Genomic DNA, 144,179 nt, shown 5'->3' on the forward strand with positions numbered 1-144,179 from the left:
GATATGCGTGCTTCCTCATGTCATCTTGATCAAAATATCTTGTTTCTCCCTAGTTGCTCTATGACTAATCATTTAGGGGAAATCAAGAAATATGAAGTACTTTTGACTAATGAAGAATCTGATTCACCAAAAGAATCATCATCAACTCCTCCAGTTCACATGTGCCTCATGGCAAGAGGTAATAATGAGGTAACATCTTCCCTGTGCAATAACGATGATATTTGCGATGAGGATGATGATGATGACTTGACTGAAAATATCTATGTGATCAGTAAAATTCTTCATAAATCTAGAAATAACGCTCTTCAAAGGTTCCAAGATGTTCTTGCTTACTTTGAAAATTGTAATGATTCACTTAATCATGAACAAGCTAAAAGTGAACAGCTTGAACATGAACTTGAGAAGAGTCATCAAGCATGTAGAGACTTAAGATCTTCAAAAGGAGAGATTGAAGTTGCTCATGATAAACTTAAAAGGTATTTTGAGGTCCTTCTCCTTTAATGCAAGAATGTCAAGGGAGAGCTCGTCAAAACCTCTAAGATATTTGAGGAGCTTCAATCTACTCATGATAAGTCTCTAATCGCTACTTACTCCTCTCATCTTGTTGATGATACTTGTACATCTAACCCTATCTCTTTTGAGGCATCAACATTGAAGGAGAATGTTGAGCTACGTGCTGAACTTGATTTACTAACTAGCAGTTATGGGAAGTTGGAAGAAAACCATGTAATGCTCACAAGCTCTCATGTCAATCTTCTAACATCCCATAATGTGCAAAAGTTAGCTCATGAGGCTATCATCACCAAGGTAACATCAAGTGAGCCTCATGTGGACAATGGCACTACTTCTAGTCAAAGTACTATATTTCCATGTGCTAGTCCTCGTAATTCGTCTACTCATAATATTGCTACCTCGTGTGATGAATTACTTTCCTTGCCTTGTTGCTCTAAAGTTGAAGCTTACACTTCCTCTAGTACTTGCATTGATACTAACCGTGCAGAGGAAATCAAAGAGCTCAAGGCCCAAGTCACTTCTTTGAAGAAATACTTGGAACAGTGTCATGAAGGGATGCCCACACTCAACAACGTCCTCTGTGAGCAAACATCTCCGAATGACAAAAATGATGTTGGAGTAAACTCAAACAAGAACAAGAGGGGCCTAGAACAAGTCAAGAATTCGGCCAAAATCATTTGCTTCAAGTGCAAAGTTAAAGGGCACCATGTTAGATCTTGCCCTCTGAAGACGAAGTCTCAAAGTCACAAGCAACAAGGGAAGCGGCCACAAACTCAATCACATATTCAACTACAAGTTGAAGGAAGGCCTCTTCCCAATAAGACCAAGCCAACACTCCCCGAGGCGAGAAATCAACTAGGAAGAAAGCAAAGGGTAGATGTTGCTACTTATGTCGTGAGAAGGGTCACGTCGCTTCGTCTTGCATAAGAGGTAACTTATCCAACCCAATCACTATTGATGATATCTATTCCCTTAGGAAGGATAAGGTTGGCAATGTGTTTGCCAAGTTTGTTGGTACTCAAAATGGTGTCAAGAAAAGAACCATTTGGGTTGCCAAGCCTATTGTGATTAACCTCTTAAGACCCAACGTAGTTGGGGACCAACAAGCTCAAACTTGATCAATAGGTGACTATGGAGGACATTAGAGACTTGGATACATAATGAAGAATTAAGGGGTCTTCATCATTCATATTATCTCAAGCCAAGTCATTTGGATTATCGAGTTTCTATCTTATATCCAATGTGCCTCCTTACGGTAACTTATACTTAAACTGTTTACATTGTTAGGTGCTTGCCCCTTTGCATGTTGTGGTTTTGTACCTTGCATGCGTTTGTATATGTTGTGCTTCCAACTTGCTTATCTTGAGTAATCGAGTATGTGTATGTTGGTTTGCACATCATGTACATGTGAGTCTTGTATTGAGCCTATTTGCATCTTGTCTGTATTTTTGTTGGCTCTTATGAGAGATTAATGGATTATCCCATTGTGGGGGAGTGATGTGCTTTGCACACCTCACAATCCTATAAATGTGTATACATGTGGAATACCACTTAGTTTTGATGCTTCAAGATTATCTAGTGTCTATGTGGTATGTCTTACTCCCGAGAAAATCAAATTCTATATGGTCCATTAAGTATCTCTTGTTGGTTCTAATTTGCCACTTGTTAATGTTATTGGTTTATCACATTATGGGGGAGTAATATGCTATGTGCATATTACGAACCTAGAAAATGTGTACATTTGACGTATTGCCACTTAGTGTTGATATTGTAAATTATCTTGTCCCTAGGTGGCATGTTAGCTCTACAAGTGTCATTTGCTTGCGTTTTATGGGTAAAGATGATCTTGGATATATTTGTGATCTACCAATGAGTATCATTTCAAAAATACTTCTTGTCCTTGACAATTGGTATTCCCATCATGTGATTGGAATTGATAATCATCTTTACATTGGATTTTGTGTTTCGTTTGTCTTTCTTGCCTCTTATGAATCTATTTTTAACATGTCTAGTGTGGTTATAGATATAGATAAAGTGATGATCCCATCGCGTGCGTTGTGTATTCAAATGCAAATTCTATATAATGCACGTCCCTTGGGGGAGCTATCCTATTCTCTTTAAAACACTCTCTTTATTCACCCATCATAAAATCATTTGATCCCCATCAAGTGTGTGTTGATGGGAGGCAAGTCTTGCTCTTTATGATGCTTTGTGCCATCATGAAAATTTGTAGAGGGCTTTGTTTGTTGGAACCTAGCTCTCTCTTGGAAACTAGATACCTCGTGTTTGTTTTCCTTCAATTGGTTTCTTGTTGCCTTCTATTTGGCATGTGTCAATGGATATCTCATTCCTTGATGTATCTTTTAATTGATATCCTTCAAGTGATAGTTCTTTTGTTTTAGGATCTTATTATCACTTGATACCTTGTCTTTTGATGACTTATCAACTTTGTGTTGAGTTGATTCTTGAGAGTCTTGAGCATGCGTATCTAGCTACTATATACAACTTCTTTTGCTTGCTTTCCTCCTTTGACCCAATATATAAGGGAAACTCCACCCTGTCATAAATTGGCTAAGGTGTGCATGAAATTCAAATTCATATCTATATGCACATATGTGTGTGGAGTTTGTCCTATGTATTGCTGGTTTTCTAACTCTTTGGTCCCAATGAGTTTGGGCACCATTTTGTTTGTTTTTTGTTGTTCCAGGAACAACTGGAGATGCATTGGATGCTCGGCTCACCTATAAGGAAGATGTTGAGACCATGTGATTATTGGAGCCAAGTTAGGATGATCAAAGAACAACTATCTACTACATCAATCCAATGTTGTCTCGGTAACAAGTATCCACTTCATGCATTCTTTTCTTGCAAAGGACCCAACCTGTCTTTTCTTTTCCAGGTTGCATCATGGCATGAATCTCTTGATTCGTTCTTGTAGTACTTGTTTGCCTTCTCAAAGCATCCGAACGATGATGTCTTACTACTAGTTGGGATGTCTTTGATGTTCGTATGTTGTAAGTTCATATTATACAATAAGAAAATATTAGGCCATGTGCTATGCTTCCAAGCAAAAGATCTCATTGATATATTTATGACTTCCTTTTGGATATCTAGTTTGTTCCTTCTTGTAATCATTTTGTGTGTATATCCTTCTTTGTGGATAAATATCATCATGATTGTCTTCTACTTAGAATCTTTTACACATGAGAGAAGTTACATCTCTAATTGATATCCTCTTTTCTTTCACGTCCATCGTTACATTTCCTTTTTCAATTTTTGGTGGCTTCGTGAAAGGATTTGTTTTGAGTGTGTATCTTATTTTCCTACATCTTGATGCACTCTTTGGCCATGAAGATTATTTTTCCTCATACTGGTCTTGATGAGGGTTTTGCCATTTTCAATTAGTATCCCTCCTCTTGACAAGGTCCTTACTTCCTATCTTCACAATGGGTTGTCACAAGCGTTGGTTCTTATTTTGTTTATTAGTAAGATTGTGAACCCATTTTCTAGTATGTGTGTGTGGGAATGATATGTCTTGCACTTTGTATCTCATTTCATCAAGACTATGTTGATGAGTAATGCTCATCCTTATCTTAGTCTTCTCAAGTGCTTTGCCATGACTCATACACATTACTTTGTTTGAGCCTATCCTTAAGTTGCTTCTATTACATGTTGCTCAATCATTTGTTTTTGTGCAATTGATATGCTTATTGTCTCATCTATCCTCTTGCACTCATTGTGTGTTTTATAAATTCTGGGGGAGCAACGATCCTATTTTGTGCACCTCTGTCAAATACAAAAATCTCATATTAGTGCACAAATCATGGGGATCTTCTCTAGTTTTTGATAAAGCACTATGTTGCCTTTATCATAATATCTTTTATTCATGTGGTTCGAAGGACCATATGATTGTTTGTTCCATCTGGAATCTTTTGATTGCTTGCCTCTATCTTTGTATGTCTTCATGGCATACGATTCTTTTTGCAATTTTTGGGTCCTTAATATAGTTTGTTTTCCTCCAACTACTTATCATTGTATTTGTGTATTTTTCTGCACTCATTTGCTAAGAAGTACACACTTTTTGGAGGACCACCTACTATATTTGCTTTCTAAACTTTTCGTCCATTTTGGCAATCGATGCCAATGGGGGAGAAGTTTAGAGAGTTTACTTTGGATATGTTTAGAGGGTTTTGCTTTTATTGCGTAAGCATTTACATCTTGCTCACATGCATTATTACCTTGTATGTGTGCGCATGGTTATGCTTATTTCCTTATATAAACTCTCTTGAAGTGGTTGTCTTCAATTACCAAAATGGGGGAGATTATTAGAGCACATATCTCCATATGTGGTTTTGGTAATTGATGACAATTCCTATGGACTAATGGTTGCCTTAAGTTATATTTATAGGATTTGTCCATAGGCACTTCTTGAAGTCCATCTGTTGGGTTCAAGGAGTTTATATGATGACCAAGATGTTATTCAAGGTATTATCCAAAGAATGGTCATAGAAACACTAGGTTGATCAAGATCTCAGACAAAGAGTAAATCAAGATGATCAACACACAAAGCGTATAAGATGTACCGAGAGGGATCAAGTGATCCCATGGTATGGTGTGCTTCCATTGGGCTTGCGTCAAAAGGAAGATCTCATACAACCCATGAAGGATGACGTCAAGTGGTGATCGTCATAAAGATTGTGGTGTGCAAGTTCAAGTGGATGGGCACGAAGATATCATTGAAACTATTGTCAATGATCATGTGTTGATAAGGACAACCTCATGTGCTAACAAGGACAAAATCAAGATAAGCATTCCTGAGCACTACATGCTTGATTCTTGTGGATGTTCACATGGTGGGCAAATGAAGATGAATACATAAGCTAGGCTTTCCGCATTGTGTATGGGAAAGCTACTTGAAGACTTCATCATGTCTTGCTTTCAACTTGAGCCAAGAAGGAACAACAACATCAAGCTCAGGTGAAAGGGCTAACTCAAAGGTATCAGTTCCTTTGACGTTAGTGGTGCAGAGTGATGATCAGTGAATAAAAGTATACACTCAAGTATGGATCATCGGTACTCTTTTATGATTCTTGAGTCCTTAGGGATCCCGCACTATTAAGAGGGGATCACAGGTTTTGCGATGAACTTGCTCAAACTACATCTTCACTTTCTGCTCAGACCACATCTCCACTGCTTTGCTGTTATCTGAAAACAGAACCACTGCCTCGGACATCCGGCTTCGTCCGGACGTCCGAGGGCCGGTCGACCGACTACCTCGGAAATCCGGAATCCTATACCAGAGAAATTAGAGCCATATAACTCGGACTTCCGGCTCCCTCCGGACGTCAGAGGCCCGGATATCCGACCAGCTTCGGAATTCTGGAACTATGCACCAGAGAAACTTGAGCCATATAACTCGGACTTCCGGCTCTCTTCGGACGTCCGAGGGCCGGTCAAGGGTCGGACGACCGACCAGCTTCGGAAATCCGGAGCCCTGCATTAGAAGAACATGAGCTCTATAACTCGGATTTTCGGCTCCCTCCGGACGTCCGAGGACCGGACGTTCGACCCCCGTCGAAAATCCGGAACCTACCACCAGTAGAAGTTGAGTTGCATAACTCGGATTTCCGGTCCTCTCCGGACGTCCGGTGGCTATTTAATTCAAAATAGTTTTAGTTGTATCTACAGGCCTTGGACGACCGACCCTTGTCGGACGTCCGACCCCTCGCGGACGCCCGGACTTCCGGCGACTGTCGGACGTCCGGACCCTGTGTGACTTAAAGTGTCCCCAACGGCTGTATTTCACTCCCCACTATAAATACCCCCTCCCACTTCGCGAGAGGGTTGCCCAACACAACCTTATCCTCATAAGAACACACTTCTACCTCACACACATTTGCTCGCACCAAATCTTAGATCCCAAGAGCATTTGTGAGCCCCTTTGAGAGTTGTTCCAATCAAAAGATAGATCCTCTCCCTCTCCTCCTCTCAACCCAAGCTATTTGAGATTTGAGAAAGTTTTGAGCATTCCCCGTGATCTTGTTACTCTTGGAGGTTGGAGACTCCTAGGCGGTAGGAGTCCTTCGGAGAGGAATCAATCCGTGTGATTACCCCCCGGAAAAGTTTGTGAGGGTTTGGAAGCCACCTCAAAGGCTTACCACTAGTGGTTGAGAAACGCCTTCGTGGTGTTATCTCAAAGTGAGAATAGGGTGAGCCTTCGTGGCGTTGATGTGCCTTCGTGGTAACATCCACCTCTCTAACGGTGACTAGCTTCCCTCCAAGGAAGTGAACATCGGGATACATCTTCGTCTCAGTGACCTTGGTTATCCTTAACCCTAACTCCTTACTTGTGGTTTACTTGTGTTATTTGAGCATACATGCATTGCATATTGGTTGTGCTCATTATATTGTGTTGGCTATTTCTTGTAGAAGATTAATCATTCAAACATACCCTCTATATCCACACGTTCATACTTGCAGCCCTTGATATATTGTGTTGATATAGGGTGATCTAGTATCTTGTGTTGTTCACCTACTTGTCGTGTGATATAGCTCAAGTAAGTTTGTGTAACTTACTTGTGCTTGTTAGTAACTGTATTGTGTCCATCTTGGTAGATTGTGTTGTTGATACACGTTGCAGTGCCTAGTGCATTTAGGATTTGTGCTTGACAAGTAACCTCTTAGTTTATTTCCGCATTAGGTTCAAGCCAAATCCGAAGAAGGTTTTAAATAGCCTATTCACCCCCCCTCTAGGCGTCATCGAGGTATTTTCATTTACGACGAGCTCTTTGTCACCTCCATAAACGAGAAACATTTCCTTAGTCCTTTTGAGGTACTTCAGAATATTCTTGACCGCCGCCCAGTGTTCCACTCCTCGATCACTTTGAAACCTGCCTGCCATACTTATGGCCAGGATGACGTCCGGTCTTGTGCACAACATTGCATACATGATAGATCCTATGGTTGAAGCATAAGGGAAGATACTAATCTTTTCTCTATCTTCTGCAGTCACTGGACATTGAGTCTTACTCAATTTTATACCTTGTAACACTCGCAAGAACCCCTTCTTGGATTGCTCCATTTTGAACTTCTTCAAAACTTTATCAAAGTATGTGCTTTGTGACAGTCCTATTAGGCGCCTCGATCTATCTCTATAGATCTTAATACCTAATATGTAAGCAGCTTCTCCTAGGTCTTTCATTGAAAAACATTTGTTCAAGTAATCCTTTACGCTCTCTAAAAACTCCACATTGTTTCCAATCAGCAATATGTCATCCACATATAATATTAGAAACGCTACAGAGCTCCTACTCACTTTTTTGTAAATACAAGATTCTCCAAGAATTTGTATAAACCCAAATGCCTTGATCACCTCATCAAAGCGCTTATTCCAACTCCAAGATGCTTGCACCAGTCCATAAATGGATCGCTGGAGCTTGCATACTTTGTTAGCATTCTTTGGATCTACAAGACCTTCGGATTGCATCATATACAACTCTTCCTTAAGAAAACCGTTAAGGAACGCCGTTTTGACATCCATCTGCCAGATTTCATAATCGAAAAATGCAGCTATTGTTAACATGATTCGGACGGACTTAAGCATCGCTACCGGTGAGAATGTATCATCATAGTCAACTCCTTGAACTTTTGAAAAACCCTTTGCCACAAGTCAAGCTTTATATACGGTCACATTACTGTTCGCGTCTGTCTTCTTCTTAAAGATCCATTTGTTCTGAATAGCCTTGCGACCTTCAGGTAATACTTCCAAAGTCCACACTTTGTTTTCATACATAGATCCTATCTCGGACTTCATGGCTTCTAACCATCTGTTGGAATCCGGGCCCACCATTGCTTCTTCATAATTCGCAGGCTCATTGTTGTCTAATAACATGGTAGATAAGACAAGATTCCCGTACCACTCACGAGCAGTACGTGATCTTGTCGACCTGCGAGGTCCGATAGTAACTTGATCTGAAGCTTCATGATCATCATCATTGGCTTCCTCCTCAACCGGTGTTGCCTCGATAGAGATTTCCCTCTGCCCTGCGCCACCATCTAGAGGGAGCAGAGGTTCCACAACCTCATCAAGTTCTATCTTCCTCCCACTCAATTCTTTCGAGAGAAACTCCTTCTCAAGAAAAGCTCCGTTCTTCGCAACAAACACGTTGCCCTCGGATCTGAGATAGAAGGTGTACCCAACTGTCTCTTTTGGGTAACTTATGAAGACGCACTTTTCTGCTTTGGGTTCCAGCTTTTCAGGCTGAAGCTTTTTGACATAAGCATTGCATCCCCAAACTTTAAGAAATGACAACTTCGGCCTCTTGCCATGCCATAGCTCATATGGTGTCGCCTCAACGGATTTTGATGGTGCCCTATTTAAAGTGAATGCAACTGTCTCTAATGGATAACCCCAAAACGATAATGGCAAATCGGTAAGAGACATCATAGATCGCACCATATTTAACAAAGTACGATTACGATGTTCGGACACACCATTACACTTTGGTGTTGCAGGCGGTGTCAACTGTGAAACGATTCCACATTGTCTTAAGTGAGCACCAAACTCGAAACTCAGTTATTCGCCCCCTCAATGAGATCGTAGGAACTTGATCTTCTTGTTACGCTGATTTTCAGCTTCACTCTGAAATTGCTTGAACTTTTCAAACGTTTCAGACTTGTGCTTCGTCAACTAGATATATCCATACCTACTCAAATCATCAATGAAGGTGAGAAAATAACGATATCCGTCGTGCGCCTCCACACTCATTGGACCGCACACATCAGTATGTATGATCTCCAACAAGTCACTTGCACGCTCCATTGTTCCGGAGAACGGAGTCTTAGTCATCTTGCCCATGAGGCATGGTTCGCACGTGTCAAGTGATTCAAAATCAAGTGACTCCAAAAGCCCATCAGCATGGAGTTTCTTCATGCGCTTTACACCAATATGACATAAGCGGCAGTGCCACAAAAAAGTGGCGCTATCATTGTTAACTCTACATCTTTTGGTCTCAATGTTATGTATGTGTGTGTCATCACAATCAAGATTCAATATGAACAAACCCCTCACATTGGGTGCATGACCATAAAAGATATTACAAATAAAAATAGAACAACCATTATTCTCTGACTTAAATGAGTAACCGTCTCGCAATAAACAAGATCCAAATATAATGTTCATGCTTAACGCATGCACTAAATAACAATTATTTAAGTTCATAACTAATCCTGATGGTAACTGAAGTGAGACTTTGCCGACGGCAATTGCATCAACCTTGGAACCATTTCCCACGCGCATCGTCACTTCATCCTTCGCCAGCCTTCCTTTATTCCCCAGTTCCTGCTTCAAGTTACAAATATGAGCAACAGAACCGGTATCAAATACCCAAACACTATTACGAGAGTTGGTTAGCTACACATCAATAACATGTATATCACATATACCTAGTTTGGCGTTGGCCGACTTCTTATCAGCCAAATACTTGGGGCAGTTGCTCTTCGAGTGACCCATCCCCTTGCAATAATAGCACTCTGTTTTCGTCTTAGGTCCAGCCTTGGGTTTCTTCGTTGGAGTGGCAACAGTTTTGCCGCTCTTCTTGGAGTTACCCTTCTTGCCTTTGCCGTTTATTTTGAAACTAGTGGTCTTATTGACCATCAACACTTGATGTTCTTTACGGAGTTCTGACTCTGCGACTTTCAGCATCGCGAATAACTCGCCGGGTGACTTATTCATCCCTTGCGTGTTATAGTTCAACACAAAGCTCTTGTAGCTAGGTGGCAGTGATTGAAGAATTATGTCAGTGATAGCCTCTTGCGGGAGTTCAATCCCCAACTCAACAAGACGGTTTGAGTACCCAGACATTTTGGGCACATGTTCACCGACAGATGAATTCTCCTCCATTTTGCAAACATAGAATTTATCGGAGGTCTCATACCTCTCGATCCGGGCGTTCTTCTGAAAGATAAACTTCAACTCCTATAACATCTCATATGCTCCATGACGTTCAAAGCGTCATTGAAGTCCCGGTTCTAAGCCATACAAGACTGCACATTGAACTACTTAGTAGTCCTCCTTACGTGCTTGCCAAGCGTTCAAAACATCTTGATCAGACGTAGCGGGTGGTTTATCTCCTAGCGCTGCATCAAGGACATAATTCTTTTTCCCAGCTTGTAGGATGAGCCTAAGATTACGAGCCGAGTCTACAAAGTTTCTACCATCATCTTTCAGCTTAGCTTTCTCTAGGAACGTATTGAAATTCAGGGTTGATACTGTGTGAGCCATTGATCTACAACATAAAATATTACAAAGTGGACTTAGACTATGTTCAAGACAATTAGAGTTTAGCTAATCAAATTACTAATAAACTCCCACTCAAATAGACATCCCTCTAGTTACTTGAGTGTGTCATGATCCAAATTCACTAACTCAAGTCCGATCATCACGTGAGTTGAGTGTAGTTTCAGTGGTAAACATTTCTTTGTTAATCATATCAACTATACGATTCATGCTCGACCTTTCGGTCTCTTGTGTTCCGAGGCCATGTGTGCACATGCTAGGCTCGTCAAGTTTAACCCGAGTGTTCCGCGTGTGCAACTGTTTTGCACCCGTTGTATGTCAACGTTGAGTCTATCACACCCGATCATCACGTGGTGTCTCGAAACGACGAACTGTCACAACGGTGCACAGTCGGGGAGAACACAATTTTATCTTGAAATTTAGTGAGGGATCACCTTATAATGCTACCGCCGTTCTAAGCAAGATAAGGTGCATAAAAGGATTAACATCACATGCAATTCATAAGTGACATGATATGGCCATGATCTTGTGCTTCATGATCTCCATCACCAAAGCACCGACATGATCTTCACAGTCGCCGGCGCCACACCATGATCTCCATCATCGTGCCGCCATCAAGGTTGTCGTCCTATCTATGCTATTACTACTAAAGCTACAACCTAGCAATATAGTAAATGCATCTGCAAACACAGACGTTAGTTTAAAGACAACCCTATGGCTCCTGTCGGTTGACGTAGCATCGACGTGCAAGTTGACATTAACTATTACAACATGATCATCTCATACATCCAATATATCACATCATGTCTTTGTCTATATCACATCACATGAATGCCCTGCAAAAACAAGTTAGACGTCCTCTAATTTGTTGTTGCATGTTTTACGTGGCTGCTATGGGTATCTAGTATGATCGCATCTTACTTACGCAAAACCACAAGGAGATGTGCAAATTACTATTTAACCTCTCTCCAAGGACCGCCTCGGTCAAATCCAATTCAACTAAAGTTGAAGAAACTAACACCCGTCAGCCATCTTTATGCAACGAGTTGCATGTTAGTCGATGAAACCGGTCTCTCGTAAGCGTACAAGTAAGGTTGGTCCGGACCGCTTCAATCCAACAATACCGCCGAATCGAGAAAAGACCAAGGAGGGCAGCAAATCGAACATCAACGCTCACAAAAACTTTTGTGTTCTACTTGAGATTACATCTACGCATGAACCAGCTCATGATGCCACTGTTGGGGACCGTTGCATGGGAAACAAAAAATTTCCTACGCACACGAAGACCTATCATGGTGATGTTCATCTACGAGAGGGAGATCGGATCTACATACCCTTGTAGATCGCTAAGCGGGAAGCGTTAAGAAACATGGTTGATGTAGTGGAACAACTTCGTGATTCAAGTCACCGTCGTCCCACGATCCGCTTCGATCTAGTGCCGAATCGACGGCACCTTCGCGTTCAGCACACGTACAGCTCGTTGACGATCTCCGCCTTCTTCATCCAGCAAGAGATACGGGGAAGTAGATGAGCTCTCCGGCAGCATGACGGCGCGCCGGTGATGGTGATGATCTATTACTGCAGGGCTCCGCCCGAGCTCCGCAGAAAACAGATCTAGAGGAAGAACTACGAAGTAGAGGTTTAGGGTTGCACGTGACAAAGTTGTGTCTCAAAAACCGTAAACCCTCTAGTATATATAGGAGGAGGAGAGGGGCTAGCCTTGGGGCTCAAGAGAGCCCCTAGGGCGTCGGCAGAGTGGAGGAGGAGGGGACTCCAACTCCAATTCGGTTTGGGGAAGGAGGAGTCCCCTCCTTCCTTCCCACCTCCCTCTTTTATTTTCTCCCTTGATTTTTCTTCTAGCCGACATAGCCCCATTGGGCTGGTCTCACCAGCCAACCAAGGGCTGGTGCGCCACCCATGGGCTATTGGGTTCTCTCTCGGGTGGGTGGCCCCCTCCCGGTAAAAACCTGGAACCCATTCGTCACTCCCGGTACACTGCTGGTAATGCCCGAAATCTTTCCAGAGGCCAAATGAAACAATCCTATATATCAATCTTCGTTTCCGGACCATTCCGGAAACTCTCATGACGTCTGTGATCTCATCCGGAACTCCGAACAACCTTTGGTCACCAACACCTATAACTCAACTATACCGAAACGTCACCGAACCTTAAGTGTGCAGACCCTGCGGGTTTGAGAACTATGTAGACATGACCTGAGACACTCCCCGGTCAATATCCAATAGCGGGACCTGGATGTTCATATTGGATCCTACATATTCTAGAAGATCTTATTGGTTGAACCTCTGTGCCAAGGATTCATATAATCCCGTATACCATTCCCTTTGTCCTTCGGTATGTTACTTGACCGAGATTTGCTCGTCGGTATCCCTATACCTATTTCAATCTCGTTACCGGCAAGTCTCTTTACTCGTTCCGTAATACTAGATCCCGTGACTAACACATTAGCCACATTGCTTGCAAGGCTTATATGAGATGTTGTATTACCGAGTTGGCTCCGAGATACATCTCCGTCACACGGAGTGACAAATCCCAGTCTTGATCCATGCTAACTCAACGGACACCTTCGGAGATACCTGTAGAGCACATTTATAATCACCCAGTAACGTTGCGACGTTTGATCCTCCAGTGTCAGTGAGTTACATGATCTCATGGTCATAGGAATGAATACTTGACGCGAAGAAAACAATAGCAAAAAAATGACACGATCACATGCTACGTTTATAATTTGGGTCTTGTCCATCACATCATTCTCCCAATGATGTGATCCAGTCATCAAGTGACAACACGTGCATATAGTCAGAAAAACTTAAACATCTTTGATCAACTGGCTAGTCAGCTAGAGGCTTACTAGGAACATCGTTTTGTCTATATATTCACACATGCATTTATGTTTTCATTCAATACAATTATAACATGGATAATAAACGATTATCTTGAAACAAGAAATATAATAATAAATATTTTATCATTGCCTCTAGGGCATATTTCCAACATTAAAAATATGAGAATAGTTTATCAGTTAGCACAGAAAACTAACCATGAGAAGATTTGACATCGCCTCCAATGGGAACATGATCGAACTTGACGGCTTGGATGTCGTACAAACCTTATGAATCACATTGTTCGCTTCTCTTCAGACTAGACCAATATGTGAGTAATCAGATCCATACCCACCCATGAAGGCTACGTAGAGTCCAAGTACTCTTCCTCCAATGTACACAGCAGCACATGCCTGTTGTCGCCGCGCCTTCTCCATGGCAGCACCGTCTCCCTTGACGACCTCAAATCTAAGTACCTGTCAGTGGAGTAGTAGTTCTGCTCTCCGGGCAGGTTGCCATACCGGCACACGGGCACAGCCGTGCGGCGGCCGAGCGAGGCCTACGACGGAGTGCCTATCGCAGCTGCACGCCTCGACCTCCTTGGCATTTCAGCACTTGTCCACGCAGGAGGCCGTGGAGGCGCTCCCGTCTACGACATACAGCGGCATCTACGTGCGCGGCATGTGTCCGCTCCTGAACTTCTTCGGCGGTGTCATGAGGCCACTGCTGCCTGCTTACCTCCTGCACCAACTTGAGCACGTCCGGATCTAGGGTCCAGGCCCTTCATGAACAACATCGCCGGCATCCAAATGACCAGCCGCCCTACAACACCACCAACAAATCCACACACCAAATCAGCAAGGCACTCAAATGCTGCGTCTATAAATCACACCGACCGAAAAAAAGCTCCCCAAAATGCCGGTGGACGAGACTCGCTCATACGGAGAGTTGTATGTGGAGATTTTTGATTAGAAGGAAAGCTCCATAAATCGCGGCTGATTGTGTTCGCAGATGAAAACGTAGTAGAAAGAGGATTTGTTTGTCATGATTTATATATTAATATCCATAGAAATCCATTATTTGTTTCCTAGGGCCGGTGAACTGCGTGGTGGGGCGGGGCAGGTGGTCGCGTTGACGACAACCCAAGCTACAGGTGGGGGCGTGCACGATGGTTAAGGGGTGATGCGGCCATGACCTGAGACGCACGGCGAAGGGGTGCTGCGCCATGGCCTTTCCCTTTTTTTCTTCTAGCATGGAATGTGCGCCTGAGGAGGAAGGAAAGAGCTAAATCTGTACGAAGGGATAAGGCAAATCTGACGAGTACTAGTGCTTATATCTAACAATTCGGATGCGACCGGCCGAACCCCTAACCGATCCGCCGGCGCGTAGTACTTCCGCCGCACGCGGGCCGTCCGATCCGCCAGCTGCACACGGGCTGCACCGTTAGATCTTCATGTAGTAAAAATTCCCGACGCAACAAATTTGGTCCATGATGCATGAATTTTTATCCACGATTGCAATAAAAATATAGTTATAGCAAAAAAAATATCTACTTGGTCGTAACAAAAAAAAAAAAGCCGATGATGCGTGATATCAAAACAAAATAAGGGTTGTAGCAAAACAATCCGGTGAACTCAGGTTGCAACTCTGACGAACGTGTATGCACCTTTTTTAATGAACGGTTGCAGCAAAAAATGATACCGGTTATAGCAAAAATTAACACGGTTGTAGCAAAAAAAACTGGTTGTAGCGAAAAATCCGACAAACTAGGTTGCAACCAAACGTATATGCAGCTTTTTTAATGAACAAATATAGCAAATTTGAGTACCGGTTGTAGCAAATTTAAACGATCACCACAGGGAAAAATGTTACATGGTCATACGCACGCGTGGGCAACAAGCGACCAGCGCGTTGCTTCCGTCGGTGTGCCGAAGGGAAACGTTTGCTTTTAATTAAACCTTGTGACATAATGTCTTTTCCATCTAATATGGCTCTCTTGTCTCAAAATAATAATCTAAGATGGCTCTCCAGATTTGGGAAGGTAAGATCCCCTGCTCACCCAGCGAGCACCCTTAATTCCACAAGCACGTGCATTTGGCCTAGCCCATATGAATGGTAGTGCGCCACATTCTCTTTTGTTTCTTTCTTCAATAAAATTGTTCAGAGTTTAAAAACAGTTTATATTTCAAATAATGGTCGGGACTTCAAAACAGAAATGTCTTTCAAAGAAATGTTCACAAGCTTGAAAAATTGTTCTTGAAATTGAAAAATCTTCGCAAGTTCAAGAAATGTTCTTGAATTCAAAAATTGGTCAGAATTGAATTTTTTTTGGTGATTTTCAAAAATGCTCACGAACTCAAACCTATTTTATGATTTTGGGAAAATATTCCAAAATTAAAAAATATTCATGATTATTAAAAAAACAATGTTTAAAAAAGTTTAAAAATGTTCATCAATTCAAAAAAATGTTGCATATTCAAGATATCTTCATGAAGATAAAACATGTTCCAGCATTACGAAAAATTGCTCCTTAGACAAAAAATGTTCATGAATTTAAAAAATTGTGACCGCAAAAAATATTTTTGATCCAAAAAATGTATACTTATTCAAAAAAATGTTCGCTGGTTTACTAAAAATATTCATAAATTAAAAACTGTAAGTGAATTCGGAAAATGCTGACAACTATAAAAATATGTCCACGAAATAGTACAAAATGTTCATAATTACATAAAAGTGTTCACAATTTAAAAGAAATATTATTGCAAGACAATAGACATAAAATTTGGCAATGATGTTAAAAAATATTCACGAGTTTCGAAGTAATGTTCATGACTGAAAAAAAGTTTGTGAACCAAAAAGAAACTAACAATTTTACAAAATTGATGAGTTTGTACAAAATGAAAAAATCTTCATGATTACACATTAAATGTTCATGAGTTTTAAAAAAATATTGATGATTTCAAATAGAAATCACAAGTTTTTATGAAATTTTCAAAAATTTATAAGTGTTTGCGAATTTAAGAAAATACATTCATGAATTCCAAAAACGTTAACAATTCAAAAAAACATTCACGAATTTTTACCAAATGTTCACAAATATATATTCACAAATGTTCACAAAAACGTTAACAACTTCTTGTTCCACATGGTGGTAAATTGTTGTTGTGAACATCCACCTTGATTACTGGTGTACTCACTACAATAATACAAAGCTTAATTAATAAGATCATGCAAAAAAATTAGTTGCCTATGTAGAAGATAAGTTAACCGACCAATCAACACAGTGCATGAAGGCCCCACAACAAAAAATAAAATAGAGGAAGGAGGAATACCAACAAACCTGCAACGGAATCGCCTTGGCGAATGGCGGATGTGCAGGCGACAGCACGGGTGCACCGGGGTCATGGCTACTGGCGACGTACAGACGGCAGCGCTCACGCGCCCGGGCTAAGGTTGAGGCGACCAGCGAGATGCAAGCTGCAGCGTAGGCACATTGGGTCGAGGCTACAGGTGACGTGCAAATGGCAGTGCGGACGCGCCTGGGGCACGGACAATGCAACCGGCAAGATGGATAGGCTGCAGCGCAAGCACATTGGGGTCGAGGCCACCGATGATGTGCAGACCGTAGCATGGACGCGGCCGACGGTCAATGGTCGAGGCGACCGAGGAGGTGTAGGCTGCAGCGTGTATATGCATAGAAAATTAGGGAGATGCGATCCATGAACAATGGAGGTGTGGCAGATTGAACATGGTAGGGGAGGCAATGAGAAAGAGGCGTAGGGAGATAGGATCTAAGAGAACAAATATTTGTTGGTTGTTACAGAGGGTTATCTAATTGAAATTGCCAACACTTGCGCTAAAAATATTCAGCTGTCCCGCTCTCTTTTAGTCTGGAGGAGAGATAAAGGAGAGGTGAGTTATCTTTTACACAAGGAGAGACGAGTTTGTTAGAGCGTTGTACGTACAAACCCATATCACCATAACAACGACCGTGTCTACTTAGCGACGGGCAATCTGGTGGTTGTTGAAGGTACTACATAGGCTGATTCGATGGTGCGGAAACTCGAATGAGTTTACAACGACCAACATTTTATTAGGCCCCGTCGTTCATGTCAATTTTTTTAATAGTGCGAGTGGGTCTCAAGATACCTCGCCGTCACACAAAGTGATAAATCCCAATCTTGATTCATGTCAACTAAACATACACTCTTGGAGATACCTTTAGAGCACCTTTATAATCACCCAGTTATGTTGTGATGTTTGATACACATAAGACATTCCTCTGATTTCAGTGAGTTGCATGATCTCATGGTCATAGGAACAGATTTATTGACATGCAGAAAGCAATAACAGTAAACTCGATACGATCAAACGTTGTGTTTAAGGGTTGGGTCTTGTCCATCACATCATTCTCCTAATGATGTGATCCCATTATCAAATGACAACTCATGTCTATGGCTAGAAAACCTTAGCCATCTTTGATCAACGAGCTAGTCTAGTAGAGACATACTAGGGGCACTTTGTTATCTATGTACCCACACATGTAATTTAGTTTCCAATCAATACAATTATAGCATGGATAATAAACGATTATCTTGAACAAGGAAATGTAATAATAACCACTTTATTATTGCCTCTAGAGCATATTTCCAGCACTATGATGGTGATGGCGGCTATGGAGATGGAAATGGTGGCGGCTAGGGTTGATGGAGATGGATGATAATGACATTGTTGTGGTTCTTCTCGTGGATGTTCTGTTGACATTTCGGCCTCGACCCATTTATAAAAGGTGTTCAGGTGGACGAGAGGCCTCGGTTTCCATGCATACGACCGCTCATGCGAGAGGTCGAGGCCGCGTGAAACATCGTCTTCTGTTCTGGACTTGATGACAAGGATCCGGTGAGCGAGACATCGTATGTCGGTAGTGTGGTTGTTGCAATGATGATTTTGATGACAAGTTTGCATATACTTTTAGTGAAAATCCATGTTCTTCTGCTAGATGACGCAATGTCGATGTGTGAGCGTTATGCCCTTGTTGAAGGTGTTGACTCAAGTCTCGGCTTCGGGGATGAAAATCCCATGTCAGATCTTCGGTTGGACTCATGAACATCGGCGTTCGTATGACGATCTCTTCTTGAAGGCTTCGTCTAGGAGTAGCTTATTTGTCATTTAATTCGGTCATATGTCATAGAATTGTGATCGGGGTGCGGAGATCATGTCACAAGGCAAATCCATGTTGGACAGCCTCAAGATTCTATTTTCATTTTCTTGAAGCCGTTTATTCAATATTGATGCAAGCTTTTACTATTTAATAATATACGACTGTGTGCATCACTCGATGCAAAAAACCGAGGGTCATCCCTTCTTTTTGAAAGAAAAGAAAAAAACATGAGGTTATGTCTTGCACGATATGCATACACATGTAGGATTGAGACCGTGTGTGGCCGGTGTGTGAAATGTAGAAGATGATTCAAACCCACAGAAAGGGTAAAAGGAGTGCAACAATGGCAATGGGAGCGTGCAGCGTGGCAGGGCAACTCATGTCCAGCAGCCCAACTTGTGGGTTCGGTACCAAAACTGAATGGCGCAGTGCTCACCCACTCCTCTCCTCTGAATGTCTGTTCCTTAATTCCGCCATAGCTCCAAGGGTACCCAGCAGAAAGGAAGGCTCCTCCTTTCCTTTCCATATGAGCCTGACGTGACACTTCAATGCCATGCTAACATCAGGTCCACACACTAGCTGCTCGCAGACGCCCATCAGATTTTGTTTTCCCGTTGTTGCTCCATGATTGAAGAATATTCAGGACCATGGCATGGCATCGTATTGCTTGCATTGATGCACTGCCTTGGCCCCCACTCAATCACCATTGTCTTTTTTTTATCCCAGTAAATCCCAATCAAACATTATTCGAAACGCGCGATCCATCTTGCACCGCACCACCATCAAAGTTGAGTCGAAGATGTCACCACCGTCAGTGACACTTTGCTCAATTGATAATCAAGCAGCACTTACATGAGCTTCGTTGTTGCATTGCATTTCCTGCAATGGCAATGGATTTAAGCACGTTCAACAACCACGCCTGCCTGACTGCCATCATCACTCCCTCAAACGCTTCAGCCTTAACTTTCTGCAAACCCAGCAATGGCTAAAGCGATCAGTGTCTTTCCAATCTGACCTCCTTGCCAGTAGCCAGTAGGACCTCAACCACACAAGAGAACAAGAAGCTGCAGCAGCAGCAGGACTGCAGGGTGGGGCTGGCCGGCTGGATGGATGGCTTTCTGTTCTGTTGTGTGAAAAAAGGACCACTCATGGGGACAAGAAAAGAAAAAAGATAGGGAGGTGGAGAAGATTAGTAGTAGGAGGAGAGACCCATCAACTGTCATTCATAGCAATCGGCAGAGGCAACAGATCACTCTACTCTCTCTACTGATCTGACCTCGAGCCCTCTCCATAAAGAGCAGTGACCATTTTTTATCATGACATATTGAAGGTGATGTTTCCTTTAAGGCTTGGCAGCTAACCCCACAGTGGAAATGTGACCAGGAAGAAGCATTTAAGATAGATGGTACTCCTACTGGACTGTGCAGTAATATAGCAATGCAGCGGAACCTGTGGAAGAAATTGTTGCTCCATGCCCAGTTGACAACTGTTGTCACTTCTTCCATGCTCAGACCTTCAGACAACCCTTCTTTTTCAAAATAATACTATTTTTTAGGGTACGCAAATTGCTTATTATATTTTTACAGACAGAGATTTTTTTTGCAAGAAGTGATGTAAGGGCATCTACAATGCCGGACTCTTAAATGTGCGCTTAAAAAGAATATTAATAATAAAAATAAAGAGCAAAAATTTAGAAAATGAGCTAAGCACCCTCGTGTTCAATGGAAGATGATTGATGAAGGCGCTAATCACGTACGCTCAAACCCTTATGCTTTTCCCGCCACCAGCCGAAAAGGTGAGAAGCGCCTGCCTCTACTTGTTGCGTCGACGCCAGCCGAAAAGGTGAGAAGCGACTGGGGTTTAACATGATAACAGCCCATCGATTAGGACTAAAATCTTAGCGCCCCTGTTTAAGCACCACAGTGTAGGTGCCCCAAGCCCAACAAGTAATGCTACCAGCTAGCATCCACATACCCACCCATAAATACTACTCCCTCTGATCATAATAATTATAATTGACGAAAACTAAACTAGTTTTTCTCAAGTACAATTATTATGATGCAGAGAAAATAATAAAGATTTGAAAACACCTAGTTCCAGCCGATGTTCAAGTTTGTACCTCATCGAGAATGAGGTTAACAAATTGGTGGATAGTGCAATAGCCGCGTCACATTCCTGAACATCAGTGCATTAATTTGCTTTCACAAGCTCCAAGTAATGAGAATAATGAGAATGATTAGTGAATCAAAGCTCTTTCTACTTGTCTTCGACACCTCCTTGCGCCATCTTAGCCACCACTCCACCAAATTGTCCTCTATGGAAGGGATGGTGATATGTTTCCAGAGTATTGATAATTTATGTATTATTCATGTCATGTTTACTTGTATGATTTTGGTGCATTTTTATATGATTATTAGAAACTATCTTATTAACCTAGTGTCCAGTGCAAGTTTCTACTTTTTGCTATTTCTTGTTTCGTAGAAAATTCATACCAAAAAAGGTCCAAGTGCCACCAAAAGTTACGACAATTTTTTTAGAACATAAGAGACCCCCGAAGCTTCGAGGAAGGACTAGAAGACCCACGTGGAGGCCAAGGGGGTAGGGAGTACCATTTGAGCTTGTGGGGTCCCTCGTAACTACTATTCCAAAAGTAAAAAATCCTATAAATCTAATAACCCCTGAAAGAAACCTAGAACTCTTACTCCGCCGCCGCAAGCCTATGTTCCGAAGCAATCTCACCGAGAGCATTTTTTCGGCGCCGTGTCGGAGGGGGAAATCATCAGCGGAGGCCATCTTCATCATTCCGACCGTCTCCATGATGAGTAGGGAGTATTCACCCGTGAGGCTTAGGGTATGTACCCCCCCCTCTCTCTCTCTCTCTCTCCCCCTCCCTCCCTCCCTCCCCCTCCCTCTCTCTCTCTCTCTTTTGATAGGGCACGATCTTGAGGTATCATGAACTTTGTTAATGTATTGGAATCATATGGTGATCTTTCCTTTGTTGTGATGAATTGAGTCTCGACCTTTGAAGTTTTATTATTGTCGGATTGAATATTATGAACATGAAATTGTTTGATACACATCAAAATATTAAATCACGGATACTTGTGGTTACCTTGGAGTATGTAGGTGAATTTAGAGTTGATTTATGTGTGTCATATGGTGTTATTGTACTATGATTTCTAGGGTTATTTGTGACACTTATAGGAATGACTCAATAGATTGGCCGGAAAGATAACTTTGAGGCGGTTTGCTACCTATAACAATTTCATCTTATTCTATCCTATTGATAAGAACTTTGGAGTGACTCTTTGTCAGACACCAAGGTATTGATATATGATTCAATTATGCTGGCGTAGTTGAGAGATTGCACTAGTGAAAGTATGAACCGTAGAGCTTGTTTCTAAGCGTTGATATATCATTTCGCTCATTGTTTTCTACTCGCTACCTTACTGTTTTTATTTATTCATATTATAAAAATATATTTATGCTATCCATACTGCACCTGTATTACAATCTCTTCGTCGAACTAGTGCACCTATACAATTTTCTATTGTATCAGGTGTGTTGGGGACATGAGATATATGTTGTATTTGATTGCATGGTTGTTTGCGAGATACCACCTTCATCCTACACCTCTCGCGGGTTGATAAACCGTAGGTCATCCACTTGAGGAAAGTTTGCTACTATCATACAAAACTTTGCGCTTGGAGGAACAATAAAGTCTACAAGAATAAAGTTGTGTAAGACATCAAGCTATTTTGTGGTGCCGTTGCCGGAGAGATGAGTTTTTGAAGGTATATCTTTAGATCTTGTGATTGAATCTTTTTTGTTTTTTTGTTTTTCACTAGTTTTGATTTATAAAAGAAACTACAAAAAAACGGACGTGCAACTGTGCCAAATTTCTTATCTTTATAAAGTATTTCTTGAAAATGATGGATTGGAAAGTTGTGCCAAAGTGTTAGAAGATGAATTCAATAAAATGTATGGCATAAAATCATTGAATGATGAGCATGATTGCAATTTTATTAGTATGTCTTATTTTAATATCCATGATGCTAATGATATGTAAAATTATCAATTTTGGGATGCTATGTTTGATGAAGATGATCTTTTTGTCCCCCTACTTTTTATGAGAAAATTTATTATGATGATAGCATGCCTTCTATTTATGACAATTACAATGAGGAAAGTGAGTTTGTAAGAGTGTCAACTCTAGGAAGTAATGATCCCACTATTTTGGAGAGTGTTAAATCTTATTATAATTATTATGAAAGTGGAGCGAAGAGGTCATGAGTTTGTTTAATGATGATTCCAATAATTCGGAAGAGGTTTCAATTGATTATTACAACAAAATTGTTATGCGTGATGATTATGCAGATGGCATGTATGCTATAAATACTAATGATAACCATAAAAATTGTCATCATGATTCTAATTTTCAATTTGGTTATGTCAATCAAGTATCTCATGATACTTATTTTGTTGAGTTTTCTCCCATTACTATGAATGAGAAGAAATTAGCTTATGTGGGGAGTAATAGATTTTGTATGCTTGTGGCTCATGAAAAGAATGCTTTATGTGGTTGCTATATTGTTGAATTTATTCACGATACTACTGAATTATTTTGAGAGGGGGATATTTGCTTATATATATTTCAACAATATCAATTTTCCTCTCTTCATGTTGAAAGTTTTGAAGTTTTATTTATTCTGCCTTCGTATGCTACTTGATTATTGCTACAATAAATTGGTTGATTATTACAAAATTCCTATGCATAGAAAGTGGGTTAAGACTAAATGTTTTTTCTATATGATTCATGACGCCCTCTTTATGTTTCAATTCTTCACTTCTATCTGAGCATCATTCAAATTATCAATGCCTAGCTAAAAGTCTTTAAAGAAAAGCGCTTGTTTGGAGACAACCCAATAATCATCCTTTCTGGTTTTGGTTGTTTACATGATTAAGCTATTGTAATAATCATGTTTTGTATCTTTTACTTCAATAAAGTGCCAAGTAAAGCCTTTGGGATAGTGTTGATACTTGTTGAGTTGATTCTATGCGAAAACAAACACTTTTGCGTATTCTCAGATTTTATTGGAGTGTGAAAATATTCTGAAATGTTTACACATTATTGCTTTCCAAATTTTCTATGTTGTACTAAGTTTTCAGATTTTCAGAGATAGGGAAGTATAGTTTAAGTTTAGATCTTTAAAAATTGTTATGTTTTTGACACATTCTATTTTGCATGCATAGTTTGCTTGTTTTAGTGTTTCCATAGCTTATATTCAGTAATATAAATTATGGGAATGACATAATACAATAGTCATTATGTGAGAATAATTATGAATCTTGGATTGGCAGTGCCTAAGTGAATGATCTATTTTATTATACTAACCCACCTCATGAATTTCGTTGAGTTTGTGTGATTGAAGTTTTCATGTTTTGGGTGATATGACGATAGGAGGAGAATAAGGAGCGGGAAGACCCTAATCTTGCTGATGCCCAAGGCACCCGAAGGTAATATTCAAGGAAGACCCATGGATAGTTCTTTTGAGCTATGGCTTGTGCATAAGTAGAAGTGAAATTAATCCCATGAGAAGTTGTAGTGAAAATAAGCCATATATCAGTGAAAATTCTGTGATACCTGTGGACTATAATTTCATTCTCATTAAATAATATTAAGTTATTTCGTAGTTGTTATGTCGCACATACGAACATAATATCAATCTTTCGAATATCATAAAATGTTTAAAGTCGAACAAAGGAAGATTATTTTAACACATACAAACACCATTCAAATATTATTTTCTGACATACGAGTAACACAAAGTGCTATCAAGGCGAACAAAATAAATATGTTGAAGCTATTACAAGGTTATCCCAAGAAAAACATACACCACAAAGCTATTCCTCAAGGGAAGACACTCGCAACAATAGCATCATGTATGGTACCCATATTACCCTCATCATAGGGTGCAAAGTGATGAGAAATGCTCTCCTCGTGAACATAGGATCCCTTCTCAACCTTGTCGAAATGCTCATCACGCAGTTTGCTATGACGGATGTAGTTATGAAGACATGTGCATGACATAGTTATCATTGTTTGCGTACCAACTTTGTAATGTCTGATGCCAAGAAGGAACACCATTTCATCCTCAGAACACCAAATGATCTTTCAGTGACGTTTTGTAGTGAGGAATGTCGATGATTAAAGGTGTCATTTCTCCCTCGTGGAGGTACTTGCTCGAAATTAGGAACATGGTATTGTTGTCCTTTGTATGGTGCCAGATACCCATCTCGGTTAGGATACTCAGAGTCAACAAGATAGTATTTTCCTGTAGTGAGAAAAAAATACAATGAAGAAGAGTACATTAAATAATAAGGGAAATTGTACTGTAACAAAATGCATGCACTAGTCATTACCATTCGGAGGGTGTGGGAAACTGGAATATTCAACTCGTGCATCAGCCCATACACGCGTGTCATGAACAGATCCCGACCATCCAGCAAAAACCCAAAATGAATCTCATGTCAAAATCACAAATGACCATGACATTCTGACACGTGAAACCTTTTTTATTGCGGTATTTAGGTTGCTCTGCTTCCAACACAACACAAGGAATGTGTGTTTCATCTATGGCCCTAATAGCATTCTGGAAGTGAGGCCAAAATCTTGGTTTTTTGAGCTATTCATGAACTTGGTTGAAAGTTTCATCTTTGGGTCAAAGGTAATCACCAACCATACAATCTACACACTTTATAACCTATTTAAACTTTTTGTCAATGGTAGATTGACTTTGTTCAAATCAATATGCAACATTGTCGATGATCTCACTTGTCCTTAGAGTCCATAAAAACAGTGCTAATGCTTCTTCACTTGACATGTTGCAATTTGACCTCAAACCATATTTCTCAACTAGCAACTCATGTATTGGGTAAAACACTGACCTCTCCACCGTGAAAATGGAGTAGAATGATTTTAGATTCATATCTTTCTCTTGCACCCACTGCAATCCTGTCATCGTCGGTGCTCATTTAGGTGCATACGAGACCCTCTCTTTATTTTGAAGATAATATACCATTGCAAGAATACAAAAATCAAGTTCTTCATCTTCCTCTTCAACATAGATATTCATCTGTCACATAAACAACACAAGATACATGGCTTTAGAATTTTATAACTTTGACCACGGGAAAACAAAACAAAAAATGGTGCACACCACACCATACATGACATTACATATTAGTAGAAAATAGATCCACGACCACACAAATTGACAACAAATAATCTGGATCCACACCATTACAATCTGAGTGTAAATAGTCTGTACAAAGAATAAAAAAACATAGGTTCATGAAATTATAAGTTGATAGAAAATAATTTTGTTCAATGGAAATAACATACATAGGTTCCAATCTTTCTCCATAAAAAGATTCCATGTCCTCATGATCCATTCAAGCCTCACACTAGCCTCCTCCTCCTTGAGGGCACCAAAAACATCACAATACTCCTTCGTAAACAATTGTAGAGCATAAAATTATACATCACTTCCACGCTTACCACCATCGTTCACCACCATAGCCTTCATTTTTGTAATCTCCTGTCTCACAGTATCCTCATTCATTTGTGATGTCACTGAATTGTGGCTAAGATACATTCTTTCCCAAAGGTCAATCAGACGATTAAATACCATTTTATCATCGGTATCTTTGGCCACCTTTTTAACCATCACGATACTAGGTGAGTAAGGACATGCTCTCTCTTTCGATCTTTATTTGAAACTTGGGTGGGTGTATCTTGGGCAATATCTATTTCACATCTTGAGTCATCATCATCATCACCCATTAATGTTAATTTTAGAGGTAGAAAATTGAGATGACGGAGGTGGAACCCTCGCACATGCATTCGTTACACTATGTTGATCAAATACAATACCCATTCTTTCCCCATCAACTAACGGAGCATATCGAAACTTGCCGCCAATTTATTTCTTCAAAAAATATATCACAAAAATACATTAATAAAATAACTTGCTTATGAAAGTAATATGAATGCATGAATACATGTATCTCATTTGTCCACAATTCATTGCTAACGACAATTCTCTTACTAACATGATCAATTCCAATGCGAGATGCCTTTTGGTTCAACGTCTTCCGACAAATGTACTATTTTTAGTAGATCCCACCTATTCTTGAATTGCGTGGGAATGTAATTTATCTTTTTTTGATCATTGAACTTTCTTGTCATATTTTCATAGCTAATTGCGGTCAAATTTCCATCGGAACGGTTATTTGCATTCACTTCAACAATACAAATATCAAGAAAATTTTTATGGGCCATAGGATCCCAAGTTGCTTTCCTAGGTTCCCGTTTATCCATCTATAAAAAATGGATGTTTCAATTAATTAAATACCCCATATTCCATAGCATATAGCCCATAGTAAATCAAGCAACAATCTGAATATTTTTGTTCGTGCACACACATGTACATACATGGCAACCAATGTGCAATCTGAAGTGCTTGTGCTCATTCTCCGGCATTGATCTCATACATGAAAAGCCTCAAAGCATAGATCACATGGTAGAACAAGATAGAAATAATGTTGAAGCAATAAAATCTTTGTGTGGTTACCTACAAAAGGGCTTGGACAAAAACCTTTATCTTTTGTAAGAAGGTGGAGGAGAGGGACAAACTGGGGCGTCGGATGGGAGGAGAGTTGGAGTGAAGCATCCCTCGAGTACAGGAACAACAACTGACTTCCAAGAGTGGGGCAGCCGAGCACATTTGTAGCAGCACCGGCTACCTAGGAGAGTCGATGTGATGGCTTGTTCCGTAGGCTTAGCGATGGCGGTTGATACTTATGATCTGCGTTGGCTGTTTACCCAAAGAGGACGGGTTGATGCAACACAATATAGATAAGTATTTCCCTCAGTGAGAACCAAGGTTATCGAACCAAGAGGAGGACCAGACAATTTCCCGTCTTTAGCACCTACACACAGAAGAGCACACACTTGCACCCAACACGGGAAAGAGGATTGTCAATCCCCTTGAACTCGTTGCAAGCGATAAGTAGTGATAGATAGATAACTGAAATATATTAAATATAAAAATTAAATACAAATAATAAAAGACAATGTGATATTTGTGAGTAGACTCGGGGGCCATAGTTTTCGCTTGAGGGTTCTCTCTCGTAGAAAGCATACGGTGGGTAAACAAGTTGCTGTTTGGAAATTGATAGAAAAGCACGTAGTTATGCAATATTTTTTCATATCATTACATATAGGCATCACGACCTTGAACAAGTAGACCGGCTCCTACCGCATCTGCTACTATTACTCCACCCATCGACCGCTATCCAGCATTCATCTAGAGTATTAAGTGAAAACATAGTAATGCTTGGAGGAGGATGACATGATGTAGACAAAGAAAATCCAACTAATATGAATGAACCCCATTGTTTTACCCTTAGTGGCAGCAATACAATACGTGTTATGTCCCTTTGTGTCACTGTTATTGCGCACTGCAAGATTGAACCCACTACAACGCGCCTCTCCCATTGAAGATAGATAAATCTAGTTGGCCAAACCAAATCAATAGATTAGACAGAATTACAAAGCTATCACAATCATGCATATAAGAATTCAGAGAAGACTCAAATATTATTCATGAATAATTTAAACATAAACCCACAATTCATGAGATCCAAACAAACGCACCGCAAAAAAGTGATTACATAAGATAGATCACCGTTTGAATCGTGATGATCATGACAATGAAGAACATAGAGAGATAACCATCTAGGTACTAACTAAAGACCCGTAGGTGTGTGGTGAACTACTTACACATCACCATGGGAGCAACAAGGTTGATGTAGAGGCCCTCTATATTTGATCCCCTCTTCGACACGACACTGGAACAGGGCTCTAGATGGGCACACGATGGAACAAAGACTCGCGGTGACGGAAAAAGTGTTTCAGGAGGCTCTATAGGGTTTTCGGGATAATAGAGAATTTATAGGATAGAGAGGAGGGCCAGAGGCCATGGGAGGTGGCCCCAAGCCATCAGGACGCGGTCACCCCCCTTGCCACGCCCTATTGGCTTGGTGCCACTGATACGTCCATTTTGCATCATGTTTTCATGTTGATATTTGTCGCTTCTTGGGCTGTTATTTCACTTCACGGTACAATACTTATGCCTTTTCTCTCTTATTTTGCAAGGTTTACATGAAGAGGGAGAATGCCGGCAGCTGGAATTCTGGCTTGAAAGTGGAGCAAAGTTGAGATACCTATTCTGCGCAACTCCAAACGCCGTAAAAATCAACGAGGATTTTTTTCCGGATTTATAAAAAATACTGGGCCGAAGAAGCACGAGAGGGGCGCTAGCAGGTGCCCACAAGCCGGCACGGCGCCGTGCGGCCACCCCCCCAGGCCGCGGCAAGGGGGCTTGTGGGCAGCCGGCTGGCACTGGCCCCCTCTTCTGCTATATGAAGGGTTTCGTCTGGAAAAAAAATCAGGGAGGAGCTTTTTCGTGGATTCGCCGCTGCCACGAGGCGGAACTTGAGCAGAACCAATCTAGAGCTCCGTCAGGACGATCCTGCCGGGGAAACTTCCCTCCCGGAGGGGGAAATCTTCGCCATCGTCATCACCAACACTCCTCTCATCGGAGGGGACTCGTCACCATCAACATCTCCATCAGCACCATCTCATCTCCAAACCCCAGTTCATCACTTGTAACCAATCTCCGTCTCGCGACTCCGATTGGTACTTGTAAGGTTGCTAGTAGTGTTAATTACTCTTTGTAGTTGATGCTAGTTGGATTACTTGGTGGAAGAGTTTATATTCAGATCCTTGATGCTACTCATTACCTCTCTGGTCATGAATATGATTATGCTTTGTGAGTAGTTACTTTTGTTCCTGAGGACATGAGATAAGTCATGCTAATAGTAGTCATGTGAATTTGGTATTCGTTCGATATTTTGATGTGTTGTATGTTGTTTTTCCTCTAGTGGTGTTATGTGAACGTAGACTACATAAAACTTCACCATTATTTGGGCCTAGAGGAAGGCATTGGGAAGTAGTAAGTAGATGATGGGTTGCTAGAGTCACATAAGCTTAAACCCTAGTTTATGCGTTGCTTCGTAAGGGACTGATTTGGATCCACTAGTTTAATGCTATGGTTAGAATTTGTCTTAATTCTTCTTTCGTAGTTGCGGATGCTTGTGAGAGGGTTTAATCATAAGTGGGATGCTTTTCCAAGTAAGAGCAGTATCCAAGCGCCGGTCCACCCACATATCAAACTATCAAAGTAACGAACGCGAATCATATGAACATGATGAAAACTAGCATGAGAGAAATTCCCGTGTGTCCTCGGGAGCGTTTTTCCTCCTATAAGACTTTGTCCAGGCTTGTCCCTTGCTACAAAAGGGATTGGGCCACTTTGCTGCACCATTGCTACTTTTGTTACTTGTTGCTTGCTACGAATCATCTCACCACACAATCACTTGTTACCGACAATTTCAGTGCCTGCAGATTTTACCTTGCTGAAAACCACATGTCAGATCCTTCTGCTCCTCGTTGGGTTCGACACTCTTACTTATCGAAAGGACTACGATTGATCCCGTATACTTGTGGGTCATCAAGACTCTTTTCTGGCGCCGTTGCCGGGGAGTGAAGCGCCATTGGTAAGTGGAACTTGGTAAGGAAACATTCATATAGTGTGCTGAAATTTATTGTCACTTGTCACTATGGATACTAATCCTTTGAGGGGCTTGTTCGGGGTATCTTCACCTCAAACGGAAGCACAAATAGTTGCTCCTCAACCTGCTGCACCTACTGAAAATATTTGCTTTGAGTTTCCTTCGGATATGCTTGAGAAACTGCCGGCTAATCCTTTTACAGGAGATGGAACATCACATCTAGACTTGCATCTAATCTATGTAGATGAAGTTTGTGGTTTATTTAAGTGTGCAGGTTTGCCCGAGGATGAGGTCAAGAAGAAGGTCTTTCCTTTATCTTCGAAGGATATGGCGTTGACATGGTATAGGCTATGTGATGATATTGGATCATGGGACTACAATCGGTTGAAATTGGAATTTCATCCAAAGTTTTATCCTATGCATTTAGTACATCGTGATCGGAATTATATTTATAATTTTTGGCCTTGTGACAGAGGAAGCATCGCTCAAGCTTGGGGGAGGCTTAAATTAATGTTATATTCATGCCGCAATCATGATTTCTTGAGATAAATTATCATTCAGAACTTCTCTGCTCAGCTTTCTCATGATGATCGCACCATGCTCGACACTTCTTGTACCGGTTCTTTTATGAAGAGAGATATTGACTTCAAATGGAATTTATTGGAGAGAATTAAACGCAACTCTGAAGATTGGGAGCTTGAAGAAGGTAAGGAGTCAGGCATGAATTTCACGTTTGATTGTGTTAAATCCTTTATTAAGACAAATACTTTTTGTGACTTTAGCGCTAAGTATGGACTTGACTCTGAGATAGTAGCTTCATTGTGTGAATCCTTTGCTGCCCATATTGATCTCCCCAAAGAGAAGTGGTTTAAATATCATCCTCCTTTAGAAGTCAATGTAGTTAAACCCACTCCAGTTGAAGAGAAAGTCATTGCCTATAATGGTCCCGTGGTTCCCAGTGCTTACATTGAGAAACCACCTTTCCCTGTTAGGATAAAGGATCATTCTAAAGCTTCTATGATACGTAGAGGCTATATTAGAACACCTACACCCCCTAAGCAAATTAGAGTGAACCTAGCATTGCTATTATCAAAGATCTTTTGTACGACGGTGTTGAGGGACATAATATTCACTTATGTGAAGATGCTGCTAGAATTGCTAAACCTCACGTTAGAGACAACATAGGCCTGTTGTTGGCATGCCTGTGGTTTCTGTTAAGATAAGAGATCATTGCTATCATGGTTTATGTGACGTGGGTGCTAGTGTTAGTGCAATACCTCAATTCTTATATGATGAAATTAAAGACGAGATTGCACCTCTTGAGATAGAGCCTATTGATGTCACTATTCAGCTTGCCAATAGAGATACTATCTGCCCTGTGGGAATTGTTAGGGATCTTGAAGTCTTGTGTGGTAAAACAAAGTATCGTGCTGATTTCCTCGTTCTTGCTACCGCACAAGATAGCTTTTGTCCCATCATATTTGGCAGACCCTTCCTCAATACCGTCAATGATCATATTGACTGTGAGAAGCAAACTATCACTATTGGCTTTAAAGGTGTGTCACATGAGTTCAATTTCTCCAAGTTTGGTAGATAACCTCATGAAAAAGAGTTTCCTAGTAGGGTTGAAACTATTGCCTTAGCATCTATTGCCGTGCCTCCTACTGATCCCTTAGAGAAATACTTGCTTAAGCATGAAAATGATATGCATATGGATGAAAGGGATGAAATAGATAGAGTTGTCTTAGAACAATATCCTATCCTTAAGAATAACTTGCGTGTTGAACTGCTTGGGGATCCAACCCCACCAAAGGGTGATCCTGTGTTCGAGATTAAACAGTTGCCAGATACTCTTAAGTATGCTTATCTTGATGAAAAAGAGATATATCCTATTATAATTAGTGCTAGCCTCTCAGAGCATGAAGAAAAGAAGTTACTAAAAATACTGAGGAGGCATCGTGCTGCTATTGGATATACTCTTGATGATCTTAAGGGTATTAGTCCCACTCTATGCCAGCACAAGATTAAAACTGATCCTGACTTCAAACCAGTTGCTGATCATCAAAGGAGATTGAATCCTAAGATGAAAGAAGTAGTAAGAAAAGAAATACTAAAGCTCCTGGAAGCGGGTATTATCTATCCTGTTGCTCATAGCGATTGCGTGAGTCTGGTGCATTGTGTCCCTAAGAAGGGAGGCATTACCGTTGTCCCTAATGATAAGGATGAGTTGATCCCACACAGGATTATTACTGGCTATAGGATGGTGATTGATTTTAGGAAATTGAATAAAGCCACTTGGAAAGATCATTACCCTCTGCCTTTTATCGACCAAATGCTAGAAGGCTGTCTAAACACACACACTTCTGCTTTCTAGACGGTTATTCTAGTTTCTCCCAAATACCAGTTGCACAATCTGATCAGGAGAAAACCACCTTCACCTGCCCTTTCGGTACCTTTGCTTATAGACGTATGCCTTTTGGCTTGTGTAATGCACCTGCCACCTTTCAAAGATGTATGATGGCTATATTCTCTGACTTTTGTGAAAATATTGTTGAGGCTTTCATGGATGACTTCTCCGTTTATGGGTCTTCCATTGATGATTGCCTTAGCAACCTTGATCGAGTCTTACAGATATGTAAAGACACCAATCTTGTCTTGAATTGGGAGAAGTGCCACTTTATGGTTAATGAAGGCATCGTCTTAGGACATAAAATTTTTGAAAGAGGTATTGAAGTCGATAAGGCTAAGGTTGATGCAATCGAGAAAATGCCATACCCCACAGATATCAAAGGTATAAGAAGTTTCCTTGGTCATGTTGGTTTCTATAGAAGGTTCATTAAAGACTTCTCTTTGATTTCTAGTCCTCTTACCAATCTCTTGCAAAAGGATATTCCTTTTGTTTTTAACGATGATTGTGAGGAAGCCTTCGAAATACTTAAGAGGGCTTTGATAATTGCATCTATTGTTCAACCACCTGACTGGGACTTACCTTTTGAAATCATGTGTGATGCTAGCGATTATGCTGTTGGTGCTGTTCTAGGGCAAAGAGTCGATAAGAAGTTGAATGTTATTCACTACGCTAGTAAAACTCTAGACAGTGCCCAGAGAAACTATGCTACTACGAAGAAGGAATTTTTTGTAGTCGTGTTTGCATGTGAAAAGTTCAGGCCTTACATAGTTGATTCCAAAGTCACTATTCACACTGATCATGCTGCTATTAAGTACCTCATGGAGAAGAAGGACGCTAAACCTAGACTTATCAGATGGGTTCTCTTGCTACAAGAATTTGATTTGCACGTTGTCGACAGGAAGGGTGCTGATAACCCAGTAGCAGATAACTTGTCTAGGTTGGAGAATGTTCTTGATGAACCACAACCTATTGATGATAGCTTTCCCGATGAGCAACTGAATGTCATCAATGCTTCACGTAGTGCACCGTGGTATGCTGATTATGCAAATTATATCGTTACCAAATATATACCACCTAGTTTCACGTACCAGCAAAAGAAGAAATTCTTCTTTGACTTGAGACATTACTTTTGGGATGATCCTCACCTTTATAAGGAAGGAGTAGATGGTGTTATTAGACGTTGTGTACCTGAACATGAACAGGGACAGATCCTACAGAAGTGTCACTCCGAGGCCTACGGAGGACCCATGCGGGAGATAGAACTGCACACAAGGTATTGCAATCAGGTTTGTATTGGCCCACTCTCTTCAAGGATGCCCGTAAGTTTGTCTTGTCTTGTGACAAATGTCAAAGAATAGCTAATATTAGCAAACGTCAGGAAATGCCTATGAACTATTCACTTGTCATTGAACCATTTGATGTCTGGGGCTTTGATTATATGGGACCTTTTCCAAAATCCAACGGGTATACTCATGTCCTAGTTGCTGTTGATTACGTCACTAAGTGGGTAGAAGCTATCCCCACTAGTAGTGCTGATCACAACACTTCTATCAGGATGCTTAAAGAAGTTATTTTTCCTAGATTTGGAGTCCCTCGATATATAATGACCGACGGTGGTTCACATTTCATTCATGGTGCTTTCCGTAAAACTCTTGCTAAGTACGATGTCAACCATAGAATTGCGTCTCCCTACCATCCTCAGTCCATTGGTCAAGTAGAGCTAAGCAACATAGATATTAAACTAATTCTGCGAAAGACTGTCAACAGGTCTAGAAAGAATTGGTCTAAGAAGCTCGATGATGCACTGTGGGCATATAGAACTGCCTATAAGAATCCTATGGGGATGTCTCCCTACAAAATGGTGTACGGTAAAGCATGTCATTTACCTCTTGAGCTAGAGCATAAAGCTTATTGGGCAATCAAAGAGCTCAACTTTGATTTCAAACTTGCTGGTGAGAAGAGGTTATTTGATATTAGCTCGCTTGATGAATGGAGAACTCAGGCATATGAGAATGCCAAGTTGTTCAAAGAGAAGGTTAAGAGGTGGCATGATAAGAGGATACAAAAGCGTGAGTTCAATGCAGGTGATTATGTCTTGCTATATAACTCTCGTTTAAGATTCTTTGCAGGCAAGCTTCTCTCTAAATGGGAAGGTTCCTATGTTGTTGAGGAAGTATATCGTTTCGGTGCTATCAATATCAACAACACGGAAGGTAATTGTTCGAGAGTTGTAAATGGGCAGAGAATCAAGCATTATATCTCAGGTACTCCCATAAATGTTGAAAGCAATATTATCAATACCATAACTCTAGAAGAATACCTAAGGGATATTTATCAGCCTGTTTCGGACTCCGAAAACGAAGAGGTATGTGATTCGATAAGAAAACAGAGTCCAAAACTTTTCCAGTAGGTATTTTTCTCCGTTTTGGAATATTTGAAAAAAATACACAAATTGGAAGTAGTCCGGAAAGTGCGCGAGGAGGCGACAAGCCTGCCCGGCGCGGGCCACCCCCTGGCCATGCCGGGAGGGCTTGTGGCCACCTCGTGCACCTCCTGGACTCCGTTTTCGTGCAGGGTACTCCTTCTGGTCTCGAAAAACTCATTATATATTCTCCCGTTTGGTCTGACCCCTGCATTACGCAGATTTCTTCTGTTTTTCGTTTCGAGCCTGTTTTCTGCCGCAGATTTAGAGCAAGATGTCATCTCAGGAATCTGTGGGGGAGAACAATCTCCCTCAAGTCTATGGAGAAGTAAGTGCTGATCTAAAAAGGATGGAGGTCATGGAGGCTAAGGAAAGGTTACCTAAAGAAACCAAGGGCAAAACCAAGGAGAATAATCAAGCGTGGGACGAAGTGCAATCTGTGCTCAATAAGGAAGAAGTTGAAGAACTGGATTTCCTCCAACCCTACCTCCATATAGTGTCTCCATCCTTGATTGAACTCTTGAGGTTTTGTGAAACAACTCGTTCATGCAATACTTGTCTCACTCGTGAAGTTGTTTTGCTGGAAAAACATATCGAAGATCTCCAAGGTATAAATCAAAGATTAATGGCCCTCTTGGAGTCAAAGATTGCAACAACTCCACCACCATCACCACTAAAGGAAGACAACTGAGCATGGGTATGGGCAATCCCCTTGGCTTGTGCCAAGCTTGGGGGAGTTGCCCCGGTATCGTATCACCATCACATCTTTTGCCTTTACCTTTGTTTTAGTTTTCCTTTTCAGTTTTCTCTTTTCTCTAGTAGAATAAAAGTCTTAGTGTTTTAGTCTTGAGTTTTTCTTTGTGTCACCCCCGATGTATTCGAGCTCGTGAGCCATATAATAAAGAGTGTCTTAGTTGAAGGGCTTTGCCTCTTGCCATGATCAAAAGAGTGAGAATAGAACAAAAGCATGAAAGATCATGTAATGCTCTTATGGGAAGTGATGGCTTCACATATAAAAAGAATGAGGATTGAAACTTGTTGAGGGTAGGCAAACGTAGACCTTGGTCATGGTTGCAATTAATAGGAAGTGATAAAGAAGGAGAGGTTCACATATAAATATATCATGTGTGACATCATCTATGATTGTGAACACTCACTAAACTATTGCATGCCTAGAAGTAGATGTTGGACAAGGAAGACAACATAATGAATTATGTTTGCTTGGCTCCGAACAATGTTATATGATTAGAGATCCCTTAGCATGTGACGATTGCTTCCACCTCATATTAGCCAAACCTCCAGCACTAAGTAGAGATACTACTTGTGCATCCATAAACCTTCAACCCAGTTTTGCCATCAGAGTCCACCATACCTACCTATGGATTGAATAAGATCCCTCAAGTAAGTTGTCATCGGTGGAAGCAATAAAAAATTCTCTCTAATATGTATGATCTATTAGTGTGTGGAAAATAAGCTTTGTACGAACCTGTGACGAGGAAGACATAAAAGCGACAGACTGCATAATAAAGTTCTTTATCACAGGAGGCAATATAAAGTGACGTTCCTCCGCACTAAGAGGACACACATCCAAACCTCAAAAGTGCATGAAAACCTCTGCTTCCCTCTGCTTGAAAGAGTCATGGTGATCTTCACCAATTCCTTATCTCGCCTTTATCTTAGCTAACGTCATATGCTTGGGAAAGATCTATATTCATATGTCAGCTTGGAGATAAGTATTCATGAATTATTATTGTTGACATTAGCCTTGAGGTAAGCAGTTGGGAGGAAAAACTCGATAAGCCCCTATCTTTCTCTGTGTCCAGCTGAAACTTTGATCTCATGAGTACCACGTGAGTTGTAGCAATTGTAGAGAACGAAAAAATGATTGAGTATGTGAATTTGCTTTAAAAGCTCTTATTTGACTCTTTCTGATGTTGTGATAAATTGCAATTTCTTCAGTGACTAAAGGCTATCGGTTGTTACTTCTCGGTAAGGTTCTTGATCCGTGCTTTACTTTGTGAAGGAATTATCACTTTAGCATGAGAGATTATATGTTGGTATTGCTGTTCTGATCATGATCATGATGCATGCATGTTCGTATCTTGTTTTGTCGACACCTCTCTCCCTAAACATGTGGACATATTTATTGAGCTAGGCTTTCGCTTGAGGACAAGCGAGGTCTAAGCTTGGGGGAGTTGATACGTCCATTTTGCATCATGTTTTCATGTTGATATTTATCGCTTCTTGGGCTATTATTTCACTTCACGGTACAATACTTATGCCTTTTCTCTCTTATTTTGCAAGGTTTACATGAAGAGGGAGAATGCCGGCAACTGGAATTCTGGCCTGAAAGTGGAGCAAAGTTGAGATACCTATTCCGCGCAACTCCAAACGCCGTAAAAATCAATGAGGATTTTTTTTCCGGATTTATAAAAAATACTGGGACGAAGAAGCGCTAGAGGGGCGCTAGCACGTGGCCACAAGCCTGTACGGCGCGGCCACCCCCAGGCCGCGGCAAGGGGGCTTGTGGTCAGCCTGCTGGCTCACTGGCCCCCTCTTCTGCTATATTAAGGGTTTTGTCTGGAAAAAAAATCAGGATGGAGGTTTTTCGTGGATTCGCCGCCGCCACGAGGCGGAACTTGAGCAGAACCAATCTAGAGCTCCGGCAGGACGATCCTGCCGGGGAAACTTCCCTCCCGGAGGGGGAAATCGCCGCCATCGTCATCACCAACACTCCTCTCATCGGAGGGGACTCGTTGTTGGAGAACGTCGCATGGGAAACAAAAATTTCCTACGCGCACGAAGACCTATCATGGTGATGTCCATCTACGAGAGGGGATGAGTGATCTACGTACCCTTGTAGATCGTACAGCAGAAGCGTTAGAGAACGCGGTTGATGTAGTGGAACGTCCTCACGTCCCTCGATCCGCCCCGCGAACAATCCCGCGATCAGTCCCACGATCTAGTACCGAACGGACGGCACCTCCGCGTTCAGCACACGTACAACTCGACGATGATCTCGGCCTTCTTGATCCAGCAAGAGAGACGGAGAGGTAGAAGAGTTCTCCGGCAGCGTGACGGCGCTCCGGAGGTTGGTGATGATCTTGTCTCAGCAGGGCTCCGCCCGAGCTCCGCGGAAACACGATCTAGAGGAAAAACTATGGAGGTATGTGGTCGGGCAGCCATGAGAAAGTCGTTTCAAATCTGCCCTAAAAGCCCCATATATATAGGAGGAGGGAGGGGGACCTTGCCTTGGGGTCCAAGGGAACCCCAAGGGGTCGGCCGAGCCAGGGGGGAGGACTCTCCCCCCCCCCAAACCGACTCCTACTTGGTTTGGTGGGAGGGAGTCCTTCCCCCTTCCCACTTCTCCCTCTTTTTTTTCCTTCCTTTGATTTTTTCTTCCTTGGCGCATAGGATTTGGTGGGCTGTCCCACCAGCCCACTAAGGGCTGGTGTGACCCCCACAAATACCTATGGGCTTCCCCGGAGTGGGTTGCCCCCCTCCGGTGAACTCCCGGAACCCATTCGTCATTCCCGGTACATTCCCGGCAACTCCGAAAATCTTCCGGTAATCAAATGAGGTCATCCTATATATCAATCTTCGTTTCCGGACCATTCCGGAAACCCTCGTGACGTCCGTGATCTCATCCGGGACTCCGAACAACATTCGGTAACCAACCATATAACTCAAATACGCATAAAACAACGTCGAACCTTAAGTGTGCAGACCCTGCGGGTTCGAGAACTATGTAGACATGACCTGAGAGACTCCTCGGTCAATATCCAATAGCGGGACCTGGATGCCCATATTGGATCCTACATATTCTACGAAGATCTTATCGTTTGAACCTCAGTGCCAAGGATTCGTATAATCCCGTATGTCATTCCCTTTGTCCTTCGGTATGTTACTTGCCCGAGATTCGATCGTCAGTATCCGCATACCTATTTCAATCTCGTTTACCGGCAAGTCTCTTTACTCGTCCCGTAATACAAGATCCCGCAACTTACACTAAGTTACATTGCTTGCAAGGCTTATGTGTGATGTTGTATTACCGAGTGGGCCCCGAGATACCTCTCCGTCACACGGAGTGACAAATCCCAGTCTTGATCCATACTAACTCAACTAACACCTTCGGAGATACCTGTAGAGCATCTTTATAGTCACCCAGTTACGTTGCGACGTTTGATACACACAAAGCATTCCTCCGGTGTCAGTGAGTTATATGATCTCATGGTCATAGGAATAAATACTTGACACGCAGAAAACAGTAGCAACAAAATGACACGATCAACATGCTACGTCTATTAGTTTGGGTCTTAGTCCATCACGTGATTCTCCTAATGACGTGATCCAGTTAGCAAGAAACAACACCTTGTTCATAATCAGAAGACACTGATTATCATCGATCAACTGGCTAGCCAACTAGAGGCATGCTAGGGACGGTGTTTTGTCTATGTATCCACACATGTAAATGAGTCTTCATTCAATACAATTATAGCATGGATAATAAACTATTATCTTGATACAGGAATTATAATAATAACTATACATTTATTATTGCCTCTAGGGCATAATTCCAACAGTCTCCCACTTGCACTAGAGTCAATAATCTAGCCCTCACATCACCATGTGAATTACATTGTAATAAATCTAACACCCATACAGTTCTGGTGTCGATCATGTTTTGGCCGTGGAAGAGGTTTAGTCAGCGGGTCTGCTACATTCAGATCCGTGTGCACTTTGCATATATTTACGTCCTCCTCCTCGACGTAGTCGCGGATGAGGTTGAAGCGTCGTTTGATGTGTCTGGTCTTCTTGTGAAACCTTGGTTCCTTTGCTAAGGCAATAGCACCAGTGTTGTCACAGAACAAGGTTATTGGATCCAGTGCACTTGGCACCACTCCAAGATCCGTCATGAACTGCTTCATCCAGACACCCTCCTTAGCCGCCTCCGAGGCAGCCATGTACTCCGCTTCACATGTAGAATCTGCTACGACGCTTTGCTTGGAACTGCACCAGCTTACTGCACCCCCATTAAGAATAAATAGGTATCCGGTTTGCGACTTAGAGTCGTCCGGATCTGTGTCAAAGCTTGCGTCGACGTAACCTTTTACGGCGAGCTCTTCGTCACCTCTATACACGAGAAACATCTCCTTAGTCCTTTTCAGGTACTTTAGGATATTCTTGACCGCTGTCCAGTGATCCACTCCTGGATTACTCTGAAACCTGCCTGCCATACTTATGGCCAGGCTAACATCCGGTCTAGTGCACAACATCGCATACATGATAGAGCCTATGGCTGAAGCATAGGGTACATAGCGCATATGCTCTCTATCTTCATCAGTTGCTGGGCACTGAGTCTTACTCAATCTCGTACCTTGTAACACTGGCAAGAACCCTTTCTTGGACTGTTCCATTTTGAACCTCTTCAAAACTTTATCAAGGTATGTGCTTTGTGAAAGTCCTATCAGGCGTTTTGATCTATCCCTATAGATCTTAATGCCTAGAATGTAAGCAGCTTCTCCTAGGTCCTTCATAGAGAAACTTTTATTCAAGTAACCTTTTATGCTCTCCAAAAGCTCTACGTTGTTTCCAATCAGTAATATGTCATCCACATATAATATTAGAAACGCCACAGAGCTCCCACTCACTTTCTTGTAAATACAAGATTCTCCAACCACTTGTATAAACCCAAATGCTTTGATCACCTCATCAAAGCGTTTGTTCCAACTCCGAGATGCTTGCACCAGTCCATAAATGGATCGCTGGAGCTTGCACACCTTGTCAGCATTTTTAGGATCGACAAAACCTTCGGGTTGCATCATATACAACTCTTCCTTAAGGAAACCGTTAAGGAACGCCGTTTTGACATCCATCTGCCAAATTTCATAATCGAAAAATGCAGCTATTGCTAACATGATTCTGACGGACTTAAGCATCGCTACGGGAGAGAAAGTCTCATCGTAGTCAATTCCTGGAACTTGTGAAAAACCCTTTGCCACAAGTCGAGCTTTATAAACGGTCACATTACCGTCAGCGTCCGTCTTCTTCTTAAAGATCCATTTGTTCTGAATAGCCTTGCGGCCCTCAGGCAGCATCTCCAAAGTCCACACTTTGTTCTCATACATGGATCCTATCTCGGATTTCATGGCTTCTAGCCATTTGTTGGAATCTGGGCCCACCATTGCTTCTTCATATTTTGCAGGTTCATTGTTGTCTAACAACATGATTGATAAGACGGGATTACCGTACCACTCTAGAGCAGCGCGTGATCTCGTCGACCTGCGTGGTTCAACAGAAACTTGAACTGGAGTTTCATGATCATCATCATTAACTTCCTCCTCAACCGGCGTCGCAATCACAGAGGTTTCCCCTTGCCCTGCGCCACCATCCAGAGGGATGAGAGGTTCGACAACCTCGTCAAGTTCTATCTTCCTCCCACTCAATTCCCTCGAGAGAAACTCCTTCTCGAGAAAAGTTCCGTTTTTAGCAACAAACACTTTGCCCTCGGATTTGAGATAGAAGGTGTACCCAACTGTCTCTTTTGGGTAACCTATGAAGACGCACTTTTCCGCTTTGGGTTCCAGCTTTTCAGGCTGAAGCTTTTTGACATAAGCATCACATCCCCAAACTTTAAGAAACGACAACTTTGGCCTTTTGCCATACCACAGTTCGTATGGTGTCATCTCAACGGATTTCGATGGTGCCCTATTTAAAGTGAATGCAGCTGTTTCTAATGCATAACCCCAAAACGATAACGGCAAATCAGTAAGAGACATCATAGATCGCACCATTTCTAATAAAGTACGATTACGACGTTCGGACACACCATTACGCTGTGGTGTTCCAGGCGGTGTTAACTGCGAAACAATTCCACATTGTCTTAAGTGAGCACCAAACTCGAAACTCAGATATTCACCCCCACGATCAGACCGCAGGAACTTGATCTTCTTGTTACGATGATTTTCTACTTCACTCTGAAATTGCTTGAACTTTTCAAATGTTTCAGACTTGTGCTTCATTAAGTAGACATAACCATATCTACTCAAATCGTCAGTGAAGGTGAGAAAATAACGATATCCGCCGCGTGCCTCCACGCTCATCGGACCACACACATCGGTATGTATGATTTCCAATAAGTCACTTGCACGCTCCATTGTTCCGGAGAACGGAGTTTTAGTCATCTTGCCCATGAGGCATGGTTCGCAAGTGTCAAGTGAATCAAAGTCAAGTGTCTCCAAAAGTCCATCAGCATGGAGTTTCTTCATGCGCTTTACACCAATATGACCCAAGCGGCAGTGCCACAAAAATATGGCGCTATCATTGTTTACTCTAACTCTTTTGGTCTCAATGTTATGTATATGCGTATCGCTATCGAGATTCAATATGAACAATCCTCTCACATTCGGTGCATGACCATAAAAGATGTTACTCATAGAAATAGAACAACCATTATTCTCAGACTTAAAAGAGTAACCGTCTCGCAATAAACAAGATCCAGATATAATGTTCATGCTCAACGCAGGAACTAAATAACAATGATTTAAGTTCATCACTAATCCCGATGGTAGTTGAAGTGACACGGTGCCGACGGCGATTGCATCAACCTTGGAACCGTTTCCTACGCGCATCGTCACTTCGTCTTTCGCCAGCCTCCGTCTATTCCGCAGTTCCTGCTTCGAGTTGCAAATGTGAGCAACAGAACCGGTATCGAATACCCAGGCACTACTACGAGAGTTGGTTAAGTACACATCAATAATATGTATATCAAATATACCTGATTTTTCTTTGCCCGCCTTCTTATCTGCCAGATACTTGGGGCAATTGCGCTTCCAGTGACCCATACCCTTGCAATAGAAGCACTCTCTTTCAGGCTTAGGTCCAGCCTTGGGTTTCTTCGGCGGATTGGCAACAGGCTTGCCGCTCTTCTTCGAATTGCCCTTCTTGCCTTTGCCGTTTCTCTTGAAACTAGTGGTCTTGCTCACCATCAACACTTGATGTTCTTTACGGAGTTCAGACTCTGCGACTTTCAGCATCGCAAACAACTCGCCGGGAGACTTGTTCATCCCTTGCATGTTGTAGTTCAACACAAAGCCTTTATAGCTTGGCGGCAGTGATTGAAGGATTCTGTCAGTGATAGCTTCTTGCAGGAGTTCAATCCCCAGTTCAGCTAGACGGTTTGAGTACCCACACATTTTGAGCACATGTTCACTGACAGACGAGTTTTCCTCCATCTTGCAAGCATAGAATTTATCGGAGGTCTCATACCTCTCGATCCGGGCGTTCTTCTGAAAGATGAACTTCAACTCCTGGAACATATCAAATGCTCCATGACGCTCAAAGCGACGTTGAAGTCCCGGTTCTAAGCCATACAAGACTGCACATTGAACTATTGAGTAGTCCTCCTTACGCGCTAACCAAGCGTTCTTAACATCCTGATCAGCCGTAGCGGGTGGTTCATCTCCTAGCGCAGCATTAAGGACATAATCCTTCTTTCCAGCTTGTAAGATTAGCATAAGATTACGAGCCGAGTCTACAAAGTTGCTTCCATCATCTTTCAACTTAGCTTTCTCTAGGAACGTATTAAAATTGAGGATGACACTTGCGTGAGCCATGATCTACAACACAAATATATTCAAAGTGGACTTAGACTATGTTCAAGATAATTAGAGTTCAACTTAATCAAATTACATGCTAAACTCCCACTCAAAAATACATCTCTCTAGTCATTTGAGTGGTTCATGATCCACCTACACTATCCCAAGTCCGATCATCACGTGAGTCGGGAGTAGTTTCAGTGGTAAGCATTCCTATGCTAATCACATCATCTATATGATTCATGATCGACCTTTCGGTCTCATGTGTTCCGAGGCCATGTCTGCACATGCTAGGCTCGTCAAGCTTAACCCGAGTGTTCCGCGTGCGCAACTGTTTTGCACCCGTTGTATGTGAACGTTGAGTCTATCACACCCGATCATCACGTGGTGTCTCGAAACGACGAACTGTAGCAACGGTGCACAGTCGGGGAGAACACAATTTCGTCTTGAAATTTTAGTGAGAGATCACCTCATAATGCTACCGTCGTTCTAAGCAAAATAAGGTGCATAAAAGGATTAACATCACATGCAATTCATAAGTGACATGATATGGCCATCATCACGTGCTTCTTGATCTCCATCACCAAAGCACCGGCACGATCTTCTTGTCACCGGCGCCACAGCATGATCTCCATCATCATGATCTCCATCAACGTGTCGCCATCGGGGTTGTCGTGCTACTTATGCTATCACTACTAAAGCTACATCCTAGCAAAATAGTAAACGCATCTGCAAGCACATATGTTAGTATAAAGACAACCCTATGGCTCCTGCCGGTTGCCGTACCATCGACGTGCAAGTCGATATTTCTATTACAACATGATCATCTCATACATCCAATATATCACATCACATCATTGGCCATATCACATCACAATCATACCCTGCAAAAACAAGTTAGACGTCCTCTAATTTTGTTGTTGCATGTTTTACGTGGTGACCAAGGGTATCTAGTAGGATCGCATCTTACTTACGCAAACACCACAACGGAGATATATGAGTTGATATTTAACCTCATCCAAGGACCTCCTCGGTCAAATCCGATTCAACTAAAGTTGGAGAAACCGTCACTTGCCAGTCATCTTTGAGCAAAGGGGGTTACTCGTAACGATGAAACCAGTCTCTCGTAAGCGTACGAGTAATGTCGGTCCAAGCCGCTTCAATCCAACAATACCGCGGAATCAAGAAAAGACTAAGGAGGGCAGCAAAACGCACATCACCGCCCACAAAACCTTTTGTGTTCTACTCGAGAAGACATCTACGCATGAACCTAGCTCATGATGCCACTGTTGGAGAACGTCGCATGGGAAACAAAAATTTCCTACGCGCACGAAGACCTATCATGGTGATGTCCATCTACGAGAGGGGATGAGTGATCTACGTACCCTTGTAGATCGTACAGCAGAAGCGTTAGAGAACGCGGTTGATGTAGTGGAACGTCCTCACGTCCCTCGATCCGCCCCGTGAACAATCCCGCGATCAGTCCCACGATCTAGTACCGAACGGACGGCACCTCCGCGTTCAGCACACGTACAGCTCGACGATGATCTCGGCCTTCTTGATCCAGCAAGAGAGACGGAGAGGTAGAAGAGTTCTCCGGCAGCGTGACGGCGCTCCGGAGGTTGGTGATGATCTTGTCTCAGCAGGGCTCCGCCCGAGCTCCGCGGAAACACGATCTAGAGGAAAAACTATGGAGGTATGTGGTCGGGCAGCCGTGAGAAAGTCGTCTCAAATCTGCCCTAAAAGCCCCATATATATAGGAGGAGGGAGGGGGACCTTGCCTTGGGGTCCAAGGGAACCCCAAGGGGTCGGCCGAGCCAGGGGGGAGGACTCTCCCCCCCCAAACCGAGTCCTACTTGGTTTGGTGGGAGGGAGTCCTTCCCCCTTCCCACTTCTCCCTCTTTTTTTCTTTCTTTCCTTTGATTTTTTCTTCCTTGGCGCATAGGATTTGGTGGGCTGTCCCACCAGCCCACTAAGGGCTGGTGTGACCCCCACAAATACCTATGGGCTTCCCCGGAGTGGGTTGCCCCCCTCCGGTGAACTCCCGGAACCCATTCGTCATTCCCGGTACATTCCCGGCAACTCCGAAAATCTTCCGGTAATCAAATGAGGTCATCCTATATATCAATCTTCGTTTCCGGACCATTCCGGAAACCCTCGTGACGTCCGTGATCTCATCCGGGACTCCGAACAACATTCGGTAACCAACCATATAACTCAAATACGCATAAAACAACGTCGAACCTTAAGTGTGCAGACCCTGCGGGTTCGAGAACTATGTAGACATGACCTGAGAGACTCCTCGGTCAATATCCAATAGCGGGACCTGGATGCCCATATTGGATCCTACATATTCTACGAAGATCTTATCATTTGAACCTCAGTGCCAAGGATTCGTATAATCCCGTATGTCATTCCCTTTGTCCTTCGGTATGTTACTTGCCCGAGATTCGATCGTCAGTATCCGCATACCTATTTCAATCTCGTTTACCGGCAAGTCTCTTTACTCGTTCCGTAATACAAGATCCCGCAACTTACACTAAGTTACATTGCTTGCAAGGCTTATGTGTGATGTTGTATTACCGAGTGGGCCCCGAGATACCTCTCCGTCACACGGAGTGACAAATCCCAGTCTTGATCCATACTAACTCAACTAACACCTTCGGAGATACCTGTAGAGCATCTTTATAGTCACCCAGTTACGTTGCGACGTTTGATACACACAAAGCATTCCTCCGGTGTCAGTGAGTTATATGATCTCATGGTCATAGGAATAAATACTTGACACGCAGAAAACAGTAGCAACAAAATGACACGATCAACATGCTACGTCTATTAGTTTGGGTCTTAGTCCATCACGTGATTCTCCTAATGACGTGATCCAGTTATCAAGCAACAACACCTTGTTCATAATCAGAAGACACTGATTATCATCGATCAACCGGCTAGCCAACTAGAGGCATGCTAGGGACGGTGTTTTGTCTATGTATCCACACATGTAAATGAGTCTTCATTCAATACAATTATAGCATGGATAATAAACTATTATCTTGATACAGGAATTATAATAATAACTATACATTTATTATTGCCTCTAGGGCATAATTCCAACACTCGTCACCATCAACATCTTCATCAGCACCATCTCATCTCCAAACCCCAGTTCATCACTTGTAACCAATCTCCATCTCGCGACTCGATTGGTACTTGTAAGGTTGCTAGTAGTGTTAATTACTCTTTATAGTTGATGCTAGTTGGATTACTTGGTGGAAGAGTTTATGTTCAGATCCTTGATGCTACTCATTTCCTCTCTGGTCATGAATATGATTATTCTTTGTGAGTAGTTACTTTTGTTCCTGAGGACATGGGATAAGTCATGCTAATAGTAGTCATGTGAATTTGGTATTCGTTCGATATTTTGATGTGTTGTATGTTGTTTTTCCTCTAGTGGTGTTATGTGAACGTCGACTACATAACACTTCACCATTATTTGGGCCTAGAGGAAGGCATTGGGAAGTAGTAAGTGGATGATGGGTTGCTAGAGTGATAGAAGCTTAAACCCTAGTTTATGCGTTGCTTCGTAAGGGGCTGATTTGGATCCACTAGTTTAATGCTATGGTTAGACTTTGTCTTAATTCTTCTTTCGTAGTTGCAGATGCTTGCGAGAGGGGTTAATCATAAGTGGGATGCTTGTCCAAGTAAGGGCAGTACCCAAGCGCCGGCCCACCCACATATCAAACTATCAAAGTAACGAACGCGAATCATATGAACATCATGAAAACTAGCATGACAGTAATTCCCGTGTGTCCTCGGGAGCATTTTTTCCTCCTATAAGACTTTGTCCAGGCTTGTCCCTTGCTACAAAAGGGATTGGGCCACTTTGCTGCACCGTTGCTACTTTTGTTACTTGTTGCTTGCTACGAATCATCTCACCACACAATCACTTGTTACCGACAATTTCAGTGCATGCATATTTTACCTTGGTGAAAACCACTTGTGAGATCCTTCTGCTCCTCGTTGGGTTCGACACTCTTACTTATCGAAAGGACTACGATTGATCCCCTATACTTGTGGGTCATCAGCCACCACCTGTAGCCTCCGATCTCCTTCCAAAGTTTTGATATCGTTATTTTGTTCAGAAAAATCATCAAAAAGTTTGGGGTATTTGAACTTCGTTTGGTATAGTATTCCTGAAAAGCCAAAAACAATCAGAAAACATCAGCTGGCACTTGGCACTTGGTTAATAGGTTAGTGCTCAAAAATAATATAAATCAACAAGTAAATGCCTAAAAATCATCCTAGAATGATAATATAATGGCATGGAATAATGAAAAATTACAGATATGTCGGAGACGTATCAACATCCCAAACTTAATTCCTGCTCATCATTGAGTAGGTAAATGATAAAAACAGTTTTTTCTTGATGTGACATGCGACCCACCATGTAATATTTTTTAGGTATGATCATTGAGAAATGATGAATAAACAAACATCAACATAGTAATATCCATGAAGAGAAGTAACATAATCATCAATTTTCAAAATATACGATCCTTAAAGAATGTTTACCCCCATTCATTTTATCATATTAGCATGGCATGTCTCCGTCTTCATGACATAAATACAAATGTCAAGCACCACGGTATTAAGCCACGCTATTGGATCGTACTTTTTAATGTGCTTCAGTTTTTATTCCTCACTCAATACATGAGCATGAACCATGGATATAACATATAGGTGGAATAGAATATGGTGGTAGGTTTCAAAGGGATAAAAGTGGAGAAGAAAGTCTCGCATCAACTAGGCGTATCAACGGGCTATGGAGATGCCCATCAGTCGATATCAATGCGAGAGTAGGGATTGTCATGCAACGGATGCACTAGAACTATAAGTGTATGAAAGCTCAACGGAAGCTAAGTGGGTGTACATCAAACTTGCTTGCTCATGAAGACCTCGAGCATTTGACGAAGCCCATCATCGAAATATAGAATCCAAGTTCTATTATAAAAAATTCTCACTAGCATATGAAAGTGACAAATCATGAGACTCTCTACATGAAAAACATGGTGCTACTTTGGAGCACAAGTGTGGGAAAAGAGGTAGTAGCATTATCCCTTCTCTATTTTCTCCCATTTATTTTTTATTTTATTTTGCTTTTCTTTTTTTATTTCCCTCTTTTTATTTTTTAATTTCTTTACTTTTCTTTTTCTTTTCTTTTCTATTTCGTCCAAAGTCTCATCCCGACTTGTGGGGGAATCACTGTCTCCATCATCCATTCCTTACTAAGACAATGCCCTAATAATGAAAAGGACCACCCTTCTATTTACATATAACTCAATATGAAAAACTACTAAACAACATGACTCTATATTATTGCCTTTGGCAATGTACCAGGATGTGTAATGATCTAGCATAACATGTATAACAATGATGAACGGTGTCTTTGCCACAAATACCATGTTAGCTAAATGATCATGCAAAGCAATATGACAATGAGTGTACTAGTCAAATGATGTAACGGTGGAAGTTGCATGGTAATATATCTCGGAATGGCTATGGAAATGCCATGATAGGTAGGTATGGTGGTCATTTTGAGGAAGATATAGGGTGTCTTATGTGCAGCAGAGTGTATCATGTCGTGGGGTTTGGATGCACCAGCTTTGCACCAATACTCTAGGTGAGAACGTGCAATGCACGACACCGAAGAGGCTAGAAAATATGAGAAGGTGAGAGTGAGTACATCCATGGGTTCACATTACGCATAAAGAACTCACATACTTATTGCAAGGTTTTATCAGTTCTCTCGAAGAAAAGTACTAATCGCATGCCCCTAGGGAGGAGGTTGGTAGAAGTTAACCATTGCGCACCCATGACCTAAACATCACTAGGATTTCAACGAGAAATAACAATGCTCACACATCATCACCATGCCATACCAAATATTTAGGTGAACAAAAAATGAACACCCTTTCACTATAGATATCTTTACTAACCAACAACCATGCACTTGATGAGGGAGTCCAGGACTAAGGGGTCCTCGGGCCGCCGACCTATCTCTATGGGCCGGACTCACGGGCTGCTCTATGAATATCTTTAGAGGGCCGAACTACAAGATGATGCCGTGTTAAGGATGGAAATTTCTGAAGCCTTGGTGTGTGCTGCAAGTCAATGTGGTAATATCGGCATGTTTGTGCCCGGAAGTAACCGACCATATGTAACCCTAGGTACCCCTGGTGTCTATATAAAGTAGATGGTTTTAGTTCATAGAGATCATTGACAACATCATTACACTTAGGGTTTAGACCACAACATATGATCTCGAGGTAGATCAACTCTATACTCTATACTCCATCATCAATATAAATAAGAGCAAGACGCAGGGTTTTACCTCCATCTAGAGGATCCGAACCTGGGTAAACATCATCTCCCCTATTCCTGTTGCCATTGGTCAAAGATCCACAGCTCGGGACCCCCTACCCGATATTTGTTGGTTTTGAAACCGACATTGGTGCTTTCATTGAGAGTTTCGCTGTGCGATCACCAAATGATGGATGGCTCGTTTGATTACCAGTGATAACATCAACACAAGGGATGCTTTCATCCCCGGCTAACAGATCAAGTTCGATGACTTAGAGTATGTTGCCAACGCAGACAAAGATCTGGTCCTTACCGGGCTCTCTGCCTTGATCGATGAGCCTAGGAAGCCCAATGCATTGACTTTGGGCCTCCTGCTCAGCCTCGTCATCATCTCAAGCCTTACCGTTGATCCTGCTTTGAGCTCGAATCGGACCAAAGCATTCAAAGACAAAGGGTCAACTTTGGCCAAGCACGATCCCCATGCTGACACACCGAAGATCAACTTTGCAGGAATTCAAGAAAACAATCCGACCAACTTCTCGTTGTTGAACGGTACACTGGCTCAGATATAGACTATGGATATTACGGTGACTCATCCTCGACCTATGCTCGGATCAGTCTTGAGGCAGGATACACAAAATTTTACATCCCACCCTACACCCACTTGGTAGACACTATCAAAGATTTAACCGATATGCTGGACTTATCCTTGGAAGAGGCCGAAGACATGGATGAGTATGTTGACACAAGTGCTCCTCCCACCACTATACGATGGACAACCACCTCTAGCTACGATGTCTACACGTTGGACACCCCTGGTGACAAGGGTGATGACGCCATAGGGAAGAGTGGCGATGACACCCCAACACACAACGGTGGCGATGAGCCACCCAAGTGGCGTTAGTGAAAATAATCCAAGGGACGCAAGGGCAGAGGAATCAACACGGGCACCCGAGAAAACAATACCCCGGACAACTTAGATAACCACGTTGAACCCGTTTCCCCCGAACAATAGCTCGATGATTTGGAGGGGGTCCGGGATAAGGATAATCTCGAGGACTCAAATGATTCCAAAGACATAAACTACCTCACTCTCTCCGAAGAGGAGAATAGTCTCGAAGATGAGGATTTCATTGTCCCTGAAGACCCACTAGATCAAGAGCGGTTTAAGCGGCAGCTCATAGCCACAACCCAAAGCCTGAAGATGAAACAAAGGTAGATCAAAGCTGAACAAGACACCCTTAACGACAGATGGATGAAAGTCATAGCAGCCAAAGAAGGGTATGGCAATGACTGTCGGGGTCAAGAGAAAAGTTACATGTGCTTGCTGCCAAAATTTGACGACAGAGCATTTGAGCCCGCACCCCCAGACGTACTCAGGGCGACTAGCGTGATCGCCCCTTTCAAGATGGGATAGGATGGCTGGAGAAGCCAGAGATAGACCCGAACACCCCCGCGGGAGAAGGAGCCAACACAGAGTGAGGACCCGCACAATTTGCGACACAATTTGAACGCCAGAGCAGGTAAGACAAGGTCCATCTATGCATACAAAGGGTACACTCCTACTAGATGGGACGAGTACCAAGCTTGGCTCGACCGAAGCGATAGAGCTCGGGAACAACACCGGGATCAGATGACAACGGACCTCCAACATGACATAGCTCGAGTTTGGGATGCCGCTCACCCAATGTGCTTTATAGACGATGTGATGCAACATCGATTCCCCGACGGGTTCAAACCAGTAAACATCAAACTGTATGACGGGACAACGGACCCGACCGTGTGGATTTAAGACTTCCTTCTCCACATCCATATGGCTCATGAAGTTGACCTCCACGCCATAAAATACTTACCTTTAAAGCTGAAATTGCCAGCACGACATTTGTTGAACGGCCTCCTCGTAAACTCCATTGGGAGTTGGGAAGTACTCGAGGATTCCTTCCGAGCTAACTTTCAAGGTACTTATGACCGACCTCCGGATGCCGATGACTTGAGGCACATCTTTCAATGGTCCAACGAGTCAGCTCTATAGGTTTGGAATCGATTCTTGACCAAGAGGAACCAAATCATTAACTGTACGTACGCCAAGGCAATAGCCTCTTTCCAAAACAATATCTGAGACAAATGGCTAGCTGGACAACTCAACTAAGACAAGCCGAGGACAATGTCGGCCCTGACCTCACTTATGACCCGCTTTTTCGCGTGCGAGGATAGTTAGTTAGCTCGTCACAACTACACTCTCGGAGACCCTGACACTTCCGAAGTATGGGATGGCAATGGGAAACCACGACGTAACAAGAACAAGCATTGGCACAATGGTGGAGATGCTGAGGACACAACAGTAAATGCTGGATTCAGTAATTCAAAATCAGGACCTTGGAAGAAACCCTCTAAAGGAAATCAGGATGGACCTACCGCGCTGGACAAATCATGGATAGACATTGCCAAATCCATGGCACCCAAGACAAGCCCGCCACCCACACCAACCATAATGTTTGGGTGAGCAAATAGACCGGAAAACTCGTAGCCATGGAACACGGCAAGAGCCACCGTAGCAAGGACGATGACGAGCCCCGCAGGCTAAACAATGGAGGCTAAAAGAAATTCCTTCCCGATGTTAAAAATGTGAACACGATCTACATCACACGCATACCAAAGAGGGAGAGGAAGAGTCCACTTTGGGATGTTTATGCCATAGAGCGTGTAGCCCTGAAGTTTAACCTGTGGTCGGCATGCCCGATTACCTTTGACCATCGATACTTGTGATCTGCATTGGGTTTTCCATGAAGAGGAATGGGTTATCGCAACACAATGCGGGTAAGTATTTCTCTCGATTAATAAACCAAGGTTTATTGAACCAATAGGAATATCGGTCCTCAACCGTCTTGAGCGGATGCACCCAAAAGATCAAACAACTTGCACCCGATGAGGGCAAGAGGGTTGTCAATCGCCTTGATCTCGTTATTTGCAAGCGAATGAGGTGTGTAGATAATTGTAGATAGTTATGACTTGCAAAATAAAATAAAAGAAAAAAAAACATAACAGCGAGGAAATGATATATTTTCTGAATATATAAGTGAATAGACCCGACGACCATAGTGTTCTCGAGTGGCATCTCTCATGAAAGCAATATATGGTGGGTAAACAAATTACTGTTGGGCAACTGGTAGAACAACAGATAGTTATGCGATTTTCATGGCAATGATGATGTATATATAGGCATCAGGTCCATAAGCAAATAGGCCGAGTCCTACCTACAGTTACTACTATTGCTCGAACCATCGACCGCTATCCACCATGCATCTAGAGTATTAAGTAAAATAGAGTAATGCTTGGAGAACAATGACATGATGTAGACAAAGTAAACTCAACAAATATGAATAAATCCCATCATTTTATCCTTAGTGGCAGAAACAAAAAGACACAACTTGTCCCCTTCTGTCACTAGGATATACAAACTCGCCAGGTTAAACCCACTACAACACACACCTCTCACTGAAGAAATACCAAACTACTTGGTCAAACCAATTCAATAGATCAGAGGGAATTACTGTCATGCCCCCAAATTAATCGTACGCTGAAGAAGCCGTGGTGGTGTCAATGGTAATGAGGACCGTTGATGCCGTGTCTGCTATGAGAAACACGGACAGCGCGGTGCTACTTCTCAAACAACAGCGCCAGAAATTGACACGTTGACGGAGACTTGGCTTGCGTTGGTTTTTCCCTTGAAGAGGAAAGGGTGATGCAGCACACGAGCAGTAAGTATTTCCCTCAGTTTGAGAACCAAGGTATCAATCCAGTAGGAGAATCTCGTCAAGTCCAGAGTACCTGTGCAAACACAAAAGAGCTTGCACCCAACACTATAAAGGGGTTGTCAATCCCTTCAAGATTGATTGCAAAGTGAGATCTGAAGGCGGAAAGTGCAACGAAGTAAAAGAGTAAGGCTGCAAATATGGTGTGAAGTAGACCCGGGGGCCATAGTGTTCACTAGAGGCTTCTCTCAGAATAGAAAATATTACAGTGGGTGAACAAATTACTGTCGAGCAATTGATAGAACCGCGCAAAGTCATGACGATATCTAAGGCAATGATCATACATATAGGCATCACGTCCGAGACAAGTAGACCGATACTTTCTGCATCTACTACTATTACTCGACACATCGACCGCTATCCAGCATGCATCTAGACATCTAGTGTATTGAGTTCGTGACGAACAGAGTAACGCCTTAAGCAAGATGACATGATGTAGAGGGATAAACTCAAACCAATGATGAAAACCCCATCTTTTTACCCTTGATGGCAACAACACGATGCGTGCCTTGCTACCCCTTCTGTCACTGCGTGAGGTCACCGCACGGTATGAACCCAAAACCAAGCACTTCTCCCATTGCAAGAATCATAGATCTAGTTGGCCAAACAAAACCCACAACTCGAAGAGAATTACAAGGATATGAAATCATGAATAAGAGAGATCAGAAGAAACTCAAATAAGATTCATAGATAATCTGATCATAAATCCACAATTCATCGGATCTCGACAAACACACCGCAAAAGAAGATTACATCGGATAGATCTCCATGAAGATCATGGAGAACTTTGTATTGAAGATCCAAGAGAGAGAAGAAGACATCTAGCTACTAGCTATGGACCCGTAGGTATATGGTGAACTACTCACGCATCATCGGAGAGGTCATGGTGTTGATGTAGAAGCCCTCCATATCCGAATCCCCCCTCCGGCAGGGCACCAGAACGTGCCCCAGATGGGATCTTGCGGAGACAGAAGCTTGCGGCGGCGGAAAAGTATTTTCGTTGATCTCTTGATTTTTTTGGGATTTTAGGGAATATATAGGCGAAAGACCTATGGCTGAGGAGGCCCAGGGGGGCCACAAGCCTGGGAGGCTCGACCCCCCTGGCCGCGGCTAGGGGGCTTGTGGGGTCCCTGGTGACCCTCTACCTTGGTTCTCAAGTCTCCCGATCGTCTTCTGTTTCGGAAAAAATCTTTTCGGAAGTTTTATTCCGTTTGGACTCCGTTTAAAATCCTCCTCTGAAAAGGGTAAAAACATGGAAAAAACAGGAACTGGCACTTGGCAGTGAGTTAATAAGTTAGTCCCAAAAAAAGATATAAAAGGCATACAAAACATCCAAAGTTTGACAAGATAATAGCATGAAACCATAAAAAATTATAGATACGTTGGTGATGTATCAAACATGCCCAAGCTTAACTCGTGCTCGTCCTCGAGTAGGGAAGTGATAAAGACTGAATTTTTGATGTGGAATGCTACCTAGCATAGTTGTCCTTTGTAACTTCTTTCATGTGACATGAATGTTCAGATCCGTAAGATTCAAAACAATAGTTTGCTATTGACATGAAAACAATAATACTTCAAGCAAACTAGCAAGGTAATCATGAACTTTCGAAATAACAAGGCCAAAGAAAGTTATCCCTACAAAATCATATAGTCTAGCTATGCTCCATCATCCCACACAACTAATTTAAATCATGCACCACCCTGGTATTGGCCAAGTAATTGTTTTCGCACTCTTACTTTCTCAAACCTTTTTCAACTATCACGCAATACATGAGCGTGAGCCATGGATATAGCACTATAAGTGGAATAGAGTGTGGTGGTGGTTGTGAGACAAAAAAGGAGGAGATGGTCACATTGACTCGACGTATCAAAGGGTTATGGAGATGCCCATTAATAGATATCAATGTGAATGAGTAGGGATTGCCATACAAAGGATGCACGAGAGCTATAAGTATGTGAAAGCTCAAAAGGAGAACTAGTGGGTGTGCATCCAACTTGCTTGCTCACGAAGACTTAGGGTAATTTTGAGGAAGCCCATCATTGTAATATACAAGCCAAGTTATAAAATAGAGATTCCCACTAGTATATGGTGGTGAAAAAAAGACTCTCAATCATGAAGAACATGGTGCTATTATGAAGCACAAGTGTGGAAAAAAGATAGTAGCATTGTCCCTTCTCTCTTTTTCTCTTTTTTTGGGCTCTTTGGCCTCTTTTTTTATGTGGGCAACTTTGGCCTCTTTTTTTTATTTCCTCGCATGGAACAATGCTCTAATAATGATGATCATCACACTTATATTTACTCACAACTCAAAGCTCAGAACGATGATCACTCTATAGGAAATGCCTCCGACAGTGTACCGGGATGTGCAACGATCTAGCTTGGCGTATGACGTTGAAATATCTCGCTAGCTATCTTACGATCATGCAATGGCAATATGAGAGTGACGGCACAAGTCATGAGACGGAACGGTGGGAGTTGCATGGCAATATATCTCGGAATGGCTATGAAAATGCCATAGTAGGTAGGTATGGTGGCTGTTTTGAGGAAGGCATATGGTGGGTTTGTGTACTGGCGAAAGTTGCGCGGTGATGACCCATAAGTATAGGGGATCAATCGTAGTCCTTTCGATAAGTAAGAGTGTCGAACCCAACGAGGAGCAGAAGGCTCTGATAAACGAATTTCAGCAAGGTACTAACTGCAAGCACTGAAAGTAGCGGTAACAAGTGATTGTGTAGCGAGGTGAAACGTAGCGAGCAAAAAGTAACAAGTAACAAGTAATAGAAATGGTGCAGCAAGTGGACCAATCTCTTTTGTAGCAAGGGACAAGCCTGGACAAAGTCTTATAGGAGGAAAAACGCTCCCGAGGACACACGGGAATTTCTGTCATGCTAGTTTCATCATGTTCATATGATTCGCGTTTGTTACTTTGATAGTTTGATATGTGCGTGGACTGGCGCTTGGGTACTGCCCTTACTTGGACAAGCATCCCACTTATGATTAACCTCTCTCACAAGCATCTGCAACTACAAAAGAAGAATTAAGACAAAGTCTAACCATAGCATTAAACTAGTGGATCCAAATCAGCCCCTCACGAAGCAATGCATAGACTGCGGTTTAAGCTTCTATCACTCCAGCAACCCATCATCTACTTACTACTTCCCAATGCCTTCGTCTAGGCCCAAATATGGTGAAGTGTTATGTAGTCGACGTTCACATAACACCACTAGAGGAAAAACAACATACAACATATCAAAATACCGAACGAATATCAAATTCACATGACTATTATCAGCATGACTTATCCCATGTCCTCAGGAACAAAAGTAACTACTCACAAGACATAATCATAATCATGACTAGAGGTGTAATGAATAGCATCAAGGATCTGAACATAAACTCTTCCACCAAGTAATCCAACTAGCATCAACTACAAAGAGTAATCAACACTACTAGCAACCTTACAAGTACCAATCGGAGTTGCGAGAGGAAGATTGGTTACGAGAGATGAACTAGGGATTGGAGAGGAGATGGTGCTGATGAAGATGTTGATGTAGATGCCTCCCCTCCGACGAGAGGAGTGTTGGTGATGACGATGGCGACGATTTCCCCCTCCGGGAGGGAAGTTTCCCCGGCAGGATCGTCCTGCCGGAGCTCTAGATTTGATCTGCTCAAGTTCCGCCTCGTGGCGACGGAGAAACCACGAAAAAGCTCCCGTATGATTTTTTCCAGACCAGGACGCTTCATATAGAAAAAGAGGGGGGCTAGTGGGCCTTCAGGCAGCCCACAAGCTTGCCCACCGCCACTCGGGGGGTGGTGGCGGAGTGGGGTCTTGTTGGGCCCTGGTGGTCCCCCTCCGGTAGTTCTTTCGCCCAGTATTTTTTTAATATATTCCAGAAAAAATGCACGTAAATTTTCAGGGCATTTGGAGATGTGCAGAATAGTGGACTAGGATTTTCTCCTTTTCAAGTCCAGAATTCCAGCTGCCTGAACTCTCCCTCTTCAAATAATCCTTGCAAAATAAGAGAGAAAAGACATAAATATGGTACCATAAGTAATATAGCAGCCCAAAAAGCAATAAATATCAACATGAAAGCATGATGCAAAATGGACGTATCAACTCCCCCAAGCTTAGACCTCGCTTGTCCTCAAGCAAAAACCAAGTTCCATAAACATGTCCACATGTTTGGGGACGAAGGTGTCGATAAAACATAATACGGACATGAGGGCATCATGATCACACATAGAACAACAATATATCATAAAGATTCTTATGGGAAAGTAACAATTCCTTCACAAAGCAAAGCATGAAGCGAAAACCTTACCGAGAAGTAACCAACAATAGTCCATAGTCATTGAAGCAATTGCAATTTATCACAACATCAGAAAGAGTCAAATAAGAGCTTGTAAGGCAAACCCACATACTCAATCATCTCTTTTGTTTTCCACAAATGTTACAACTCACGTGGTACTCATGGTGTCAAAGTTTCAGCTGGACACAGAGGAAGATAGGGGCTTATAGTTTTGCCTCCCAACGGTTTACCTCAAGGGTAAAGTCAACAACAATAAAGCATAAGTACTCAACTCAAAGTTGATATGTGAATATAGATCTTTCCCCAGAATGTGACGGTAGCCAAGACAAAGGCAAAAAGGGAATTGGTGATGATGACCATGACTCTTTCAAGGGTATAAAGTAAAGGTACAAGATAGGCCCTTTGCAGAGGGAAGCAGAGGTTGTCATGCGCTTTTGAGGTTTGGATGCGTGTCCTCTTAGTGCGGAGGAACGTCACTTTATATTGCCTCCTGTGATAAAGAACTTTATTATGCAGTCTGTCGCTTTTATGTCTTCCTCATCACAGGTTCGTAAAAAGCTTATTTTCCACACACTAATAGATCATACATATTAGAGAGCAATTTTTATTGCTTGCACCGATGACAACTTACTTGAAGGATCTTATTCAATCCATAGGTAGGTATGGTGGACTCTCATGGCAAAACTGGTTGGAAGTTTATGGATGCACAAGTAGTATCTCTACTTGGTGCGGGAGTTTTGGCTAATATGAGGTAGAAGCAATCGTCACATACTACGGGATCTCTAATCATATAACATTGTTTGGAATCAAGCAAACACAATTCATTATGTTGTCTTCCTTGTCCAACATCTACTCCTAGGCATGTAATAGTTTGGTGAGTGCTCACAATTGTAAAAAGTGTCTAAGATGATATATTTATATGTGAACCTCTCTTTCCTTATTACTTCTTATTAATTGCAACAATGACTGAGGTCTATGTTGATTTATTCTCAACAAGTTTCAATCATCATACGTGTCATAAGTGAAGTTATCACTTTCCATAAGACCGTCTCATGATCTTTCATGCTATCGTTCTTTTCATACTTTTTGATCATCGCACAAAGCAAAGCCCTTGACTAAGACACTCTTTATTATATAGCTTGTAAGCTCGAATACATCGGGGGAGAGACAAAAGCAAAAGACTCAAACTAAAAACTAAAAACTTATTCCTCTAAAAGAAGAAATAAAAACTGAAAAGGAAAGAACTAAAACAAAGGTAAAAGCAAAAGATATAAAGGTGATACGATACCAGGGCAACTCCCCCAAGCTTGGCAGAAGCCAAGGGGATTGCCCATACCAATGTTTAGTTGTCTTCCTTTGGTGGTGATGGTGGTGTTGTTGTCGCCTTTGATTCCAAGAGAGCTATCAACCTTTGATTTATACCTTTGAGATCTGTGACATGGTTTTCCAGCAAAACAACTTCACGAGAAAGAGAAATATTGTGAGCACGAGTTGTTTCGCAAAACCTCAAGACTTCAATCAAGGATGGAGACAACATGTGGAGGAAGGTTGGAGAAAGTCTACTCCTTCAACGTCTTCAATGTTGAACATAGGTTGAACTTCCTCCCTAGCTTGGGTTTTCTCCTTAGCTTGGTCCCTGGCTTTCGTAACTTCTACTCTTTTCAGATCAACATCTAATTCCTCATGAACTTGGTGAACATCATTCTCCCCAACAGATTCCTGAGACATCTTTACTCTAAATCTGCGGCAGACAACAAGCTCAAAACGAAAACAGAGGAAAACTACACGATACGGAGATCAAAACCTTCGGGCGACTATATATTGATTTTTTCTGGGCCAGAAGGAGTCCTCCGGAAGAAAACAGAGTCCGGGAGGCACACGAGGTGCCCACAAGCTTGCCAACCGCCACTAGGGGGTTGGTGGCGGAGTGGGCCTTTGTGGCTTCCTCGTTTGCTCTCCGGACTGCTTCTTATTTTTCTAATTTTCCTAAAATTCCAAAACCGAGGAAAATTCCTATTGGAAAAGTATCGGAGTCCAATTTCTTGCCGAAACAGATACATCTTCGTTTTCAAGGTCTGAAACAGGCTGATAAACATCCCTTATGTACTCCTCTGGAGTTATGACATTGATGATGTTGGTCTCAACATTTATGGGAGTACCAGAGACTTAATGCTTGATTCTTTGCCCATTTACCACTCTAGGAAAATTTCCTTCCGTGTTATTGATTTTGATGGCACCGGAACGATATACTTCCTCGACAACATAGGGACCTTCCCATTTAGAGAGAAGCTTGCCTGCAAAGAATCTCAAATGAGAATTGTATAGCAAGACATAGTCACCTACATTGAAGTCTCGTTTCTGTATTCGTTTGTCGTGCCATCTCTTAACCTTTTCCTTGAACAACCTGGCATTCTCATATGCCTGGGCACTCCATTCATCTAACAAGCTGATATCAAACAACCGCTTCTCACCGGCAAGTTTGAAATCAAAGTTGAGGTCTTTGATTGCCCAATAAGCTTTGTGTTCCAGCTCAAGAGGTAAATGACAGACCTTACCGTAAGCCATTTTATACGGTGACATGCCCATGGGATTCTTATAAGCAGTCCTATAAGCCCATAGTGCATCGTCAAGTTTGCTAGACCAGTTCTTTCGAGATCTATTGACGGTCTTTTGTAGGATCAACTTGATCTCCCTACTACCCAACTCCATCTGACCACTAGACTGAGGATGATAAGGAGATGCAACTCTATGGTTGACATCATACTTAGATAGCATCTTGCGGAAAACACCATGAATGAAGTGTGAACCGCCATCAGTCATCAAGTATCTAGGGACTCCAAATCTTGGGAATATGACTTCTTTAAGCATCTTAATAGAGGTGTGGTGATCAGCATTTTTAGTGGGGATAGCTTCTACCCACTTAGTAACATAATCCACAACAACTAAGATGTGAGTGTACCCATTGGAACTCGGGAAGGGTCCCATATAATCAAAGCCCCAGACATCAAATGGTTCAATGACAAGTGAATAGTTCATAGGCATATCTTGACGCTTACTGATGTTCCCTATCCTTTGGCATTCGTCACAAGACAAGACAAACTTACGAGCATCCTTGAAGAGAGTGGGCCAATAGAAACCTAATTGCAATACCTTATGGGCAGTTCTATCTCCTGCATGGTGTCCTCTGTAGGCTTCAGAATGACACTTCTGCAGGATCTGTCCTTGTTCATGTTCAGGCACACAACGTCTAATAACACCATCTACTCCTTCCTTATAAAGGTGAGGATCATCCCAAAAGTAGTGTCTCAAATCAAAGAAGAATTTCTTCTTTTGTTGATAGGTGAAACTGGGTGGTATGTATTTGTCTACGATATAGTTTGCATAATAGGCATACCACGGTGCACTAAGTGAAGTGCGGATGTCATTTAATTGCTCATCAGGAAAGCTGTCATCAATAGGTAGTGGGTCATCAAGGACATTCTCTAGCCTAGACAAGTTATCTGCTACAGGGTTATCAGCACCCTTTCGGTCAACGACGTGCAAATCAAATTCCTGTAGCAGGAGAACCCATTTGACCGGCCTAGGCTTAGCGTCCTTCTTCTGCATGAGGTACTTAATAGCAGCATGATCAGAGGGAATAGTGACTTTGGAGTCAACTATGTAAGATCTGAACTTTTCACATGCAAACACGACTGCTCAAAATTCCTTCTCCGTAGTGGCATAGTTTCATTGGGCACTGTCTAGAGTTTTACTAGCGTAGTGAATGACATTCAACTTCTTGTCAACTCTTTGTCCTAGAACAACACCAACAACATAATCACTAGCGCCACACATGATTTCAAAGGGCAAGTTCCAGTCAGGTGGTTGAACAATAGGTGCGGTTATCAAAGCCTTCTTAAGTATTTCAAAGGCTTCCTCACAATCCTCATCAAAAACAAAAGGAACATCCTTCTGCAAGAGGTTGGCAAGAGGCCTAGAAATCTTAGAGAAGTCTTTAATGAACCTTATAGAAACCAGCATGACCTAGGAAACTTCGTATACCTCTGATATCTGTAGGGCAAGGCATTTTCTCAATTGCATCAACCTTAGCCTTATCAACCTCAATGCTTCTTTCAGAGATTTTGTGTCCTAAGACGATACCTTCATTAACCATAAAGTGGCACTTCTCCCAATTCAAGACGAGGTTGGTTTCTTCGCATCTCTATAAGACTCGATGAAGGTTGCTGAGGCAATCATCAAAGGAAGACCCGTAAACGGAGAAGTCATCCATGAAAACCTCGACAATATTTTCACAAAAGTTAGAGAATATAGCCATCATACATCTTTGGAAGGTGGCACGTGCATTACATAAGCCAAAAGGCATACGTCTATAGGCAAAGGTACCGAAAGGGCAGGTGAAAGTGGTTTTCTCTTGATCAGATTGTGCAACAGGTATTTGCGAGAAACCTGAATAACCGTCTAGAAAGCAGAAGTGTGTGTGTTTTGATAGCCTTTCTAGCATTTGGTCGATGAACGACAAAGGATAATGATGTTTCCTGGTTGCCTTGTTCAGTTTCCGGAAGTCTATCACCATTCTATAGCCGGTAATAATCCTTTGTGGGATTAGTTCATCCTTATCATTAGGAACGACGGTGATACCTCCCTTCTTAGGTACGCAATGTACTGGTCTTACCCAATCACTATGATCAATAGGATAAATGATTCCTGCTTCCAGAAGCTTTAATATTTTTTTTCTAACGACCTCTTTCATCTTAGGATTTAATCTCCTTTGATGATCAGCAACTGGTTTAAAGCCATGATCGGTTTTAATCTTGTGCTGACATAGAGTAGGACTAATACCCTTAAGATCATCAAGAGTATATCTAATAGCAGCGCGGTGCTTCCTCAGAATTTTTAGTAACTTGTTCTCTTCGCGCTCTGAGAGGAGAACACTAATAATGATAGGATATATCTCCTTCTCATCAAGATAGGCATACTTAAGAGTATCAGGCAACTGTTTAAGCTCAAACACAGGATCACCCTTTGGTGGGGGAGGATCCCTACGCAATTCAACATGCAGATTATTCTTGAGAATAGGATGTTGTTCTAAGACAATTCTATCTATCTCATCTCTCTCCTCCATATGCATATCATTTTCATGCTCAAGTAGATATTTCTCTAAAGGATCTGTAGCAGGTACGACAATAGAGTCAAGAGCAATGATTTCATCCCTACCAGACGACTCTCTTTCATGGGGTTGTCTTCCAAACTTGGAGAAGTTAAATTCATGAGACACACCCTCGAAACTTACTGTGACAGTCTGCTTAATGCAATCAATGTGAGCATTGACAGTGTTGAGAAAGGGTCTACCAAATATGATGGGACAAAAGCTATCTTGTGCAGTACCAAGGACGAGGAAATCAGTAAGATACTTCGTCTTACCACACAGGACTTCTACGTCTCTCACAATTCCCAGAGGACAGATAGTGTCTCTATTAGCTAGTGTAATAGTGACATCAATGGGTTCTAACTCAGCAGGTGCAATCTCATCTTTGATTTCATCATAGAGAGAACGGGGTATCGCACTAACACTAGCTCCCATATCACATAAACCATGGTAACAGTGATCTCCTATCTTAACAGAAACAGCGGGCAGGCCAACTACATGTCCGTGCTTGTCTTTCGCGTGAGGTTTAGCAATTCTAGCAGAGTCCTCATAGAATTTGATAACATGCCCATCTATGTTTTTGGCTAAGAGATCTTTGATAATAGCAACATTAGGTTCAACTCTAATCTCCTCAGGGGGTGCAAGTGGTCTAATGTAACCCCTACGTATCACAGTTGGAGCTTTAGAATAATCCTTTATCCTAGCAGGGTATGGTGGTTTCTCAGTGTAAGCACAAGGGACAACAGGATCACTAAAAGCTATGATTTTCTCCTCAACTAGATTGGTTTTGGCTATGTTTCTTTCTACAGGAGGATGATATTTAAACCACTTCTCTTTGGGAAGATCAACATGAGCAGCAACAGATTCACATAGAGAAGCTACTACCTCACAGTCAAGTCCATACTTAGCGCTAAAATCTCTAGAAGTGTTTGTCTCAACAAAAGATTTAACGCAATCAAACTGGAAATTCATACCTGAGTCCTTACCTTCCTCCAGCTCCCAATCTTCAGAGTTGCGCTTAATTCTCTCCAATAAATTCCATTTGTGATCAATATCCTTCTTCATAAAAGAACCGGCACAAGAAGTGTCAAGCATGGTACGATCTTGATGAGAAAGCCGAGCATAAAAGTTTTGAGTGATGATTTCTCTCAAGAGCTCATGATTGGGGCATGAATATAGCATTGATTTAAGCCTCCCCCAAGCTTGAGCTATGCTTTCCCTGTCACGAGGCCAAAAGTTATAAATAAAGTTCCGATCACGATGTACTAAATGCATATGATAGAACTTTTGATGAAATTCCAATTTCAACCGATTGTAGCCCCATGATCCAGCAACATCACATAGCCTATACCATGTCAACACCTTATCCTTCAAAGATAAAGGAAAGACTTTCTTCTTTACCTCATCCTCGGGCAAACCTGCAAGCTTAAATAAACCACAAACTTCATCTACATAGATTAGATGAAAGTCTGGATGTGAAGATCCATCTCCTGTAAAAGGATTAGCCAGCAGTTTCTCAAGCATACCCAAAGGAATTTCATAAAAGATATTTTCAGTAGGTGCCTCAGGTTGAGGAGAAACTCCTCGTGCTTCCGTTCGTGGTGAAGATACCCCGAACAAACTCCTCAAAGGAAGAGTTTCCATAGTGACAAGTGACAATAAATTTCAGCACAGTATATAAATGTTTCCTTACCAATTTCCACTTACCAAAGGCGCTTCACTCCCCGGCAACGGCGCCAGAAAAGAGTCTTGATGACCCACAAGTATAGGGGATCAATCGTAGTCCTTTTGATAAGTAAGAGTGTCGAACCCAACGAGGAGCAGAAGGCTATGATAAACGGATTTCAGCAAGGTAATAACTACAAGCATTGAAAGTAGCGGTAACAAGTGATTGTGTAGCGAGGTGAAACGTAGCGAGCAAAAAGTAACAGGTAACAAGTAATAGAAATGGTGCAGCAAGTGGCCCAATCCCTTTTGTAGCAAGGGACAAGCCTGAGAAAAGTCTTATAGGAGGAAAAACGCTCCCGAGGACACATGGGAATTTCTGTCTTGCTAGTTTCATCATGTTCATATGATTCACGTTCGTTACTTTGATAGTTTGATATGTGGGTGGACCGACGCTTGGGTACTGCCCTTACTTGGACAAGCATCCCACTTATGATTAACCTCTCTCGGAAGCATCCGCAACTACAAAAGAAGAATTAAGACAAAGTCTAACCATAGCATTAAACTAGTGGATCCAAATCAGCCCCTCACGAAGCAACACATAGACTGGGGTTTAAGCTTCTGTCACTCCAGCAACCCATCATCTACTTACTACTTCCCAATGGCTTCCTCTAGGCCCAAATATGGTGAAGTGTTATGTAGTCGACGTTCACATAACACCACTAGAGGAAAAACAACATACAACATATCAAAATACCGAACGAATATCAAATTCACATGACTATTATCAGCATGACTTATCCCACGTCCTCAGGAACAAAGTAACTACTCACAAGACATAATCATAATCATGACCAGAGGTGTAATGAATAGCATCAAGGATCTGAACATAAAATCTTCCACCAAGTAATCCAACTAGCATCAACTACAAAGAGTGGTCAAACTACTAGCAACCTTACAAGTGTTGGAATTATGCCCTAGAGGCAATAATAAATACAGTTATTATTATAATTCCTGTATCAAGATAATCGTTTATTATCCATGCTATAATTGTATTGAATGAAGACTCATTTACATGTGTGGATACATAGACAAAACACTGTCCCTAGCAAGCCTCTAGTTGGCTAGCCAGTTGATCAAAGATAGTCAGTGTCTTCTGATTATGAACAAGGTGTTGTTGCTTGATAACTGGATCACTTCATTAGGAGAATCACGTGATGGACTAGACCCAAACTAATAGACGTAGCATGTTGATCGTGTCATTTTGTTGCTACTGTTTTCTGTGTGTCAAGTATTTGTTCCTATGACCATGAGTTCATATAACTCACTAACACCGGAGGAATACTTTGTGTGTATCAAACGTCGCAACATAACTGGGTGACTATAAAGATGCTCTACAGGTATCTCCGAAGGTGTTCGTTGAGTTAGTATGGATCAAGACTGGGATTTGTCACTCCGTGTGACGGAGAGGTATCTCAGGGCCCACTATGTAATACAACATCACACACAAGCCTTGCAAGCAATGTGACTTAGTGTAAGTTGCGAGATCTTGTATTACGGAACGAGTAAAGAGACTTGCCGGTAAACGAGATTGAAATAGGTATGCGGATACTGACGATCGAATCTCGGGCAAGTAACATATCGAAGGACAAAGGGAATGACATACGGGATTATATGAATCCTTGGCACTGAGGTTCAAACGATAAGATCTTCGTAGAATATGTAGGATCCAATATGGGCATCCAGGTCCCGCTATTGGATATTGACCCAGGAGTCTCTTGGGTCATGTCTACATAGTTCTCGAACCCGCAGGGTCTGCACACTTAAGGTTCGACGTTGTTTTATGCGTATTTGAGTTATATGGTTGGTTACCGAATGTTGTTCGGAGTCCCGGATGAGATCACAGACGTCACGAGGGTTTCCGGAATTGTCTAGAAACGAAGATTGATATATAGGATGACCTCATTTGACTACCGGAAGGTTTTCAGAGTTACCGGGAATGACGAATGGGTTCCGGGAGTTCACCGGGGGGGGGGGGGGGGGGCAACCCACCCCGGGGAAGCCCATAGGCCTTGAGGGTGGCGCACCAGTCCTTAGTGGGCTGGTGGGACAGCCCAAAAGGGCCCTATGCGCATTGTAAGAAAAATCAAAGAGAAAAGAAGAAAAAAAGGAGGAGGTGGGAAAGGAAAGAAGGACTCCACCCACCAAACCAAGTAGGACTTGGTTTGGGGGGCAGTCCTTCCCCCCTTTGGCTCGGCCGACCCCCTTGGGGCTCCTTGAGCCCCAAGGCAAGGCTCCCCCTCTCCCACCTATATATACGGAGGTTTTAGGGCTGATTTGAGACGACTTTTCCACGGCAGCCCGACCACATACCTCCACGATTTTTCCTCTAGATCGCGTTTCTGCGGAGCTCGGGCGGAGCCCTGCTGAGACAAGGTCATCACCAACCTCCGGAGCGCCGTCACGCTGCCGGAGAACTCTTCTACCTCTCCGTCTCTCTTGCTGGATCAAGAAGGCCGAGATCATCGTCGAGCTGTACGTGTGCTGAACGCGGAGGTGTCGTCCGTTCGGTACTAGATCGTGGGACTGATCGCGGGATTGTTCGCGGGGCGGATCGAGGGACGTGAGGACGTTCCACTACATCAACCGCGTTCACTAATGCTTCTGCTGTACGGTTTACAAGGGTACGTAGATCTCACATCCCCTCTCGTAGATGGACATCACCATGATAGGTCTTCGTGCGCGTAGGAAATTTTTTGTTTCCCATGCGACGTTCCCCAATAGTGGCATCATGAGCTAGGTTCATGCGTAGATGTCTTCTCGAGTAGAACACAATTTTTTTTGTGGGCGGTGATGTGTGTTTTGCTGCCCTCCTTAGTCTTTTCTTGATTCTGCGGTATTGTTGGATTGAAGCGGCTTGGACCGACATTACTCGTACGCTTACGAGAGACTGGTTTCATCGCTACGAGTAACGCCGTTGCTCAAAGATGACTGGCAAGTGTCGGTTTCTCCAACTTTAGTTGAATCGGATTTGACCGAGGAGGTCCTTGGATGAGGTTAAATAGCAACTCATATATCTCCGTTGTGGTGTTTGCGTAAGTAAGATGCGATCGTACTAAATACCCATGGTCACCACGTAAAACATGCAACAACAAAATTAGAGGATGTCTAACTTGTTTTTGCAGGGTATGCTTGTGATGTGATATGGCCAACGATGTGATGTGATATATTGGATGTATGAGATGATCATGTTGTAATAGATAATATCGACTTGCACGTCGATGGTATGGCAACCGACAGGAGCCATAGGGTTGTCTTTATACTAATGTTTGTGCTTGGAGATGCGTTTACTATTTTGCTAGGATGTAGCTTTAGTAGTAATAGCATGAGTAGCACGACAACCCCGATGGCGACACGTTGATGGAGATCACGGTGTGGCGCAGGTGACAAGAAGATCGTGCCGGTGCTTTGGTGATGGAGATCAAGGAGCACGTGATGATGGCCATATCATGTCACTTATGAATTGCATGTGATGTTAATCCTTTTATGCACCTTATTGTGCTTATAACAACGGTAGCATTATGAGGTGATCTCTCACTAAAATTTCAAGATGAAATTGTGTTCTCCCCGACTGTGCACCGTTGCTACAGTTCGTTGTTTCGAGACACCACGTGATGATCGGGTGTGATAGACTCAACGTTCACATACAACGGGTGCAAAACAGTTGCGCACGCGGAACACTCGGGTTAAGCTTGACGAGCCTAGCATGTGCAGACATGGCCTCGGAACACATGAGACCAAAAGGTCGATCATGAATCATATAGATGATATGATTAGCATAGGGATGCTTACCACTGAAACTATACTCAACTCACGTGATGATCGGACTTGAGCTAGTGTAAGTGGATCATGAACCACTCAAATGACTAGAGAGATGTACTTTTTGAGTGGGAGTTTAGAGAATAATTTGATTAAGTTAAACTCTAATTATCTTGAACATAGTCTAAGTCCACTTTGAATATATTTGTGTTGTAGATCATGGCTCACGCGACAGTCACCCTGAATTTAATACGTTCCTAGAGAAAGCTAAGTTGAAAGATGATGGAAGCAACTTTGTAGACTGGGCTCGTAATCTTAAGCTAATCTTACAAGCTGGGAAGAAGGATTATGTCCTTAATGCTGCGCTAGGAGATGAACCACCCGCTACGGTTGATCAGGATGTTAAGAACGCTTGGTTAGCACGTAAGGAGGACTACTCAGTAGTTCAATGTGCAGTCTTGTATGGCTTAGAACCGGGACTTCAACGTCGCTTTGAGCGTCATGGAGCATTTGAGATGTTCCAGGAGTTGAAGTTTATCTTTCAGAAGAACGCCCGAATCGAGAGGTATGAGACCTCCGATAAATTCTATGCTTGCAAGATGGAGGAGAACTCGTCTGTCAGTGAATATGTGCTCAAAATGTCTGGGTACTCAAACCGTCTAGCTGAGCTGGGGATTGAACTCCCGCAAGAGGCTATCACTGATAGAATCCTTCAATCACTGCCGCCAAGCTATAAAGGCTTTGTGTTGAACTACAACATGCAAGGGATGAACAAGTCTCCCGACGAGTTGTTTGCGATGCTGAAAGTCGCAGAGTCTGAACTCCGTAAAGAGCATCAAGTGTTGATGGTGAATAAGACCACTAGTTTCAAGAGAAACGGCAAAGGCAAGAAGGGTAATTCAAGGAAGAGCGGCAATCCTGTTGCCAATCCGACGAAGAAACCCAAAGCTGGACCTAAGCCTGAAACAGAGTGTTACTATTGCAAGGGTATGGGTCACTGGAAGCACAATTGCCCCAAGTATCTGGCAGATAAGAAGGCGGCCAAAGAAAAATCAGGTATATTTGATATACATGTTATTGATGTGTACTTAACCGGCTCTCGTAGTAGTGCCTGGGTATTCGATACCGGTTCTGTTGCTCATATTTGGAACTCGAAACACGAACTGCAGAATAGACGAAGGCTGGCGAAAGATGAAGTGACGATGCGCGTAGGAAATGGTTCCAAGGTTGATGCAATCGCCGTCGGCACAGTTGCACTTCAGTTACCATCAGGATTAGTTATGAACTTGAATCATTGTTATATAGTGCCTGCGTTGAGCATGAACATTACATCTGGATCTTGTTTATTGCGAGACGGTTACTCTTTTAAGTCAGAGAATAATGGTTGTTCTATTTCTATGAGTAACATCTTTTATGGTCATGCACCCAATGTGAGAGGATTGTTCATATTCAATCTTGATAGCGATACACACATACATAACATTGAGACCAAAAGAGTTAGAGTTAACAATGATAGCGCCATATTTTTGTGGCACTGCCGCTTAGGTCATATTGGTGTAAAGCGCATGAAGAAACTCCATGCCGATGGACTTTTGGAGTCACTTGACTTTGATTCACTTGACACGTGCGAACCATGCCTCATGGGCAAGATGACTAAAACTCCGTTCTCCGGAACAATGGAGCGTGCAACTGACTTGTTGGAAATCATACATACCGATGTGTGTGGTCCGATGAGCGTAGAGGCACGCGACGGATATCGTTATTTTCTCACCTTCACTGACGATTTGAGTAGATATGGTTATGTCTACTTAATGAAGCACAAGTCTGAAACATTTGAAAAGTTCAAGCAATTCCAGAGTGAAGTTGAAAATCATCGCAACAAGAAGATCAAGTTCCTACGGTCTGATCGTGGGGGTGAATATCTGAGTTTCGAGTTTGGTGCTCACTTAAGACAATGTGGAATTGTTTCACAGTTGACACCGCCGGGAACACCACATCGTAATGGTGTGTCCGAACGTCGTAATCGTACTTTATTAGAGATGGTGCGATCTATGATGTCTCTTACCGATTTGCCGTTATCGTTTTGGGGTTATGCATTAGAAACAGCTGCATTCACTTTAAATAGGGCACCATCAAAATCCGTTGAGATGACACCATACGAGCTGTGGTATGGCAAAAGGCCAAAGTTGTCGTTTCTTAAAGTTTGGGGATGTGATGCTTATGTCAACAAGCTTCAGCCTGAAAAGCTGGAACCCAAAGCGGAAAAGTGCGTCTTCATAGGTTACCCAAAAGAGACAGTTGGGTATACCTTCTATCTCAAATCTGAGGGCAAAGTGTTTGTTGCTAAAAACGGAGCTTTTCTCGAGAAGGAGTTTCTCTCGAGAGAATTGAGTGGGAGGAAGATTGAACTTGACGAGGTTATCGAACCTCTCATCCCTCTGGATGGTGGCGCAGGGCAAGGGGAAACCTCTGTTGTTGCGACGCCGGTTGAGGAGGAAGTTAATGATGATGATCATGAAACTCCGGTTCAAGTTTCTGTCAAACCACACAGGTCGACGAGACCACGTGCTACTCCAGAGTGGTACGGTAATCCCGTCTTGTCAATCATGTTGTTAGACAACAATGAATCTGCAAATTATGAAGAAGCAATGGTGGGCCCAGATTCCAACAAATGGCTAGAGGCCATGAAGTCCGAGATAGGATCCATGTATGAGAACAAAGTGTGGACTTTGGAGGTACTGCCTGAGGGCCGCAAGGCTATTCAGAACAAATGGATCTTTAAGAGGAAGACGGACGCTAACGGCAATGTGACCGTTTATAAAGCTCGACTTGTGGCAAAGGGTTTTTCACTAGTTCAAGGAGTTGAGTACGATGAGACATTCTCACCCGTAGCGATTTTTCGATTATGAAATCTGGCAGATGGATGTCAAAACGGCATTCCTTAACGGTTTCCTTAAGGAAGAATTGTATATGATGCAACCCGAAGGTTTTGTCGATCCTAAGAATGCTAACAAGGTGTGCAAGCTCCAGCGATCCATTTGTGGACTGGTGCAAGCATCTCGGAGTTGGAACAAACGCTTTGATGAGGTGATCAAAGCATTTGGGTTTATACAAGTGGTTGGAGAATCTTGTATTTACAAGAAAGTGAGTGGGAGCTCTGTGGCGTTTCTAATATTATATGTGGATGAACTATTGCTGATTGGAAACAACGTAGAGTTTTTGGAGAGCATAAAGGATTACTTGAATAAAAGTTTCTCTATGAAGGACCTAGGAGAAGCTGCTTACATTCTAGGCATTAAGATCTATAGGGATAGATCAAAACGCCTGATAGGACTTTCACAAAGCACATACCTTGATAAAGTTTTGAAGAGGTTCAAAATGGAACAGTCCAAGAAGGGGTTCTTGCTAGTTTTACAAGGTACGAGATTGAGTAAGACTCAGTGCCCAGCAACTGATGAGGATAGAGAGCATATGCGCTCCGTCCCCTATGCTTCAGCCATAGGTTCTATCATGTATGCAATGCTGTGCACTAGACCGGACGTTAGCCTGGCCATAAGTATGGCAGGTAGGTTCCAGAGTAATCCAGGAGTGGATCACTGGACGGCGGTCAAGAATATCCTGAAGTACCTGAAAAGGACTAAGGAGATGTTTCTCATGTATGGAGGTGACGAAGAGCTCGCCGTAAAAGGTTACATCGATGCAAGCTTTGACACAGATCCGGACGACTCTAAGTCGCAAACCGGATACATATTTATTCTTAATGGGGGTGCGGTAAGCTGGTGCAGTTCCAAGGAAAGCGTCATAGCAGATTCTACATGTGAAGCGGAGTACATGGCTGCCTCGGAGGCGGCTAAGGAGGGTGTCTGGATGAAGCAATTCATGACGGATCTTGGAGTGGTGACAAGCGCACTGAATCCAATAACCTTGTTCTGTGACAACACGGGTGCCATTGCCTTAGCAAAGGAACCACGGTTTCACAAGAAGTCCAGACACATCAAACGACGCTTCAACCTCATCCGCGACTACGTCGAAGGGGAGGACGTAAATATATGCAAAGTGCACACGGATCTGAATGTAGCAGACCCGCTGACTAAACCTCTTCCACGGCCAACGCATGATCAACACCAGAACTGTATGGGTGTTAGATTTATTACAATGTAATTCGCATGATGATGCGAGGGCTAGATTATTGACTCTAGTGCAAGTGGGAGACTGTTGGAATTATGCCCTAGAGGCAATCATAAATATAGTTATTATTATAATTCCTGTATCAAGATAATCGTTTATTATCCATGCTATAATTTTATTGAATGAAGACTCATTTATATGTGTGGATACATAGACAAAACACTGTCCCTAGCAAGCCTCTAGTTGGCTAGCCAGTTGATCAAAGATAGTCCGTGTCTTCTGATTATGAACAAGGTGTTGTTGCTTGATAACTGGATCACGTCATTAGGAGAATCACGTGATGGACTAGACCCAAACTAATAGACGTAGCATGTTGATCGTGTCATTTTGTTGCTACTGTTTTCTGTGTGTCAAGTATTTGTTCGTATGACCATGAGATCATATAACTCACTAACACCGGAGGAATACTTTGTGTGTATCAAACGTGGCAACGTAACTGGGTGACTATAAAGATGCTCTACAGGTATCTCCGAAGGTGTTCGTTGAGTTAGTATGGATCAAGACTGGGATTTGTCACTCCGTGTGACGGAGAGGTATCTCGGGGCCCACTCGGTAATACAACATCACACACAAGCCTTGCAAGCAATGTGACTTAGTGTAAGTTGCGGGATCTTGTATTACGGAACGAGTAAAGAGACTTGCCGGTAAACGAGATTGAAATAGGTATGCGGATACTGACGATCGAATCTCGGGCAAGTAACATACCGAAGGACAAAGGGAATGACATACGGGATTATATGAATCCTTGGCACTGAGGTTCAAACGATAAGATCTTCGTAGAATATGTAGGATCCAATATGGGCATCCAGGTCCCGCTATTGGATATTGACCGAGGAGTCTCTCGGGTCATGTCTACATAGTTCTCGAACCCGCAGGGTCTGCACACTTAAGGTTCGACGTTGTTTTATGCGTATTTGAGTTATATGGTTGGTTACCGAATGTTGTTCGGAGTCCAGGATGAGATCACGGAAGTCACGAGGGTTTCCGGAATGGTCCTAAAACGAAGATTGATATATAGGATGACCTCATTTGACTACCGGAAGGTTTTCGGAGTTACCGGGAATGTACCGGGAATGACGAATGGGTTCCGAGAGTTCACCGGGGGGGCAACCTACCCCGGGGAAGCCCATAGGCCTTGAGGGTGGCGCACCAGCCCTTAGTGGGCTGGTGGGACAGCCCAAAAGGGCCCTATGTGCATTGGAAGAAAAATCAAAGAGAAAAGAAGAAAAAAAGGAGGAGGTGGGAAAGGAAAGAAGGACTCCACCCACCAAACCAAGTAGGACTCGGTTTGGGGGGCAGTCCTTCCCCCCTTTGGCTCGGCCGACCCCCTTGGGGCTCCTTGAGCCCCAAGGCAAGGCTCCCCCTCTCCCACCTATATATACGGAGGTTTTAGGGCTGATTTGAGACGACTTTCCACGGCAGCCCGACCACATACCTCCACGGTTTTTCCTCTAGATCGCGTTTCTGCGGAGCTCGGGCGGAGCCCTGCTGAGACAAGGTCATCACCAACCTCCGGAGCGCCGTCACGCTGCCGGAGAACTCTTCTACCTCTCCGTCTCTCTTGCTGGATCAAGAAGGCCGAGATCATCGTCGAGCTGTACGAGTGCTGAACGCGGAGGTGCCGTCCGTTCAGTACTAGATCGTGGGACTGATCGTGGGATTGTTCGCGGGGCGGATCGAGGGACGTGAGGACGTTCCACTACATGAACCGCGTTCACTAACGCTTCTGCTGTACGGTCTACAAGGGTACGTAGATCTCACATCCCCTCTCGTAGATGGACATCACCATGATAGGTCTTCGTGCGCGTAGGAAAATTTTTGTTTCCCATGCGACGTTCCCCAACAACAAGTACCAATCAGAGTTGCGAGACGAAGATTGGTTACGAGAGATGAACTAGGGATTGGAGAGGAGATGGTGTTGATGAAGATGTTGATGTAGATGCCTCCCCTCCGACGAGAGGGGTGTTGGTGATGACGATGGCGACGATTTCCCCCTCCGGGAGGGAAGTTTCCCCGGCAGGATTGTCGTGCTGGAGCTCTAGATTGGATCTGCTCAAGTTCCGCCTCGTGGCGGCGGCGAAACCACGAAAAAGCTCATGTATGATTTTTTCCAGACCAGGACACTTCATATAGCAAAAGAGGGGGGCTAGTGGGCCTTCAGGCAGCCCACAAGCTTGCCCACCACCGCCAGGGGGTGGTGGCGGAGTGGGGGCTTGTGGGGCCCTGGTGGCCCCCCTCTGGTAGTTCTTTCGCCCAGTATTTTTAAAATATTCCAGAAAAAATCCACGTAAATTTTCAGGGCATTTGGAGATGTGCAGAATAGTGGACTAGGATTTGCTCCTTTTCCAGTCCAGAATTCCAGCTGCCTGAATTCTGCCTCTTCAAATAATCCTTGCAAAATAAGAGAGAAAAGGCATAAATATGGTACCACAAGTAATGTAACAGCCCAAAAAGCAATAAATATCAACATGAAAGGATGATGCAAAATGGACGTATCACGCGGCACTAGAGAGGCTAGCAATGGTGCAAGGTGGAAGTGCATCTATACCATGGACTCACATTAGTCATGAAGAACTCAGATAGTTATTGCGAACGTTTTTATTAGTAATCGAAACAAAGTGCTAAACGCATACTCCTAGGGGAAGGGTTGGTAGGTGTTAACCATCGCGCGATCCCGACCACAACACAAAGGATGACAATCAATAGATCAATTATGCTCCGACTTTCTAACATAGCGGTTCACCATACGTGCATGTTACGGGAATCACTAACTTCAACACAAGTATTTCTAGATTCACAACACCCTACTAACATAACTCTTAATATTACCAAATCCACGTCTCAAAACTAATTGAGAGGAATCAAACTTCTCTTTCTACTCAATGCACATGAAGATGGAAGTTTTTGTATCCACTTTGGGTACTTATCACCTTCGGGACTACTTTCATAGCACAAACCAACTACCAAGTCACGCACCGCCGTGCTCTAAAAGATCTAAGTGAAGCACATAGAGCAAAATTATATAGCTCAAAAGATATAAGTGAAGCACAATGAGCATTCTAGCAAATTCACGATGAGTGCATGTCTCTCTCAAAAGGTGTGCAGCAAGGATGATTGTGACAAAAAAAGAAAAGACTCCTACAATACAAGACGCTCCAAGCAAAACACATATTATGTGGTGAATAAAAATATAGCTCCAAGTAATGTTACCGATGGATTGAAGACGAAAGAGGGGATACCTTCCCGGGGCATCCCCAAGCTTAGGCTTTTTGGTGTCCTTCAACTTGTGTTGGGATGCCTTGGGCACCCCCAAGCTTGAGATCTTTCCACTCTTTATCCCTTTGTCCATGAGAACATCACCGAAAACATGAAAACTTCACAACACAAAACTTAAACAGAAACTCGTGATATCATTAGCACAAGAAAGCAAACTACCACCTCTTTAGGTACTGTAGCAATCTTGATTTCTATTTATGTTGGTGTTAGGTTACTGTATTCACACTTTTCCATGGCTAGTACCCCCAATACTATCCATAGTTTCATCAAAACAAGCAACCAACTCAACAAAAATAGAATCTGTCAAAAACAGACCAGTTTGTAGCAATCTGTATACTTCGTATACTTCTGGTACCTCAAAAATTCTGAAAACTTACGACTTCCTGGGGAAAAGACATATCAACCAAGAGAAAAAGAATCAACTCAAAAGCTCTTTCTGAATAAAAATGAAAAAAAATTTCGTGAGTGAAAAGTTTCTGTCTTTTTCCAGTAGGATCAAACAACCATTACCAAGACTAGTCATAAAGGTTTTGCTTGGCTCAAACACAAAAAGAAACACAAAAGGCACTATCATAACAGAATTATGATGGTGTGGACGCAACAAAACAGAAATAAAAAGATAAATTTATTGGGTTGCCTCCCAACAAGCGCTATTGTTTAACGCCCTTAGCTAGGCATTGATAATTCAATGATGCTGACACAAAAGACAAGAATGGAAGCACAACGAGAGCATCATAAAGCATGTCAAAATCACATCTAATTCTAACATAATTCCTATGCATGGGCATTTTATAGGAGAACAAATTGGCAAGACAACCAATAGTTACCAAATGCAAGGAAGAAAAAAGAGACAATAGCAATCTCAACATAACGAGAGGTAATTTGGTAACATGAAAGTTTCTACCACAATAACTTCCTCTCTCATAGCAATTACATGTGGGATCATATTCAAATTCAACAATATAGCTATCACATAGGATATTCTTTTCATGATCCACATGCATGCAAAGTTGACGCTCTTCAAAAATAGTGGGATTATCATCAACTAAAGTTATGACTTCTCCAAACCCACTTTCAATATTATTGCAAATACCATATTCATCATGAGGCTTAAACAAATTTTCAAGATCATAAGAAAAATCATTACCCCAATCATGATCATTGCAACAAGTAGTGGACATAGCAAAACTAGCATCCCCAAGCTTAGGGTTTTGCATATTTTTAGCATGACTGACACTAATAGGATTTATAGTGAAACCATTGCAATCATGCTTTTCATTCAAGGAGCCCCCGTGAATCACTTCATAAATTTCTTCATCACGATTTTCAGATTCTCGCATCTCAAGCAAAACTCCATAGAGAAAGTCAAGTGCACTCAACTCACTAGCAAATGGTTCAACATAATTGGATCTCTTAAAGAGATTAGCAAGTGGGTGAGGATCCATATCACTAGATTTTCAGCAATCGAAGATGCAAGCATATTGAAGGCACATAGCACACAAGCAAAGGAAAGGCAAATGAAAAAGGCAAATATTTTTGTAAATTTTTGTTTTTCAGAAGTGGGGGAGAGGAAAACGAGAGGCAAAAAAAAGTAAATGCAAGAGATGAGTTTGCGACACTTACTTGGATGAGTTCTTGACTTAATCCTCCCCGGCAACGGCGCTAGAAATCCTTCTGCTACTTCTCAAACAACAGCGCCAGAAATTGACACGTTGACGGAGACTTGGCTTGCGTAGGAGCAGTAAGTATTTCACTCAGTCTGAGAACCAAAGTATCAATCCAGTAGGAGAATCTCGTCAAGTCCAGAATACCTGCGCAAACACAAAAGAGCTTGCACCCAACGCTATAAAGGGGTTGTCAATCCCTTCAAGATTGATTGCAAAGTGAGATCTGAAGGCGGAAAGTGCAACGAAGTAAAAGAGTAAGGCTGCAAATATGGTGTGAAGTAGACCCGGGGGCCATAGTGTTCACTAGAGCTTCTCTCAAAATAGCAAATATTACGGTGGGTGAACAAATTACTGTCGAGCAATTGATAGAACCGCGCAAAGTCATGACGATATCTAAGGCAATGATCATACATAGAGGCATCACGTCCGAGACAAGTAGACCGATACTTTCTGCATCTACTACTATTACTCCACACATCGACTGCTATCCAGCATGCATCTAGTGTATTGAGTTCATGACGAACAGAGTAACACCTTAAGCAAGATGACATGATGTAGAGGGATAAACTCAAACCAATGATGAAAACCCCATCTTTTTACCCTTGATGGCAACAACATGATGCGTGCCTTGCTACCCCTTCTGTCACTGGGTGAGGTCACCGCACGGCATGAACCCAAAACCAAGCACTTCTCCCATTGCAAGAATCATAGATCTAGTTGGCCAAACAAAACCCACAACTCGAAGAGAATTACAAGGATATGAAATCATGCATAAGAGAGACCAGAAGAAACTCAAATAAGATTCATAGATAATCTGATCATAAATCCACAATTCATCGGATCTTGACAAACACACCGCAAAGGAAGATTACATCGGATAGATCTCCATGAAGATCATGGAGAACTTTGTATTGAAGATACAAGAGAGAGAAGAAGCCATCTAGCTACTAGCTATGGACCCGTAGGTCTATGGTGAACTGCTCATGCATCGTCGGAGAGGTCATGGTGTTGATGAAGAAGCCCTCCATATCCGAATCCCCCCTTCGACAGGGCACCAGAACGTGCCTCAGATGGGATCTTGCGGAGACAGAAGTTTACTGCGGCAGAAAAGTATTTTCGTTGATCTCTTGATTTTTTCTGGGATTTTAGGGAGTATATAGGCGAAAGACATAGGGCGGAGGAGGCCCAGGGGGCCCACAAGCCTCGGAGGCGCGGCTCCCCCTAGCCGTGGCTAGGGGGCTTGTGGGGTCCCTGGTGACCCTCTGCCTTGGTTCTCAAGTCTCCCGATCGTCTTCTGTTTCGGAAAAAATATTTTCAGAAGTTTTATTCCATTTGGACTCCGTTTAAAATCCTCCTCTGAAAAGGGTCAAAGACACGGAAAAAACTGGAACTAGCACTTGGCACTGAGTTAATAAGTTAGTCCCAAAAAAGATAGAAAAGGCATACAAAACATCCAAAGTTTGACAAGATAATAGCATGAAACCATAAAAAATTATAGATACGTTGGAGACGTATCACGCGGCCACGGTGACGACCTTGGTAGGGGAAGAGGCAGACTAGGCGACAACGCCATCCCTATCACAATCATCGATCTCGCCCATCTAACCTCTGGGGAGATGCTGCTATGATTGAATGGGCAAGGAAAATGGAAAGGTACATGGCGATACCCTTCCTCTCTTCTACTTCCCAACCCATAGTCAGTTCTTCATTACGGCGGAGCCGCCAATGTCGGTGAGCTCGCGTGCGACCTGGTCCGACATTTGCAAAGTGTTGGTAAATCCCGGGCCAGACGCTAGAGCGAATCCATTGGTCGGCAACCCTGGTGAATGAGCCACATCATGGCCCCGTTCCCCGACGTTTCCAATGTCCTGGTCGTTAGTGGACCGTTGGGCAAGAAGGAGGAGAAGGAAGGTTCGACCGATCATATTTACCATTCCTTCCCTTTCGGCTATGTTATGAACATCTACATTGGCCCGACAAGCTCTTGCCGCGGAACACGCTCATGACTAACATTTCCGCAAGTACCTCCATTTCCTCTCTATTCGTTTTTTCTTCGTCCAAGAACGGCGATGGTTTACGACATGCACAGTATGGGGAACGGAAGGGAAGAAAAAACCAACGGAGTAAGGAGGGAACAACGAATGTGGGTGGACACACACCAAGATAGAGAAGAAGCATGAATGAAAGATAAGTTGACATGACCGCCAATTTTCGTTAAAGCTTGAATTTTGCATATTCCCCTTAGCGACCAAGGTTTTGTATGGTGAATCTGGTACGTCATGGAACCTTGTTGTCTTCCTGATCGCGCCCCTATTTTTTTGGGCCTGCTCACAAAACAAACGACTGCATCAAAGACCAATGAGGAAAAACTCGCTGGCAGCATGTCCTTGCGAGTAGAATGCTAAGGACCTATTCCTCAAAGCAATCGCAACAACACATTGTTGGCGAGCAACCAGAATGCACAAAGAAAGTAGCCATATGTATATCGAGAGGAAAGCAAAGGGGGATGGCATACGATTACATAAAGACACCAGTTTAGCAAAAGGCAAGGATAGTGCATGGTCTGATACGAGATCTAGAATGTGTCTTAAGTATAGGAAAACACGATGACAGGAGTGGGTCAAACCTAACTCCGGTGGCTTCCCTGGACCCTTGGGATTGCAAGGACCCTGTAGGGAAGAGGGCACGCTTTCTCCGTGGCATCAAAGACATCAGCACTCGGCGACAGCTTCTTGAAACCGGCGGAGAGGTCGAGTTCCAGGTGGAAGAAGGCGAGGTTGCTCAGGACCATGAAGAGGGCATTGCAAGCCAGCTTCCGAGATTCATCGGCGAACCAGGCAGCCATGTCATCCTCGTACATCTTCAACCCCTCAATCAAGCCCTCGAACAAGAGTGTCAGCTTGACGCTTGGGACTTCATACTGGACGACGAAGAAGGCCCGACTCTTCATGTTCATGCTTGCAATCTGTGTGGTGAGGCGCTCAATGATGACAACCATGCTCTTGATCCAGAGGTCGCGCTGCTTAACCTGGTTCTTCAGCTTGTCCTATGCATTGTTCTAGAGGGTTTGGGAACTGGTCAACTACTTCAGCAACAACTTCTCTCGAGCACCGGTAGATTCAATGTTTCTCTCCACTGAGGCAAGTTTGGATTGCAAACCGAAAATTGTATCATTGGCTGCGTCGAGGCTTTTGCTGTTGGAAGAAAGATGTGAGTGCGCGTCTTCCAACTTTGTTTCCACCTTCCGCGCTTCTTCTTTGATGGCCTTGGTTCCCTTGTCACTTCTAGCAAGCTCCTCCGTCAGTGTGCTCAACTGGGCCTCCAGATTGGTTCTCGCAGAAGCCACGACAGCGAGCTTGTCAGACACCTTCTTCAACTAGGCAGTGGAAGTCAAGGAGAGTGCGTCAAGAGGAGCTTTGTGGCCATCCTTTAGCTCCTTGGTGAGTTGCAAAAGGCGAGCCTCCATCTCCCGTCCTTGTCACGGAGGGAAAGTTCGAGTGCCTCTTCCTGAGAAGATATTTCCGCCTCTCTGGCGTCCATAAGCGTTTTGCACTCCGCCACACGGGCCTCTTGGGCTGCAACGTCTTCCTTGGCCATGGATATCATCTCATGCTGCCTCTTAAGGGAATGGATCTGCTGGTTGTACCACTCCTGCAGTTTGTTTCCCTTGTCCCTCAACTGTTGGTCCATAAGACCGGCCAACTCGTGTTGCTCTTTGACTGCCTGCCATTTGAGGTCATACCCGCTGTGCATATCCTTGATCCCGCTAGCCATTGATTCCAAGAAAGCCAGGTCTGTGGCACTGTCTGCAGAATCATCGACCCCTCTGACCTTCTAACGTAGCAGCGCTAGCGCCCACTCGATTCCTTCGATGATGTACATGCCCGCTGAGAAGGATAGGTCCGTAGTCGGAGGGCACAGTCATGCGGTGACCATCGCTAGTTGGTCCAAGGGGGATTGCAGAGATGATGACAGAGGATATCGCAGTGGCAAGGGTCTTAGAGACTAAAGTGGGGATATTCCCCTCTATGACTATGACTGGGACAGTTGAGTTGGCGCGGTTTGATGCCGTTATCTCAAGGGACTCCTGAAGTTCCCCGACAACCAAACCATGACCTTCTGTGACAATGATCTTCTCCGCCTCCACGGCAGCATCCTTCCTGATACCAGCCACCTCTTCCAGTAACTTTGGTTCTTCGGGCAGCGATGCTGTAATCAGAAATAATAGACGGAAAAATGAAAGTCAAATAGCCGATTAAAAGAAAGAGAGAGGATAGGGGAAGTAAATTCGCAAGCAAGTAGGATACTCGATGGAGTGTGCCGTGCAGGAATTGTTGTTTCCCCGGCAAGGACATCTGCTGGCACACAGTCCGTCACTACTTCATTGACGTCGGCTTCTGCACAAATGGGATATTCCGTGGAGGTCCTTGCTAGTGAATCCCTCCCCATGAAGACGGTTGCCGAGAGGTCTTGAAAGGAAGGCTCCTCATGGTGGGACTCTCCCTAATGAACCTCCCCCGTCTCCCTGTCGAAGGTAGGAGGACACTCCTCTGCGCCCCCACTATGGGACGAGAATTGCTCTTGGATTTTCTGATGGGGGCCGGCCTGGGGGCTAGACACAAGGTTCTCCTCCGCGTCTCCCGCCTGGCCCGTGTCTGCCACGGGACCCCACCCTGCCACGGATTTGGCTCGTTTGGCCATACGCGCAAGGTTCTCCTCATCCTCATCCCTATGAGAAGATGATCATGCAAAATTAGTTGGAGTATCAAAAACAAAGAACTTTGATGTAAATTTTGGTCGAAAGACTTACTCTGAAGTAATGAGCATGGATCCGAGCTCATATGATGCAGGCGACAGAGTCGATTTGCCCCTTTTCAGAGTTGGTGGAGAGAACCTTGACGACAGAGTTGGGGCTTTGACCAAAGGCGAGCAGGGCGAAGAATTTGGGCTTGATGGGGGCTGGGGTCCGCCCCTATGACCCTCCGTCGCTTGATGGGAGAAGCTTTGGCTTGGGAAACGCGGGAAGACTAATGACGTGTAACCTCGCATACTCCTCCCTTGGAGGTCATCTTCTTCACCTTCGGGGGAACCCGTGAAGACGCGGGAGCCGCTGCTTCCAGGCCAATGCGATGGCGAAGGCGTCATCCTGGTTTTGGGGCTTGGGGGGTGCTTCGAGCCCCTCTTCCTCCACCACTCGTCCTTTTGCCTCCTCTGCTTCACCCTCGGTTTGAAGGGCTCCAGCCTTGGCACACTCCAACCCGACAGCTTCTTCCCGGGGAAGATTCTAACCCTCCTCTCCAGAAGAGTTACTTTCCTCAGATTCCTCCTCCTCTTCATCCCAGAGGCCGTTCCCTTGGTGGATCTGACCCGATTGTCCTCCGCGATCTGAGCGGCAATATAAGCGCTCTCCATGTCCCTCGTGGGTGTAGTTAGGTTATCCTCTTGTGTGGAGGCCCTTTCCTCTAGGCTCGAGACCCACTCCATCTCATCATCCAGGGAGGGTAAAACCCAATCTAACTTGACGTGTTCTCCTTGGGGTTGTCCGGCAGAACCACACGTGCCTTGTGCACCTTCGTCTTTCTCCCCCACATATAGGCATACCTTTCGATCAAGGTATTGCCGTCTAGATTCGACAGGGAGAAAACCATGTCTTTTCGCCATCATTTCTCCGCTTCTTCTGTTCTCCTCCTCCTCTCATCAGCAGCGTGCTCCTTTAACTCAGTCGCTTGTTTCCCCTTCACCATGTTAGTCGTCCGCCCCATCTCTTTTGAGCAGCGGGGGATTTGGCAATCCTCATTGTAGGGAACGGTAGCGACGAAGTTAGTTTCGTGGTTGGAGGAGGGAGGGGAAGGGCGGAGGGACAAATGTGAATGAGCAACACCCCCTTTGCGAGATCCCTTCTTTATGTATGGGGGCCATGCATAGGGGACTCGCTGTTCGCTATCGCTACATGGAACTGTCGTTTAGTTACTCGTAGTTACCCTTTTTTTACTCCCCAAGGACTACTGTTCAACGGCCCTACGACATGCGGTAAATGCGTAGATTGGATGTGGGTCGGGAGGACTGCAGTTTCTCGACGCGTGTCCGTGCATGTAGGGAGGAAAACCCAACATCCCAACGACACGTATGGCTCAGGCTCGACGGCTTCTGTCGGGGTACACAAAATGGGGTGTTTATTCCCCTGACTTGTGCATGGACGATAAGCCTCCGACCCGACGGCATAAGGCTGCCGGGGAATGCTACTGCTCCATCAAGACCTGGCCCAGGCCAGAAAAGCCGCTCTACGAGGGATCAAGGAGCGCATCATGAAGACCAAGACCCTGGCAAACGCAGCCTCCGATGGCCAACAACACTCGCAAGACCAACACAGCAGCCCACGACGGGCCCAAGATGCGCCAAGAACCCCCAGCACCTGCCGGGATCAAGGCACATGCATCCTCAAGAAGACCCGGCAAAGTCACCCCTCCGGCAAGCACGAGCCAATATGCCACCGCTCCACCTCATCGCCACACCAGTCACTTATCGATGATGTGTCGAGCTCCCAGATGGCTAAGTGGCTCTCGCTGGGCATGTGTCAACATGCTAGAAGACATATTATGCCCCGTTGACACCCATCCGTAGGTGTGCCAAGATGTGGTGCAATAGTTAGATAGGACGGTGGCGGGAGCTTGCCGGGGACGCACCCCGCACAACACCTAAGGCTGCATTTATGGCATTTTGTTTTGAGTGCCAGAGTTAGGTATGATAGCATTGTTAGCTATCTAATCATGTCTGTTTGCCACTTTGGACACCCCTTGAGCTATCAAAGGAGGCCCAAGGCAACCTAGTATAGGATTTCGGACCCAAGAACATTTGTACGCATGTAGTAGCTCTCCACGGCGACTCTGGCTGGGGCAGGACACTGTGTGAGATTTGTCTTCCCCAAATCAATCCACTAAAGCAGGAGTAGGGTTTTATGCTTCTCAGCGGCCCGAACCTGGGTAAATGCATCGAGTCCTATCATCGTGCTGCCTCGTAGTTTCTGCATTGCCAATGGTCCCATAGGTGATCGAGTACAATCTGCCCCGACAACAGTAAAGGGGCTCTTGGTATTAAATCAACTTATAAAAGGGAAACTTCCACAACAGCCTCCACACAGTTCTTAGATCTCTCATTGCCATTACCTTCCCCAACCTTCTGAGCTCCAAGTACACAGGCTCAAACTTCCCCCCAATCTCCTCAAACCACTCCCTAGTTCAGCCATGGTCGGCTATGGTTCCGGGGGTAAGTGGGAGGCCTCCTGCGTCACCGACGATGATATCCAGGAGCTGAAGCATGCTGTCTATTTGTGGATTGACAGAGCTCATCGTGCCCCGGAGAAGGGCCTAGTCATCCCCACACCAAGACCAGATAATAGGGTGGTGTTAATCCCCCACTTTATCAAGGGACTCGTCTTTCCGCTGCACCCCTTTGTAAGGGGATTAATGTTCTTCTACGGATTAGATTTTCATGATCTCCCCTCACCCGAATTCTTTCATGCATATCTCGGCCTTCATCATCTTATGCGAGGCCTTTCTGCGGGTCCAACCACATGTCAGCTTGTGGTTAAAGGCTTTTATGTCAAGCTGAAAGTGGTTAGTGGAGAGCAGGCAAACTGTAGGGGGGTGATGATTAGCAAGCTCCCCCTAGTACAATGGCCACACGGTTCTTTTATAGATACTGTCAGGATCTGGCAACAAGAGTGGTTCTAGATCATGGAACCACATGGCGCTGACTGGACAACCCTATCCGGATACAGATCCGGACCTCCCACGAGGCTAGTCTCGTGAATGAAGAAAGGGCATGAGTGGGGGTTAGCCGCGTAGGTGTAGTCACTGCAGAGGTGCATCTCTTAGCTGGTGAAGAACAAAGTTGAGCTGCCAGCGTGGTTCAAGTCATGCTTCGGCGCCGCCGCCTCCCGTGCCAACATCAGACCACCCCCATGTGATCCTACAATCCCGAAGACCCGACCACCATGCTCCACTTCTACCGCACTACCCGTATCAAGCTATGGAATGTGTTGTTCAAGCCGCAAAAGACTTGGCCGATCGAGGAGGAAGACATAGGCCTTGACGTCACACACCCTCATAGATAGATATGATAAAATTCTATTCTTGTGTCTGATTATTTCCTTTTAGTAAGGTACTTAACTCTTTCTTTTCCATATTCACACCACTCACTAGAGAAATCCAAATGAATCAATTGCCTGACACCGTTGCTCGAGGGCCTCAGGACGGCCTTACTAACGGCCATGCTGGTCGAAAATCCATACACGGTGTCGAAGAATAAGGAAGAGAAGATGGAGGCCAGAGGAGGCCTCCTCTCAAAGGGCCCTATGGATACTATATCCGAGGACATCCACACGAGTTCTGATCTTGAGGGAGAGCAGGAAGAGGTCGGGGAGGAGAGCGAATCCTCCCACACAAGGAAGAGGGCGACGTCCGAAGACGTCAAGGGAGATCTACCTTCGAATGCCCCCAAAAGTCAATGTAGGGCCAAGGTCGCCCTGTTCGATGACACTTCTGACTCTGTCGAGGAGTCTGAAGCTTTTGACAGGGTTCCTTCAAGGAACCCTAGGGTCAAGCCGTCGACCCAAAGGTATGAAGCCAAAGATTATATCGTCTTTCCATACTGTAGTTCTATTATTGGCCATATGCAGACTTTTCTTATTGTAGCCCGTCACGTGACCTCCCCGCCAAGCAGGCCTCGGAGGGGATTCCTGCCAGCCGATCCGGTGGAGAGTGGGACCGCATCGCATAACACACCTCCTCCGGTTGCCGAGGATACCGGGGAGGTGTTATCCCGAAGAACCCCCCCGAGTCGAACACTGGAGGCGGGGTCGATGGTATTATGGCTGAGGTTAAAGCCTCGGCCATCAAAGACCACGAGGTCAAATCCCTTCTTGCAAACAAAGAGGGGAGCCTGGACAGTTTGGTCTCTCCCTGAAGAAAGTTCCGGAGACCTCAAAGCGTGCAAAGTCATCTATTCCGGCTTCTCCGAGAGGGGATACCAAGGTGCCACCACCTGAGCCGCCCGTAATAGAGTGGGCCCAAACCAGGTGGCCGTCCATGATGGAGGCGACTTTAAATGAATCCCCCATCAACGAAGAACACCACACTCTTCTGGCTGCGGTTTTACAAAGCATTATGTCCGTTGACAACGGATTGAAGGAAGCTTTTAGCGACCTCTTGAAGGGCTTCAAGGTAAATTATATCATATCCTTTTATAGAAAGAATTTCATTTCATAAGTTTATGTAATCCTCATATATAGTAGCCCCTGAGCCTTACGTGAGTTCCAAGAAACTCATGCGGGGGTCAAATAGTGCGGAAAAACACCAATAATATTTAAGTGAACCGTAGCCCCAAGACTCTGGCGGGATTGAAAAGATCCTGCCAGAGGATTCAAAATCCGATGACTTGGGCTGACACATGTGAACTATTTATGCATGCTTCATCTTCCGCAGTAGCTCCCAACTCTGTGGAGTTGGCAGATATGAATTGGAAGCTCAAGAGCTCCGAGGATAAGCTTGACCGTCTCAACAAGCGGTTTGATGGCGCACAATGTAAGTCCGAAGTGGACTATCTTTTAATATCATTATTTTTGTCATTTAAGGGAGGTATTTTTGTTTTATCCTTAAGTGTGGGCTATGTTATGATAATTGTAGTTGTCGCCGCAGAGGTCGAGAACCTCACGGACGAGGTGAAGAAAGTGAGGCAAGAGGTTGCCGAACATAAGTTGGCCGCCGAACAAGCAGCCAACGAATTATCGATGGCAAAGACTGTCAGTGACAAGCATGAGGCTAGGGTTGCTGAGGTCCTTGAGCAAAAGATAAGGATCACGCATCAGAGTTGACCTCGTTGTCCTTGATGATCGAGGAAGTACGAAGGGAAGCGTAAGGCCAGTAGAAGGAGCTCCGCGAAGTCAAACTTATTACGGATGGTAAGAGATACTTACTATAATGTGTCTTCGGTGGTAAAAGGTTCACATTCCTCACATGAGTGTGGCACTCTCCAAGATTGTTTACGGATCTCCCAAAGAGTGCAACGGATGCGGCAAGGCACTATGCAGCCTAGGAGGGGGATGCAGAGATGAGGCTGTTCTGGGCTCCATTTCAAGCCCCCAAGCAACCTCTCCTCGTCTCCGATAAGATGAAACAGATGATGGAGTTGCATAGAATGGCTGATCCGACCATGAAGGACCTCTCGATCAGGCTATGGCCTTCAGAGCTGGTGTCGAGAAGCTACTTTGGCTTGGTGCAGAAGCTGGTTGGTAGCGCGCCTCGGATTGATATCCTCAAGCGTACTGTATGCACTGAGGGAGCTCAGATGGCCTTTGCAAAGACCATGGTGCACTGGATGAAGCTAAAGTCGACCAAAATGGCCACCGGGCCCCGCTGCATGGAAAGGAGCATAGGCACCCCAAGCAGTACTTTCCCGTTGTTATGGGTGGTGCCTAAAGGATGTAAGTCTTGAGTCAGAGTACAATCATGTATTGTTATTGAAAGTTAAACTTTTGTGCTTTAGAATGCTGTTGCTTTCCATGGTATACCATGCTTTGCTTTGTTTCATTTTGACTCGAGCATGGCCATTTTAATCTAAAACTTACTAGTCGCCGGCTTCATCCCCCTTGTAGATGCTACAAGGGGTGTTTGGGACATCCACATTATTACCCTTAGCCAACGTCTTGGTACCCTGAGGCGGTTGTGCAGACGGAAATGAGGTTATGAGACTATGAGGCTTTAATTCTTTCACTTAACTGTAGGAGCTTGACGGTGGAGACTAATTACTAGCCCCTTGTGTTTTGTGATGTTCAGGTATACCGAGGTTGAAACCATTGCCACTTGGTTTGTATAACTACAAACCCTTCGTATAACACAATGTAACCTCCATCGATTTTTAGTTTAATACTTGCCATCGGATCGCAAACAGGTTCACGCTTTTTATGACACTCAGTTTTCAGCTTTCTCCACGGAGGTACTTAACCATGCGAGCTAGAATTAAAATTGCAGTGGTTCTCCCTTTACCCTTTTAGCCGAACATGCGGAACATAATAGGGTGAACACAGGAGCTGGGCAACCCAACTGTTGACCCAAGACATAATTTAGAACTAATGCATATAATGCAATATCCGAGACGTCAAGCGCATACGGTACAAAATAGTGCTGTAGTGATGCTTGCGGGCAACTTTATGATCAAGCCCGTGGTCGATTAGCCGATCACATCTAAGTAAGATATGTATCGAACAAGCTTGATTCAGTGTCGAAGAGCGGAAAGACAAAAAAGTCTATGAAACACAAAGGAATGCCGTGGGACCATTAAAGCTTGGTATTTATTTGTGATTAACTTTATCTGTACTATCCACATTGCCTAAGAAACTGTTACAAATACTCTATATAAAAAATAAACTTATAGAGGAAAGGTTTACATCGGGCCTTTACGAGTGGTTTGACGTCCTTACTATGCCCTACTGCATGTCTACGCCTTTGTTCTCCAAGGGTTGCTCCCTTAGAGGAGATAGTCATCGGCGGGCAGAGCTCTTTTAAAAGAGGGTCTTGAGAAGTCACCGTCATATGTTAGCTTGATCCTGGGCTGGTCCTAGATGGTACCTACTTTTGTTCGAATACATGATTGAGTATAACTCAGTTGAGCCGAACAATTGGTCCTCGTATAGTTGGTCCCCACACCTGCCCATGGTATTTTGAGCGCAAAGTTGTGCCTTTGATGTACGTACCGAGTGGCTAGCGAGGCCTTGCTGTGGGGAGTATATACTTATTATCTTGAGCGTGGGAGGACTTCGGGAACTGTGGTAGGGCTTGGGCTTGTTTGTGTGCCTTTCATGCCTTGATGACAGTCTAGGATTTCACAGCCTCATGGCCGATCTAGACTTCTGATGCCGGAGCCGCTGTGTATTTCTGAGTACGGAGTGAGCGCTCAGTATTGTCGTTGACGGTGATAACACCCTTGGGTCCTGGCATCTTAAGATTCATATACGCGTAGTGGGGGATGTCGTTAAAGCAAGAGAACACCATACGAACGAGTAATACGTGGTAACCATTGCGAAAAGGGATAATATAGAAGATCAAATCCGCATTGTGGAAGTTGTCGGGTGAGCCGAACACTACTTCCAAAGTTATACTGCCCGAGCAGTGGACCTCGACATCTGGGATTTTTCCTTTAAAGGTGGTGTTGCTGGATTTGATCGTTGACTGATCGATACCCATTTTCCTCACTCTATCTACGTAGATCAGATTGAGGTTGCTACCTCCGTCCATGAGGACTATGGTTAGATGGTACCCATTGATAATGCGGTCAAGCACCAGGGTCGCCGACCCTCCATGATAAATGTTGGTCGGATGGTCCCCACGGTTGATACATCTCCAACGTATCTACAATTTTTGATTGTTCCATGCCGTTATATTATCATCCTAGGGTACTTTTTGGGTCATAATTCACCAATTTATATTATTTCTTAGCACTAACCTATTAACCCAGTGCCCGGTGCCACTTGTTGTTTTCTATGTGTTTTTTATTTTCAGGTTTTCAGTATCAAACGAAGTCCAATTGCCACGAAACTTCTTTCTGATTTTTCTGGACCAAAAGAAGACCCCGAAGCTTCACGAGGAAATCGGAAGCCACACGTGGTGAGGGGGTGGACGCACCGTGATGCAATGGTGCTCCCCTATGGCCTCTCTTGCCTCGTTCTCTGGCCTATAAATTCCCAAATATATCACGAACCTATATATCACATGGAAACACTTTTTACAACGCCGCAAGTGTCTGTTCCACGACGACCCCATTTGCAGCTGAGTTTCGCCCCCCTGTAGAAGGGGTGGTCGACCACGGAGGTCATATTCATCAACTTTGGTGCTCTCATGATGATTTGTGAGTAACTCAACACAGACCTACGGGTTCGTATTTAGTATCTAGATGGCTATCTCTCTCTCTCTCTCTTTTGATCGTTAATACAATGATCATCACATCTTTGCTTTGATCTATCCGATGTAATTCTTTTGTATGGTGTGTTTGTTGGGATCTGATGAATTGTGCGTTTATGTTCAGATTATACATGAAAAATATTTGAGTCTTCTCTGAGTTTTATGATTCTTATTTGCATGATCATCATAGCTTCGTAATTGTGACACCCTTGGATTAAGCTATAGTGATCATTGTAATTAAGCTATAGTGATGGCCAAAATTAAGATAGTGCCTTTCTAAATAGCGCCTTATCAATCTTAGAATCATATCTCATTTGAAATTCCCTTTTAAAGTTCAAAATTCAAAATTCAAATAATAAGTGAATGAAATATTTTGACAAACATGAGAACTAAGATCATGGTAGCTTTGTAAATATTCACCTAGTAGTTATAAAATATGAACCAACATTTTCTCAAGTATTTTGGTGCCTCAAAATAATTATAACAGAGGCCAAATAAATTATTTAGTGCCCTTTTGGTTTTAATAAATTCTAAAGGCTGCCAAACTTTTTGTGGCAGAATGGAAAAATGCAAGTTCATGATTGGGCCAAGTCCCTTATTTTACAAAAGTCATTTTGTTACAAAAAATCAAAATAGAAAACTAATAAAAAGAAAAGCAAAAGAAAAAGAAAGAAAGAAAAAGGGGCCTAAGTGCACTTTGCACTTAGGCCTACTGGTCCAGCGTGGTGGCCCAGCACGCGTGGCCCCTTCTTGCTCATCGTGTTCACAGGTGAGGACATGGGCACGACGATGGCCACCACCGGCCACCCCCATTGCCGTGGCGCCCATCTGGCGCCTTTGTGGCCCCTACAAGGACTCTTGTGGCCTCCCACTCAAACCCTAGCATGACTAGTTCCCCCCTCGCCCCCCTTCCTATCCTCACTGGTACCCACACCGCTATCGCCATGGCCGTTGTTGCCTGCATGCTCTCCGACGTCCCCGCCGTCTAGGACCATGCTAGGAGCACCTTCATCGTCCTTATTTAGTTCTCGTCCATGGGATTAAGCCGACTCCACCACAGCTCATCATCGACCCCTTCTTCCTCCTCGAAACACTGTCGTGCTCTGATGATGATTCTGGCCACCTCGAGGCTACCCCGGGCCCACTTTGTCACCTACAGGACACACGTGAGCTCGTGCTTCTTTCCCCTCATTCTCCTCTTCAAATCCGAGCTCATAGCGCTCGATCCCACCGTCACCAAAGCCTAGCTCCGCCGGCGACATCGCTGCTGCCGCTGGGTGCTTGTCTGGTCCGGCCACGCACCATATCGTGCTCCCCGGGTTCCCACGAGCCCAACGCTCGCGTCCGCACTCCTCCCCTTGGCCCGTAGCGCCATCCCCATCCTCACCCGAAAGCCGTTGCTGCAAAGCTCGACGTAGGCGACGCTTGCAGCCACCCCAGCTCCCCTGATGGTAGGAGTAAGAGCGCCCACACTCGAGCTTTTGAACACACAAAAGAGCGCATGAAATGCCCCCTCTGGACGAATCCCGAGCACTGTCCGAGCCTCCGCCGTGTTTTCTAGCTTGCGGGAGCAACTCCGGCGCCGCTCGTCGGTGAGGTTGGACTAGGGCCACCCCTAGGGTCACTAACTTGGGGGCCCCCTGACCTAGTTGACCAGTTGACCTAGTCAAGTGTGGTGTCTGGGCAGCCCGAGCAGCTGAGCACTAGGCCACCACCCCCGTGGGCCACTCACATGTGGGCCTAGTTTTAAATAGCTCCTAATTAATATGTTAACTTAATTAAACTAATTAATTTGATTAAATAGACACTTACATGTGGGCCGTGGTAATGAGATTAGCAATTTGATAAAATAAACCTTGTAATTAGCCTTCTCTTTATGACACATGGGGCGCAGCTCACAGCGTGACTAGTCAACAACCTTGATTGACTCCTAACATCATCATGATGTCATGCTAATGCAATAAATATTTTTCCAATTATAATAATTCTGTTAATTTCATAAAATGATTTAAAACTTTGAAAAATAATATAAAATGAGCTATAAGTCACATGAAAATAATTTATACATGAAAGTTGATCACAAAAATCCCGCATATCTGAATATGCTCTTCGTTCATTTGTCACATGCTCCTAGCATGATGAACATGGAAATTTTGGCATCACAATCACGTTTCCAGTAGTAGCAGGAGACCCTGAAAATATTGTCATATATTTTCCCTCTTTCCCTCTTTGTCCATGATGTGTAATACTGCGTTAGCTCATCCCTACGACTACATATTACCATGTCATGCATCGTGATGCATCTCATTGATTTTATTTATTGTTTCTTCCCCCTCTTCCCTCCCGCAGATGCCGGAGCTAAGGCTGTTGCCGTGTATGATGACCCCCCTGACGACCAACCTTTTGCAGGAGAGCAAGAAGGCAAGTAAAACCCCCTTGATCATCCCTATATCGCCCATTCTTTCTCCCTCATGCTTGCATTAGACTTTGCTACTCTTGTAGGTAGCTCCTATTCTGATGCATAGCCTATTTTTATTAAATTACTATTGTACCCTACTGAATATCAAATGCTTAGTATAGGTTTATTAGTTTGCCCTAGTGACCCCACTTAGTCCCAGTTGCCCCTACTTCATCATCGAACACTCGATGACTTGAGGACTTAGAGACTCGATCAACCGATCGATAAGCCATGGCACGTCACCTCAATTCACCCCCCTCAATTGTACGACTTTGTAGAGATACTATAAAGTATCAAGGATTCATCTTATGTTGTAGACACACTGTTACTTTCACTTCCTACTTGAACCTTATGAAATATATGGTGCGGGTGGATTCCCTCGTGATTGTGACGAGGTGTGGTCGGGCATTCTTGGCCCTTGCCACACATCCTTGAGCTGGGGCGACGGGACCACATATCATGGATCATTTATCATCATCACAGTTAACACAACATTAATGGGATTCGGTATTTGATATGAGTTGGTCAACTGACATTTTCGCACTAACCTTCACGCGGGGACGGTTATGGGCACTCAACATCGTTGTATCAGCCGAAGCTCCTCGTACGTTAGCATTGGAGCGATGCGCACCCGAGTGATACGCGTAAGCATTGATCTTGTATAAGAGGTTCCACGACTGATCTCGGCCGCCCACGCGACGTGCAGGAGTGCAAAGAGCGATGGGCGCAAGTCCCGTGCGCGCTTAGGATTTAGACCGACGGCTGGGCATGACCTAGGGAAGAGTGTCCGGACGGAGTTGAACGAGCATGTTGGGAAATGTGGTGCACCCCTGCAGGGATGATTGAACTATTCATATAGTCGTGTCCACGGTAACAAGATGACTTGGAGTTGTATCCCAATCTAATACAACTAGAATTGTGACTTAAAATGAAATGTTGGCTCCGAGATTGCTTTCCCGTAGGGAGTCGGGGAAGGATCTCTCGGCGTACTTAATAAATTTGCTACAACAATATTTATGACATATGTATTACTGATCTACACTCTTCAAATCCTGCAAGACACTGAATATGCTAGTCTTCGATAGGACTAGGCCTTCTCTATATTCTCGCATTTCTATAGTCGGTCAAAAGATATAGCCCCATTCCTTTGATACTGAGGCATACTTAGCATAGTTATGATGTCAGTCTTGCGAGTACTTTGTATGAGTAATCGCTGTTGGCTTGCTCCCTCTTTTCCCCCTTGATATGATTTCCGTGACCAGATGGTGGAGCCCAGGAGATGGTTGATCCCGCCGACGACTACTACCCCGACGGAGCCTACTACTATGTGGAGGCCGCTGACGACCAAGAGTAGTTAGGAGGCTCCCAGGAAGGAGGGCTTGCCTCTTTGATCTATTTTATGTTTGTGCTAGTCTTCTCAAGGCAAAACTTGTTTGCTTATGTATGTACTCAGATATTATTTGCTTATTTGGCGTGAGTCTTTGCTATGACCCAGAGGTTCTGGTTCAGTAAACTGAGGCGTGATAACCCAGAAGTATAGGGGATCACTTGTAGCCTTTCTCGGTAAGTAAGAGTGTCGACCCAACGAGGAGCTAATGGTAGAACAAATAGTCCCTCAAGTTCTATCGACCATCGATACTACTCTACATACGCTTAACATTCGCTTTACCTAGAACAAGTATGCAACAAGAAGTATTTTGTAGGCGTGATAGGATAGGTTTGCAAGAAAATAAAGAACACGTAAATAAAAACTAGGGGCTGCTTAGATAAAGAAACAACTAAGTTAGTCTTAGTAGAGATCTTTTTGTCACAAGAAGGTTATTTGTCCCTAGACAATCGATAACTAGACCGATAATCATTATTGCAATTTTATATGAGGGAGAGGCATAAGCTAACATACTTTATCTAGTTGGATCGTATGCACTTATGATTGGAACTCTAGCAAGCATCCACAACTACTAAAGATCATTAAGATAAAACCCAACCACAACATTATAAGGTATCAAGTCCTCTTTACTCCCATATGCAACAATCCACCTACTCGGGTTTATGTTTCTGTCACTCAAGCAACCCACCATGGGCAAATCATGAACTCATTGAAACACCCTACATCAGGGATCGCTCACACTTGCGCGACAAGGAGAGCACCATAGGATAATACCAATAATAAAACATGCAACTCAAACCAATCATGATCATCAATCAACCCATAGGACAAAACAGATCTACGCAAACATCATAGGATAACCATACATCATTGGGAAATAATATATAGCATTCAGAACCATGTTTAAGTAGAGATTACAGCAGGGAGAAGGGGTGTTACACCGCTGCATAGAGGGGGAGAGAGTTGGTGATGAAGGCGGCGAAGTTGTTGGTGTAGATCGCCGTCACGATGATGGCTCGAGCGACGTTCCGGTGCCACCGGGAGAGAGGGGGAGAGAGACCCTTCTTCTTCTTCTTCCTTGCCCCCTTTCTGGGAGGAGGGTTTACCCTCTGGTCCTTGGCCTCCATGGCGGCGGAGGGGCGAGAGCCATGTCCGAGATTGGATCTCTCTCTCTCTCTGTTTCCTTCTGTTTCTGCGTTCCAGATTATGGCTTTTCACCAATTCTTATATTACCGAAGATCCGTAACTCCGATTGTGCTGAATACTTCTTGTTGCTTTTGAATTTTTAGAATTTTAGAATTTCATCACTGAGGAAATTCCTTTTGAGGAAATTCCTCACTGATGACTAACCTACAGCGGAAACAGTAAAGGATCAGAAGTGCAAAGTTTCACAACAACAGTTTTTCAGAGTGAGGAATGTGAAAACAGATTGCACTGTGAGCAGGCACGTAGAATACAGATGAGGATTAACTGACGTGAATAATTTGGGTTGAGGAAATTCAGAAAAAGTCTTCAACAAATTCTTCAAACAGTAGCAGTGAAAGTCATCAACACATAATTCGAGGAAAGTAAGGAGTTGAGGAATAAGAACCCATTTCTCAGTGAAGACAGTCGTTGATGACCCAGTTCCAACTGCTGTGACAGTCGTACATCTGGTTTGGAGCGGCTTGGTATTGAAACCAAAGGACACACTGTCCCGGGACACACAGTCCCTACCGTGTTCTCCTTGGGCTAAGAACACACAGTCCTCGCCCAACACTCGTGGTAAGTCTTCAGGGCAGACTTCCAAACCCTCAAAAACTTGGTCACCCAGCGATCTACAATTGACTGCTGGAAAGCTCTAGACCATGACGCCTAACCGTATGGAGGATGCACAGTCCTCAAAGGTAAAAGGCTTCAGTCCCACACAGGTCAGTGATGCTCAATCACTAGGTTTGGTTTGTGGTTTCGGTGTATGGGGTATTTCCTCACTGATGAATTACTCTCGAAGACTGTGAGGAATTGGGTTGCTCTTATGACAAGTGTCAGTTTCTAACGGAGCAGCCAACCAGCTAATGGTTGTGGGGGTGGCTATTTATAGCCTGGGAGCATCCCGACATGATTTGACACTAATGCCCTTAAATAATATGACCGTTGGAGTAGATAAGACCAATGACTTGGCGTGGCTATCGAAACGGTCGGAACCCTCAACTGTGAGAGTCCTCATGTCAATAGTATTCCTCACTTGAGGCTTTTGGTCGGATTAGGCTTGGGTTGAGCATCATGAGGAAATTCATTCCAAAGTGTAACTTCGACCCCCTTTAATAGTACGGTGTTCCTATTACTCAAATGCGAAGAAAATAAAACAGAAAGAGTAAATCTTCATGCTTCAAAGTCTTCAAAATGATTTTCTTCAGGACACACCGAATTCCTCGATTTCAGTATCTTTATGAGGAATATCAATTTCATCGCAGATTCCTCGCGATTCATTTCTTCAGCTTCACGCCAATTTCTTCAACCGAAGATATATATTTTTAGGGGTCGATATTCTTCAAATATCTCAAACTCCTCAATGACTTATAGATCCTGTGTACACTCATAAACACATTAGACACTTAACCTATAAGTCTTGAAACCACCAAAATCACTAAGGGGCACTAGATGCACTTACAATCTCCCCCTTTTTGGTGGTTGATGACAATTAGGTTAAGTCTTCAACACGGATCAAAAATATGAAGTGTAAATACTCATTTGAGGAATTTGAAATCAAGATTCAGAGAGACTCCCCCTGAAGATGTGCATATCGTGAGGATTTTGCTTTTCACAGCAAATGCACATTGATGATTTATATCATGGAGATCTCCCCCTGAGTCTTGTAAATCATGCATACATGTAACATATCATATGAAGAAAATTAAAATGCATGATGACAAATGGTATCTGACGAATTCCAGCATGCGTGCATGAAAACTTGAGGAATAAGCATGCGAAGAAAAACGTTCAAAAGCGTCAGAGTACCATCGGGTTTAAGTTACAACTCATTACATAAAAACTTCAGAAGAGCCAAGAGTTTGTAACTTAAATATAGTTCATAAGCCCCAAAAATATCCCGTTTGAAGACTAACTCGCAAGTTTCCCCCCCTTTGTCATCAAGTGACAAAAAGGGACAAACTGAGGACTAACGCCCGTGAAGACTTCACTTCTTGGCGGTTGAGGAAGAGACGTGACGCTTCTTCGGAGTAGTCTTCTTCCTTGGACCGGTAGCAGTGTCGAGCTGTTCTTCATCAGTTTCAGCAGTGCGGAATGAAGAAAAGGAGCTGTCTTCAAGGTCTGGAACTGGAATGGGCCTGAACTTCTTCTTGGGAGGCCACGACCAGTCAAAGTCTCGCTCAAAGTCCATTTCTTCAAGCTTAGTCCGAGTCTTCAGATGTGCAAGTGTAGCCCAGGTGCGATCAAAAACCTCATGCAGATAGTGATGGTTGAGCTTCACAGAGTTCTGTGTTTCAGTGAGGGTTTTCACAATGGCGCCAAACTGGCGTTTGACCCACTTGTGATTGCGATCCACCTTCTGGTGAAGACTGAGGAGGAGCTCTCTTGTATTCATCACTCGAGGAGGAACTGGACTTGCCGGACGAGTCTCAGTATCATCCCATGAAGAATAAGCTTCTAGCTCTCTGACTGGCCATCAAGGGGCCTACTGCCTTCTTCAATCACTGATTTGCCTTTTCCTTCAATGGGCTCGAAAGTCTTCTTGTTGATCCGGATAGGAGGCATATAACCAACATGGTTTTGGCACTCAGCGTGAAAGTTGATGCCTGTCCTTGTCCTGATGAATCTCATGATCCATGGGGCATATATCTTGTGATCAAAGGGACACATAGCATTGTTGGCCAAAGTCCTCAAGAAGAAATCATGGATGTTGATAGGAATACCATGAATGATGTTGAAGAGGATATTCTTCATGAGGCCTACGACATCTTCTTCATCATCATGGCCTTTGATCGGTGCGAGCACACTGCAGAGGATTCTGTAGACATACCTGGGTGTATACTTGAGCTCGTGGACGAGGAATGTTTTTCTCGGTGATTTTCCTTCACCCAAAGGCTTCATGAGGACTTCCATCATCCCATTGGGCAGCTCACGCTCACCATAAAGCTTCACAGCCTCCTCTGAAGGAATTGGTACACGCAGTTCAAGGAGGAGCTGAGTAGCAGGAGCCTTGTAGTGAGTGTTTTGTGTCATCCAGTCAAACACCCAAGTGTTAATGTCTTCAGGGTTGCCAGAGATGTGAAGAGTGGCATAGAACTGAAGAATGAGATCGCTGTTCCAGTCAGAGATGTCGGAGCACATTGGCAGTAAACCAACATCATGGAGTACATTGAGGACTGGCTCTAGGCACGGTATAGCTTCAAGTTCAACGTGAGGAATATGCCTGTGCTGGAATATCTTGTTTCTTCCACACAGCACAGAGGCATAGTAATTCATCTGTGTCCTAGTCCAAAACTTCAGATGCCTCATTTGAGGCTTGTCATAGGGGTTCTCTCCATTGAAGTACATGCATTCTTCAAAGAAATTCTCCTTTTGAAACTTTGGACGCTTGAATAATGGCTGACGCTGAACTGGCTGAAGATTTTGCAGAGGAATAGGAGGGGAGACAACAATTGCAGTCTCGGGGTTGAGCATGACGAATGCATTGTCTTGGTCAGGTGCATTTTCCTCAGCATTTTCCTCAGGGTGAGGAATTTCAGCAGCTGGGACTTCAGGCTGAGGAGATGTCTCTAGCTGGGCGTTAGGCCGAGGGGCTTGCTCTGGCTGTGCATCAGGCTGAGGAATAGTTTCATCTTGCTCAGGTGGAGGAGTTGGGTCAGCCTGTTCCTCATCTTGAAGATTTTTCTCAGAGCTTTGAATTTCATCAGCTTGAGGATTTTCAGTTTGTTCTTCCTCAGCTGGCTTGGTGGCAGAGGCAGTTTCTTCAGCTGGTGCAGCTGATCCTTGAGCAGTGTCTTTCTGAGGAATGAAGGGCCGAGGACTGTCGTCAATACGAATTTCTTCGTCGATGTGTTCCTCAGGGGCAACATCCTTCATTTCCTCATCTGCCCCTTTCGCTTCATCATCAAGGATGACCATTTCATAAGAAGGAGCGACATTTAGGGGCACATGGTCTAGAGGGGCAGTCTCTTCAAGCGCTTTGAGGCGCTTGGCCTGTGTTTCTTCTTCTGTTGAGGAGGCCTTTCTCTTTTTGGCTTCCTTCTCAGCAGCCCTGGTTTTCTTCACGTCTGATGCAGACGGAGTCATCTTCTTCACCTTTGAAGCTTTTGGTGAAGGGGTTCTCTCGACAGATTCTTCAGCTGATTTTGAGGAACCAGCTGGAACAGAGTCATCATCTTGCTTTGATGAAGCAGCTGGGTCAGGGGCAGTCTCATCAGCTGCAGCAGATTCATCAGCTGGAGCTTCCATGATGATTTCTTCAATAGCCGATACATCTACACGTCTTTCTTGGTGTATTTACTCAGCTTGAGGAGTTTCCTCAGCTTGAGGAGATTGATCTGCTAGCTCCTCAATCAAGGGCTGGGAAGTTGGTGCTGGAGGTGCAACCTTCTTGTTGTAGTCATCAACAACTTTAGTGGCCAGCTTGATGAAATTTCTCTTGAGACTCTTACGATCTGACAGCTTGGAGTACTTGTCCGTCAAATTCTTCAGCTCTGGCTGTGTTGACACCAGTGCATCAGGCGTCAAGCTGAGGAGGTTCTGCTTGAGGAATTTCTCCTTTTTAAGCTTTGCAACCTTGGTCTGCTTGGCCTGCTGTTCTTTCCACTTGGCTTCATTGATGAAAGTGGCCACCATGTGGCTGATGCCAGGGGAAGTTTCAAATCATCAAGCGGAGTGTTTGGGTCCTCATACCAGATGTTGATGTAGTCTAGGAGGACCTTGGGGTCCATGGCCAGAGGAATGGTGCGCCTGATGCCTGAGCTACTCTCTCCTGCTTGTTTCTGATTATGGCTTGCAGGGTTTGATCATAATACTCATCACTGCCCTCTGATGCAGACGGGACGATGATGATTTTGCTCGGGCTCGGCAGAGTTGCTCTTTCAGCAGACACCCGAGTCTTCACCGGAGGTGGTGAAGACTTTGTCTCCGAGCTGGTTGCAGCCGGGAGTGAGGAGCTGGAGGTGGCGGTCATTGGCTTCATGACTGGCTTCGGTACTGGTGTTTGTGGAGGCTTTGGTGGTTGTGCTGAGGGTTTTGGAGCTAAGGGTTTTGTAACTGATGCCTGAGCAGAGTTCTCTTGAGGCTTTGGAGCCCTTGCTTTGATGGCACACACTGCGGTTGAGGAATTGCTGAACCAGAGGTCTGAGCGGCAGAGGAAGTAGCTGCAGCTGAGGTAGCAGCTGAGGATTCATTGAATTTCCTCACTGCAGCATCTGCCTGCTTCTTGAGCTTAGCTAGATGCTTTTCCTTCTCATCTGGATAGTCATCAAGGGTCTTGAGGCTTGAGGGATGTGCTACTTGATGAGCCTCAAGTGGGCCCGTTTGCCAGGGGGCTTCAGAGCGAATTTCTTCGGATACTTGGCAGTTACAAACCTGTATTCTTTCCATTCCTTCGCCCATCGACGTTCTATCTTCTGCAGCCGAATCTTTCTTTTGGCCATTGTCTCATTTTCATCAGGTGTGCAATAGTCCAAGTAAATATCCTCAGGGATATCCACAGCTGTGTTTTGCTCAAGTTTCTTTCCTCCCTTCTGTTTTTTGTCATCCTCCATTTTCTTCCGCTGAGGATTTTGCTGATGAGATTGAATTCTTAAGGATTCTGATGAGACTTGAAGATTTTCTTCAAGAAACGCTGCAAATGAGTTAATGTGATGAGAACCGAGAGATTCATCAGCTGACATGTGGGTACCTGTGAACAGAGTATAGTTGCGAGGAATTTGGAGAGGTCATATGCGTTCTCAGATTTGAAGAAAATGAAAAATTTGACAGTTGAGGAATTTAACGAGTGGTTGAGGAATTTGCCTAAGCATACTGTTCTTGGGTTCCAGAGTTGTATAGATCCTAAAATTCGCACAATTGAGGAATCTCGTGAAAATGTTAGATGCTTAGTGAAGTTCATCAAAGGTGTGGTGATAGGCAGTGTTTGAGGAATCAAGTGCATATCGATTCTTGAGGAAAAACAGATTTCACATAGGAGATGTAAAATAGTAGATCTAACTTGCGGTAAAAATGGGATTTTATTTACCGTGGAAGGTGCGCACGAAGAACACAGAAAGGTGTGTAGAGAAGCTCTTCGGTCGCATGTCCAATGCACCCTAACCTGGCGACAGAGGACGTCTACGGCGGCAGCGGACGAAGATGGTCCGACTCTGGCGTGGTTCCGGCGACGGAGAAGTCGAGGCAGTGAAGCTCTTCCTCACCAGCGACGAAACTTCCAGCGGTGGTGCTAGGGTTCGGTGCTTTTTGCTGTAGCAAGAGCGCGATCGGGCGAAGAAGAGTTTGCCGAGGGGGATAGGGACATATTTATAGCCACACAGTTACTGTTGGCGCGAAGATTTCGAACCAAACAGCCCCTGCCTCTATGTCTCCGCACGACACGTGAAGTTCCCGAACAAGGCGGTGGAGATAGTGGAGATCGTGGTTATCCAATTGTGGGAAGTGGGGTTCAGTTACTATGCATTAAAGAAACAATTTTTGAAGATTTGAGGATTTTCATTACAAAATCATCAGCTGACAAGGATGCAGTGAGGATTTTGGACAAAGTTTCAAGTAGAACGCATATGAAGAATTGAATAGACTGGATGAGTATAACATAGAGGGAAAGTAGGGTCCGATCACATTCACTTAGCAGAAATATCAACTTGAAGAAATAGCTATAAGTGAATGCTGTTGAGGACTTGAAATCACAGTCTATCTAGTCAAATGAAAGTCATCAAGTGTTTTTGAAGATTTTGTGATAAATCGTCACAATGAAGAACAACTGTTTTGAAGAAAAACACATTTTGAGGAAATGGAACATTTGAAGAAAATCAACTTGAGGAATTTCACATTGGGCGGTGGCGTGACCCACCATATAAGAATGTTGATTACAGACGCCGCGTACAATTGTCGTAGGGCCCTGAGAATCAATTTCTTCATTGATTTGTTCACATTCAGAGTGTCATTCTTCATCAGTTGAAGAAAATCGATTCATCATGTGTTGCACATCTAAGTCATCAATTTTGCATAAGTGTTAGGATGTGTGCATGTTTTTACAAAACATTTGAAGATTCTAAGATATTTAGCTCACACCGCAACTTGCAAAACCTTTTCTCATCCAAGGGCTTAGTGAAGATATCTGCCAGTTGATCATCAGTCTTCACATGGTCGATGAGGATATTTCCCTTGAGGACATGGTCCCGAAGAAAATGATGACGAATCTGGATGTGCTTGGTCTTCGAGTGCTGTACTGGGTTGTATGCAATCTTGATTGCACTCTCATTGTTGCAGTAGAGAGACACATTCTTCATGTTGATGCCGTAGTCCTTGAGGGTTTGCTTCATCCATAGTAATTGAGCACAGCATGAACCAGCAGCAATGTACTCAGCTTCGGCAGTGGAGAGTGATACACAGTTCTGCTTCTTTGAGGACCAGCAAACTAGTGATCTTCCGAGGAAATGGTATGTGCCAGAAGTTGACTTGCGATCCACACGGTCACCAGCATAGTCAGAATCAGAATACCCTACCAGATGAAGATTTGAGCCCTTGGGATACCATAATCCTAGTGTTGGTGTGTGAGCTAAGTATCGAAGAATATGCTTCACAGCCTTATGGTGTGATTCCTTCGGTTTTGCTTGAAAACGTGCACACATGCAAACACTAAGCATTATATCTGGCCTAGATGCACATAGATACAATAAAGAGCCAATCATAGAGCGATATACCTGTTGATCGAAATCTTTACCATTTTCATCAGTGTCGTGGTGGCCGTTGGTAGGCATTGGAGTCTTGGCACCTTTGCATTCATGCATGTCGAATTTCCTCAGAACATCCTTGAGGTATTTCTCCTATGATATGAAGATTCCATTGCTTTGTTGACGAATTTGAAGACCTAAGAAGAATTTCAGCTCCCCCATCATGGACATCTGATATTCTTCACTCATCATGTAAGCAAATTCATCACTGTATGATTTGTCAGTACAGCCAAATATGATATCATTGACATATATTTGACACACAAATAGCTCATTATCATAGGATTTAGTGAAAAGAGTTGGATCGAGTGAACCAGGTTTGAAGCGTTTCTTCATGAGGAATTCCTTCAATGTATCATACCATGCCCGAGGGGCTTGCTTGAGACCATAAAGAGCCTTTTTGAGTCTGAAGACTTTGTCTGGATTCTTTGGATCCTCAAAACCTGGGGGCTGAGCAACATATACTTCTTCCTCAAGCTTACCATTGAGGAATGCACTTTTCACATCCATTTGATATAAGATGATGTTATGATGATTAGCATAAGCAAGTAGTATTCGAATAGCTTCAAGTCTAGCAACAGGTGCAAAAGTTTCATCAAAATCTATTCCATCAACCTGGGTGTAGCCTTGGGCTACAAGTCGTGCCTTGTTCCTCACCACTTGACCGTCCTCATCTTGCTTGTTTCGGAAAATCCACTTGGTGCCGATGATGTTGTGCTTGCGAGGATCTGGTCGTTTGACGAGCTCCCATACGTCATTCAACTTGAATTGAAGAAGTTCGTCTTGCATAGCTTGGATCCACTCCGGTTCCAGAAAAGCCTCAGGAACTTTTGAGGGTTCTGTGATGGATACAAAGGAAAAATGCCCACAAAAGTTAACTAAGTGTGAAGCTTTTGAGCGAGTGAGAGGACCTGGCGCGTTGATGTCATTGAGGATTTTGTCAAGTTCTACTTCATTTGCAATCCTCGGATGAGCTGGTTGAGGATTTCGTCTGGGCTGAGGAAGTGGTTCTGGTGCAATTTCCTCAGGAGCATCTTCTTGATTTTCATCAGTGATGGGGATCGTTTCTTCACCAATTTCCTCAGTGGGGACAATGTCTTCAGTAGGTTTGAGCTTTGTTGCTTCCTCAGGAGACAGCTTATCTGGATCAGAAGGCAATTGCTCTCTTTGCGAGCCATTAGTTTCATCGAACCGCACATCTACAGTCTCAACAACTTTGTTGTGATAGTTGTTGAAAACTCTATAGGTGTGCGAGTCCTTTCCATAACCGAGCATAAAACCTTCATGTGCCTTAGGTGCAAATTTTGAGCTATGGTGAGGATCTCTAATCCAACATTTTGCAACGAAGACTTTGAAATAACTTACATTGGGTTTCTTGTCAGTGAGGATTTCATATGAGGTTTTCTTGAGGAATTTGTGAAGATATACCCTGTTGATGATATGGCATGCAGTGTTGATTGCTTCAGGCCAAAAGCGACGAGGAGTCTGATATTCTTCAAGCATAGTTCTTGCCATTTCAACCAGAGTCCTGTTCTTCCTTTCGACGACACCATTCTGCTGAGGAGTATAAGGAGCAGATAATTCGTGAGTAATACCAAGTTCATCAAGATAATCATCAAGACCAGTGTTTTTGAACTCGGTTCCATTATCACTCCTGATATGTTTGATCTTGATGCCAAAGTTCGTCGAGGCCCTTGAAGAAAATCGTTTGAAGATTTCCTGCACTTCAGTTTTATACACTATGATATGCACCCATGTATATCTCGAATAATCATGAACTATCACGAAGCCATATAAAGATGCTGCATTGGTTAGTGTGGCATAGTGAGTAGGTCCAAATAGATCCATATGAAGCAATTCGAATGGACGTGTAGTGGTCATGATAGTCTTCGAGGGATGCTTGGATCTGGTAATTTTCCCAGATTCACAAGCACCGCAGAGATGATCCTTGAGGAATTTGACTGATTCGATGCCGATGACATGCTTCTTCTTGGCGAGCGTGTGCAAATTCCTCATGCCTGCATGACCTAGTCTTCGGTGCCACAACCATCCTTCTGAGGTTTTTGCTAGTAAGCAAGTGGCTGGTTGAGGACCTGTAGAGAAATCAACAATGTACAAATCCCCTCTTCTTACACCTTCGAAGACTTTGGATCTGTCAGATTCCATGATGACTACACATCTATATCTACCAAAGATAACAATCATATCAAGATCACAAAGCATCGAGACTAACATGAGGTTAAAACCAAGGGATTCAACAAGCATCACTTTGTCCATATGCCTATCCTTAGAAATAGCCACTTTGCCAAGTCCCAATACCTTGCTTTTACCTTTGTCAACATATGTGATTTGCTTCAGAGGTGATGGAGTTAGTGGCATATTCATCAGTAAGCTTTTATCACCAGTCATGTGATGTGTGCAACCACTATCAAGAACCCACTCAGTATTCTTGGGTTTGTCATCCTGCAGATTAATTAGTACAGCTTACCATCTCATATGCTTCAGATTTGAAGAATATGATATTAATTTCATTAGATAAGAATTTCATCACAACAGAAATATAAGGACGTGTGAAATATTTCTATTTCATCAATCATTAGCTTGCGTCCTATCAAGCATTTCCTCAGGTCTCCAGCAAATTCTTCAGATGATGATTTTCATCTGGAGACCTGACCTGCAGAAGTGATTAGTTCGATTTCTTCACCACCCACATCTGAAGGGGTGGCAAAGCATTCATCATCCTGTGAGCACCATATGAGAAAGGTGGCATTGAAGCTAATGCACTTCTCTTAACAGTAGGGGGGGTTAAAGTACTCATATGAATATGCAGAGAACTAGTTTGAGGATTTATGAACATAATGATTTGAAGAGTAGCGCTCATATTCATATTCCTTGTAATTTCCCTGCATGTTAGACGCATTAGCATGGGTACGAGCATAATTGTGACCAGTTGAGGATTTTAATCCTCTTGAAGACTTTGGTCCTCCTGAGGAATTTGATCTGGGGTTCAGATTCTTCAGTGGTGGTGTCATGAGGACATTCACCTGAAGATTTTCAAGACAGCTTTTGGGAACCCAGATTTTCCTCAAGGGAGGGCCATTCCTGCAGTTAGTTCCACCATATCGAGCAAATGCTTCACCAGATTGATTTTTGAACAGTTTATAGTTGGAGTCAAATGACTCATCTGAAGAATAGGATAATTCACATGAAAAGCCAGTTAGATTAGATGGATCAAAAGGAGGCCCAGTAGCAGCAACCCATGAGGTTTTGGGATACTGCTCAGGTTTCCAATAAGATCCATCAACATTTAATTTCCTCTCAAAGGCAATTCCTTCTTGCCTCGGGTTCCTGTTCAAGATCTGCTTTTTGAACACATCACAAAGGGTTTGATGTCCTTTGAGGCTTTTGTATATGCCTGTCACATACAATTCCTTCAACCCTGCATTTTCATCAGTAACATTTGTGTTTTCCTCAAGTGAGGAAATAGACACAACACGTGCAGTTGAAGAATTTGTAGCAATAGTAGCATTTGATGATTCTGGTGAGGAATTAGCAGTTTCGCGTTCAATGCATTTAAGACATGGAGGAATTAATTCAACTTGACCAGCGCTGATCTGTTGAGCTAGTAATGAATCATTTTCCATACGAAGATCATCATGAGACATCCTCACCTTCTCAAGATCAAGCTTACTTGAATAAATTCACAGGAAAGCTTCTCATGATGAGTGAGGAGTGTATCATAACGATCCTGAAGATTATCAAATCTAGACTGAAGACTTTTCATATCTTCAGTGAGGATTTGGGTAAGGTTCATTTCATCATTCAACAGATCATCACTTTTATCTAGCAGTTTCTGAAGCTTTTCCAGGGCAGTTTGTTGTTTAGTGGCAATGATAGCAAGTTTTCTGTAACTGGGTTTTTTTTACAATCATCAGGTTCATAGTCACTTGAATCAGAGGAGGAGGCATTATTTGGTACCTTTGAACCTTTTGCCATGAAGCAATAGGTTGAAGCGAAGTCATCAGCATAGTCATCAGTGTGGATGGTGCAATCATTTTCTTCAAGATTGAAGATTGACTTGCTGACGAAAGTGGTTGCCAGTGCAAGACTAGCCTGTCCGGATTCTGAGTCTTCATGAGAACCCTCTTCTTCATCACCTTCCTCTGATTCTTCCTCTGAGTCCATTTCCTTGCCAATAAGTGCCCGAGCCTTTCTGAAATTAGTCTTCTTGTGCGATGAGGGCTTTGAAGATTTCTTCTTCTTCTTCGAGTCATCAGAACTGTCATCCTTGTATTTCTTCTTCTTTGATTCCTTTCCCCAATGGGGACAATCAGCAATGTAATGACCTGATTTCTTGCACTTGTGACAGGTTCGTTTCTTGTAGTCCTCAGATGAAGATTATGATTTCCTCATGTCTCTTCTTGAAGATTTACCGAACTGGCCACGTCGTGTAAATCTCTGGAATTTCCTCACGAGCATTGCAAGCTCCTGTCCAAATTCTTCAGGATCACCAATGCTATCATCTGTGTCTTCGTCTTTAGATGAGGAAATTGCTCTAGCCTTCAATGCACGTGGTCTGGAATAGCTTGGTCCTTATAGATCTTTCTTTTCTTCTAGCTGGAATTCATGAGTGTTCAGCCTTTCGAGTATATCAGCTAGATCAAGCATCTTGTAGTCTGGTCTTTCTTGAATCATCAGCACTAAAGTATCAAATGAAGAATCCAAAGATCTCAGCAGTTTCTTCACAACTTCGTGATTAGTGATGTCTCGAGCTCCCAGTGCTTGCAGTTCATTTGATATGTCACTCAAGCGGTCAAAGGTGTCTTGGCAGCTTTCATTGTCATGTCTCTTGAAGCGATTGAAGAGATTGCGAAGAATATCAACACGAGAGTCACGCTGGGTTGATACTCCTTCATTTACTTTGCACAGTCTCTCCCAGATCAGTGTTGCAGAGCCCAAAGCACTTACTCTTCCAAACTGGCCTAGGCTCAGATGGCCACAGATGATATTCTTCGCTTGAGAATCGATTTGCTTGAATTTCTTCACATCAGCAGCAGAGACACTAGCAGAGATGATGGGGACGCCATGTTCCACAATATACCAGAGATCATTATCAATAGCTTGTAGATGCGTTTGCATTTTTTTTTCCAGAAGGGAAAGTTCTTTCCTTCGAAGGTAGGACATGCTGCAGTCACCTTAAACATGCCTGCAGTCGACATAACTAAAACTCTAGGTGGTTAAACCAAAATCACATAGAACAAGGGAGTACCTTGCTCTGATACCAATTGAAAGTGCGTTATATCGACTAGAGGGGGGGTGAATAGGAGATTTTTAGAATTTCATCACCGAGGAAATTCCTTTTGAGGAAATTTCTCACTGATGACTAACTTACAGCGAAAACAGTAAAGGATCAGAAGTGCAAAGTTTCACAACAACAGTTTTTCAGAGTGAGGAATGTGAAAACAGATTGCACTGTGAGAAGGCACGCAGATAGATGAGGATTAACTGACGTGAAGAATTTGGGTTGAGGAAATTCAGAGAAAGTCTTCAGCAAATTCTTCAAAAGTAGCAGTGAAAGTCATCAACACATAATTCGAGGAAAGTAAGGAGTTGAGGAATAAGAACCCGTTTCTCAGTGAAGATAGTCGTTGATGACCCAGTTCCAACTGCTGTGACAGTCGTACATCTGGTTTGGAGCGGCTTGGTATTGAAACCAAAGGACACACAGTCCCGGGACACACAGTCCCTACCGTGTTCTCCTTGGGCTAAGAACACACAGTCCTCGCCCAACACTCGTGGTAAGTCTTTAGGGCAGACTTGCAAACCCTCACAAACTTGTTCACCCGGTGATCCACAATTGACTGGTGGAAAGCTCTAGACCATGACGCCTAACCGTCTGGAGGATGCACAGTCCTCAAAGGTAAAAGGCTTTAGTCCCACACATGAACAACTTGTTCAGTGATGCTCAATCACTAGGTTTGGTTTGTGGTTTTGGTGTATGGGGTATTTCCTCACTGATGAATTACTCTCGAAGACTTTGAGGAATTGGGTTGCTCTTATGACAAGTGTCAGTTTCTAACGGAGCAGCCAACCAGCTAATGGTTGTGGGGGTGGCTATTTATAGCCTGGGAGCATCCCGACATGATTTGACACTAATGCCCTTAAATAATATGACCGTTGGAGTGGATAAGACCAATAACTTAGCGTGGCTACCGAAACGGTCGGAACCCTCAACTGTGAGAGTCCTCATGTCACTCGTATTCCTCACTTGAGGCTTTTGGTCGGATTAGGCTTGGGTTGAGCATCATGAGGAAATTCATTCCAAAGTGTAACTTCGACCCCCTTTAACAGTACGGTGTTCCTATTACTCAAATGCGAAGAAAATAAAACAGAAAGAGTAATTCTTCATGCTTCAAAGTCTTCAAAATGATTTTCTTCAGGACACACCGAATTCCTCGATTTCAGTATCTTTATGAGGAATATCAATTTCATCACAGATTCCTCGCGATTCATTTCTTCAGCTTCAGGCCAATTTCTTCAACCGAAGATATATATTTTTAGGGGTCGATATTCTTCAAATATCTCAAACTCCTCAATGACTTATAGATCCTGTGTACACTCATAAACACATTAGACACTTAACCTATAAGTCTTGAAACCACCAAAATCACTAAGGGGCACTAGATGCACTTACACTTTCCACTCCTTATTACTTCATCCATCGTGATTGATATGTCTCCAACATATCTATAATTTTTGATGGTTCCATGCTATTATCTTGTCAAACTTTGGTTGCATGCATTTTATATCTTTTTTGGGAGTAAATAATTAACTCATTGCCAAGTTCCAGTTCTTGTTTTTTCCGTGTTTTTGACCTTTTTCGGAGGAGAATATCAAACGGAGTCCAAATGGAATAAAACCTCCGAAAAGATTTTTTCCGTAACAGAAGATACGCAGGAAGCTTGAGAACCAAGGCAGAGGGCACCAGGGGAGGCCACAAGCCCCTTAGCCACGGCCTCGGGGGGGGGGGGGGGCGCCTAGCAGGCTTGTGGGCCCCCTGTGGCTCCTCTTCCCTACTTCTTCCACCTATAAATCTCCGAAAAATCCAAAACCATGGGAGAGAGCCACGAAAATACTTTTCCGCCGCCGCAAGCTTCTGTCTCCGCAAGATCCCATCTGTGGCACGTTCTGGTGCCCTACCGGAGGGGGGATTCGGGCACGGGGGGCTTCTTCATCAACACCATTGCCTCTTCGATGATGCGTGAGTAGTTCACCATAGACCTTCGGGTCCATAGCTAGTAGCTAGATGGCTTCTTCTCTCTCTTGGATCTTCAATACAAAGTTCTCCATGATCTTCATGGAGATCTATCTGATGTAATCTTCTTTTGCGGTGTGTTTGTCGAGATCCGATGAATTGTGGATTTATGATTAGATTATCTATGAATCTTATTTGAGTTTCTTCTGATCTCTTATATGCATGATTTCATTGTTGGAAATATGCCCTAGAGGCAATAATAAAATGGTTATTATCATATTTCCTTGTTCATGATAATTGTCTATTGTTCATGCTATAATTGTATTAACAGGAAACAGTAATACATGTGTGAATAAATAGATCGCAATGTGTCCCTAGGAAGCCTCTAGTTGGCTAGCTCTTTAGTCAATAGATGATCATGGTTTCCTGATCATGGGCATTAGATGTCATTGATAACGGGATCACATCATTGGGAGAATGATGTGATGGACAAGACCCAATCCTAAGCATAGCACTAGATCGTATTGTTCGTATGCTAAAGCTTTTCTAATGTCAAGTATCGTTTCCTTTGACCGTGAGATTGTGCAACTCCCGGATACCGTAGGAGTGCTTTGGGTGTATCAACCGTCACAACGTAAATGGGTGACTATAAAGGTGCACTACGGGTACCTCCGAAAGTGTGTGTTGGGTTGGTACGAATCGAGATCAGGATTTGTCACTCCGTGTGACGGAGAGGTATCTCTGGGCCCACTCGGTAGATCATCATCATGAGCTCAATGTGAGTAAAGAGTTAGTCACATGATGACGTGCTACGGAACGAGTAAAGAGACTTACCGGTAACGAGATTGAACAAGGTATTGGTATACCGACGATCGAATCTCGGGCAAGTTCTATACCGACAGACAAAGGGAATCGTATACAGGATTGATTGAATCCTTGACATCGTGGTTCATCCATCGTGGAGCAAGTGGGAGCCACCATGGGTATCCAGACCCCGCTGATGGTTATTGGCCAGAGAGGTGTCTCGGTCATGTCTGCCTGTCTCCCGAACCCGTAGGGTCTACACACTTAAGGTTCGATGACGCTAGGGTTATAGAGAATTGTTATACGAGGTTACTGAAAGTTGTTCGGAGTCCCGGATGAGATCCCGGACGTCACGAGGAGCTCCGGAATGGTCCGGAGGTAAAGATTGATATATATGACACATGGTTTCGGATACCGGAAGTGTTTCGGGCGTCACCGGTAACGTACCTGGACCACCGGGACCACCGGAGGTGGCCCTGGGGGACCACCGAAGGGGGGCAATGACCTCGGGAGGTAAGGTGGGCCAAGTGGGGGTGGGAACCAGCCCCTAGGTGGGCTGGTGCGCCTCTCCACTCAGCCCAATGCGCAGGGGAGAGAAAAGGGGGGGGCAAACCCTAAGCCAGGTGGGCCTAAGGCCCACGAGGTGGTGCGCCACCCCCTCCTCCCCCTCTGGCCGCCGCACCTCCCATCTGGGGGGGGGCTTCCTCACCACCTAGGGTGGGAACCCTAGGGGTGGCACCCCCTCTCCCCTCCCCCTATATATAGTGGGCACTTTTGGCCATTGGAGATCAGACTTTTGCCTCTCCCTCGGCGCAACCCTGCCCTTCTTCCTCCTCCTCTCAGCCGGTGCTTGGCGAAGCCCTGCCGGGAGACCTCGTCTCTCCATCGACACCACGCCGTCGTGCTGCTGGAGTTCTTCCCCAACCTCTCCCTCCTCCTTGCTGGATCAAGGTGCGGGAGACGTCACCGGGCTGCACGTGTGTTGAACGCGGAGGTGCCGTAGTTCGGCACTAGATCGGAATCGCTGCGAGTACGACTCCATCAACCGCGTTCTAGCAACGCTTCCGCTTAGCGATCTTCAAAGGTATGAAGATGCTCTTACCCCTCTCTCGTTGCTGGTCTCTCCATAGGAAGATCTGAATATGCGTAGGAAAATTTTTAATTTATGCTACGTTCCCCAACATTCATATCCTTGTAATTCTCTTTGAGTTGTGGGTTTCGTTTGGCCAACTTGATCTATAATTCTTGCAATGGGAGAAGTGCTTGGTTTTGGGTTCATACCGTGCGGTGACCTCACCCAGTGACAGAAGAGGTAGCAGGGCATGCATCGTGTTCTTGCCATCAAGGGTAAAAAGATGGGGTTTATATCTATTGCATGAATTTATCCCTCTACATCATGTCATCTTGCTTAAGGCGTTACTCTGTTTTTCATGAACTCAATACACTAGATGCATGCTGGATAGCGGTCGATGTGTGAGTAATAGTAGTAGATGCAGAAAGTATCGGTCTACTTGTCTTGGACGTGATGCCTATATGTATGATCATTACTTTAGATATCGTCATGACTTTGCGAGTTTCTATCAATTGCTTGACAGTAATTCGTTCACCCACTGTAATATTTGCTATCATGGGAGAAGCCTCTAGTGAACACTATGGCCCCCGGGTCTACTTCACATCATATTTTCAGCCCTAAACTTTTACTTTGTTGCACTTTCCGCCTTCAGATCTCACCTTGCAATCAATCATGAAGGGATTGACAACCCCTTTGTAGCGTTGGGTGCAAGTTTGCTATTTGTGCGCACGTACTTTGGAGACTTGGCTTGATACTCCTACTGGATTGATACCTTGGTTTTCAAACTGAAGGAAATACTTACTGCTACTGTGCTGCATCACCCTTTCCTCTTCAAGGGAAAAACCAACGCAAGCTCAACAGGTAGCAAGAATAATTTCTGGTGTCGTTGCCGGGGAGCATCAAGTCAAGAATAGTCTTCCTCCAACATGTCAATTTCTCGCACCGGGGATTATTCTAAGTGAAGCTTATCCAAGTAACTCTCGCAAACTCATCTCTTGCATTTACTTTTTTGCCTCTCGTTTTCCTCTCCCCCACTTCTGAAAAAAAAAATTATACAAATATATTTGCCTTTTTCGTTCACCCTTTTTTTTCGCTTGCTTTCTGTTCGCTTGTGTGCTATGTGCCTTCAATATGCTTGCATCTTCGCTTGCTAAAAATCTATTGATATGGATCCTCATCCACTTTCTAATCTCTTTTAGAGATCCAATTATGTTGAACCAATTGCTAGTGAGTTGAGTGCACTTGACTCTCTCTATGGATTTTTGCTTGAGATGTGTGAATCTGAAAATCGTGAAGAAGAAATTCATGAAGTGATTCACGAGGGATCCTTGAATGAAAAGCATGATTGCAATGGTTTCACTATAAATCCTAGTAGTGTCAATCATGCTAAAAATATGCAAAACCCTAAGCTTGGGGATGCTAGTTTTGCTATGTCCACTACTTGTTGCAATGATCATGATTGGGGTAATGATTTTTCTTATGATCTTGAAAATTTGTTTAAGCCTCATGATGAATATGATATTTGCAATAATATTGAAAGTGGGTTTGGAGAAGTCATGACTTTAGTTGATGATAATACCACTATTTTTGAAGAGCGTCAACTTTGCATGCATGTGGATCATGAAAAGAATATCCTATGTGATAGCTATATTGTTGAATTTTTTTGTGATCCCACATGTAATTGTTATGAGAGAGGAAAATATTGTGGTAGAAACTTTCATATCACTAAATTACCTCTCGTTAAGTTGAGATTGATACTGTCTCTTTCTTATTCCTTGCATATGGTAACTATTGGTTGTCTTGACAATCCGTTTTCCTATAAAATGCCTATGCATAGGAAGTATGTTAGACTTAGATATGTTTGTCACATGTTTCACGATGCTCTCTTCGTGTCCGATTGCTATCTTTTATGTGAGCATCATTGAATTATCAATGCCTAGCTAAGGGCATTAAATAATAGCGCTTGTTGGGGGCAACTTAATGAACATATCTTTGCTTTTTTTGCTTTCTGTTTTGTTTTGTACACACCATCATAATTCTGTTATGATTGTTTTTTTGTGTTTATTTTTGTGTTTGAGCCAAGTTAAACCTTTGTGACTAGTTTTGGTGATGGTTGTTTGATTATGCTGGAAAAAGACAGAAACTTTTTGCTCACGAAATTATTTTTCATTTTTATCCAGAAAGAGCTTTTGAGTTGCTTATTTTTGCTACTGGTTGATATGCCAATTGCCCAAATTGTCGTAATTGTTTAGAATTTTTGAGATACCAGAAGTATACGAAGTATATAGATTGCTACAGACTGGTCTGTTTTTGCCAAATTCTGTTTTTGTTGTGTTGATTGCTTATTTTGATGAAACTATGGATAGTATCAGGGGGTAATAGCCATGGAAAAGTGAGAATACAGTAATCTAACACCAATATAAATAGAAATCAAGTTTGCTACAGTACCTAAAGAGGTGGTAGTTTGTTTTCTTGTGCTAATGATGTCACAAGTTTCTTTTTAAGTTTTGTGTTGTGAAGTTTTCAAGTTTTGGGTGATGTTCTCATGGACAATGGGATAAAGAGTGGAAAGAGCTCAAGCTTGGGGATGCCCAAGGAATCCCAAGCAAAATTCAAGGACACCAAAAAGCCTAAGCTTGGGGATGCCCGAGAAGGCATCCCCTCTTTCGTCTTCAATCCATCGGTAACATTACTTGGAGCTATATTTTTATTCACCACATGATATGTGTTTTCCTTCGAGTGACGTGTATTATAGGAGTCTTTTCTTTTTGTTGTGTCACAATCGTCCTTGCTGCACACCTTTTGAGAGAGACATGCACTCATCGTGATTTTGCTAGAATACTCATCGAGCTTCGCTTATATCTTTTGAGTTAGGAAATTTAGCTCACATGCTTCACTTATATCTTTTGAGCTAGATAACTTTGCTCTAAGTGATTCACTTAGATATTTTAGAGCACGGCGGTGTCATATTTTGGAGAAATAAGAACTCTCGATCTTCACTTATATCTTTTTGAGAGTGCTCCCTGTGAGTAACTTGGTAGTTGGATTGTGCTATGAAAGTTGTCCTAAAGTTCATAGGCATACAAAGAGGATACAATAAAACTTCCATATTGTTGTGCATTGATTAGAAAGAGAAGTTTGATTCCTCTCAATTAGTTTTGAGACATGGATTTGGTAATATTAAGAGTCATGTTAGTAGGGTGTTGTGAATCTAGAAATACTTGTGTTGAAGTTAGTGATCCCCGTAACATGCACGTATGGTGAACCGCTATGTTAGGAAGTCGGAGCATAATTTATTTATTGATTGTCATCCTTTGTGTTGCTGTCGGGATCGCGCGATGGTTAACACCTACCAACCCTTCCCCTAGTAGTATGCGTTTAACACTTTGTTTCGATTACTAATAAAAACTTTCGCAATAAGTATGTGAGTTCTTCATGACTAATGTGAGTCCATGGTATAGATGCACTTTCACCTTCCACCATTGCTAGCCTCTCTAGTGCCGTGCAACTTTCGCCGGTACACAAAACAACCATAGACCTTCCTGAAAATAACCACCATACTTACCTATCATGGCCTTTTCATAGCCATTCCGAGATATATTGCCATGCAACTCCCACCGTTCCGTCTAATGACTTGTGCCGTCACTTACATATTGCCATTGCATGATTGTAAGATAGCTAGCGAGATGTTTCAACGTCATACGCCAAGCTAGATCGTTGCACATCCCGGTACACTGCCGGAGGCATTTCCTATAGAGTCATCATCGTTCTAAGCATTGAGTTGTGAGTAAATGAAAGTGTGATGACCATCATTATTACAGCATTGTCCCATGTGAGGAAATAAAAAAAAGAGGCCAAAGTTGCCCACACAAAAAAAGAAAAAAAGAAAAAAAATAAGAGAGAGATATGGAAAGAGGCCAAAGAGCCCAAACAATAAAAAGAGAGAAAAAGAGAGAAGGGACAATGCTACTATCTTTTTCCACTCCTGTTCTTCATAATAGCACCAAGTTCTTCATGATTGAGAGTCTCTTGTTTTGTCACCACCATATACTAGTGGGAATCTTCATTATATAACTTGGCTTGTATATTCCAATGATGGGCTTCCTCAAAATTTCCCTAGGTCTTCGTGAGCAAGCAAGTTGGATGCACACCCACTAGTTCTCCTTTTGAGCTTTCACATACTTATAGCTCTAGGTGCATCCATTGCATGGTAATCCCTACTGTTTCACATTGATATCTATTGATGGGCATCTCCATAGCCCTTTGATACGCCGAGTCGATGTGACCATCTCCTCCTTTTTGCCTCACAACCTCCACCACACTCTATTCCACCTATAGTGCTATATCCAGGGCTCATGCTCATGTATTGCGTGAGAGTTGAAAAAGGTTTGAGAAAGTAAGAGTGCGAAAACAATTACTTGGCCAATACTGGGGTTGTGCATGATTTAGATTTGTTGTGTGGGGATGATGCAGCATAGCCAAACTATATGATTTTGTAGGGATAACTTTCTTTGGCCTTGTTATTTCGAAAGTTCATGGTTATTTTAATAGTTTGCTTGAAGTATTATTGTTTTCATGTCAATAGCAAACTATTGTTTTGAATCTTATGGATCTGAACATTCATGTCACATGAAATAAGTTACAAAGGACAAAAATGCTAGGTAGCATTGCACATCAAAAATTCAGTCTTTATCACTTCCCTACTCGAGGACGAGCATAAGTTAAGCTTGGGGATGCTTGATACGTCTACAACGTATCTATAATTTTTGATGGTTCCATGCTATTATCTTGTCAAACTTTGGATCATTTGTATGCATTTTATATCTTTTTGGGACTAACTTATTAACTTAGTGCCAAGTGCCAGTTCCTGTTTTTCCGTGTTTTTGACCTTTTTCAGAGGAGAATATCAAACGGAGTCCAAACAGAATAAAACCTCCGAAAAGATTTTTTTCCGGAACAGAAGATATGCAGGAAGCTTGAGAACGAAGGCAGAGGGCACCAGGGGAGGCCACAAGCCCCCTAGCCGCGGCCTGGGCGGCGCCTAGCAGGCTTGTGTCCCCCCCCTATGGCTCCTCTGCCCTACTTCTTCCGCCTATAAATCCCCGAAAAAATACCAAACCACTAGAGAGAGCCATGAAAATACTTTTCCGCCACCGCAAGCTTCTGTCTCCGCAAGATCCCATCTGGGGCACGTTCGGGTGCCCTGCCGGAGTGGGGATTCGGACACAGAGGGCTTCTTAATCAACACCATTACCTCTCCAATGATGCGTGAGTAGTTCACCATAGACCTTCGGGTCCATAGCTAGTAGCTAGATGGCTTCTTCTCTCTCCACTACAGGAATTAGCTTCTTTGCCGTCTGCCATCACTGACGGCAAAGAGTAATCCACATACGACAAAGATTAATCCACAGACGACAAAGAAAACTCCTGTCGGCAAAAATTCTGTGTCACCCTACGACGGCATTGTAGCTTCTTTGTCGTCAGCCTCACCGAAGTGGACGGCAAAGAGCTTTGCCGTCAGCTTTTCATATGAGCAGTCGGCAAGAGTCGAGACGGCAGCCCACAGGCTTGCCTCCGTTAGGGGCTAACGGAGGCTTTGCCGTCTGCCTCGCCCTCTTCTTTGCCGTCTGCCTCCACCTCCTCCCCCCTCCACTCTTTGACGTGTGCCTCCACCTCCTCCCCCCCTCAAGTCTTTGCCGTCTGCCTACCCCTCCTCCCCCCTCCTCTATGCCCTCTTCTTTGCCGTCTGCCCCCCCAGGAAGCAGATGGCAAAGAGACTATATGGCCAGCTGCTGTTGCCCATGTTGCACAGCTGGGTGCCACGTGGCACCTTTGCTGTCAGCTGCCTGATGGCAAAGGCCTTTGCCATCAGCTGGCAGACGACAAAGAGCCTCTATTGTCACATTTTTGTTTATTTTTTATATTTCGCAACACATATATATATATAATTCATAGCACATATATGATAAATAGGTCACAACACATATATGATATACATATAAAGCTCATCAATGCCATTTGTTCATCAACGTACATCCCATATATCAAAAGAACCAACACATACAAAGTTTCATCCATATATACATACATATAGTTGCACATATATTGTTCATCCATATATACATATACATATAGTTCCACATTGTTCATCAACTCAAATAAAAACGGGAACTAAAGCACTCCAATGCCAGCTTCCATGCATGTAGACATCCAATGCATGTAGACATCCAATTTGCAAAATGGGAATAAGGGCATGACCAACGCTCCAGCTTGGACCGCTGCCCCCATGATCCACGTTGGACGAGTTGCTGACGTGGAGGAGAAAGGGACAAAGACCGATGCTTGCAGACCGAGACGGGATCTTGCAGAAGAGGCTGCTTCCTCACCATAATGAAGTGTTAGAAAGGTAAAAATAAAAAGGAAAGGGCGAAAGAGAACTGGAGGTACAACTGGAAAAGGCACAAGCTGGAAAGGACGTGGGGCACCCAAGGTGATGCTGCTTCGGTTGGATAGAAATTATCCATATGATGGCCCCGCAGTTTTTTTTTCATGCGTGGAGGCTGAAACCACACCATTCTAGCGCCTCCATAGTTCATGCCCTAAGAAAGTCAGAAGAAGAAGAACAACAACATATATATGACAAATAAGATAAATTGAAGAAAAAAGAGAAGAAGCAAGAAGAGAAGAAGGAGAAGAAAAAACAAGAATAAGGAGGAGGAGGAGGAGGATGAGGAGAAGGATAAGGAGAAGGAGGAGAAGAATAGGAGAAGAAGAAGGAGAAGAAGAGGAGAAGGAGGGAAGAAGAAGGAGAATAGGGAGGGCTCCTTCTCCTCCTTCGCCTTCTTCTCCTCCTCCTCCTTCTTCTCCTTCTCCTTCTCTTCTCTTTCTCTTCTTCTTTTTGTTCTTCCTTTTCATTTCTCCTCTTCTCCTCTTCTTGGAGCTAAATTAGCTAACTATGTCTTTTTGGAGCTAAATGGGCTAATTATGTCATTATAGAGGAAAACAAGCTAAGTATATAATATTAATGAGCTAACAAAGGTTCTTATGCCATTTTGAGCTTATAATGTCTTTTTGGAGCTCAATGGGCTAATTATGTCATTGTTGGGGAAATTAAGGCAAGGAGAACATGAAAGAGGAGAAGAAAGAGGAGGAGGAGGAGGAGAAGAAGAAGAAATAAAGAAGAAGGAGGAGAAGGAGGAGGAGGAGGAGAAGGACTAGAAGGTCCTTGGCCTTCTCCTCCTTCTCCTCCTTCTCCTTCTTCTTCTCCTCCTCCTTCTTCTCCTTCTCCTTCTCTTCTCTTTCTCTTCTTCTTTTTCTTCTTCCTTTCATTTCTCCTCTTCTCCTCTTCTTGGAGCTAAATTAGCTAACTATGTCTTTTTGGAGCTAAATGGGCTAATTATCCCATTTTAGAGGAAAACAAGCTAAGTATATAATATTAATGAGCTAACCAAGGTTCTTATGCCATTTTGAGCTTATAATGTCTTTTTGGAGCTAAATGGGCTAATTATGTCATTGTTGGGGAAATTAAGGCAAGGAGAATATGAAAGAGGAGAAGAAAGAGGAGGAGGAGGAGAAGAAGAAGAAATAAAGAAGGAGGAGGAGGAGGAGGAGGAGGACTAGAAGGTCCTTGGCCTTCTCCTCCTCCTCCTCCTTCTCCTTCTTCTCTTCTCTTCTTCTTCTTCTTCTTTCTTTTCATTTTCCTATTTCTTCTCCTCTTCTCCTATTTTTGGAGCTCAATTAGCTAACTATGTATTTTTGGAGCTAAATGGGCTAATTATCTCATTTTAGAGGAAAACAAGCTAAGTATATAATATTAATGAGCTAACCAAGGTTCTGACGCCATTTTGAGGTTATTATGGCATTTTGGAGCTAAATGGGCTAATTATGTCATTGTTGGGGAAATTGAGGCAAGGAGAATATGAAAGAGGAGAAGAGAAGCTTACGGTAGTGGTCATCAAGGAGGAGAAACACCTGGAGAAGGGTCGTGCGATGCCGCTCGGGAGTTATTCTGCACAAAAGATATTTTGGAATGTCTCAGTTAGCATGATGACACTTAATTATTAATACTAGTTTATAATGACACCCACCGTGCCAATCAAAGAGAAGACGGGCATCGGCGGAGGGACTTGACCGCTCTTCTCGCACAGACCCTGAAGAGTGGGTCGTATTAGTTAGTAATGAAACAAACATTACACACATGATTTGGCTAATGTGAAAATAAACTTACCACAAAAATCTCGTACAGGGCCCGTTGACCCGCCTCATTCCGGGCCCTCTCCTCCACAATCAATCGTGCCGTGGTCTGGTCCCTCTCATCAAGAGCAGCCTAAAGAGCAGCCTGGCTTGCCAATCTCTCTTTCTCGAGAGCAGCCTGGTTTGCCACTCTCTCTTTCTGAAGAGCAGCCTGAAACACCATTCCTCGTTACCACAGTAATGATCTATGGTGACACACATAATGAAATGGATGAAAGTTTTCTTAGTCCGTACAACTAACCTCGATGGCAAGATCGACTGGCCGTGGACGACGCATTATCTTAGGACAGCTGCTCGACTGGCGCGCCTTGATCTCCGGGAGAGTGAGTGGACAACGTATTATCCCATCTCCAATGGCTATCGAGCCATGGGGCCTCCCGCCACCAGATATCATCACGAGCTCTGGATCCAAAGGTTCCTGGCTCGGGTTAAAGTCACCCCCTATCGTAGCCATCCCCATGTCCATGTATGTCACGAGCTTGTGGTGGGATGATATGTTGGTGAAATTATTTGGATCATCCAGGTCAGACTCAGAGAATGCCTTCGCCTTATTGTACGAGGCAGTATGGGCCATGCCGTAAAGGTCGTACAAGTGTGGCATCTCCGTCTTATTGTGATGCGCCTAAAAGAGAGGAACAAAATATTAGCATGAAGAATGAATTGCATGAATCATGAAGCAAATCACATACCAAGTTTCGTCCGAACTGAAGTAAGTTGGCGCTGCCTTGATGGTGTCGCACACCAAGCATTTGGCTACGCCGATCCTTCGCATTGTCGTGGACGGCTCGCCAGCTGCCTGTGCACCACTCATCAACCAACGCCTCCCAACAATCCATCTTATCCGCACACCATCTCGGGGGCACCTGTAAGTTATTAGAAAGAATTTTGAGCCCTACGCCTATGAATGAAATCAAGAAAACTATGTCGAAGGACTTAAGAATATGTAATTACCTTCATGTATTGCTCCTTCTTTAGAAACTTTCCGCGACAATCCTTCTTGTGCTTCTTAATACCACACGTGGCGTAGTAGTCTCGAATAGCCTTCGGCCAAGCCTCATGGCGTAAGTTCTGTAGTAACCGCCTACACTCGGCCTCGAGAACCTTGGCCGCCGCCTCCTCATATCCATCCTCACACCTATAGAAGGTCTGCAATCAAACGTGAAAACACTGAGTAGTACAATAATTAGCTATATTGTTAATTTTAGATTGTGTAGAAGGATAATTTACCAAAAAGCTCTTAATCACCATCTCGGCCCTCGTGTGGCACAAGACACCATCTATAATCTCCTACGGCGGGACCTGCGCAGCCTGATAGTGCTCCCAGGTAAATCCTAGTGTAGGAACCTGACCCTCACCAGGCAAGGTGACAAACCCCAGGAAATTTGTCCGGCAAAGCACACCAAGGACGGAGTTCGGCCTGCGGACTCCACGAGGGTGTGCCCATCCCCTGCAGTATGATAAGGTCAACACATTGTATATTTGAACAAACTTGACGGCAAAAGCTAAAAAATGAGTAAATGTACTTACCTATCTCCTTCAGGTTTAATCACCGGCCTCTGCTCGCGGGTAGCCGACACGACCGGGAGACGTGTACTACCATGCTTGTACACGGTGGCCCCGTCCACCTGCACATCGCCCTCACTATCCGTAAACTCATCCCCACCATCCCCGCCCCCTGAGCCACCCGGACCGTCGGTCCAATCCGGCAACTCGGTCCGATCCGGCCAGGCATCCCATCCGGGCTCTCCACGTTGGGTGAAGCCTCCAGAACCGTAGTCTCATGGGCCGAATGCACCTCGACCCGAGGCTGATCCTGGACCGGAGTCTCATGTGACGAATGCCCGTAAACACCAGGCTCCTGGACCGGAGTCCCCGTAGCCTCCTCCGCAAATGGGTCGACCATAGTAGTCCTATGCTCGGGTGAATGAGCTGGTGGTGGTGGCGAGGACGGCTCAATAGTCCTCCTGGATCTTCCGCGGCCACCACCTCTCCCTGTACCCTTCCCCTTCTTCCCTACCCGACCACCACCTCTCCCAGTGGGCAATGCCGCCAACGAAGAAGAACCCACGGGTGGTGTCGACAGACTGTTTGCCAAGGCTCTATGGAGAGATAGGGGTGGAAGGGAAGTACCACCCCTCGTGCAGGGCGCCTGGGAAGAACCCGTCGAGTGATCTGGACCAGCGCCCACCATCTTTCAACACCTGGTGACCTGCCATGATAAAGATTAAAAGAAATTAGTACAACATAAAATAATTGAATAACTGACATGAATAATAATATGTACATGAATAATAAAGACTAAAATATATATAATTTAAGTTGTGAATCTTACAAACTAATAATCATCATCAATAAATGCATCATCATCATCACTATCAAGCATGTCTTCATGAATGACGTGCTCGTCGGGTTCAATGGCGTGAAGTTGTGAAAGGCCTTTCTTTAATCGTTGAAGCATTGACAGGTCATCCACATCAGTAACCTCTACGAGTTCCAGGCTTCTGGTTTCGGCTCAGGGGTGGAGTCGGATTCATTGTTGCTGTCTACTTCCATGTTCTTGGGTGAAGCACGGCGGTTGTTGAAACGTTTCTTGGAAAGACGTGTTTCTTGGAAGAATTCTCCATCATATGTGTCTGGATTAATGTGAGGTTCATAATCCTGTTCATTTGGGAGAGGTGGTCTGACATGTGGCGACACTTCATAAACAACATACCAACCTTTCAGATTCTTATCCGTTTGGCATGCCCATGGTAGATAGAAAACTTGGGTCGCATGTTGAGCCGTAATATAGACATCGGGAACATCGAAATGGGTGTTTGGATTGATTTCGACTAGTCCTATATGTTCATGAGTCCTTCTAGTCTCCTTCGACTGGAACCAATAACATTTGAAGACTACGACGTTCGGTGGGTTTTCACCATAGAATTGAAGTTCATAAATTGCTTCAACTCTTCCATAATACTCGATAACACCTTCGCCGATAGCAGAGACACCACAATTTGTAGATTTCCGGTCGGGCATAGATAGCTCTTTGCCAAAGGTACGAAAGAGATACCCGTTGATGTTGTATTTCTCAAATGAACGGACCTTATAGTCAAAACCATTAGCGACTTGTCTCAATTCGGCCTCCATAGATTTTGAATTAGCCTACAAGTTTAATACGAAACGATTGTTGCATTAGCCGCAAGTTAGACCAAGAAATGAAATGGTCCATTATTGATAATTACCGTTTGTTTGAACCAAGAGATGAAACCGGGATAGCCGCCTCCTGTCTTTGACAGAAGCTCATACTCTTCGACGGAATCATTTTCGATCACTGCTCCATCTGAGAATTTGGCGACGTAACGGATGTTTGAAATATCCAGGAATAAGAGCAGTTCAAAGGAATTAGAAGTTATGGGAAAATGTGCCGAGAACTCACTCGATGTACGGCCGCACTTCTGTTAGGTTGTTGAAGATATACAACGAAATGTTCCGCCATTCTTCGACATCCAACATTATTGGTTTCGAAGCACCGGCTGGTGCGAGCTTCCCTTTGAATAGGTTGAGGTTGGACCCACCTTTTTTAGGGTCTGCATCATTGTGTCGAGGCTTCAGATTATGCAAATGATGATTTTTGGCTTCGTAGTGTGCCGTCACAAAGTTTGCCACCTCCTCAGTAATGAATGCCTCAGCCATCGATGCTTCAATTCTACGCTTATTTTTACATTTAGCTCGAAGGGTCTTCTACAACCTCTCAGTTGCATAGTACCAACGATCTTGCACGGGCCCACCCAATCTTGCCTCGGTCGGTAGATGTAAAATCAAATGCTGCGTTGGATTAAAGAAGCCCGGTGGAAAGATCTTCTCTAACTTGCACAACAACTCCGGTGCAAACTCCTCCATGTCTTCTACCACGCGAGGCGACAATTCTTTCGCACAAAGAACACAGAAGAAATAGCTCAGCTCCGCCAGTACTAGCCATTCATCCTCAGGAATAAAGCCACGTAACATCACCGACATTACCCGCTCTAGCCATATGTGCCAATCATGACTCTTGAGACCAAAGATTTTTAATTTTTCAAGAATCGCTCCCCTCTTTAGATTCGCTGCATACCCATCGGGGAACATCAAGTGCATTTTGACCGACAAGATAATTTCCCTCATAACTGGCCTTCCAGGATTGAACCAGGCCTTTGGCTTCGACCACTTCTGCTTTCCTTTGCCTTCTCGCATGTTTTGTAATGGTCTATGACATAGTGTCTATTGATCGACTCTAGCCGTAGTATTGTCCTTTGTCTTCCCATCTATGTCGAACAATGTACCAAAAATAGCCTCTCCGATATTATTTTCAGTGTGCATCATGTCAATATTGTGTGGACGAAGGAGGTCTTTGAAGTAAGGCAGATCCCAGAAGCATGGCTTGTGAGTCCAGGCGTGTTTTGAATTATACCCGTTGAAATACCATGGACGCTCTAGATCAGGCTCGAGGGCGTTTAACTGATCCAGGATCTGTTGGCCTATCAACGCAGGTGGTGCCAAGTTTTTGACAACTTTACCTTTGGTAAAGTTCTTCTTGTCTTTTCTGAACTGATGGTCAGGATCCAGGAACTGTCTATGCAAGTCAAAGCAAGAATACTTCCGACCCTCGTGCAACCAATGAAACTGAAGAGCTGCCTTGCATTGGGGGCACGGGAACCTTCCATGCACACACCATCCAGAGAATAGTGCATACGCCGGCAAGTCATGCATAGAGTACATGTACCACACATGCATTTTGAAGTTTTGTTTTCTAGCGGCATCGTATGTCTTGACCCCATTATCCCAAGATTCTTCCAATTCATCCTTAAGCGGCTACAGGTACACATTCATATTCTTCCCCGGATAATTGGGCCCTAGAATTATCAATATCAGAAATATGTTCTTTCTTTGCATAATCTGTCCGGGGGGGGGGGGGGAGATTGAGTGGAATGACAAATACAGGCCAACAACTATATTTGGTTGCCGTCATGCCGAAGGGATTAAAACCATCCATGGCGATGCAGACTCGAAGATTCCTTGGATCTGCCGCTTTATCCTGATGCAACCCATCAAAATGTTTCCACGCTTCCCCATCCGATGAGTGTACCACCATCTTATTCCCATCCGCATCTAGTTTGGTTCTTTTGCCCAATTTGTGCCATGTCATCTGTCTGGCTGTCTCTTCGACCATGAAAAGACGTTGAAGTCTTGGTACGATTGGCATATACCGAAGAACACAAATTGCGTTTTTGGTCTGCCTCTTCTCACCCATACCGTTGTCTACCACAAGATACCTGCAAGACTCGCAATTGGGACAATAGTCCAAGTGTGCATACTCCTTCCTAAATAAGACACATCCTTTCTGACATGCATCTATCTTCTCATAGGGCATCTTAAGTACACGAAGTATTTTGTCCGACTGGTACAGGTTTGCAGGCATGACATGGCCTTTGGGTAGGAAGCGTCCAAATAGTGTCATCATCGCGTCGTAGCATTCTCTTCCCTAGTTGAATTGAGCCTTCAGAGCCATTACTTGTGCAATTGCATCCAGCTGACAGAGCTCAGTGTGCTCATGGAGAGGACGTTTTGAAGACTCCAACATTTCATAAAAGGCCTTTGCAGATTCCTCCATCTCATCTTCCGAATCCCGAGCATCATCAAAGTCTTGCACCATGTCTTCGATCCCGGTACCATGCTCGTCGGTGCGACGACGGACCACCTCAGCTCTTGTGCGTTGTATAGACTCACCATGAAATGTCCACACCGTATAATTAGGCTTAAAACCCCTCCTCTGCAGGTGTTTAATCATTACAGCCTCTACCGTCTTTTTATAGTTTTCACATCCAGGACAGGGGCAATAGTTTCTTTCCTGGCCATTTGCGAATGCGGCTTTCACGAATTCCTTTATTTTTACAAACCATTCTTTCGTCATCTCTTTCTGACTAGGGTGACCGGTATACATCCACGCACGATCACTCATCTTGCCTAGCTACTAAAGACATAAGAAATATAATTATATATAATTTAGCATTTATATTCATCGGTTAATCAGGTTCGCCATTTTTATTACGTCCATGCAACCTACACGCTAATAGGTAAAGATAGTTCCTAATCCCACCCGAGTATGTGTAGATTGGGTTCGTTTTCCCATGCTCTCCTCCGGATCCAACACAAAATTTTGGCAGCACCTCCCCGCTGTTCTCCTGATACACGTCTCCGCAATAAACAGAGAGGATGTGCATCCGGAGAACAACAGGGAGGCACTGACGAAATTCCGCATCGGATCCAGAGCACAACATACGGGAAAACGAACCCAATCTACACATACTCAGGCTGTCCATGGATAATGTTGGACAATTCGAAAGGATGGCGGTTATAAATATGAAAGACATGCATATTTATAGATGTCGCCCTTTCGAACGGGAGACACATACTGGTCACGCATACTGATAAATTAATTTAATTACCTAAATCTAGAAAGTTTAATCCGGAAACCAAGCCATAGTAAATGAAGGGGGGAGGAGGAGATGAAATTTGTACTGACCCACGAATGCAGGGGCGGAGCTCGTACAACGCACGGGGAGGTCTTCGCATAGCAGACCTCACAGCGACGAGAAAACTATCACATGTAAATCCACCCGATCAACACAAATATTCTAATTATGTCATTTTAGAGGAAAACAAGTTAGGAATATAATATTCATGAGCTAACCAAGGTTTTTATGCCATTTTGTAGCTAAATGGGCTAATTATCTCATTGTTGGGAAAAATAAGGTAAGGAGAATAAGAAAGAGGAGAAGAAAGAGGAGGAGGAGGAGAAGAAGAAGAAATCAAGAAGGAGAAGGAGGAGGAGGAGAAGAAGGAGGAGAAGAAGGAGAAGGAGGAGAAGGTATTCTTGTTCTCTTCTTCTTCTCTTCTTCTTTTCTTCCTCTTTTCTTCTTCTCCTTCTTATTTTTGTCTTCTCCTCCTCCTCCTCCTCCTCTTCTTCTTCTTCTTCTTCTTCTTCTTCTCCTCCTCCTCTTCTCCTCCTCATCCTCTTCTTCTTCTTCCTATTATTTTTATTAAGCTAACTAACTAACTAACCTAACTAACCAAGCTAACTAAACCTATCGCTAAACCTATATAGCACTAAACAACAAAAAATAACAAAAACAGAATCTACCACTAAGTAACTAAAAAAGAATCTAGCTACCACTAATTAACAAAACAAAATCTACCACTAAACTACCTACTAAATGTACTAATTAACTAACTAAATCTACCAAATAACTAAACTACCACTAAATCTACTAATTAACTAACCTACCAACTAAACTATATATGCCACTAAATCTGTTAATTAGGAAAAAAAGAAGAAAAAATGACTCACCGGAGGGTGGCGGCCGGGAAGGAGGAGGGCGCGGCGCTGGAGGAGAGGGCGGTGGTGGCGGAGGGGGTGGTGGTGGAGAAGGGGCGAGCTCCGACGGCGGTGGTGGAGGAGGAGGGGGCATGGTGGAGGAGGAGGGCGCGGTGGTGGCGCAGGGAGGAGGAGGGCGCGGTGGTGTAGGGAGGAGGAGGGCATGGCTGCGCAGGGAGGCCGGAGGAGGGCGCGGCGGCGCAGGGAGGCCGGAGGAGGAGGGGGCGGCAGCGCAGGGAGGCCGGAGGAGGGCGTGGCTGCGCAGGGAGGCCGGAGGAGGAGGGGGTGGCGGCTCAGGGAGGCCGGAGGAGGGGGCGGCGGCGGCGGTGGTTTCGGGGGGTGAGAGAGAGGGGTGTGGGGTGGCCGTTAGGGGAGTTAAGAGGCGCGTGGGGGTGAGGCTAACGGCCGTTAGGGTGCACCCTCTTTGTCGTCCGCCTCTCGAGGACACATAGGAGAAAAGCGGATGTCAAAGAGAGAGGTCGTTAGGGGGGAGAGAGGGGGTGCGGTGTGGGCCAGCCGAGCTCTTTGCCGTCTGCCTAAGTGATGTTTGCCGTGAGCCAGCTGACGGCAAAGAGCTGGCTGATGGCAAATGGTACCTTTGCCATCAGCCTTCTCTTTGCCGTCTGGTTTCTGGTAGCTGATGGCAAAAAGGGTCTTTGCCATCAGCCAGCAAACGACAAAGAAGCAGCAGATGGCAAAATCTCTGATTCCAGTAGTGCTCTTGGATCTTCAATACAAAGTTCTCCATGATCTTCATGGAGATCTATCCGATGTAATCTTCTTTTGCGGTGTTTTTGTCGAGATCCGATGAATTGTGGATTTATGATCAGATTATCTATGAATCTTATTTGAGTTTCTTCTGATCTCTTATATGCATGATTTCATATCCTTGTAATTCTCTTCGAGTTGTGGGTTCCGTTTGGCCAACTTGATCTATAATTCTTGCAATGGGAGAAGTGCTTGGTTTTGGGTTCATACCGTGCGGTGACCTCACCAGTGAGAGAAGGGGTAGAGAGGCACGCATCATGTTGTTGCCATTAAGGGTAAAAAGATGGGGTTTATATCTATTGCATGAATTTATCCCTCTACATGATGTCATCTTGCTTAAGGCGTTACTCTGTTTGTCATGAACTCAATACACTAGATGCATGCTGGATAGCGGTCGATGTGTGGAGTAATAGTAGTAGATGCAGAAAGTATCGGTCTACTTGTCTCGGACGTGATGCCTATATGTATGATCATTGCCTTAGATATCATCATGACTTTGCGCGGTGCTATCAATTGCTCGACAGTAATTCGTTCACCCACCGTAATATTTGCTATCATGAGAGAAGCCTCTAGTGAACACTATGGCCCCCGGGTCTACTTCACATCATATATTTAGCCCTACACTTTTACTTTTTTGCACTTTCCTCCTTCAGATCTCACCTTGCAATCAATCGTGAAGGGATTGACAACCCCTTTGTAGCGTTGGGTGCAAGTTTGCTGTTTTTGCGCAGGTACTTTGGAGACTTGGCTTGATACTCCTACTGGATTGATACCTTGGTTCTCAAACTGAGGGAAATACTTACTGCTACTGTGCTGGATCACCCTTTCCTCTTCAAGGGAAAAACCAACGCAAGCTCAAGAGGTAGCAGTGATCTCGCCCAAAACTTCAAAACTTCAAGCACACAAATACTAACAAAACCCCCGTGAGATCCGTTAGTAATAATAAAGCAAATTACGACTTTCAGTAGTGCTGCCAAACAATTCGTATTTTCTTTTTGCATTGTATCTAATGTAATATAACTTTTCCATGGCTTATACGACCGATACAATCGATAGTTTCATCAAAACAAGCAAAACAATGCATCAAAAACAGAATCTGTCAAAAACAGGATAGTCTGTAGTAATCTGTACATTCACCATACTTCTGTAACCCTAAAAATTATGAAACAATAGGAAGAAATAAAAAATTTGCATAGCAGTACTGTGTGAATATTTCAGAAACTTTTGACTTTAGAGTAAAAAATTTAAATTCACGCACTACAGCCAAAATTTATGTTTTTGCACTGCACGCACCAAACAAGTAATCTAATCATCCTAAAGGCAAATCTTGGCACATTATTTTTAAAATATGATGGATTTATACAAGGGGATAATTAATGTTGTTTAAAATTTTCTGTCATTAATATTCACAAGGTTTCAATGGGCATGAACAAAGTTCAAGGCATGCTCCCATTTTAACAATGCTCGTCTCTCTCACTTTTTAGGTTCCCCTCTTTATTTTTTTGTTTTTTAAACAAAATAAAAGCACACAACAGAATAAAATGACTCTTTAAAACTTCCAGGCTGTCTCCCTGGCAGCGCTTTCTTTAAATCCATTAAGCTAGGCATAAAGTGCTCAAGTAATTGATCAACCTGGATCCCAAGTTATATCAAAGCCAATTTTAATTAACAATGATTTGTAATTTAGTAGTGAGCACGAAGTAACATATATCACACACCAACGAAGTCTAACTCTCTTCCTATGCACCGGCATGTCATAAAAGAACAATTTATGCACAAAAGTAAAGGCGAATGCATAGTATAAACAATTTCCTGCAATTTTATCGTATTGGAAACATAGAGAGGCGGAGATGTAGTTCCTCTCTCGTAATAATGGCAAGTAGGAGAAGCAAGCACATGCATATTATATCTATCAAAAGCATCATGTGTTGTCATGGGTATAAGTCTGACAGTAGAAGTACGGGGTACAAAAGTATATGGGCAGAGCCTTAGCTCAGCAAGGATGTATGAGTTCAGGCCCCTCTACGGTGGAGGTAAAAGCCCTACGTCTCAGTGCTCTGGGGAGCTTTGTGTCGAGTGTATTAAGGGATTACAGCAAGTGCCAACCCCTGTACCAGCGGTGAAGGGTGGCTTATATAGAGTGCGCTGCCCTTCATAATGGCCCGGTGGACAGGGGTGGAGTAGTGGCGAGTAAAGGCTGGCTTTACTGGTAACGTAAGCCTTAAATGCTAGTTATGGTGTATGAAAACGTATGACTGTTCCCCTCCTGGGAGGTTACGACGTACATAGTGGATTCCAGTCGGTACGTTAGATATGCTCCAAGTGGATCATCGCCCACTGGATGATGGGGGCGTCCTTAGTTCAGTCGGAACTATCTAAGGGCCTTGTTCTCTATGAAGGGTAGTCCTTGGGTAGGACCTATAGGGCAGACCTATGACCCTACCCTAGGACTATAACCCCATCATTAGTCCCCGAATGGATCGGGGTTGGAACGATGAAGTGATGGCCGGAGTTTGGAGCCGACTGGTATTGAGGTGATCTTAATGTTGTCTGCCTCGATCCATTTTATCTTTGCGGCTAGTGATCCGAGTGAAGATGCAAGCGAAATGAACCGTGAGGGACCGATTGCTTCCACGGAATCTCTCGACGTGACCGGTCATACTAACATCGTTGGATTTTCCGGGATCCTCAAATTTCGGTTGCCGCGCGCTCAGCGGGGATGACGACATCGCCATCGAGTAGATTTCGCCTCCTCGATTACCGCGCCACGATCTTCTCCACTAATCTTGCAGCAGCCGGTTGGGAGGATTAGATCTTGTGCCCACCTGTAGGTGACTCAGTCGGAGGCCTATAAAGCCTTCCCGACGGTCCTTCCTGTTGCGTTGCTCATCTTCCTCCCATCGATCTGGCCTCCCCGCAACTCCGTGCACATCTCTAGTCACCTCCTTCCCCTCCTCCTCTACGGATCCGTCGCCCTCGCCATGACGAAGGGGCAGACCAGCAAGCTCGAGGCGAAGAAGAAGAAGAAGGGGGCGGCCTCCACTCATCGGCGACAGCGGGCGTTGCGGGCGGGCTGGATCCAGGGGGACTTCCTCCCCTCCATGGTGAGGGAGAACGACGTGCTGGAGCTGGTGGAGCACAGCATGGTCGTCAACAAGTCTTGGAGGCTGCCGGAGGGCGAGATGGAGCCGGCGCCGAAGGAGGGGGAGCGCGTTCTGCTGCTCAGCCACGTAGCAAGAGGTTTCTCCTTGCCTCCCCATCCTTTCTTCCGAGGTATCATGAATTACTTCGGGGCGCAGCTCCATCACTTTCCGCCGAATGCGATAGCTCATCTTTCCGCATTCATCACCCTCTGCGAGTGCATCATAGGATGTCCTCCCTACTGGGGGCTCTTCAAATATGTTTTCTCCGCTAGATCTCAAACTGTTAAGAAGCTTAGCCAGTCTGATGATAAGACATACATCCTCCAGCTCTGCGGGGGTTCAGGATTTCAGAAGAAAATGGAAAGTAGTTATCCCTCCCTTCAGCTATCCGAGTCGGTTAGGAACTGGCAATCATCCTGGTTCTATTGCAAGGACATTGCCTGCCCGAATGCTTCGAGTGGGTTACCACCCTTCAGTTTAGACCGTCCGGGCCCTCCCAGGAAGCTAGCGCTCTCTAAGGGAGAAAGAACCCAGATCCAGCCTTTGATCGACGCGCTGATAGCCGTCGTCCGGAAGGGAGTCACCGGCATGGACCTATTGGAGACTTTTCTGGGTCGACGCATCCAGCCGCTCCAGGCCCGAGACCACCCAATGTGGCATTACACGGGGCCTTCGAATACCACTCGGTCCCATTCTGAAGACGTGAGCGAGGAGACCGTGAGTGCGTGGGTCCGCAACATCACGGGCATGTGTGATAACCCCGTGGGAGCTCGGCGGGTGAAGGCCTTCCGCGCCCAAAATCCTCCTCCGAATGAGGTGAGTACATGTTGTCGAGTGCTTTTAACCTTCTCAGTTTTATTGCTTTTCTTGTCTCGCTGACTGACGTTGCTGACTGTGTTTTGTGCAGGAGTGGACAAACTGGCATTCTGCAGTCTCAAATGGGAATCCGGTCAAGGAAGAAGAAGGCAGCATGGAGGGTAGCGCGGGTAGTGCCGAGTACGTCTCTGACAGTAGGGAGACGGAGGAGGAAACAGAAGAGGAGGAGGAGGAGAGTGAAGAGCAGAGCTCGTCACCCTCACCACCAGAACAACGAACCAAGCCCCGTCATGACCCCGCTGTTCCGCCGGCTCCTCCCGTGGCCCCGAGTGCTCGGAGTGTGAAGAGAACCAGGGGTTCTTCTGCCGAGCCTGTGAATCAGCCGTCCAAGGTGGCTAAACCCAGCGGGTCTAAACCTCGGAAAGCTTTGCCCCGGATGAGGATCGTTGTTCTGGTCGCCTCAGCGTAAGTGTCTTTGCTCTTCCATCTTCCTTCAATTATCCGATTGGACTCTTCTTTTGGGAATTCATGTTTACCCGTCGAATGGATTTTACTCAACAGAGCCGCTACCTCCGCCACCTCTCTGCCGCGTCAGGGTGACGATCCCATGGACACTGATAACGCCGCCACGTCCCAGCAAGGTACGTTGTCACGACTCCGAGAGCTGTATTACCGTTTCGCGAGTGCTGTCTTTGATCTTGATGTTTTTCTATATATTTATTTTGTTCAGTCGGGCTTCCTTCGGAGGTGATCCATCTGGACGACGACGACCAAAGGAGGTCGGAACCAGCTTTGGCACCTGCCCTTGGGGTTATCCAACCTACTGCCAACCTCGCCATGAGCGTGCCGCCGACTAAGATGGTGGTCTTCACGGCGGAACCGACTGGAGCAGAGCTCGGGATGCCCAGGGAGCCTTCTGCCGCGTCGGGTCCGTCGACTGTTCAATATGATGCCCGACGCCTCCAGGAAGATCAAGTAGGAGCTGCCAAGGACGCCATGGTACAAGTGGAGCTGGTGGTGGGCGAAGCCAAGGGAGCATATGACTCCGTAGCGTCCCTGTACAAGAAGAGCTTGGAGCTTCGGGATGATATCCGAGTAAGTGCGCTAGTAAGTGTATACATTCCTCTCGGTGCCCACTGGGGGTTTTGGCGAGATACTCGGATACAGTAGGTTAATTTCCAGTGGGTTCACTCCGAGTGAAACTAGTGGGTGTAGTCCCCGAGACTTCTGCCGAGTGCTTGCACCGGCAGTTGTCTTTATATGTATTTTCCATAATATCTACAGATGAGAGCTGATCTGCCCGAATGGTACCAGTGGGGGCACGCCGAGTGCACCCACTGGGTGTAGTCCCAGAGAGTAGTGTTACTCGGGTCGAGTAAGAGTAATCTCATAGTGTTGTTGGTTTGCTATGGAGCTCAATGGGACCGACCTATTCGAGCTTCATACCAGTGGGGTCACTCTTAGTGAACCCACTGGTGTAGTCCCCGAGACCACCGTCGATTGCTTGCATCAGCAGGGGTCTGAAGAATCTGTCGAGACTTTTTCCTTGTGGAACCTAGCTGATCCTCCCTTTGTGTCTCTTTGACAGAAGACTTGTGAAATGGGATCGGCCTATAATGCTCTGAAGGCTGAGAAGACTCAACTTGCTGCCGACTTGGAGGTAGCTGCGAATGATTTGGCTGGCATGAAGAAGGCTCTCGCTGAACGAGAAGTATCTTTGGAGGAATCTCGGGGGACTAACAAGGCACTGCTAACCAGGTAGAAAAAATGAAGAAGGAGAGATCTGAATGGATGGGCCAGCTGAAGTTAATGAATGCTCGGTGCAGAGCGCAGGAGAACTACGTCGGCGACTGGGCGAAGAAGATGGTCGCACTGCTTGGTGGTAAGTTTCTTGCCGAGTGCTCTTTGACTTTGGAGTTCACTCCGCGCTTATTTTCTCCCTATCTTTTCTTTCCAGATTTCTGTCGGGACGTTGAAGCCGAGACCGCCGAAATTGAACGGTCGCTTGGGCAACTGAATGTTCCACTCGGTGATGAAGCTAACCGGGAGATGTTCCGACTGAATTCCCGCCTTAACAAGGTGGGTCCTTTCATTGGTCGCTTGAGAGAAGTTCTCGGCCGAATTGACAAAGAGCTGTGGCCTGAAGATGACTCCCGGAATGAGATAGAGGGGTGGATGACTCGACTGGAGGATGTTCCAAGCAGAGTGCAGGCATGGAAGAAGTCTGCCGCTCGGTGTGGCGCGGACGTGGCGCTGTCTCTGGTCCGAGTGCATTGTAAGGAAGCCCGTGAAGACAAGCTGAAGACGTTGCAGGTCGCCAACACCAAGAAGCTTCAATCTGAAGACTTCATGGAGACCTTCCTCGACACGGCCACTCGGATTGCACATGGAATCGACCTCGACACCTTCGTGGAGCCTGCCAGCCCCGGTGATGCTTGATTGACTTTATGCTGAACGCGCATTTACCTCGGTATGCCGAGTGGAGTTTGTATTAAACTTTGGCCACTGCCGTTGGCCAGTAAGTTCGTGGCCTAGTGTGGATAAACTTGATTCACACCGAGCCGACTGATCGTTGAACTCAATTTGAATTCGAACCGGATCTTTTGCTTTTCTTTCGCTGAGTTTTTTTTGACACGATTTTGGCTCGTGGTTTTTGTTTAGGCGACTCAGCTAAGCCTCCGAGCGTAACTTGTGTGCCCACTTGGAGGAAGCTTTTTACTTAGGCAACTCTGGTTCGTAGCTAAGTCTCCGAGTGTGACTTTTGGTGCACACTCGGAGCAAGTAGGCGACTCTGGGTCGCAGCTAAGTCCCCGAGTGTGACTTTTGGTGCACACTCGGAGCGAGTTGTTTACTTAGGCGACTCTGGGTCGCAGCTAAGTCCCCGAGTGTGACTTTGGGTGCACACTTGGAGCAAGTTGTTTACTTAGGCGACTCTGGGTCGCAGCTAAGTCCCTGAGTGTGACTTTTAGCGCACACTCGGAGCGAGTTGTTTACTTATGCGACTCTGGGTCGTAGCTAAGTCCCCGAGTGTGACTTTTGGTGCACACTCGGAGCAAGTTGTTTACTTAGGCGACTCTGGGTCGCAGCTAAGTCTCCGAGTGTGACTCTTAGTGCACACTCCGAGTGAGTTGTTTACTTAGGCGACTCTGGGTCGCAGCTAAGTCCCCGAGTGTGACTTTTAGTGCACACTCGGAGCGAGTTGTTTATTAGGTGACTCTGGGTCGCAGCTAAGTCTCCGAGTGTGACTTTGGGTGCACACTCGGAGCAAGTTGTGTACTTACGCGACTCTGGGTGGCAGCTAAGTCTCCGAGTGTGACTTTTAGTGCACACTCGGAGCGAGTTGTTTACTTAGGCTACTCTGGGTCGCAGCTAAGTCTCCGAGTGTGACTTTTAGTTCACACTCGGAGCGTCTCACACTCGGAGTGTCTCCGAGTGTGACTTTTAGTTCACACTCGGAGCGAGTTGTTTACTTACGCGACTCCGGGTCGCAGCTAAGTCTCTGAGTGTGACTTTTAGTGCACACTCGAAGCGAGTTGTTTACTTAGGCGACTCTAGGTCGCAGCTAATCCCCGAGTTTGACTTTGGGTGCACACTCGGAGCAAGTTGTTTACTTAGGGGAGTCTGGGTCACAGCTAAGTCTCCGAGTGTGGCTTTTAGTGCACACTCGGAGCGAGTTGTTTACTTAGGCGACTCTAGGTCGCAGCTAAATCTCCGAGTGTGACTTTGGGTGCACACTCGGAGCAAGTTGTTTACTTAGGCGACTCTGGGTCGCAGGTAAGTCTTCGAGTGTGACTTTTGGTGCACACTCGGAGTGAGGTTTTTAGACCGGAGTCTGCAAACGTGGAAGAATTTTGAATCGGCAAGAAATTAATCCGCTTTGTATTACTTCGATGACATTTGTTCTTTACATTGCCTCTGTCGGCGGTTATGTGTAGAAGCGCTTCAGTAGATCTCCATTCCATGCTCGCAGCTCGTCCATCTCCTTGTCGAGGTTGTAGAGTCGATACGCTCCGTTGTTCAGCACCTTAGAAATGATGAACGGTCCTTCCCAGGCGGGAGCCAACTTGTGTGGTCTCTGTTGATCCACTCAGAGCACCAGGTCGCCTGCTTGGAACGTGTGGCTCCTGACGTGCCGCGCATGAAATCGCCGCAGATCTTGCTGATAAATTGTTGAACGGATCAATGCCATCTCGCGCTCCTCTTCTAAAAGGTCTACTCCATCTTGCCTAGCTTGCTCTGCTTCGGCTTCGGAGAAGAGTTTGACTCGTGGAGAGTTGTGAAGCAAGTCACTCGGAAGGACTGCCTCTGCTCCATAAACGAGGAAAAACGGGGATCGTTCTGTCGATCTATTCGGAGTTGTTCGGAGGCCCCAGAGCACTGAAGGCAGCTCGGTGACCCATGCGCCGGCGGCATGTCCAACTTCCCGCATGAGTCGAGGCTTCAACCCTTGAAGAATGAGTCCATTCGTCTGCTCCGCTTGTCCATTTGGTTGGGGGTACCCTACGGATGCAAAATCCACTTGGATACCTTGGCTTGCGCAAAAACCCTTGAACCTGTCCGAGTCAAAGTTTGTGCCATTGTCGGTGATTTTGCTATGTGAAACCCCGTATCTGGCGATGATGTCTCTGATAAATTTGATGGCCGTAAGGGCATCAAGCTTCTTGATTGGCTTGGCTTCAATCCACTTGGTAAATTTGTCGACTGCTACCAGCAGATGGCTGAACCCTCCTTGGCCTGTTCTGAATGGTCCGACTGTATCTAATCCCCACACGGCAAATGGCCAAGAAAGGGGAATTGTCTTCAGCACGGACATTGGCTTGTGGGACTTGTTTGAATAGAACTGACAACCTTCGCAATGGTCGACTATATCTTTTGCCATTTCATTCGCCTGCAACCAGAAGAAACTAGCTCTGAATGCTTTGGCGACGATTGCCCTTGAGGAGGCATGATGGCCGCAGGTTCCCGAGTGAATTTCTTCCAAAATTAACTGTCCCTCCTCAGGAGAGATACAACGCTGAAGGACACCTGGAACACTTTCTCTGTATAACTGGTCATCAATGACGGTGAAGGACTTCGACCTGCGAACGATCTGCCTAGCTTGGACCTCGTCTTCCGATAACTCTTGCCTTAGGATGTACGCAATGAATGGCAAAGTCCATTCGGGAATGACAGCTAGAATCTCCATGACCAGGTCAACCACAGCGGAAACCTCGACTGCACTCTGATCTGTTGAGCTCTTCGGTTGCACAGGTTCCTCTGTGAAAGGATCTTCTTTTACCGAGGGGAGGTGGAAATGCTCGAGGCAGACATCACTCGGGACAGGTCTCCGTGTGGATCCTAGTTTTGCCAATTCCTCTGCTGCTTGGTTTTTCAGTCGGGGAACATGGTGAAGTTCCAGACCTTCAAACTTCTTTTCGAGCTTTCTTATTGCGTTGCAGTATGCAGTCATGGTGGGGTTCCTTACGTCCCACTCCTTCAGTACTTGATTAACTTCTTTTCGAGCTTTCTTATCACCTTTCGGGGATATGAGTACTATGCCGGCGCCGGAGCCATTCAACATCTTGGACCCATCGAAGAACATGGTCCAATGAGCCGAGTAGATGTGAGTCGGTTGTTGTTGTTCTACCCATTGTGCTATGAAGTCAGCAAGAGCTTGAGACTTTATAGCTTTCTTGGCTTCGAACTTGATGTCGTAGTATAGCATCTCCATTGCCCACTTTGCCACTCGGCCTGATGCGTCCCGATTGTGGAGAATTTCCGACAACAGAGCATCAGATATGACAGATACCGAGTGGTCTTGGAAATAATGAGCCACCTTCTTTGCAGTCATGTAGATCCCATAAATAAGCTTATGATAATGAGGATACCTCTGCTTGGAAGGAATCAGGACTTTGGAAACATAATATACTAGCCGCTGAACCTTATACGCTTTGCCTTCTTCTTCGCGTTCGACTGTCAGAACGGTGCTGACAACTTGATTTGTAGCCGCGATGTACAGAAGAAGGGGTTCTTTACTGAGTGGGGCAGTAAGAACCGGCAGGGTGGAAAGCAGGGCTTTGAGGTCGTCGAATGCGGTTTGGGCTTCGTCTGTCCACTCCAAGGTATTGGACTTCTTCATGAGTCGGTACAGAGGTAACGCCTTCTCGCCGAGTCGAGCGATAAACCTGCTCAAAGCCGCTAGGCAACCTGTGAGCTTTTGTATGTCGCGTACTCTTACCGGCCGCTCCATTCGAACAATGGTCTCGATCTTTTCGGGGTTGACATCGATCCCTCGTTCGGAAACTAAGAAACCGAGTAACTTCCCGCTGGGAACACCGAATGAACACTTGGTTGGGTTGAGCTTGATATCGTACCTACGTAGGTTGGCGAATGTTTCTGCCAAGTCAGTCAGCAGGTCGGAACCTTTGCGTGACTTGACTACGATATCGTCCATGTATGCCACCACATTTCGACCAATCTGGTCTAGGAGGCATTTTTGGATCATTCGCATAAAAATTGCTCCTGCATTTTTCAAACCGAATGGCATGGTGATGTAACAGAAGCACCCGAATGGGGTGATGAAAGATGTTTTTAATTCATCTGGACCATACAGACGGATCTAATGATAGCCCGAATAGGCATCAAGGAAGGATAAGCGTTCGCAACCCGCAGTCGAATCAAAGATTTGATCAATGCGGGGGAGCGGGAAGTGGTCTTTCGGACAAACCTTATTAAGGTGCTTGAAATCGATGCACATACGGAGAGACTTGTCCTTCTTGGGCACCATGACAACATTAGCGAGCCACTCGGAGTGGTGTACCTCGCGAATGAAGTTGGCTGCCAGAAGTTTAGCTACCTCCTCTCCGATTGCTTTTCTCTTGTGCGCGGCCGACCGACGCAGGCATTCTCGGACGGGCCGAGCGGCATGATCCACATGCAGTCAGTGCTCAGCCAACTCCCTGGGTACACCTGGCATGTCAGCAGGCTTCCATGCAAAAATGTCCCATTTCTCACGGAGGAATTGGATAAGCTCGGCTTCCTATTTTGGATCAAGGGTGGTGGAGATGTTTGTTGGGACGGCGGTGTCATCCGTCGGGTGGATGCTTACTTTCTTCGTGTCTCCTGCCGACTCGAATGCGGACTCGGAAGCTGACTTCTTTGACCGCACCAGGTCGGCGGGGTTGGCAATCTTCTTGTACTCATCCAACTCGAGTACAGCCATCTGATGGTCTGCAATTTTCGACCCCTCCTGCAGACACTCCTCGGCCCGCTGCTGATTGCCTGTGACAGTAATCACGCCTTTGGGACCAGACATCTTCAGCTTCAAATATACGTAACATGGACTCGCAATGAAACGTACGTATGCCGAACGGCCCAGAATGGCATGGTATGCACTCTGGAAGTCTACCACCTCGAATGTTAACTTCTCTTTGCGGAAGTTCTTGTGAGAGCCGAAAACGACATCCAACGCAATCTGGCCGAGTGATTTGGCCTTTCTTCCTGGGACGACTCCATGGAATTGCATACTGCTCTCGCTAAGTCTAGACATCGGAATGCCCATTCCCTTGAGAGTATCGGCGTACATGATATTCAAGCCGCTGCCGCCGTCCATGAGGACTTTGCGCAGCCTAACTCCTTCCACCACCGGGTCGACGACCAGAGCTTGCCTCCCTGGGGTGGGTACGTGTGTTGGGTGGTGTGAATGATCGAAAGTGACTCCAGTCTGTGACCACTTGAGGAACGTGGGAGTGGATGGGGTTGCCATGTTTACCTCCCCGTTGACCAGCTTTAGTCGACTTTTGCTTTCTACATCAGCAAAAATCATTAACGTTGCATGGAATTGAGGGAACGGATCCTCCTTGTCCTCATCATCTTGCTCGGTGTCTTTCTCACTCGGCTGTCCTTCACCGAATCCTTGGATCAGGAGGCGACACTGTCGAGTGGTATGTTTCGGCAATATGACATTGCCTTCTTCATCTGTCTTTGTGTGGATTGGACACGGTTGATCTAGGATGGAATATGCTGACTGTTTCTTCTTGGGGGTGTACTGTGGTTTCCCCTTGCCTTTGAACTTAGCGTTTTTAATGACTGCCGCCTCTGCTTGCAGAGTGGATTGAGCTTTTTGTTTCTGCTTCTGACTGCTGCTCCCATCTCCGTCGGCGACTAACTTATGCTTGCCGCTATGTATGCGGTCCTCCTCTTCGCCATTTGCATAGCGCGCGGCTGTCTCCATCATCTTGCTCATGGAGATGTCGCTTGTCCGACCAAACTTCAGGTATAGATCTCTGTACCGAACGCCTGCCTTGAAGGCGCAGACTGCATGGTGTTTTGTAACATTCTCCACCGTGTGGTAGAGGGTTGTCCAGCGCTGGATGAAATCGCGCAAGGGATCGTTTTGCTTCTGGACACAGTGCTGAAGCTCTGTGAGACCAGCAGGGCGTTTGCGCGTACCCTCGAAGGTCCTGATGAAGACTCGAGACAGATCTGCCCAACTGTAAATACTTGATGGAGCTAACTGGTTTAGCCAAGCTCGAGCCGAACCGTCGAGCATCAGTGGGAGATGTTTCATGGCGACATGGTCATCTCCGCCACCGATCTGGACCGCCACTCTGTAGTCGTCTAACCATGTTTGGACTCTCTTGTGAATTTGCTGATTCCCGTCGCCAAACGGAAGTTGGGAGGGATGTCAGCCAAGCGAATGGCCCGACTGAAACACTCGGGACCAGAAACGACGGTCCTGCTTCCACTCGGACGATCTCTATCGTGACCATCGTGGTGGGCTCGACTTCTATCAACCTTCTTCCGAGTGATATACCCTCTTGCATCAGGCCTTTGATCATGCGCGCCACCGCCCGAACGATGATCATCGTAATGCCGGGGTCCGTAAGGCCCACTCCGCGGAGGAGTACGGGAACGGCGACGATCTTCAGGATGAGACCGAATGGAAAACGAATTCCGACTCGGCTCCCTGGAACGGCTGCCTCCTCTGCGTCACTGGTGAGAGTCGGGACTGAAAACCGACCGATGTGTCTTCGCTTGAATGGAACTGTTGTGGATCTTGTTGTGCGAGTGGGAGACCGCCGAGTTTTTCTGCTGCGCCGTATGTAACAAGGCACGGATCTGCTCGATTCCTCTACCAGCCTCCGAATCAGTCGGCTGGAGAGAATCAGCGATCCTGGCGGCTGCAGCTAAGTTGAGGATGGGTGTGCGGAACACCTCGACGTTGTTCTGGCGAGTGCGTCGACTGGAAGAACGAAGGTGCTGACGACGAGCGCCGGATGATTCTCCGATCTCACGCTCGTTCCGACCAGTCCCGGGGGGACTTTCGTGGGAATCGGCCATGAGTACTTCGGCTGCAGGCCCGTGACCCTGATACTCGGAAGGTAGTTCAGTCGGAACTGACTCCAAGCACTGGGATGACCCCGGGACCACAACCGATTCGAGCACCGCCACTTGAGAGGACACGTTTTGTCACGGTAGGGGGAGTCGCACCCAATGCTGGAGCCATGAACGACCGGATCGCTTGTTGCGTCGCCTGACGGGGGCGAACATCGACACCGGGGTCGATGGCTGGAGAAGAAGATCGCCGCAGGAACTGGCACGGAAGTGCGTAGCCCCGTGACTCAGAAGTGTCTCGATGTCGAGGGGCGCATCCTGAAGCCATGCCGAATCGTCGGTGATGAAGGAGAGTGCACCGAAGAGGATCTCATGACCCATGCACAGATCTCCGCCGGATGACATAACGAAAAGGTGAAATCGCAAACTCGCCGGAAGTCGCTTAGACGCCTGCCCCACGGTGGGCGCCAACTGTCGTGGGTATAAGTCTGACTGTAGAAGTACAGGGTACGAAAGTATATGGGCAGAGCCTTAGCTACGGCGAGGATGTATGAGTTCAGGCCCCTCTACGGTGGAGGTAAAAGCCCTACGTCTCAGTGCTCTGGGAGCTTTGTGTCGAGTGTATTAAGGGATTACAACAAGTGCCAACCCCTGTACCAGCGGTGAAGGGCGACTTATATAGAGTGCGCTGCCCTTCATAATGGCTCGATGGACAGGGATGAAGTAGTGGCGAGTAAAGGCTGGCGTTACTGATAACGTAAGCCTTAAATGCTAGTTATGGTGTATGAAAACGTATGACCGTTGCCCTCCTGGGAGGTTACGATGTACCGAGTGGATTCCAGTCTGTACGTTAGATATGCTCCGAGTGGATCATCGCCGACTAGATGATGCGGGCGTCCTTAGTTCAGTCGGAACTGTCTATGGGCCTTGTCCTCTATGAAGGGTAGTCCTTGGGTAGGACCTATAGGGCAGACCTATGACCCTACCTGGGACTATAACCCCATCATGTGTAATAGTAAAAGACAACCCATCTATATAATCCTTAATAAGTGCAAACTCCTCCAATAAGTGTAGTTGGGAGAATTCAAAATGATAATAGGACTATCATGTGTGGGTACAATAGCAACAATTTCATTCTTAACATAAGGAACTATAGCAGGTTCATCTCCATAATCATCATTCATATTGGTATCATAGCCACAAGCATCCCAAGCATCAAGTTAATCAAACAGGGATATTTCAAATGAGTCCAAGGGATCATAGCAATTATCATGAAAAGGGAAGGTGTTTAGCCTTCATCCTAGAGCAACAAGTAATATCACATCTCAAGCATAGATTCCAAGCATACCATTTCAACATATGAATTTGATCCCATAACAGTTCCCCTTTTTGAGTCAAGCGATAATCCCTAAAGTATTCACGTTGATGCAACGTGTCTCCCATTTTATAACTGAAT

The sequence above is a fragment of the Hordeum vulgare genome, chromosome 5H (assembly GCF_904849725.1).
Source record: "Hordeum vulgare subsp. vulgare chromosome 5H, MorexV3_pseudomolecules_assembly, whole genome shotgun sequence".
NCBI lineage: Eukaryota > Viridiplantae > Streptophyta > Magnoliopsida > Poales > Poaceae > Hordeum > Hordeum vulgare.